At 46.3% G+C, this 144,179-nt stretch overlaps 1 protein-coding gene across 4 annotated transcripts; it reads right to left on the reverse strand.

Moving 5' to 3' along the window:
- Positions 1-10,773: 10,773 nt before the first annotated feature.
- LOC107185471 (transcription factor SOX-2) lies at positions 10,774-115,139 on the reverse strand. 4 transcript variants are annotated; one of them, XM_015573152.1, is made up of 3 exons: positions 112,720-115,139; positions 57,958-58,023; positions 10,774-10,941 (listed from the first exon to the last, which is right to left on the reverse strand). In XM_015573152.1, exons 1-3 carry the CDS (start codon positions 114,114-114,116, stop codon positions 10,872-10,874), a joined length of 1,533 nt encoding a protein of 510 aa, XP_015428638.1. In that variant the 5' UTR covers positions 114,117-115,139; the 3' UTR covers positions 10,774-10,871. The 4 variants fall into 4 exon arrangements, with proteins under 4 accessions (XP_015428638.1, XP_015428640.1, XP_015428639.1 ...); XM_015573154.1 differs by lacking the exon at positions 10,774-10,941 and adding an exon at positions 23,230-23,466; XM_015573153.1 differs by lacking the exon at positions 10,774-10,941 and adding an exon at positions 29,714-29,774.
- Positions 115,140-144,179: the final 29,040 nt, after the last annotated feature.

Consider the following 144,179-nt stretch of genomic DNA (forward strand, 5'->3'; position numbering starts at 1 on the left):
AATGGAAAGAAAGTTCTAATGAATATTTAATGGTTTCAAAGTTATAAATAATTTTCGGTTCCGGTTAAAGCTAGCGATTTTCATCGCTACGGGACAAGTATGGAAACAATGGATTATCATTTCTTTTTTTCCTGGTTATAGAAGATTTTCTACAATTTCTATTATTTATTTTTGCAATTCTCTTCATTGCGGTAGAAACAGAAAATTGTATATAACTCCGATAATATTAATTTTTCGACCCATGTTTATTGGAACTCTCTTTCATCATTTTACGAGTATTATTCATTCTAGAAGCAATGAACTCTTTTCTGTATGATCTTGTACATACAGATACGAGCTGTTTTCACGTATTTCCTCGGTATTATTCGGCGAACGTGTAAATCCCCCGTTGGAAAATGGTCCGACGGGAAGAAAAAGAATGGACCTTGGCTGGTCAGGACGATACCGGTTATCAGAGGCGACCAACCGGCCTGTTGCACGCTGACAAGCTGTATTTGCATTTCAAACTTTTCGCGTGTTCTCCACACGATGATTTTCAAACGCGTCTTCCCATTCAGAAGAATTTTTCGATGCAGTGTGTCTCGGTGTTGCTAGAGCGTAAACACGATTTCCGTGTGTCTGGGGTCGTTGTGCCAAAATTTTTCCATCGTCAGTCTTAACCCTCATCCGTCCCTTGTGTCGATTTGACACAGTTTATGCAGGTAAATTTAACTGAGGCTCCGTGATTTTTACATTAAAAAACTTGCAAACTTAGCTATTTATTGTATTGATTTTTACCACTGAGTCAAGTTGACACCGTGGGACAAATTAAGTCGAGAAAATGAGGGACGGATGAGTGTTAACGGAACGATTAGAAACGGGAAAAAAATTGATCCTTGTCGATCGTTCCGAATTTCAGATCGATTTTCTTCGTTCTTCGTTTCGTCGCGAGAACGCTCGAATGGAAGGGACCACGGGTTCACCTAAGCGGACTCTTTCGAGCTGCGATCGCCAAGGGCTGTAAATCGCGTGACCATGTCCACCATCGAATATTCCCTGCCCGATGCGAAAGCAATGACCGGGGCCCCGGTGAGACGTTCGCGTGTCACGGAGAACTCTCCTGTTTAACCACGACATCCTTTCACACGTGCCCGATCGTTGCGACGCGACGACGCCTCCGCGGTCCCGAATCTTCAACGTCGATGTTTGATCTTTTTTCTTTTTACTATACCATCGAGTCTTGTAATCATACCCTGTGAAAAAATCTTGGAAGTCTATCGACTCGAGTGTCCACGCGTTGACATGGATATTCTAAGCGAAATAAATGCCTTGGCAAGAAAAAAAAACAAAAAGACTTGCAAAAGCTGAAAGTCGAGGCGAAGGGGAATAATTCCCTTGGTATTTCACGTTCGAATGTCACCGTGCATTGTCTCGAGAATCATTCTTCTCTGTTGAGACCGGAGATAACGAAAGGAGAAACTTCTTTAGACTCCGAAGTCCTTAAAAAATAAACAGTGTGTTTGGTAAACGTGAACCAATCAAGACACCCATTTCCACCCCGCCATCGAGGCTTTTTTTATCGCGTTCCACATTCTCACCCACCCCCTTTCTTTCTTGCGAACGCTGCGAGGCGATCCACCTTAATTAATGAGTTTATCGGAAACTCCCCCGCGATGTTGGTTCTTGGACCACGGCAGCCCGGAGGGCAGAGAACAGCAAGCGGCTCGGGACCAGTCGCTCCGTCACTCCCCGCCATTTTAATTTCGCCAAGGAAACTTTCTAATTACGAACTTTTCTGATTAATCACAGTAATTAATTAGTAACCTTCCGCGTGGAAGGGGGAAGGAGGAATGCGAACCTCCTGGATGCAGCAACCCTGAATTCATCTAGCAACGTTCCTTCGCGAACCTTTCATCCCCCTTCGCCAGGGCTTCTTTCCAGATTCTCTTCCATTTTTTTCTGATCGTTTTAGACTCCCTCTCTAACCCCTCGTCTACGCTCCCCTTCCATTTTCATTATTTTTTCGAGATTCCCGATTTTTCCGTGATTTCTACTCCCGTTGATTTTCACGAAGGGGGTCGAAACTTTTCCTGGACTTTGAAAGATGCAACGGTATCCTTTAGCTATTAAGCAAGCACGGTGAGTTACGATAGTCTCTTATCTATAACGTTTTTTTCAAACAAAATTAATATACGCTGGGTCACGCCGTTAATTACGTTTATTGATCTCGCGGGCTTCGTAAGTCGGGAATGATGGCGGGTGATCGCGACGAACCCACCAGTTTACTCTCGGCTTCCAAACGAGATCCCGCGTTCGCGAGTATTTTCCCTTCTTTTTTTCTCTTTGTGTTTCTGTCTACCCCGGGGAGAATAGACGCGTCAGGAGACGGACGATAAGACGGAGCAACCGTTAATGATTAATATCTCGCTGCAACGAGCTACCATCAGCTGGGTAATTAATTCACGAAAATGTTCGGCGGTCTTATCTTTGGAAGTTCTTCGCCGGGGCCCTTTCGGTTCTTCGAAGTTTCGCCCCATTAACAGGGCTCAGCAGTTTTCGCTATCGCGAGAGAACGTCAGTTGCTTAGCGAAACGAAAATTTTTTTTTTTTCTTCGCGTACCAGTTTCTAAAAATATTCAGACAGTCTCTCGACAGGCTCATTGTTTCATGTAGACACTGCGAAAATATAATTATGTAGATTCTAGAAGATTAAAACAGACTGAGCTGGAATATTTTTTTGTTATTCCAAGAATTTCCTGCGTCCCTTTCGGAGTAGAATTTTCTAACTTCCACGGTGATTTCTATGTTTTATTTCTAGGAAATCCTCTAAAATAGCATGAGGTTGCATCGTAGATATCCCTTATCCCGTTCCCTACCTTCCATTTCGTCCTCCTAATAAGATGTTTTGATTGGCTTACCCGCTGGGCTTCGCACCTCGTGGCCGGTTCCTGCCAAGTTCCGACCAGGTAGCCGATGACTACGCAGGATCGGATGGGTGTACAGTATCTCCCGTAAATGAAATAAAATTCCACGGACGTTTCGGATTGCTCTGCACAACTAATCGGTTCTTTCGTCCTCGAAGACAGACTAATATCAATCTATTTCCCGTAAAATATTCAGATTGCTTTCGAAAGAAAATCAGGTTAACGACATTCGAAATGGAACTATCGAGTAGTATTGTTACCGACTCTGCACGAGACAGGCAACCCAAAACGGTCAGAATGACGCACCTGTGTTCAACTGCGTGACCAAATTTAATTTGGAAATTAGAGGTTCCTTTCACAGCTAGAATATCATTCTGGTTCGGTTCTGTTTTGAACCTTCAAGGGATTCGGGGTACTGATTGCTGCCTTGGATAATGTTCGAGTGCATCGGCCCTCGAGAAAGAATCTACAATCTTACAGACTTTGGCAATTGTGCTAATTGGTGGGTGTTGCCTTAGATTACGGCGAGAAGACTCTTGTAACCAAATGGGAAGATCTTTAACCCCTTTACGCGAAGATTTATATACTACATCTGCCTGGAAAAAAGCGTTAAATCTCATATGGCAAATTTCCCTAATGGCGATATTTCATTTTAAATTCTGTGCTTTTATGAAGAGTATTCTCTATGCAGAGTATTCGACTATTCGTGTCAGAAATGTCAAGGGCTGATTTGACGTGTCGAAATAAAACGAAAATCAAAAACTTCGGATCAGAAACGCCTGACAAATTCACGTATACGTCCTAGCTAAAAACGCACACGAATCTTTGCACGATATTAAACCTGGTTACTCGTTTAAATCCACAGGGAAAACCACAGCAGACACACTGAATAAATATTAAATAAACCAACTTAAAATAAACTAACACTCACTATAATAAATAAATTGAATTAATACAAAATAAAACTTCGAGTGGTATTTCGCGTCGATTAGATGTGCTCGCGTCGACGTCTAGCACTGAACTAACGAAATTCGAAATTCGGAAAGGAAGGTAATAAAAATCAGTAAACAACGAGTGGATAAATGACTACCTGCTCTTCGACGATCCCTTCGCGAATGACCTGCAGATGTTGCGTTTGCACCAAGGGCAAGGTAAATACGTATCACATGTCGGGTAATAAGTAAGGGCGTATTTATTTTCCAAGGATACCTTACTGTTTGTACATAAATTGCCTGGTTCCAGAAAATCGTTGACCAGATATTTTGCCAGTGACCAATGCCTCCAACATAATTTCATTGTCATTTCATTTTGACACGTAAAATCATCCCTCAACCAGTTAAGTGTGTTTGACGTGTATACACGTCGAACCAAATCTTTATTACGGTGCGTTCGACGTGTATACACGTCGTGAGAAATAAAAAATTACCATTGACTATAAAATCTCTAAATTTTAATGAAATCCAATAAGAATATTATTTGATGGAATGTTTCCTTTATATTACCAATAGAACTGCTGAGTATTTTATACAGAGGGGGTGGTGGGATGATAAATAAAAATGAAGTTCTTCCTCGTTTTTCATAAAACTTATAATAGGACCATTTTGCCCTGCGTTCGACGTGTATACACGTCATAGCCTGATTTTAATTCCGCACACGGTGGAGGGTTTTTAAAACTAAATTCCGCGCTTAACTGGTTAAATGACCGAAAACACCCTGTACAAAATTCACCTTTATTTCCATCCCCAAATCTAGCGCTTAATAAGTATCGTTGATACAGAAACACACTAAAAAGAAACGTTCTTCCTGGATGTGTGGCACGGTCGAAAGTGATATCACGCTTACGTTTTTCGAGGCTCGTCCGAGGCGGCAGAGGAACCGAAACTTCGTTGCATGCCATACCTATCATTCGTTCTCCTCCCTCTCAGTATCCGATCTTTCTTCCTCTGCCCCTGATCTCTCTTTCTTTCTCTCGCTCACGATCCAGGCCCAACGATCGTCGAGTCATCGTGTAATGACGTGCCGGCTGTCAGACCGCGAGGCGAGGCAGCACAATTCGAGCCACGAAACGATCGTTGCGCGCGGCACCGCTCTGGAACGCGCGGTGAACAGCGGGGTAAGGAGTGAGAAAGAAGATCCAGGCGGGAGCGAGAGAAAAAAAAATGGAAAAATTATAAACAACCGGGCAAAGAAAAAGAAAGGCAAGAACCTTGAAAAGGGGCAGCAGAATATAAAGAACGTGAATGGAAATAGGAAATTTTAATACAGCAACATTGTAAAGGATTATTATAGATCATTGCTGACGTAAGAACTATTCACCGTCGATCTAGTTCAGTGTTTCCCCAAGGTAGAGGCGTACGAAATTCGTTACCTCATCGAGGCAACAGTTTTACCTATGTGCCTTAGAGGCGGGCGAATTTATTATCTAGATAAAAAATTTCGAATAACGAACAAAAGATCTAATTTTTATTATAGAATAATATGTTTTCTTAAACGAGTACACACTTTACTATTCTGCTAGGGGGTCATTGATATCTTCGAGACGTCGAGGTGTGGCAATGATCTTAAATCTTTGGGAAACACTGAACCAGTTACAAATTCGATAAGAAAACGATTAGGTGACAGAACCTGTTCTAATCGAGGGAATCCAATCCATTCCAAGTAGTACAATTCCGTGGATAATGAGACCGTCAGCTGCCTGTTGTCGATTTCAATCGGGATCTAGCACACGGGGGACCAGTCTCGATAAAGACGGACGGAAAGGGGTGCACGTCGAAGGGGTTGAGAGGGGGATCGGACAGGTTCACGCGATAACAGGGCATAATTAACCGTGGCTCGGGAAGAAGGACGGAAACGGGTCGGAAACGGAGGGGATCTAATTTCGTCGAGGATCCTGACACCCAGACGGACATGGACGTGAGTCGCGGCGAGGCGTTATAGGCCGATGTCCATAATGGCGATGACGCGCGGACAATGGCGCGGTGGACATAAATACCACGATCGGGATCTCTCGACGGATACCACGCCTCCGATTAAATTAGGAACGCAAAAAAACGATTTAAGTGTTTAGACCGCTCGAGTGGATCTCTTTCTCTCTCTTTCTCAAGAGTTAACGATGCTTCAGTTGCGAGACGACCGTCGATATCGTCGTCGATTAATCTCTACGATACTTTCTACGTACTTGACCGTCTTGGGCGTTCGCGTTCGAGTCGATCGTTCCGAGATTCGAACATGAAAAACCGGGATCAATTATTCCGTTCGAAGGCAATCGCACAGAAGCACAGTGGATCAATATTGTAGGAAGAAGACTGAGGGATACAGACAAGTATGTGTTATATGTATAATCAAAGCCTGCTCCCCAAGTTTCCAGGACGAAACGAGCCAGAAAACGAATCGTTGGAAGACGCGTCGCGAGTCAAAGACCGGGGTCGAGGAGTCACGATAATTCGTGTGATCAAAGCGACCGACTCACGTTGGTGTCTCACCTTTAATAAAGCTATCTGGCATCTCTAATATCTCGTCTCCGTTTCTTCTCCCTTCCCACCCTCCGTACACCCGCGAAAAGAAGAGGAGCGGAGAAGGAGGAAGAAAGATGAAACGTGTTCGGAGACCCCGCGAGCAACTCGGAATAAGAGAGGAGAAAAGGTGGGAGAGAGATCCCTTTGCCACGAGAGACACCTTTCCACAACGAGGCCTTGTTCACCTGGAGAAAAGACACGTCAGACGTGTACGCGCCTCGTCTCTTCGGGGCCATCGATACGACGACGTGGATATACACCTTTTCGTTCTCATGGCTACGCCGTCTGACTGGGCTTTTCTTCCTACCCTCGCGAGTTCTTCACTTATTATAGTTACCATTCGCGAGCTCGATGGTTATCGACGACCGCCGTCAATTAAGCAATTATCGACACCTTCGACTGCGGGAAGCGAGGACCCAGAACACCGCGTCTCTGCTGGCTCATGGCCTCGAATCGCGCCACACGATCGATCGATCGAGAGATCCTGGCTTGTTTGTCGCCTCGTTGAAACTTTGTCCAGAACTTTTCTCTATTAACCTTCGATTATTTCGTGCGTTCGATGTAATAAGGAATAAGAGCAGCAGTAAACTAGTGAATTTGTAAAAGTTAACAATAAAGAATTTACAAAAATATTCGATTGAAAATCTTATACCTCAATTCCGAAATAACGGAATTTTATTCGGTTCCCAAGACATCCCCGTATTATTATATTAAACCTCTCTGCTTTCATTTCGATTAATTGTCGCTCGTTTCACGTTAAATACAATAGTAAATTTCGAAAGCTTTCGTCGTTTTCAGTTAACGTTAGCGCCATCGAGACGCTGGGATTCCCGGGGAGCTTCGAGCAGATTCTTATCCCCGGCTACCGGCAATTAAGCAATTATCGTCGTGTTCGGGAGAATCGAAAGACTCTCCCTGATACTCGACCGCGAACGCAAAGATACGGAAACGTTTCTATGGACTTAATTGACCGTGACCGTAGAACCGTCCTGCGAGCCCATTCGCCAGAGTTATCGAACGTCCACCAACCGCGTGGCTCATCAACAGACTCGTTAAAAGTTGATTAACCCCCGATGCAACTTCTTGCTCGGTTAATAAACGGGGGTGTGTGTAGATAAAACGGTGAAACATGCTCGGTTATTAATTTCCACGGTAACAATTGTCCGCGTGGAGGCTAAAGTAGATTACCCTCTCGTTGTCAGAGGGAGGTGGTAGCCTCCTTTCGCGGTTTCTTTTGTTTCACCTGGCACCACGCCGAACGAAAACGATTGTTCCGAGAGTCCATCAAATTTCTGGCGAATTCGGAGATTCGTCGACCGTTAGCTCTTTCGTTAATACAGAATCGAGATATAGAACAGCTTAATTATTTCGGCGAACTATGTTTGTATTTATTGGATCGTTTCGCTATTCGGAACGTTGTACCAAGGATGTTCGGAGGTTGATGAACGAAAATTAATCCAACCAATATTCTTAGAACTCAGCTACGATTTATAATTATTTACCATTTCTGTGAAATCCTCTGAGATCCTGTAAAATCGTGCTAGTACTCAAAGGTACCACAGATTTCAATAAAAAAAAGACTATATTTAAACAATTGTGAAGTATCTGAAATAAAAATTGCGATAAACAAAAATAACAATTTACATACGAATAACAAAATCGTACGTCTCTAAGAGTGAATCGTAAACGGTTTGAATGTTCTGCCATCGGAAAGAGAGGAGTTTACGTGCTCTAATCGATGAGTTTACAGATCCATCAAAATTTAATAGACCGCCGGAAACGTCAGCGAAGAATCTCGCCGGATAAACGGAGCGGCGAATCGGTTAATTGGCGCGGCGTCGGGTTTCCTTAAATCAAAAACTGTCACCGCGGCTCTCGGACGTTCCCCGTATATCAGATATCGATCTACCGTTATTTACCACGGCAACCGGATCGTGTCAACGTGTAACAGCTTCCAGGACATCGGTGTCCTGATCGCACGTACAACCGCGTGTCCCCTGCTGCGTTGTCCTTACAGGACTCGGTTTACGCCGGCCCAGTACACGCATATATGCGTGTAGCAATTTACCCGACCGAAGAGGGAGGCGTCGGGCCGCATAAATCAGGAAGACAACGCGTCAGCTTATTAACCACCGACGATTTATTTCCGCCGGTCGGTGCACGCGGCGGCACGCTCCCCTCTAACGCATCCACCCTGACGGAAATTTCGAAATTTACCCAAGAATCATCGAATTTTCAGAACTGCGTTGGATAACCAATACTTTCGCTCAATGAGTCTTTATCTCTGTCCTGAATAACTTACAAGGGAACGGAAGTGTCCCCCACCGATTTTGATGAAATTTCGTATGTCCGTTAAGCAGTGAAAAATAAGGAATACGTATTTTTATTTATCGGCTGAGACGCGATTTTAAGGGGTGAAACAACCCCTCGGAATTTTTAGCCGAAAACCTACGAAACGTTTAGCTTACAATAAGAGGGAACTTTAGAATAGAGTCTAAACTCTTACGCGTAATTGAATGAACTTTTTCAGGATTTTTTAAAAAGTGTTGCCCTGAATTCCGCGATTTGGGAGCCAGTTGGAAAATTTCAGCCTAGCCCGATTGATTGCTTCAAGTTCCTCCATCGTGTCTTCCGAGAACGACAAAACGTGTGCTTATAAACGAATCTCCGGACATAAATTCACCGACTTCCGTCCCCCCCATCCGGACATCGGTACATTGAACGTTTCCGGTTGTTCCAAGAACTTCTCTTCCACATTTCATCTGAACGATAACGCTATCAATTTAACGATTGTCGTATTGCTATCGGGCCAGAGTTCATAAAAATATTTTACACACGTCAGAAGTTACGTCGCTGTTACACGAGCGACACGTTTTAATGCTTGCGGAATACAATTTTCTCCCGGCTGGGGGCCCATGTGCGACTGCATAATTGAGTTCTTGGCTGCGATCGTTACGTAAGAAGGACGGTAAAAAAGGAGGTGGAGGTGCTGGAGGAGAAACGGTGCCGTATCAGGATCGCCAGGAAATATGGCGAGGGGTTAATCGCGTCTGGGTGGGGATCCGCTGCAATTAATCGAGGGAGGAGCACGTCGGATTTTAAGGACTCCTCCTGGCGTTGTAGGACCCACCGCGGGTCTCCTGTCTTCCGTTATTTATGTTCCTGGATACGTGGAGCTCGGGGGGTCCAGGAATGTCCACCGTTCGCCTCCAAAACGCGATTCGACCGCTACTATTAATTACTTCGGGCCCGTTCACGCCTAAGATCACTCCGACACCAAACAAACTACTCTGTGTTATCTGTACAGGACTTTTTACAAGAAAACAACAAAAAAAAATAAACTTACAATAAAACTTACTTTATCCATTTCCTACCGGCAGGCATCATTTCTTCATGGATCCTTTTGAATTCCAGATACTTCGACTCGAGTACCTAGAGAATTTTGCACAATGAACGGATAGGGTACAATTCATGTTTCACAAGGATTTTATTTATTCAACTGTATGTACATTTATTGCAGTTCTTCTTTTTTTTTTTTTTCTGTTCATCTGCGATTCTAGAGTTTCTTAAACGATTGTCACACGTTGCACCTCGCATGCCAGCCGTCTATCTACGATCGCGTATATTCCGACGGCATACGCGCACGCGTGGAATAATTAACGAGAAAAAACGTCAGAAAGAGGAAGAGAAGGACAGACGGTCTCGTACCACTGTCGGCGCTTCTCCTCGGTTCTTTCTGAATTTTAAACAGATATCTCGGGACCACTTTTTCTTTCTCGAGAAAACTTCGAAATCCTGTGTCTCGAGTCGCCTAACCATACTGTTTTCTTTTTTATTTTTTTTTTTGTTTCCCTTAAATACCAACCACGAGTTAGTTTCTCCTCTCAGAAATTTACGGGTTAAATCTTAATACGATCTGTACATACAAAGACAAACTGTGTGTGTGTGTGTGTGTGTGTGTGTGTGTGCATTTTTTTACGACTCGTCCTCGCGTACACGCGATGTGCGTAATATCTAAAACGACTCGAGGCTGTTTGTTCGCGCGGAAACTTTCGCTCGTTCTCGCCAGCGGATCACGGAACAGCGAAAATAAAGAGAGGGAAACAGAAGGGCGTCGTGAGACGCATGAATTATTCAACCGGTTGCCGGGGTCTTACCGCCCGGCCTGTTGATAATGATAATCATGGATCTTCGGTAATGATAACCCCGTTCGTCGATCTCGTACGTCGGACGGATGATAATAATAAACGACAATAATCACACGCTGTTCACCAAACGGACGACGCGAGACCGTTCAACGTGATTTCAATCGAGTCCTACCGATATCAATTCGATTCGATTCGATTTATCGCGTTCAGTTATTCATTCTGTGCCCTCTTCGCCTCCAGTGATTGGGCTGTCCTTGCGTGTAACAAGGAAGACCGAGTTAAACGTCCTCGTCAGCCCCTAGATCTCAAGACAACGAGGACCCTAGGCAATATTGGCTGGACGCTAGTCTGCGCACCTCTTCCGGGTACCGATACCTAAAACAGAAAGCACGCGTCAGTCTGGCATCAGTTCTACCAAAGGAAAAATACGCTAAAAATAAGCCACAACTTGACAATTTTATTTTTTCTTATATTCTTCGGAAAAATTTACAGGGGTCAGTTCGATCGTTTAACACGTTCGCTACCAAGCGACACATACACGTGTGACCCTTCAATTTCAAGATCATCAAAGTAGAATATGGTTTGCAATATTCATTTATATTTTATGTTTTCATTATCTCTGTTCTACGTACTTTTAATACCTAATCAAGAAGTGAAGAACATTCAGCACTGAACGAAATGATAGAGACCTACAGTCTTGGCAAAAGTATGGCAACAGAGTTCATGATTGACAGAACAGTATCTATATTATTCTGTTACTATATAATAAAAGTTAGGGAATCAGTACATACACGAATCATTTCCAATCAGTCTTAGTGAAATCTTTGTGGAATAATATTTCTCAGGCAATATATCATTTAAATGTAAACTATCTCAATGAAGTATTCTAACTATCCACTGTATTGAGCCTTGTCAATTCTAAATAAATAATATTTTCTTCCATCTTCAATTATCAGACTTCCATTCTTATACTAGTCTATAGACTGGTGCTCGACGAACCATTTCGAAGCCACATGTTGGTGTAATCAAACGTGTTAATTAACCCTTTTAGTGCCGGAGGCCGATATATCGGCTCTTGCTGCACTGGCGAGAAGTGCCAGAGCCGATATATCGGCCCGCGACTTATAGCGCTTTACTATTCGCATTGCGGGAGAACTCTATCTCAAAATAAATTATATAGTACGTTCTAAATGGTCTAATTTCATTACGAGAGAATTAAAAAAAATACAAAATTAAAAAATGTTGAATCATGTAAATATAGTTTCTTGTTTGGCTTTTATGACCATTTTCCCAAACCCTAGTAAAACCGTGAAATTCGGCCGGTTATTCTCGCATAGGCACCTCTTTTTCGCCTGCCACTAAAAGGGTTAAAAAAACGGATCTGCAACGTCCAAAATCACTCAATTCCCCGCGAATCGTGATCGTGTCCATCTCCATCCTTTCGCGTCCCCCCAAAAAAAAACTACTGGGAAAGTCTCTCGAGGCGGAAGAGGGGTCCAGGTAGACAGAGAGACGTTGATCTGCACCGTTGTGCACGTAGGGAGCACCACGTCGCTGTAGGTAAAACGTACCTACGGCATCCTGCTGCCCCCCTCCGTTCGCCCTTTTCCTGCCCCACCCCGAGTATCTGACCCACCGACGACGTTGGCAACGGCGGCGTGCATAACAGGGTGGACGTTTAACATATGACCGGCTACCAGTGTTATTAATGCGCCGGTAGCGTCGTGCTCGGTTTCGTTCCGAGCCCACGTACGGTGGCTACTACGATTCCAACGGCGGCCCCGGGTTGGGGCCACCCGCGGGTCCTCGACTGGCCCCACGACGGGCCCCCGTATCGCTGCGCGGAGGGAGCATCCCATGCACGATGGAGACCAAGACCGCTTGGGCACCTGGGGGAAACGATGGCGCGGCAGAGGACGAGACGGAGAGTAACACGACACTCGGAAACCGCTGCCGCGCGACCAACCCGTCGTCTCGCCCCTCTAACCCGTCCCCTAAACGAGTTATGTCTTCCTGCTGGCTACGGGTCTAATTAATATGTGTTTAGCCGAGTAGACACCGTACCTGCGCGCCTTCACCGGTAGATCCAAGGAGGGTAAAAGATTCCAGGGGACTCACGGGAGCGGTCTAACTGGGGCCCGTCCGTTCTCTCTGGGCTTTAGTAAAACGTCCCTCTTGTAAATTGGCCCGATCGAATCGCTGCCCCGCGGAGGATTGATGGGTACAAGCTGTATTCGAGTTCCTGGTCGGTCCAGGAACACAGATTTCTTAATTGCGGGACTAGCTAGGACGGGGTTTAGGATGGATTCAGGGATAGACGGATGATCGTTCATTGGGGAACATCAGTTTCTAGATACTTGTGTCGCTGCGAGGATTCTCTTTGGGTAGGAAACGGTGCTATACATGTTCCAGTCAGAGTCTTCTTATATCATCATCAAAACTAGCTTGCTGTTTCTGGATCTGTCAGACGCTAGGATGAAAACCATAAGAAGACTCCAACTGGGATAATTAAAATATCGTTTCGTGCTACTTTAGTCATCCTAGACAAAAAAAAAAAATAAACTCGAGTGGTACAAGAATCGCGGAAAATCATGAAGAAAGGGGTTAAAAAAATCATCGTGGGTGTGCCTATTCGTTCTGCCCCTCCACCCCGAATGGTGGAGGAAGCATACAGTGCGCGATGCTGCGCGAGGGCTATAGGCAAATATCTCCCGCTCAGCCAGGACATTAGGAGTTCCCCGGCGTCCGGAGGATTATAAATCCTTAATACAGATCGGCACGCGATGCCCGGCTCGTTAGGGTGATGCATGGCCGACTCTGGTGTCCCGGGGTGTACGGTAGCCGATACAAACACACACACACAAACAAATTCGAGGCTCTCTCGGTATCCCTGAAGCCTGGTTCCTGCGGGAACGGCTACACCCTCACACATGGCCAGCCACCAGGTAATAATGAGAGATCAGAGATACGGCCGATATTAATTGTGCGCATCGAGTGTGGCTGCTGCTTGCTGCATCTCCACTTCGGTGGTGTTGGGGAGAGAACTGACTGCTACCGGCTTACACCGATCCTTCGATGCGATATGTGCGATATACGATACAGGACCGTGGACCTGATCCCGCTGGTTCGCTCGGAGAACGCGCGAAAAATTCCACGTATGCGTCTGGTTCCTTGGAATTTCGTTGAGACTAACCTCACGTGGATTCTTATTAGTAATAAGATCTTCGATTGCCGTCGGGTTAATAGAATTCTAGAATTGAAATGATTTTAGATGAATATTATCATCTAATGTTCTCTAAATCGTTTCGAGGAGAGAAGTAAAAGACAAGAGCCCCGCCAATCCCGATCGTTCTGCCGCTGATTGAGACGAATCTGGAGAGCCCCTCCTTTTCGTCCTTCCATCCCGATTCCCCGAGCCAACCCACGCCCATGTCCCATTCCTCGTGGATACGACAGTCTCTCCCTCCACCCTATTCGACGTGGAGCCACTTTGAAGATACGATCTGGAAACAAATTACGAGCGTTGCTCCCGCTGTCCCGATCGTTTCCTCGTCCTTCGCAGCTGGACGGGAATAATCGCGGCCCGTTAGCGGGCCCGAGTGAGATCGCGTCTTTTTAAATCGAAGCGCGCGTATCGGTGCCTCCGCCCTCTCCCCTTCGTTCGCTCGAGACCGGGATTTATGAGCAGACAGAGTAATAAGTTCCCTCGGAATTAAAGTTCCACGCCCGGTACCAGTTCGTTCTGACAACGATCGAAGTCCAAGCAGAAGACCCTTCTTTCTCTTCCTGTTTCTTTACCACCGTTAGTAACAAGGAAAGGCACGGAAGTGACCCCTTCGATTTTTATGAAATTTCCTATGTCTGTTAAGCAGTAAAAAATAAGGGATATTCTTTTTTTGTCGATCCCTGTCTGCGATGGAAAATGTAGGTCGTAGTGGGTCAACGAAAAATATTCTGTACTGCAGGACAATCAAAGAACCTAGAGGATGTTTCGTCGACCCTAATTCGGTGTTCTTTAATCAATTCCCAGGAATTAAGACTTCAGAGGGTGTCGATACATCCACAATTCCAATGACCAAGGATATCTACTGTGGGAGAGCAATCCTTTCGATTTAATCCAAGCAGTTCGAGTCCATTTAAGGTTACCAGAGCCACGGAGAGAAACTGCCCCTACTTTCCATCCGGTCGTTATTTTCCTCGGGGAAAACCGAGGCGATCCTAATCCCTCGCCACTCAGAAACGGTCCACGACAGACGCAAGGAACAGGAAAACGTATAACCCCTCTGGTGCACAAACTGCCTCAGGTGTGTATGTGCATCTAGCTCTCTCTGGGACGTGGGGTCCCCGCGCGCGCCTCGTCTCGAATCCGGATTACGGTAACACCTGGCCGTCCGCAATTTTATCATCCTCCTTCCCGGAAGGATTCCAATTTTCTTTCTCCCAGGTTTGCGCCCGTCCTCCCTCTGGTCCTCTTATCCAGCCTCGTTTCTTCCGGCTGATTTTTTTTTTCTTTCTCTACCGTCTCTCCGAGAGAACTCAATCTGTGTCTCATCGTGGATTATTGGGATTTCGTCGGATAGGGGACGGAGGGTGGAAGAAGAAAGTGGAGGAAGTTGGCTGGTCTGGTTGCCTTGGGATTCGCAGGACCTCATTGACCAGGGCGCGAGCCTTTAATTCTTTTCCTCGTGAACCGTTCTCCAGCTCCGAAATAAGGAGTCGATCGGTGATTTCATCGAATTGTCCCTGTGCGGACAATTTACGTTCCTCCTGACACGTAAGTGGCACCGAGAACACGGACTTTTAAGTCTTCCTTTCTTCTGCCTTTTTCTTTCGGTTCGCTGTAACGGAAGCTCGACCGGCAGGATTTTTAATTCCGTCTTGTTCACCATGGTCTACTCTGCAGTTCCTTGGGAATGGCGAGTCTGCAAGGAGACCGCGAACCACCTTGTTCTTTTATTGCAAAAGGTGCTCGTATTGGCGATGTTCCGACGATTCGATAAATGTACTGGCAGCTCTACTTGCCTTCTCGCTTCAATAGGAATATACTGACTGGTGGAATATGTGAATGAACCATAAGATCGTATGTTAACTCACAAGGAACCCTAGAGAAGTGTCTACTATCATCAATATTCTTCTCATAAGACGAATCCCATTATTATGTCAGAAAATATTTTACACCCACAAGAATTCAAAGGAATCCAATATTTCTGGAAAAAATTCTAATTATTTATCTTTGAGCGAGGGTTCCACCACCTAAACCGAATATCCGCAGATATAAAAAAAATACGTGTGGCTTAATTTTCTGAATACTAGAACACATGTGAAAACGAAAAATATGAGAGGAGGAGACTTACTTAGGGTGCCTCGTCAATAATGACAATTCTTGTGACTGGAGATGGTCCAGCTAATTTGATTCGTCAACTCACGAATAAGGACTTAGTAAAATGTCCTTACAGTTCCAAGGTATACAAAAACCTCGGAACTCTTCGCGAGCTCACGAAGAAAAATCCTTTTACATCCCTCCGAAGACGGTACCAGTGGAATCGGGGGGGTGGAAAAAAAAAAGAGTCTGAGGAAAATCGCTATTAGGGAACCGCGAACACAACGATCCCCCATCGTCGCGAGATAATTGGCGTAAGGAGCTTACCTACGCACAGAGAGAAGTTACAAAAAAAAAAGAAAAAAGGAGAAGGAGGCTGACAGTTACATCAAAGGCTCCGTCGTCGGGCCGAACCCTCGCGGAGACCTTCTTTTTATCGTTTCTTCGCGAACCCAAGGGAGGAGGAACAGTATATATATCGACGATGCACGAAATCGATCCGCGATGATTAATTTTCAATCGCGGCTTAATTACGCCAGCCGGCTAAACCCGATTCAAGAGGTGTCCCCTGGACGGTGAAAGGGCGGTCTGGCGTTCACAAGGGGAAACGGGGTGATCCAGAAGAAAGGAAGGAGAAAGAGACTGAAAACGAGTTGTCGAAAAAAAAAAAAAAGTACGGAGGAAGCGTAAAGAGAAAGGAGACGAACGAGAGGAGGCCGTGTCCCTATGGTCCTCGGATAAAAGGGACACCCCCTTCGTCGCCTCTTTCGTCTCTTTCTCTGCCAGGATTGCGTCCAAGATGGCGGGGCCAGGGAGGGGTTCGGACGCAGGACACGATTGCCAGGAACACGTGATTAGATGGCCCTCCTTCCACGCGATTCTCCAGATTGGACACCCCCGCCCGCCGCCGGCGGAGGGACATAAAAAAATGCAATCGGCTCTTACCGTAATGAAAAAGATCCCCGACCCCGGGTAATTCGAACCAGCACGACACAGCGTGGCCCCGTCCTACGTGTGCATTTCCGTGAACCTTGTTCTCTGTTTTCAAGGCGAATCGACGTCGAGGGTGAAGAAGGGGTGGCCGAATATTGCCCCCATTCCTCGATGCAATTGCATCTGTCGCCATTCAGGATATATTTTAGCGGTATATTTTAGATCTGGTCGGTGTCTTTGTGGATGTAGCAATACGGACTCAGTTCCTGATCAGAACCCATATCCTGATCAGTTCAGTCTATAGATACTATATAATAAGTTTATGAGAATAAAGGGTTATTTCCGAAAAATAACTAAATAATTAACTTACTCTAAAGGTTAAATTATAATTTAATTGTATTACTATTTCTGCACTTTTGTTTATATTAAATTAACGATAAAGCACAGATTTATTCGAATAACAACGATTCTACTTATACGTTACAAAAACAGGCGATCAGGAACTGGGTCCATAACAGTAGTTGTACCGTGATAAATGAACGGGAGACGTTTCGAATTGTTCGTTGATTATGGCAAACAACGCGAGGATGTGTGCGTTTGTCTGAGCCGCTGAATTACGTTCGAAGATTCTCGCGAATACGAAGATACCGGCTCCACGCGGCGACCACAGCGAAGATCGTACGCTCGGCGAGGGCAAGAAGCCCATGATTCCCGTGATTCATGGCACTTTTTACGCTGGGTGGCCGGAATAATTCACCCTAATGCCCCTGCTAACTGCCTGGCGAGCGTGGCTGCGCGCGATTGTTTATTGCCAAGAAGCATCTCTTTAATATATATCGTCGCCTCGCGACCCGTTGGATCGTCTTCTCGTCCTGAAGGAAAAAAAAAAGAAAAAACAATGGCAAGAGAGAACCGTCGTCGTCCAGGTCCTCAACCGCGTAAACGAAACGAATGTTTCGAGAGATCTCTTTTTGCAAAACACCCCTGGACCACCCCTCTTTCGATGTTTACCCTGAATCGAATAAATACTATGGAAATCGGAGGTGATAGAAGATAAAAAAAAAAAAAAGTCGGAGGGAGTTTCTTATTATCGTCGGGGCAAATTCCGCGTGATTCGACGCCAAGGGCCTCGGAATTTCTATGGAACGATACTCCGCTCGTTGGGGGGTTGAATACGAGGTTCGAGATTAATGAGTGTCGATCATATTTCGACCGGATACGCCGGCTATGAAAACGTTTGATGGAGAGAGGGGTACAGTTTTTTCTGTTTTTTTTTCTTCTCATTTTTCGTTTGTCCCCCTTTTTCGATGTCGATGTGCGACAGACCCGTCGAGTATCAACCACGCGCGGCCGATTGCAAAACGATCACCACGGGACAGGAGTGTCCACCGTTAGACGTGTACATTAATAACACTCGACATTCGGAGTATTCTTCCAGCACCGCCAGACTGGGTTTCTCTATTTCTCTCCGGATAACTCTGCAGCGAGAGCCTGGTTACGATTTTTTTAAATGAAACTAAATATTGCAGGGATACTCATTCGTCCCTCGGATAATTATCTATCTCCTCTGCAAACAATTTATTATACTAATACGTACAAATTCTGTTTATTGGGTCAGTATTGTTAAATCTGTATAGTGATGGTCTAAAAAGTAAGGAAGGCTTATTATTCCAGTCTGTCAATTTTATCGGACGTCACAGTAAGATCTCAGGAATTCGAGATTTTAGGGAAAACTCACTCTGGTATCGTGTAATAATTTATATTATTTCGATGGTCTATCATCCACGAGAAGGCTGATGAAGGTACGCGGAGAGAGAGAGAGAGAGAGGGTTGAAAGCAGAGCGAAGCGGTCGGAGAGACGTGCGCGAAGAGAAGCGTATTAATTAGCGTCGGGAGAGAAAATTGCGACTGAGGATATGCCCGGGGGTTCGAAATCGTTATCGAGGGTCCGCCTAGCGGTTCTGATTTAGCCCCGGCCTACCGCCACGTCAATTCTAATTGCGTTTGACAGTAATTTGGCAAGGGGGAGAGGGCTGATTGACGCGGCCCCTGTCGCACTGAGGTGTTCCTCCCGTTCTTTTATCCACCAGACGTTCCATCTTTTTATTTTCGCAACAATACCTGCGCGACCATACCTCGTAAATATATATCTATCTGGTTCATGATACCGGATATCCTCCTCCCTTCGAGGTTTCGATTTCATCCATGCTAATTAAGACTAGAACGATAAGTTTCCTACCGGAATTTTTCGAAACTCTCTTTCTTCAGTTACTTCTCAGAAATTACGAGAATGTTCGGCAGTAGTTTCATAGTAGGGGAGACTGGGATAAAATCGGGATGAAACAAGACAGGAATCTCATCACCAAACGGATGGCTTATATCTAACTTTTTAGGAAAAGGAAAACAAAGCGAAATTAAATATAGTTTGCATGTACGATTTTACCCCGTGCACCATACTCGATACACACACTTTATCACAGTTTATTTACACTTTAATACACGACAGATAGCGTAATTTTTACTAAGAAAGTACTCACGAAAACACTGTCAGTAGTTGTGAAGCGTTAAAATTACCGAAAGTTAGATTTACAACAGACAAAGACACAGAACCATCACAATCCTAGTAAACACACATCCGTCGCGATCGACCTTTGCCGATGAACTGATTGCACATGACTGCGACGATGCGTGGGGAAATTTAAAACCGTTCTAAAACTAGGGGGTTGGTTATGGGTCCACTCAGGTAGGTAGGTACTCGGTTTTGGGCGGGTCACCCCTATTCTTATAACATATCAAAACAGTATACTGTAATGAAAATGAATAAATATTTTTTATACCCTATAAATGCGTGAACTCCTTTCTAACCATTACATAATAACAATATTCTTAGGAATCAATGTTCCATAGACAGAAAATAATAAACATTTAATTGCAAGGGTTGATCTAGATATATTTCTATAGTCTCCATTGATCACATGAATCGCTATAATATGCTCCGATTTTTGTCGTATCCGAGGTGTATTACGCTTTTCTACCAAATGAATTCAACCAATGATTAAGTAACCATCGACCCGACAAGAACACGTCCTCATCGTACGTTTTTTCTCTCCGCGAATGATTAAAATCCACCGGCGGATATCTCGTGGCGGGTCGTGTGTTCCGTCTGGAAAAAGTCGCAGAAGGAGGATACAGAGTCTGGGTTAGGTCTGGTTGTCAGGCGACGGTGATAGAAAGTGATTTCGACGGACGGTGTGTAATGCCACACGCTCGATTCATTTCATTAGACACGCGGCGTGGACGTGACACGGAGATCGGCTCGATCCTTTTGCAATCTGACAATTATACGATCGTTTCGACGCCATCGCCGTGTAAACCGTGACGAGGATGACGACGGTACGCCGCGGTTCTGGCCACACGCGCGCGTTAATTAAAGTACCACGCGGGTCGAGGATGCGCTCGTCTTGTTTTTCTGCTGGCGAAGAATGCTTCGTAAATTATTGATTGTAATCCGAATCGTTCTTGCAGGAAGTATAACTGGTTGGTCTTTCGCGTCGTTGATTACTTATTATCGACATATTTACCCCTTTACTCTCGTCGACTCGATGAATTCAACACAGCGGTGAATTTTTTTAGGAAAAACAAAAAAGTAAAAGAATTAGGCCCAAAGAACATCGACAGCGACGTCAAGATTTTATACGGATGTTCCTTGGTACCGTTTGTCAGTCGGGACATAACTCTGACAAAAATGTCGCGACGACATCGGGACAAATAATACGATATCGCCTTTTGTCTACTGGGGTAACAATGGCTGGAAATACGTATAAGGATCAATGGATATATTAATACCGCTGGAATGGGAGATACGTGATATTTCGATTTAAATACGCGCCCGTACAAATCAACCGGGCAACTGTAAGTAGGGCTCTACCCGGTGGCGAAATCGAGGCAGACCACGGGCGAAATTAATTAATCCGCGGGGCTGATATATTCTCGCTGGCCGGCTTATTAAATCGTTGATCGCTAATTATACCGAGCAGAATGCATCGGGAACGTTGCCCGTGCTGCATCATCAATCCCCCTGATTAAAGATAATCGCTCGGGACTTTTCGTTTTCCAATTCAATTCCCAACAAATTGCAAGATTTTTACCAACCCCTGTACAAGTACAGAAATCCAGCGACAGCAAAATTTCAAGACAATGTTCAACAAAGTCTCCACGGTTTTCAAACGGAATATCATCGAAATCGTGCGATACGATGCTGGAAATCGAACAAGACGTGGAAAGGGGATGAAACCACCCCCCGAAGGAACCACCGTCGTTCCTCCCTTCGGTCGAGAAATTCGGCAGAAACTCCAGGGGTCGAAATAAAACATCCTTCTTACCCCACCTCTACCCACGACGGACTGAAAAATCTCCGGGAAAAGAAATTACTTCCTCCTTTGTATTTTGGCAGGGCGCGCGCGCGCGCTCGACTTCGTACACGGAAGTCGAGGAGGGAGGGTTGAAGGGTGGTAGCTCGAGGAATTCGAAGAAGAAGATAGATACGGGAGGAAGAAACGAAGAAGAAACCCTTCGGGAGAAAGACAAGGGAAACTGGAGGAACGCGCGAGGGAGAGATTCGACGGGGGTGGGTGGGCCTACGATAAAGAGAAAATCCAGAGGGAGAAGAGGAAACCGTCGCGGCGAAGAATGAGGAGGGCAGAACTGGCTGGTGCATCGGTGGAAGAAGAGAAACTCCGTGGGAAAAGGAGAAGGGATCGGTGGCGGATGAGAAACAAGGGTGCAAAAGGAAAGGTTCGCGGAAAAAACTAGAGGGGGTGGGTGGATGAAGCGAAACGGAGCCGGAGGTGGGTTTATCTCGCTCATCCTCATTAAAACCCTTCGCCCACCCCCTCCCGCTTCTTCCTGCCTGGCAGCAGCTCGTTCCTTTTCCTCTCTTCGGCTTCTATCCTTTCTTCGGGCTCGAATCGCGGCCCTCTCTTCGCGCGTGTGCATCAACAGAGACGAGTTGGTGTGTTCCTCGTGTGTTGGCAACACAAACACACCATCCACGTTGATAACCACGACTTCGTATACGAATGTGTATACGTGTGAGTGTACGCGCGGAACGGTATACCCGGTAGGCATCCCCTGGCTCGTTGTAGCACGCTCTATTAATTAAAAAAATGGGGACTCCGGGGGAATGCTGGTCAGCGCGAGGAGGGGGGGGGGATGGAGAGCGCATCGACGCCTCGGTAATTGGAGAGGAGATGGAGGGAAGAATGAAGATTTCGTTGCTCTAACTACGCGCTCCTAATGATTCTTTAATCATTTCTTAATGTCGCTTCACGAGAGGATCCTCTCCACTTCGCCACAGGGGTGGTTTCCCCGACTTTCATTTATTGTCACCCTTAACGTGGGGTAGTGCACATTGATACGTGTTTTTCTCCGTGGAACTTTTTCCCTCTAAACCTGTTTGCACGTTTTCTTTGGAGTCTTTTTAAGACACCATGTGCCCCTCTTTCGATTCCTTTTAACCCTTATTCTCGACGAAGTTAGCACGCTACTTACCACCCTCTAATGGAATTTCTCAAGGCATCCAAATATCGATTTACTTCTTCGCAGAATGATCGTTTCTATGATCAAATAAACGATTTACTCTACTGGATTTTTTTTTTTTTTTTTTTTTTTTTTTTTTTAGAATTGAAAGGATTTCTATATCGGATAAGGGAGGTCAATTCACCTCCCAACCCCCGGGGGTTCCTGACGAGCCGGCTCGATTTTCTCTAAGCGCAGCCAGGAAAGAAATCTCCTCTCGAGAGCGTGCTCATCTTCCTGGGCTTCGGGTTAGGTACCTTCGATATAACGAAGGGTGGTGGCTAAAACAAAGGGCCGGTCGCGGGTTGGTCGATAGTCCACGGCCGCCAATCAGGCGAGACCTCTCCGGCAACCCTCGTCCTTGCAACTTGCTATCCGTCGAGGGTGGGTTACACCGCGGGGAGAGTTTGCTCATCCCCGTAGGAGAGTGGAACTCTCGGAGAGAGAGAGAGAGAGAGAGAGAGAGAGAGAATGAGAGAACGAGAGAGCCGAGACGATAGCCAGGGTGTCTCGTCGCCAGGGTTACGACTCGATGGCGAAGACCGGCTCCTTCTCTGTTCCTCGTTCTCTCTCCCCCGTCGACTGTGTTTACGCCTATGGGCTCTGTCTATATTTGTGTCTGCTTTCCTCGTGTTTGTCTTCTGCAGGGAAACGCCTCGAAAATGGTGAAACCGGAATGTCGCGAAAACGTCGAATGGGAGAACAGGGGGCACAAATACATTTTTCTCTTTTCTGTTACTTTTTAAATAATCGTCCAGGTGTGTTCTATTTTTCGTAGGAAAATATCCGCAGAAAGAATAGGGAGGGTACAACGTGAGATAAAGAAAGGGGTGGAGTCGAACGAGCGACAAAAAGATATCGGCGAACAGGACGAAGTAATTGCCGGCCTACCCTGTGTCTCAACGTATCTCGTTTATTCAACACTTACTGGTTTCTTTTATTTCATTATTATACATCCTTACGCGTAAGATCTACATAAAAACTTATTAAAACGAGCTTAATCATATGTTCATAACTGGTTCTGGGCTGGGGCAGCTTCGCGCGGTGCATCGGTGCACGGTGCTCCCGCTCTGAAACAAAAACGAGAGAACATACGCGCGTCAGTATTTAAATACCGTGTCGAGGGGGTTAGATAGAGACGGGTTTGTATCGAGAACGTCGTTAACGATATTTTACGAATATTAACAAGATTTATCTGTTAGAAAGTTACAGCGAGAGATCGAGTTATTTAAGCGATTCTACGCGTAAAACAGATTCAATTCTGAATGCGATACGAATAATGGAAGCAGTCGCGAAAGGGTGGCGGAATGAGGGGGTGAGTGGAGGGATCGAAGGAAAAGAGGGTTTCACTTTTGTGGAGCGGACAAACGAGAGGCAATCGCTCGATCGGTGATCAGGCCTTCAGTGGCACCCGTCGAGGTGGCAATATTAATTTATTCCTCGCAATGCTAGCATCCGCCAGGGAGAACCGAGCAGCGGAGGGAGGAGAAGAAATAAAAAAAAAAAAGGCAGTCTTCGCGATTCCGCGGATCGACGATCATTGATTGTTCCGGGGCGTCAGGGCAGAACGACCTCAGAAGCATTATTAACTCCGTCTGTCCCGTGGGACGCTACTTCTTCCTCCTCCTCGTCCCGTTTCCACGCGGACAGCACGTGTATCGTGTAATTAATAATTGCGAGTAATTACCCCTATCCCGTTCCCGGTGGCACGCTCCCTGTATCTGGGGGGTGGTGGTTACGATTTCCCCCGACAGCAGCGCTCGATACCGTCGTTCATTTCGCCTCAGAACCCACTAAACCGGTAATATCTTCCGATGGAATTATTGGAAATTTGGAATTGGAAGAAAACTTGGATACCGATGAACGGAAAGTTACATCTGTCTATTCATCGTACAAGGAACGACCTAATTCTGAAAATTGTACCTCGATATTTCTACAATATCCCAAATCTCTCTAAAATATATATACTGAGCTCTGTTCCTTCCTGAAGATCGGAAACAACGAATTGCATTGAAATAAATCGTTCTCAGACGCGAAGATAGAACAAGATGGAAACGAAGAGACACGGGGAGAGAGCATCATCTCCAAAGGCCCGTGACAAATGAATTTTTATTAAACCCCTCCGAAGCTTATCAGACGATCCGATTGGCACAATGGCGACCGATCGAGACCCGTAATATCCTGAATCCTCCCTTCCCCCCCCCCCCCCAACCCAACCCCCCCCCCGCCATACGAGGGTGAGAAGCCGACTGCCGGTGACAGGCCCCCGTTGGCCCACCACGGTCGGAGAGAACTAGCTGACGGAGACACGACGAGGATGGGAAACCAACGGACCGTTCCATTCGGCAGAGACACGAACCGGTGAACAGGTAGAGAGAGGTCCACCCCTTTTCTACGCTTTTTACGCTCCTCCGAAGGCGAGGGTGGAGGAGGTGGAGCCACGAGACAAAGATCCGTGTCATTGGCAGTGTCTCCGTTAACCACCGGAACTGACAGGCCCGTTGACACGCGGCTGGAAACACCTGTCCACCGAGCGGAAAATACGCGAAGACGTTTCCGCGGACTCGTTTCCACGTAATTCTAGACCGACCTTGGGTGAATCTGTTACGTGGTTCCGTGGACATCCTGCGAGAATGATGTACTTTATATAGAGATGGCGTCGACTTGGGCTTCGAACCAGGAATGTTACGTTTCTTTGATTTAAAATTATTTTTATGGTAGAAATATGAGGGTTTAGAGTTGATTCTACAGATGATGTACTTTATATAGAGATGGAGTCGACTGGAATATTGAACCAGGAATTTATCTTCTTCGATTTGGAATTATTTTTGTCTTGGAAATATGAGGATTTAGAGTTGATTCTCCAGATGATGTACTTTATATAGAGATGGAGTCGACTGGAATATCGAACCAGGAATTTATCTTCTTCGATTTGGAATTATTTTTGTGTTAGAAATATAAGGATTTAGAGTTGATTCTCCAGATGATGTACTTTATATAGAGATTGAGTCGACTGGGATTTCGAATCAGGAATTTGTCATCTTCGATTTGGAATTATTTTTGTGTTAGAAATATAAGGATTTAGAGTTGATTCTCCAGATGATGTATTTTATATAGAGATGGAGTCGACTGGGATTTCGAATCAGGAATTTGTCGTCTTCTATTTGGAATTATTTTTGTTAGAAGTATAAGGATTTAGAGTTGATTCTCCAGATGATGTATTTTATATAGAGATGGAGCCGACTGGGATTTCGAATCAGGAATTTGTCGTCTTCTATTTGGAATTATTTTTGTTAGAAGTATAAGGATTTAGAGTTGATTCTCCAGATGATGTATTTTATATAGAGATGGAGCCGACTGGGATTTCGAATCAGGAATTTGTCGTCTTCGATTTGGAATTATTTTTGTGTTAGAAATATGAGGGTTCTCTGGATTGAATTTGAAGCAGGAGGATGTGTTACTCCGATCCTGGCAGGATGATTTGGGCTTAGAAGAACGGAGAAGAGACGAGACCGAAGGATGACTCGGCGGGAACGTCCGTTCAGCCGAGTCGAGCGTGTTCTCGCTCTCCGGTTCAATTTCTGGCGTCAATTAAAAAGTGACGCGGACCGAGGAAAATCAGTAATTAACGAACCAGCCACCTTCGGGCTCTCCGCCTCCATTCCCCCCTCGGTCGTCTTCCACGGATTTTGCTACCACCCGTTTTCGCCACTCGTCTCTAATCGCTCGTCGATAAATCGTCCGTTGCCCCAGGCTCCCTCGATCAGAAACCATTTGGAATTTTCTGTAGAATAAATAAAACGAAAAAAAAAAAAAAAGAAAAACGTTGAGAGAACGAATTAAGGCGATTCAACGGTAAGCTTCAGTGGTACGAATCTACAATTTCCCCGACTTGGCACAGGATCAAGCTTTAATCTTCCTTTCCTTCGGCTCGAAGAATTCACTTCGAGGAACACGAACTTTCCCTGAACGTAGACGTTCGTTCACAGTTCTCTTCGGATACCCATAATGGTAGAATTATCCTTAACCAGTCAGAGATACCAGAAGATCGCAGGTATCGAGTCTGAAGCGTACAGAAAGCGCTCGTTAGAGAGCCTGTAACGCGAGGATCACCAGCAATAAAACAGTTTCAGGCCTCTCGATTCGTCAGAAAACAGAATAACACGGCATTAAAGAATCAAGGTGTAACCTCGTTCCGGAAGGAACGTCGCGCCGGGGTCGGGTATCGGGCGTTAATGACGCCTCATCCTGTGACAGGGCGAACGGTCCAGCCTCGGAGAGGGATTTGGCATCGCCTTCGATAAAAAGAGGGAGAAGAGCCTCGACAGAGTTCCGAGCTCAAGTTCGTTACACGCCGTGACTCGGCAGAGCCGGTGTTCACGAAGCAGCGACCAGTGAGAAGCCTCCCCTCCAGCATCCGACACCTTTTTTACAGCTCGCGCGAGTCGGGTCGCTCGTCATTAGCACTGGGCCAAGTAATTGCCAAATTCACGGGGCCCAAGGGGCCCACGCGGTCGCGCTTAATCGGCCGATTACACAGTTATCCCGGTGTATCGCGGGATCGCGATCGTTTCTGTCGATATAAACGACCCAGCCATTGTGCCCGACGACGATACACTCCGACTGTGTTTCGGGGATCGTAAGAGGTCGCGTCGGGAGTAATTAATTGGCTGTCGCTCGCGGCCAATCTTTGTCGGGTGATGCTAGTTCGATGTGGAACGAGGAAAACCGAATAGATTAGGGATTCCTCCAATGGTGGGGATGACGTCTGAACAGTCAGTAGCGAGGAGATTTGGAACACTCATCGATGATTTATTGTATTTTGGGGATTTCGAATACAGTGGGGAATGCTGCAGATGTTACAACTAACAAAGGCTATAGCGAACGAATGTCTATTGATTTTTAAATGTTTTAACTTGAGAAATGTAATGGAATAAAGATTGCAACTGAAATTTAGTATTGTTATGCAGAGAATCCAGAATTCTGCCCTCACTTAATTTTGTAGATATTAGTATCTGAAATTGTGAATACGATCCTCCATCCTGCCGATTGTTCTAGGTCGTCGTCACCATGACAAAGAAAGAATGGGATCTCTTAATCACAGTCGTGAACAGTATTAGAGCATGAGTCGATTTCTTGTGCTATTGTTTATAAAACTACATAGACAATATTTCAATGCTACTACGATCGAGGTGTTGGAACCAATTAGTTCGTTTCAACATCCCCACTGTATATATCCGTTTCGACGAACACTTCAGCATCGTGAAGAAGATACAAGAAGTTCTTTCGGGTGACTGTACAGCGAGCTGTCATCGTGGAAAATATTCCGAAGACACTTTAATAACCAATCCCTCGACTTCCAATTAATGACGATCGAGGAACACGACGAGAATGGAACAGGATCGAGAAGGGGGGCGTGGCTCGAAGAAATCGGGCCAGCATCGCGAGTACCTAACGCAAATATAGAGGGATGTGTGTATGCGTGTCCGCGAAATCGCGGGGAACAGGGGCACGTTTTTGCGAGCTCGACGAAGAAACAGGGGCCTCCGGCTAATTACCTGAAATAACCCATTAGTCCTGTGTATACTCGAGTAAATTACCGGGAAGGAAGCGAGACACCGTTGGATAGACGCGTCATCTCCGACAAGTTAATCTCGCCGAGGAGACCAAGCCGCCCCGTTTTCGCTCTTCGAAGGCGATACTCTCGCTGGTTGTTATGTCGGAGACGATCGTCCACATTCTGGCTGGGTCTTAACCTCGACGAATAGTTTTCAGGGCATTCGGATATACACGAATATAGTAATCATGGTCTGATAGGAAATTAAGAAAAATTGAATTGATCTTCGTGAGATTGCTCGACGTATCAACAGATGATATGGACATTCGACAGAAATTATTAATAATGTTACCGTATCGCCAGGAATTTCCGTAATACCAGTTTCGTAATATTTCCAAGGACCAATGAAGGGAGGGGGGGAGGGCTGCTGGTCGTGGATAAAGGGATGAAACGAGAGGAGCAATCACCAGCAATTTCATAGCTGTCGTTCTATGCTCTCCGAGCTCCGGAGGCTCGTTTCAAGGTTCCTGCGGTATCCAACGGGGGGATCCAAGGAATGACGAGGCGCATTCCCGACCCACCCCCCGAGCTTTCCCTTTCGAAAAAAATTCCGGATGACACCTCCCCCCTCCCCACGGATACCACCTTTCTCCAAAGCCCTAACAATTGATGTTTCAATTTTTAATAAAGTCTAGAAGTTAAACAGTTGCTCTATACATAAACGATGCTTAATTGTCTGACCCTGGACCGATTTATTGTCCTGATTTTATTTTAAAAAACGAGAAGCTATATGGCCCAGAGGAACAAATCGATTTTTTCCCCAACGAGAATGCTATTTTTCCCGTTTATATTCGCAACCAGTCGAAAGGTAGTATCGTTACAAAGTACGAAATCCATCGGTTTCGTATCGATTCGATCGAATATATCGACGGTTTATCGACGCGAACGATCGTCTAGTTTAGCCGAGCGGAACGAACGAACTCGCCGTGCAGATCGTGCTGTCACCGTGAAACTGGGGCAAAACACTCGATCGGCGACTTTAATCCGGCCCACGGGGAATCGGTCACGGCGTGAGATAGACCCTCCCGTGTATCGATCCGATCTTTCGATTGCTCGTCCCTTGAAATCACGCGACGTGGAACGTGTGTTACGGTGTGTCCAGGGTTTCGGGCCTTCGGATTGCTACCTCGAATCAATTAACTCGCGTGTAATTGCTTTCTCGATCGCCCAAAACTTGTCCCTCGTTAAAAAAAGCAAACAGAACAAAAAAAAAACAGAGGAACGTTTAGAACAAACGTGATCCGATCTCGTTCGAATTTCGTCGAGGAAGTCATTGGACTCGACACGATCCAATTACGCTAATATAAACAGGTTACGAAGTTTCAGGTAATTAACTTGGATCTAATAGTGACGCAAAGAGTAGATACAGAATCGACGATTTATATTACAAATTGATTACCTTTCGTTTCGACTGTAATTACGATCGCGACTATTAAATTAACAGAGGCAAAGGGTACTTGTCCACGGTAGATGATATTCCAACAATGTCACAATTAATTATCGTTCAAATCCTGTCGAAGGAGACCGCGACTCGAAGACAAACCCGTCCGATTATGTCCCGTGCAATTATAAGAGACACGATTAATAAGCAGGAATAGGGTTATCTAATCGCATGGAAAAGAGAAAGGACTCACCGCCAGGCGCGACACAATCAAGGAGCCTGATCCTTCGGTGCTGAAGAGGTTCGAGTTCCCCGTGCCGAAGGACGCTCACGTCGGCCAGGACTCTTGTACGCGCACGTTGCCCGTCGCGTTCCAGTCCCTGAAACACACACCACGACACGTCTGAGCGATCAGTCGAATCCTTTCGGATAGTCAGCGTGACCGTGAGACTGATATCTGGTGTCGAATTAGTGGTATATGCAACAAGAAGAAGAAGAAGAAGAAGAAAAAAAAAAAGGAAACTTCTTAGAATACACAAACGAGGTTCCGTAGTACATCACATTAGCCAAGAATCCTCTTCTTACCTGACCAACACCATGCGTATATCAGCCACTACGATCAACTTAATTATTCGACAGGGTAGGCGTTTCTCGATCGAGAAAGATCAAACGGTCACGGACGGAGGGAGAGAAATATCTTTTTTTCGAGGTGTTCGTGTTTTAAGTTTTAAAAATTCCTCCGGACCGTATCCCAGGCTCTCTTGTTATAGATCTTCGTCGAGGTGTGAAAATGACGGATGGCCGTAACGAGACGAGAGATAGAGAGAGAGAAGCACAGGCCAGAAACCTCCTCTCGTCGCCTTTCATTTACTCCGCTCTCGCAGACGTCACGCGAGAAGAAGTAATGAGCCGGCTTCGTTACTTAACGCCGCGATCGTTTCACGCCCACGCGCGAAACTACATCGAAAAGGGGCCCCCACGGATTGATTCGAGAATGACAGGCCACGTCGTCACGTGTCGCCGCTAATTTATCAACTCGATACCCTTCGAACGCAAAGTTCCTCGACTGTCAATGATTTGTTGAGAATTCGAAAGTGCGATCCTTGCGAAAATAAGGGAAGAAAATGTGTGCTTCTCGGACAAATTGCTTCATCTATACTCTTTTTCGAAATCAAAATCTTCGTCCGTCCTAAGACCAATGTTCAACCACTGTTCGCGTCAATTTGACTCGAAACCAATGTTTGATCCTTTTTTATACTCAATTTATTGGTACCCATGTCTATCAAAGAAGTATATTTGATTATATAAAGAGTTTCACTTCATACTGATTTGTATTACCTATGTTCCGAACTTGTGTAACATTTCCGATCGTGAATGAAATGAATCACGAGGCAACAGCAAGACGAAACAATATAGATAAAGGTTGCCGAGTTTGGGCCATCGCCTAAGTTGTACCACTTCTGTAACTTGATAGACAATATGTGTTGCTTAAATACTAAGTTAGTTAATGCAATCACCACTATCGTACACATGTGTTGTCTATCCATAAGTCTGCCAATTGCTTACGCACGACAAGTTGCAGTAGTAGGTCTAACCTTTGGCGATGGTCCGAATTCGGCAACCTTCCCCTCCACGTTGTTCTTACCAGGTGATTTTTAGAGACGCTAAAGAAAACGGTCCTTAACGAGTAGCCTTGCACGTCGAATTTCATCGGCGCAAGCTCGTCCCCGCGAGACAGCCGCGGGGTTCATCGATTCTTCGTGACAGCGAGTAACGATCCCGCTTCGTTAACGTCTCACTCGTACATCATCGTGTCGAACTCGGAACGGCCGAAGTGACGGTGTACATACGTGCAACCACGTCGAATTAATCGACGAAATAGTTGCCAAAAATCGTATCGAATTCGATGAAAAGAAATCGAAGGAACTCTTAGGGAATCAGAGAAAAATTGGATGAACGAAGAGGAAGAAAATAAGAGAGAAGACTGAAGAAGGAGGTGGAGGAATAAAGCTAAAGACGAGGCGGGTAGAGGTGCCTGAGAAGACGAGAGAAAAGGAAAACTGAAGAGAGGAGGATGCGCCTTTATCAGCCAGCCCAGAGACCAACCAGACTGGGGCCAGGCTAGCCAACCACAGGCATCCTTCAGCCACGGATTGCTCGTGCTGGTGTATACACTCGAGAAACGACGCGCACCGACGCCGTCGACGCCGACGGCTAATGAGCAGAACCCCTCAATGATACCCGACAAATGAAAAATCAGCTTCCCCTAATTACGGGATCCTTGGCAACGCGCGTCTTGATGACGCCAGGCTAGTTTTCGGTTGTGCCCTGGAATTTTATTCGTTTTTTTTTTCCTCCTCGACGAACGCGTTAATTACAGTTGATACACCTTGAATATTTTTCATCGAACATTCATTCGTCATCCAGGATTTTTGGATTTTCCAGACATCTCGAAGAGGATGAATGATACATTTCTCAGGAACCGAGGAATTTAGTAATTATTGGAATGTCTTGTGTATCAGGCCAATGTGAAATCCCTCGAAAATATCGTGTCCCGTCTGGATAGGGGAGAGATGGTGACTTTTTTCGCGACCAGTAGATTGGTTCGTGAATCCCATTAGCTTTCGATTTATACGCCGACACGGAATTGCGTCCAGTTGGGTGGGACTGACCGATGTGAAAAAAAAAAAAAAAAGAGGAGAGAGAAAATATACAGGATTGGGGGTGTTCACCCCTCCTCCGGCGACCACAACAGCCCGGTCCATTGTACGAAAAAAAATTAACTCTGGACTTTTATTTACTACCCTGGACCCCGCGGCGGTCGAGCTCGCGCCTCTGACCCTGACGAGACGACGACCGATCGATCGCGAAATTTACGTCTCTCCCCATCGCGAACGAAATAGAGTGCAACTCGCTAAATGGAGATCGCGGAAGATTATTTATTTAACGGGAAATATCCCTTCGGTATACATGTACAGGAAGGGAAATGGGATTAGAAAATAATAAAATGAAGAAAAAAGAAAACAAGTTACCTAGGGAATACGGAGATAACATTACTAAAAAACAGTCAAGTTGATCGCTACGCAAGTTAACATTCGCGATTAACCTATGTAAAGATCGCGACGATTCAAACTCATCTGATATATGATTTATAAAATATTTTCCTGTTCGTCAAAGTATGAACTATAAATTCATTGCTCTGAAATTCCAGTATCCAACGAGCTCACTTCTCCGACAGTATCCAGTTAACATTTAAAGAAGATTCATTTGTCTGCAGACCCGTGCAGAATTTCGAACTTCCGAGTCCCGAAAGTTCTGTAATACCTATGTCTGTACGGAGCCAAGCAAAAATTAGCTCTTTCCGGGAATGAATTTCGTGTTCTGGGAACGGAGGTTCGTCGACGACCAGCGTTTCCTCGCCTCCGTGGTGTTCCTACTGCTCTTCGGTGACGCTTTTCACCGTACATACCCACCCACCCCTGTTGAAACCGCTCGAGGGAGGGTTGGAACACGGGACAGAGCTCGTGGGGGCAAGAGAAAGAGAGATAGAAAGGTCCACGAACGATGGTCCGCTAGTTTTTATGAATTCCGGTGCGACGGAACTTCCGGCGAGCGACCTCATCTCCAAAACCGCTCCACCAGCCACGTTTTTACTCCCTCCTCGCCCACCCCCGTGGCTCGACCTCCGTCGATTCTCGATCGGCCGTAACATCGCCTGGGCTACATTAATAACTGACCACGTTACTCGTCGCCGCGGTTTTTATCGCTATCGATCCATCATTTCTCCTCTATTTTCAGCTAATCCCACTTGTCGTTGCTTTTTACCCCCTTTTTCCATCGGTCCGTCTCACCGATTCTATTCTCAATCGACGTTATCCCACCCCTTACACCCCCCCCCCTTTTTCTCATCATTCCCTGTGCCAAATTTCCTTTGTGTATTCTCGGTTTCTAGGCTCGTCTATCTACCCCACACTTGCCCGATTTCGAGGTGGTAGAATGAACTCACTCCGTTTCCAGGATACACGGTGACCCCCACCTTTCGACGCTATCTTTACCAGTGTACGTTTGTTGGCTCGTCAAACAGTACCAGGGACAATGTTAGATTTTTCTGAAGGGGAAAGACACACGAAGATCGTCTCGAACGCAATAACCCGACCGCCCGCCTCGTTCGACACTCATTACGCCGCGTTTCGCGAGCAATTAAAGCGAAGTGGCCGGGGCAAACATCGATCAGGAAGAGTAGTACGCGGAGGGAGGGGATCGGTGTACACACCGAGAGTCTCGTAGGCCCTTGGCCACCACGCGAATAGAAGGCAAACACCGCCACTCAAATATTTGCGGGAGCCGGGCAAACGGTCTCTCCGAGGGTATTGTTTCACGGCGCTACAATGTGTAAATTTAATCTGTCGAGGAGGAACCCCGAAACTAAACGAAGAGAGAGCTGCACGCGACTGCACGTGCAACGGTCGTCGATGGGATAGATCGTTAGCCGGTGATTTAAGTGTTCGATTCTGATTTTCGAACCTCCGTTCGAGAGTCACGTCCAAAGAAGTAGGAGAGATTGGTGGAAACCACCAGAAATGACCCCCTCGAAGCAATGAATTTTAAGTAATTTATCACTTCTGTAATGTTTTCTAATTTAACGGGCTTCTGTCCCGTGGAAATCAATTAATAATTTATTAAACCATTAAAAAAACAAAGTTGGCTTTTATATGACCTTTACGCGTCTACTCACGAAAAAACTAATAACATCAGAATATGCTCCACTCGATACCATTCAAGCCTTCGCTGAAACATTTTTTGCTACGAGTAACAATAGCGAGGAAATTAAGATGTCAAAATCGGGTGAGACACCCTGTACAATTATGTCTTAAATTATTATTACACATTTGTACACAAGTATATATTTGTATTATTAATTACGTACGATACTAGATCTGTAGAAAATTCATTGGTTCGAAGGGGGTCATTTCTGGCATCAGTGGACTGGACACAGAAGCGCCGCCCACGGTGTTAACTGGCCCTAAAGCGTCGGCCAAACAAATCGAGCAGAGAGTGACACCGCGGTGTTAACTGACCCGTGTACTCTTTCTCTCTTCCCCAACGGTCCCGTCTCAAGATCGAGGATACCCTTTTCGATGACCCCAAGAACGCGCCAGAGAGCTGGAAGATAACCGAAGCCTCGAGTGTCCAGGTGTGTCTCGCGATCGGCCCGACAAAGGGCTCGCTTGGCCAAGGCCTGTGTCCATGGAGGTGAGCATCGGAACTGGCCGAAGACGTGTGTCGGCAGAGTCATCCCAGGTTCTCTCTGCGCCACGAAGGGAGGGGAGGGGAAAAGGATTCAGACCCTTTTCGAGTCTGTGGTGGCTAGGAGAGAAGGGAGAAGATGAAGATGTCACCTTGGCCAGCCGCGGCGGTGACCTCCGGGGCCCGAGTCAGCGAATTCCTCCACGGTTGATCCACGATGACGACTTTATCCCTTTGACACCCTCTCCCAGGCCCTGACGGACGGGGGTTTATGAATGATCGATCGTACGGTTGTGAATAGAGTTTGTCTATGCGGACGCGACCGTGTTCGACCGTGATTAGTGATCGCTAAAGGGAGTGAAAGAGGTAATTAATCGTCGTTGCGACAGGTGTTGGGTCGTGGAGATTCGATGAATTTCCTCGGGTTACAATCGATTGTTTCACGGACGAAATAATCCGCGATATTTAAAGATTCTTCTATCGGGAATGTTTGTTGTTGAGAGCGAAATCTTTACAAGTCTGGAGATGGAAGATTAACGGATTCGGTAGGCAAGCTTGTAGGTTATTCTGACCGCGATAAATTCATCGAACGACGTGGAAACGAGCGGACAATCTCGGACACGGATTCCTCCAGGCACAGGTACACGTGGCACCGTGAGAGAAACCCATTCGTGAAGGCGGGAGGACGAAGATGGGGATCGTGAAGCGCGAAGGAATGCCATCATCGAAAGGGGCCAGGGTACACCTAGGAACGTAGCTAATGGGCCCACTTAACGTCTCAACCATCTCACGAAGACACGTACACCATTTCACCCGCTTCATCTCTGCCTGTTCGCCGCTGTTAATAATCGCCAATATTTATTCCGGATTGGTCACGGCTCGGTCCGGAGACCGATGAGGAGCTAGCTGACGAATGAGACGAGGATCGGGGAGGCCCTCGGTGCATTGTAACGGACGAGATTAATATGTACACCGTTCACTTTCGTCGCCCTGGTTCTGCGGGCCAACGGAACTCTTTTCGTGGCTTTTCTTTCGATCGTGAGGGACGACGCCCGTGATTCTTCGTAGGTCCTAAAGCGTTCTAGATTGAGGGGTGCATGCCACGATATTATAAATTTCGGTAACAACTACTTTCAGGAAAAATAAGATTAAAACTTATTGATGGTACAAAAAGCCAATATAGATCAATATCTTCGGACAAATGATTGCTCAACGGAGGAAATAATTGTTCCACCATGTTCTCCACCGTTCGACGACGGGACCAGCCAATGATCTCCGATGTCAAGGGGCCGAAAGGACGATAAAGTTATTACCGGGAATTAGCTTAAAGGCGATTACCGACTGTCGACAGGTTCGCCTAGCGACTAACGGGGCCCGTGTACCATGCCCGACAACTCTTAATGATTTGTCTCTCTGGCTAATGAGCGTCGGGGACTTAACGGCAGATTAGTGACCTAATCCTTCTGACGAGCGATTCGCGTGTTGGCCACGCGGTGCGACTCGGTGTACGCGTACCTTACGCGTATAATAGGCAATGCATACCGTGGCCATCAAAGCGACAGGTGCCGCTCATAGGGGTAAACAAATAATGTAATTGTGAACGCCATTGAAATTCTGCCTCTCTTTCGTGTCACTTGACTTTTTCAATTGAACGACCGCGAACCAAGGAATGCCTCTCAGACTCAGTCGTTTCCGCTTCCTGTACAGGCGATTACCACCCGCAAGTCGAATGTTCTTTTTAAGATGCTCTCAAGATTCTTTTTAAGTAACATAGATAGGTATCTCTTATATTTTCAGGACAAGCTCAATATTGTTTTTTTGTTGGTAAATTGATTACAAAAGTGTAGACGAATCCATAAAGAAAAGTGAATTAGATTTACTTCAACCGATCTTCGGTATCTCTTATAGGGTAATACGAGCAATCTTTTCAGGATAAGCTCAATATTTTTTTTTTTTTGGTAATTTCATTACAAAAGTGTAGACGAATCCATAAAGAAAAGTGAATTAGATTTACTTCAACCGATCTTCGGTATCTCTTATAGGGTAATACGAGCAATCTTTTCAGGACAAGCTCAATATTGTTTTTTTGTTGGTAATTTGATTACAAAAGTGTAGAGGAATCCATGAGAAAAATAATGAATTGGATTTTTGTGACCCGATTTTTGACATCGGTTGAAGGGTAATATAGATGATCTATTTTTGTTCGACGAGTAGCGTGATTAGAAGATTTGGAATATTTTCGTTCCGGTTTCGGGACGACGAATAAATCAGACAGCCTTGGCGAAAAAGCGCGGCGCGTCCAGTCGGTTAATTTCTTCCGAGTTACAGTTTCCAGGATGAAAGGGCCGGCGACGGGGGTTCGGAATGGGCGGAGGTGATACGGTGTGTCGCTTATATGGGACGCCGTGTCCTGCGAACGCACAAAAGGGCGAGGATGAATCGCCTCCGGAGAGCCGCAGGACAAATGGGGACATTAAGTCGCTTTTGCGACCTGGTACCAGAGCTACCGGGGTTCTATGCAGCCCTTCCTTCCCGTCCACGTGTCCGCGAGTCCCTGGAAGCATTTTACATGCTGGTGTGTACGTGAATCGCGTTTCTTGCGTGCTATTCAAATTGTACCCGTCCCCCAATAGAGAAGTTTTCCAGCGATTCTGCCGTCTAGAAGCTGGATCAGAAGATTCGATCGATGATTACGATTAACTTCGAGATAGGGACATAGGGATAAATGAAGTCATCAAGAATCTTCAACAAGCTTTCAGTTGTTAATTATGATTCGCCTGAGGATGAAACTACCCATGATGGTAAGTTATTACGAACCACTGGGAAGGTTTAACGCAGAAAACAGGCGAGAAAGGAGTACCAGCAAACGTTACCCGGTTGATTTATATCGAAATGGAAGGCCCGCGTGTGTCTGTGTGCCCGCCGGACACTGCAGTGGCTATTCGATTGCTATCGAGTTCCGGCGGAAAGAAGGAAGCGCCGCAACGAGCTACCCGGTCGGTCTCTCTGATCTATCTTTCCTGTGTTGAAAACTCCACCGACGACATTATCCTTCTACAAGGTATCGTTTCGGGCTCAAAGTCGACCGTTTCGACCATTGACGATCTATTGCACACATTTCCAGATGATGTTTCCTGTTAAACTTCCTACAACCTTCTTCAAGAATCCGTCTTCTGACCAAAAGAAACGATGAAACGACTCTATGAAACGTTGGAAACTGACCGAAGTTCAATTACTTAATCACGATTGGAACGATCGAGTTTCGTCGGTGGTACCGATTCTCCGATCGATCGTACAGTCTCCGTGATCGTTTCGTATCGAGGGTGGTGATCAAAAAATTCCAGGACACCCGTTGGATAGTAGCGCAGTGCCATAGGATGGTTTTCTCGGGGGTAGGAGCGAGGACCTGTCACATTACGGAGTGGAATTTATGTCCGATGCCCAGCGGCGTGACAAGTTGCCGCTGATGAACGGCCCCACCGCGAACTCTTGGCCCTCCTTAAGGATACGAACGAAGAAGCTGGAGAAGGACGAGACAGGAGAGAGAAAGAGAGTCCTTACTTCGTTCGTCCGTCCTTGGCCTCTCCGCCGAATTTCTAGGAACTTTTCCAGCGACTTCGATCGTCGATTCTTTCGCTTCGTCTGTATCGGAACAACCCTTAATCCCCAATTGCTCTCCAACAGATACACGAAATCCTTCGTATCAGCATTATGGAAAGGATCATCTTTAAGATGGAGGTCTCAAAAATAAAAAACATCGTTTCAGTACCTCTACTTAATTAACACCGGTTTATCAGTAAAGGTGGAGAAACAGAATCGTGACACACGACTTTCTGCGAACCCAGCGATGACGTGGGTGGTGGTGGTAGGTCGGAAAGAACGATCGACGAAGGGCAGGAGGGACAAGAGAAGCCGGACGGGAGGTCCTTGTGGCCGCGGGGGCATTTAAAAAAGTCCCATATGATTTTAACGCCCCACGCAAGAAGTCGTTCCCCGTGCTAACGCCGCCGGCCGTGCACGGCCTGCCGGTGATAAACACGCCAAGTTACGATTTCTCGGAGCTAAGACGGTTGTGTGCGTCGGCGTGCGTGTCCGTCGCGAGCGCGGCATAGTATCGCGTGCTGCTGCCCGGTTAAAGCGACGAAATTCGGGAGGATGGCCGATCCAATTTCCGTTCGAGATTTGTAAAACCAATTTAATTTTTTTACTCCGGACTAAGACTTCAAGCTAAATATTCAGATATACTCGTTACATATGTATCTTTGTAGACCTGTCACCTATATAATGTAATATTTTTGTAAATTAATGGGCTTTGTCCCGTGGAAATGAATAAATATTAAAACAATATTTAAACGCCCCCATGTCTCCTCAGAGCCCACTTTAGGGACCTAAGCAATAATGGAACTCTCGAGTGTTTCTGATAGACGATATATGGCTGTTATCCTGACAAGGTTCGGTCACCACTGATCCAAAGCGTTGAATGCTAATTACAGAAGAACTCCGACAGAGACTCTATAGAGAGGACTTTACAGATCTCTGAAAAGAGGACATATATATATGTCATAGAAATCATCAGACACTCGACACGATTGCGCTAAACGTTTCTTCTGTTCCCACGAAACGAAAAAGAAGGATCGTTCCGCGTCCATGGACCTCGTGAAGTCCAATGACTCGGGCCAGAAATCGCAAAGCAGACCGTGTCGCGAGCCAAAAACTCTCTTTACATTGTGCCAGGCCGGAGTAGAGACGCGGAACAAATTTCTCGGCGGTCCACTCGCGAATATCCCCTTACGGTTTCGGTTCCAGGAAAGCTTTCGTTTCGCGAGAAACGTCACCGTTTGCGTCGTTCCCGCCGCGTCGCGCGACCGTGCACACGTGCACACCGAGCCTCTTTGCATTCTGCATCCTCGCTCGTGTTTCACCGCGCCACTGGACACGCCGCAACATTTGCATTCTGGAAAATCTCTCGTCTTTCCGGGTCGTCGATATTTCCGGAATAACACTGTGGAACCGCGCCTGGGCCGCCGAAGAAAGTGGAGATTCGTCAGCATTTCCGGAAAACTCACGTCCATACGTATTTTCTTTACCCAGTTATCTCGAGAAATTTCTGTCTATTCTATCTTTGGCGAACGCTGACAGATTTTCGTCGATTTTCGAACATTTTTCGATATATAATAGGTCCTCGAAAATGTTCCCATGCATGTTCAGAGTATAATTCCGATGGAAATTCTTTATCAGATAGGAAAACAAGCTCGAAATACTTGTCATCGAGCGTCATTCTGTCGCAATTGATGTCGCGAATATTTACGGCGATTTCGATCAGCAAACATAGCTGCTCCAGCACGGAGAATTATTCTCGCGTTTCCTGGCTCGAGGATAGATTAGAAATAACGATTAGAAATATTCCGTTCCCACGGCGGAGCACGCGAAGTAATTAGCGACGTTATAGATACCATGTGTCTCCTATGTCCGAATGGAAATACGTACTGAAACTACTGAAAAAGAATATGAAAATCAAGGTCTATTCCGTAAAACGATACAAGTCTATTAAAATTTGTAGGGCCTGGGGCTATTAAACTTTCGATGGTCCCCCAGGTGCAAAATTGTGGGATAACAAATTGTTCGTAATAAAACATACAATAAGATACATAAATGTCCAAAAATTGAAATTAACTTTAAATAAAATTAAATACCATTTAATCATAACGAAACGCAAGGGTTACAAAGGAGCTCCTTCTGAGACTTCACGCAACGGTCCAACCATACTCAAATCTGTACGATATCATAATCCTAGTCGAACCTTCTCTCACCTGTTAAAAAACCACCGCAGAATCGTTCGGAGCGTAACGTAACGAGGGATCCATTGCGAAATAAATTTCGCGGCACAACAAAGCTGCCCATGTAAATCGAGCAAACGAAACGAAACAAAACCGCTTTTCCCCAATGGGAAGGGGGATCGAGTGCGCGTCATTTTTACGACTTGCGGTAGCGATCGAAGTTACGACCGCGGGAAGAATCGAGCCGACCGGACGTGAAAACGTACTTCGATAACGAGCCATCGGAACACGATAACTAGTCCAGAAGAGAGACAGAGAGAGTTGGGCCTGTAAACCATCGCCGTCAGATACCAGGCAAGCGTAAACTTTCCGATGTCCATTCGGCAACGACGATCTGACCGATTTCACTGACAGATAACACGGCCTCAAGCGCGTTTGTCTGAGAGAAGGGGGACCGGATGGTGGCCCAGGAACACGGTTTTCAGGGTGGTACATCGAGAAGTCCAGTAGACGAGGAGACACTTTCCCGTTGCTGGTGAATTGTAGTTGGTTCGCGTGGTTCCCTGTGTCCCTCTGTGCACACACAGCCACTCAGAGTATCGATCGCCGGAAGTTGGCCACCGACTAGCTCCTGGACACTTGGAGGACCGGTGTTCGAACGAATTTGACGGAGGAAGTGGGTTCTGTTCCGAGGGATGATGTTTTTTACGATAATGTTGGATTCGGAGTCGCAGACTGAGTGCAATAAAAAAAAATCTTGAAGAGATTTGATCAATTACAGGTAACAGAGGGTCGTACGAGACTAATTCGACGCAATAGTTCGTAATTGTTCCATCTCCTCTAGTTTACGAAGTTTAATTTTATAGAAACAGTATCATCTACTGAATAGCTTTGAATATAATGAATATAAAAATGATAATTGTTGTTAGTATTTGAAGGTACAATTCAGAAAAAGAAACTTTCAAGGTTTCGGAATTAGAACTTGAAAGATTATTTGTTTAGGTTCAATATATATTATGGTGAATTTGTATTCTTTGGACCAATCAGACGCACATGGATTGATTAGTTAAATTTTGTTGAAAAGTGGAGGTAGAACAGTTAAGAACTCGGGCGACTTATTGTAAACTAAACATCTCGGAGTTCTCAAGTATCTGTCTGAATTAGGTCTGAGCTATTTATGAAATTCCACAGCAACTATTCATAGAGTGGATCAAAGTAAAGAGGTTGATCACCCAACAATAATAGTAGTTAGTAATATACAGTAGATTTTCAATCGAGAAATGAAGATGCTGGGGTATTTGGTTCTCGAAGAATTTAGGATACACCGAGACAAAGCGTCGAGTTTCTTCCACGCGAAAGTGGCAATGGAATTTCAAAGGTTTCTTCACCGTGTTACGGAGTATGTCCTGGAGCATTTGGATCGTGGATTCATGTGAAGCCGGAAATGCAAATGCAACGTCGTAAATTTCGCAACGGCGAGAAATCGCGCGACGGGGAAAGCCGCGAAAGGAAAGTCCGAAAATTTATGTTCGCCCGATTTCCCAAACGGAGTTGAGCATCTCTGCGTCGTTCGAAGGGTTTCTGTTTGTGTTGCCAGTTTACTCAAAACAGTCTCATCCTCTCGTTAACCCCAGTGCCCATTGTTTTAGGCAGTTTTCATAGGCGGCTAAGTATCGCTGCGGTTTCGAAGACACAAAACGCCCCATCGTCAGGCAATCGACTCTAAACCGGAACCGACAAAGACCGTCAAACAGTCTTGGTCGTCGAGACAAGACAGAGAGTCAATTTGTCTTCGCAGCCCTTTCCTTATCTTTTCGCTGATACTTCGTTTAGGCTAATTTCCCCTTGTCCCTCGACGATTCTTTAAACCGAGCAATTTGTCACCAACTTCGTACCGACTTCGGTGGACATCCCGTTGCGTAAGTCGACGGAGCTTCCGTTGTGCAACTTGCGGTTTCGATTTCCATAACTTTTCTTCTCGAACGCATTGTTCCCGGAACAGTAACCTTTCCATTGTGCTTGGGGAAACGTTCACTGTGAACTCGAATTCGAAATGATCTAAAAGTTCTCGTGAATGTTCCTTAATTCTGGTCTATTTTAAGGACCAGAATTCAGAACACCTGGCGAATGAATCAGGATGCTCGCGAAAAGGATTTCCTTCGTTTTACACGCGAGTAAATTAGCAAACCGGTAGGTTCAAAGGGTCGAAGGATCACGATTACTCGTGCATCTGCTGGTCAAATCACGCGGCCACACGAATCACAAAAGTGACGACACGAGATGACAATCCGTCGCGTTTAGGATTAACGGCAATTAGTCAGGACTCGGAGGGATTCTCGTAGGCGTGTCGTGGTCCTGTCGTCACGCTGCTCGAGGCAACTTCGACGACCAGCGAAGCACTACAAGGACGGGGAGGAAAAAAGCGAGAAGAAACGGGGGACACGAAAGGACGAAAACCGAGGTGAGCAGGACGCGTTGGGTGCAAAGAGAAGGAGGTTGGAGAACCGGAGGAATCAAGAAAGAGAGAGAGAAAGAGTCCTTGTCGATTACCTGCTCGTTCCCCCGGGTGTTCCTGGCACGGTGGCCATAAACCAAGCATCGAGCATCAGGGTGGACACTTTTATGGTCGGCAGCTTTGTCTAGCTACGGACCTGGCCACGTTATGGTCGTAGTATCCTTCGCAATATAGCCCTTTGCGAGGAGAAGCGGGAACCAGGGGGGGAGGAGGCAGAGGAACGCGCACCGCAGGACTGGCAGGACGTCGCCCAGGATACTACCTTCGCTGGACACCAGGAGGGTGGACGGAACGAAAGAAGGAACTCATAACGTTTCCACCAACCGGCTCGATTGCCCCAATCGATCACCCCGCCGCCTTTTTTCTCGGGGTCTCTCCATGAACGGGACACACCGAGAGAACCCCACCAGCTCGTAAAAAATACCAGGGCCACCATACGATTTGTAAGTTCACCGGTTCTCGCGTGATCCCGAGGAATGTAACAGGAAAAACGGAGACACGAACGGGGTGGCGAAGGAGATCATCGTAGGGACACTAAGGTGGAATTCGGATGGACACAGACCGCGTGTGCCAGTCGTCGTCCACTTACCGCGCGTGTGGAATGCAATAAACGCGGGATTTAGCGAAGACGCATCGACGCGGAAAGGTCAAACGGTTCGCGAGGAATGCGTCAGGACGCGTCAGACACGCGTGCAGTTGCGACACTCATGATGGCTCGAGCTGTTCACGCAAGGCAGAGACCTCCTCTCGAAAGGGAGCCTCGACTGGGAAGATCGATGTGTCCGTAATCACACCGACGAAGGTCGCGGGACGAGCAGGTGAGAGATAGAGATGAAGGGAAAAAAAAGATGGAAGGAAGGACTGCGGCGGAGGCGTCTAATCTGTCGGCAGTGATCAGGACCCGGTATCGATGATGAAGTCTCCGGCTTCTTTGAAGTCCGCCGTGGTTCGCGACGGGGGAGCCGAGAAGAGCCGGTCGAATCCCTCGATTCCTCCTGATCCTGATCCTTGGACGGCAGGACCACTCCGGGTCTGTCCGGGGCCCCCGTCAGGGTCGTTCCTCGTCTGTCTTAATGCTCGTCAGAAATTAAAGCGAGGGAACGGGGGATCGATCGGAATGCTAATGACATCGATACTTGTCAATATATCTGGCAGAAAGGAATAAGACGAGTCCGCGATGGATGGAATCCAGGGGGTGGGAAGACTAATGTGCCCGAGTCGAATATAACTTTGTAACCTACTAACACTCGACCGGTTCAGTTCGATTTATACGTAGCAAATTACGCGAAATATTAAACGATGATTGGATGTCTCGATGATAAAACTAGTTAGCAGAGACTCGGGACGAATGGAATAATTTTAAAATAGATGTCAATTGGTCACGGAATCGTCTACTTCCTGTTGTATATATCTATTCCGTGTGTCCTCTACCTTTCAACCATCTTATTGGAATATACAGTGAATCCTCGGACAATGTTCGAAGGCTCTTGGACACTGAATATTAAATATTTTATAAACTTATTTCCAGGTTCTGTCACTGTGCAAAATGTTATTAAAAAGTCAGCGTTACACCCGGGGACCTCTTCTTGTCAGTGACGAGTAGCCTTCTATCACTCATCAAGGATTTACTGTATACTAAAAGGAAGTTTGTCACAAAATCTTTTGACATTTTTTGTATCGTATTACGTTTATATGTTCCTGTCTATCTATAGAATAAATGAAAATATAATGTAAAAGTGTGTTTTCCAATTAGAATGAATACCAATTAAGACTCTTAAAAAATCGTAAAGTTTCAGACTCTAAAAACGTTACAAATTGTTACGTTTATCCCTGATCTTCCCTATGTTGAAAAAATATCCTAGAAACTTTTAAACCCTTGATTCGTAATTACGATCGAGAAGGGAGAGACAGGGATTTCGATCGTACGGGATTCGTGTAAAAGTTATCAGTCCCGTAAGATTCTTACGTCAACTTTTCTGTATATACACGGTATTCATCGGAGTTCCCAGGCAGTCAGCTATCGTCGACAATGAAAATTGACAGTATAACGTATTCAGGACCTGAACGAAATCCGGCGAACCGCGAAACCGTGTCAAAACCGGGAAAGCTGAAAGGCCGTCGTTTAAACTTCGCACGCAATCTCTCCTCCTCGAACCGTTTCCGACCGCACCGCCAACGACTTCTCTCTCTCTCTCTCTTTCTCCCTCTCTCTAGCGAGAGTTCCAGTCCGAAGACTTCCTAGAACGTAATTGCTCGTCGAACCGCAGCTCGCACGCGGAAATAAGGAAACCGAGCAGAAGTTAAGGGGAATGGGGAGGCTGGGTGGGACAAGTTCTGCCGCGAGTGCTCTTCGTTCGAGTTACAAGAAGAAGCAGACGAAGAAGAAGAAGAAGACGAAGAAGAAGAGAACGAAGAAGATGGGGAAAGTTTTCATTTGCGACGGGGAACGGAGGTCGGGGCCAATGGCGGGTTTAAATCGTTCGCAATTGAGAGGCGTCGTTTCTCCCCTCCCCACCAAACGATCCTCTTTCTCTGGCGAAGACTCGCCGGAAGTCGGCCGGTCGAGGAACAACCTGTTGACCGGCTCTTACGAACGTGAAATCCTGCGAACGGTGGGCTCGTAAACCGCTTAATCGTTAACCTATTTGCAGGTGTCTCGTTATTATATCGCGATGAAATACGCGGTCCTGAATCTCCTTCGGTCTAACTATCTCTGGTCTCCACCTTGTGCAATATTGATATCACCTAACGTGTGTAATAAATGAAAGATTCGATCTTTATTATTTAAACGAACTAGTATGTGATTCTGCATAAAGTAAAGATCTCTCGATTCCTCGACAGAATAAATCTGATGTGACAAATGTTGAAAAATGAGAAGATTCGAGTGAAATTCGGAACGGTCGAAAATGCGATAAACGATCGAACTAAGAGATTAGTCGATCGTAATCCACGTCTGTCATCGACAGGTTTATCGTTCGAACAGGGGGGCATTAAGACGTCCCTGACGGAGAAACGGAAACGGAGGCGGGTTCGGCGCGAAACAAGGGTTAAATTTTCGTCAACAACAAATTGTTCTCTGGCGCTGCGTCTAATCGGCTTAGGAGACACCTGTAGCCTCCCGAAAGAGCTTACCCGGATAAGGTGCTTCTGTCCTTGAGGAGGGTTAACGTTCTTGGAAGCGTGTACACGAAATTTAGGCACCTGCGACAGGTAGCCCTCGAGTATTTGGACTGCAATATAACCTGTCGTTTTTCCTCTAGTGCACCATGGACTACAAGACATCATAAACCGGCTGTATATTCAATCTTTGAACGAATAAATATCCTGAGAACTACAAATTATTGTTCATTGATTCGTTTTTCGATATCAAATTCAACATACATTCACGTTGATTAATTTATGAACCCAGTGCAGCTGGCCCACTGCAAAACACCCAAGTTTTCGCCCCTTTTGTATCTCCGCTGTCCCGTCTCCAATCGCTCGTCGTTCCCCCGATTCCGCAAGTCAATACCGAACACTTTGAGGAATCGCCGATTGTAACGAGCTTTTAAGGCGGCGTGCAATTCCGTGAAAAATCTTCGCACCTTTCCACAGGATGACGGTGCAGCTCTTCGAGGGAGGGCTCTCTCTCTCTCTCTCCCTTTCTCTCTCTTTATCGTTGCACCGGGCTGCAACGGAGACTCGTTTGGGTACACAAACGAGGCGTTCCCGGCGCGGCGTGAACAAGGCCCGCGCGAGTGTACCTGTTTTTCTCGGCGCGTAACGAAACAATGGATCGGCGGGGCCCTCGGCCTCGATATGTTACGGACGAAAATCGATGATTTTCCGGTTGCGATCTTTTTGCCCCCAACGGCGGATTCCCGCCCCCTCGATACATAATTCGCGGGGATACGTCTTCATTCCGCGCTTGTGTTTTTTCCTCAAGGGTGGTTCGTGATTAAAATGGCTGCGCTTGGATTTTAATGGGAATTACCCTGGATCTCGTTCGATAAAAACAACAGATTTCATTTAAAATCGTATACCTCGACTGCGACAAATTGAAGGATATTCTTCAAGGATCCTTACGATAAAAGTAGAGGCTTGATGTAACCCTTTGATTGCGATCGGCGTCTTTAGACGTACTTCATTCGTTGTAATAAGAAATTCGGAAATGATCACTTTTGAATCTGTCGTTCGTTTGTATGAATAATTGGATAATTTTTAAATTATTAACGAACTACAAAGTGAGCGTCCTGCTACCGAATGGTCCGAGTCCAAGGGTTAATAAATCATTAGACCGCCGAAGTTTATGCAAAGTTACAACTTTGGACATTAATCTGTAAGAGACAGAATTACACAGAATATTCTTTCTGATACTAAAGATTTTACTATGTTAACAATAACACAGAAATGCTACTAAATTATACTAGATTATTTATTTTTCTGTTGCCAGTCAGGAGTCGCTATAAATACACGAACATCAACAATCTATATTGATACATGATTGTCCTGAAGAGAAAGAAGTACTACAATATTAATCGAAGCACCCATCCCGTGGAAATCTAATTTTTACTTCGATTTCTACGTTAACGATTCTTCTTCCACCGAACAAACTCACGATTTTCCCAGCGTCTTTCGTCCAGAGCGTTCGCGTTCGAAGCATCGGCACGGAAAGAAATCGCCGAGCAAGATTTTTATCAGGTTCGCGACACATCGCTGCCGGCCATTTACCGTTCAGGTAGCGCGGAAAACGCTCGCGCTCGCGTGTAGGATGCACTGAATCGTAGACACTCACCCGTTCAGTTTCGCATAAGAGAGAGAGAGAGAGTGGAGAGACAGTCAGGAATATTCACGTGCACAAGCGGCCGGGGAGCACTCGAATGAACCCGTCGGCCACTCGAAACCAGCGGAACTGGCGATATTCCAACGTATGCGCATGCATGGAAGGTCGAGTGTACGCTTTTCCCTCCCTGCCCCACCCCTCTTCGGTTTTTCCCCTTTTCTTTCTTTATATTTCATCGACCTGCCGCGAAAATATCGCGGTCCGATCGTACCGTTTCTTCCGTGCGATAAATCATCGCAGGCCACGGTCGATCGATCTCTGCAAGAGTACCGCCGCGGTATTCTGCTCGAATTTTATAAACAAAGGCCGTACCTGGGTAACATGTAACTGATGAGAGAAAAATAAACTCGATAAGTTGTCCTGATATTTATGGAGGGGAGTGTATTTTAGGCCATGTCTATTAGATGAAATTATTAGGTTCTGTTATTGTTTCAAGAAACTAACTGTTTTAATGCTAACTAATTCATCTGCTAAATCACTTGATGAACCATCAAGTAAATCACTCACAACACAACGTACAGTATCTTCTCTTGCTCTCAAATAAACTTTAATAAGATGAAAGTAGTATGAACGTTGTTTATCTAGCTTTACTGTCCCCTAAACAATATTTACTTCAGACTTTCAGTGATTTTTAAATGCCTTGCATAGAGCCAGGGGGTACTTTCCCCTCCCTTAGACGAAAAAAGTAGCGTTTGCCCTACCCTAGAAGAGAAAAATTAGATTTTCTTCCCACCCATTCGCATGACTGATAACCTGGCTATGTCCATGATGCTTTGTAATATTTACTGCATACCTATTAAGTGTCCTAACACTTATGAACGAGAGAAAATGCTTCGTGTTAAAGAGAATCGTCTGGAAATAATCTAAATCTGTTTATCCCGATGGTCTTTTCCACTCGACGCCGCTGAAACTCTCACGAAACTCGCGAGTACTATAAGTATATCTGCGAGGGCCACGAGATAAATGGAAATATACGGAACCGGTGAAAAAGCCGATGCTGTCGTGGGACAGAGAGGCGCGATAATTATCAGCCACCCACGCAACGGTTAAGAGTAAACCTCGTTATCCGAACGCGAAAGAGCTGTGGAAAACTCTCGAGATCTCTCGTGCCGTCAGTTTGTTACTCCCCGTTCGTCTGGAAAAATGGCAAATGGTTTGGCCTCGCGATTCCCAGAAGTTCGAGAAATTATCGTCGGTCTACGACACGCCGGAAATATTCCAACACTTCTGGGACGTGTTTGGTTTAATTGATCGTCGAATGGAAATTTAAAAAATACCTAAAACGACTGATCTTCGAGATGAAATTTTATTTACAGTAAATCCCCGGTGAGAGTTCCAAGTCTTTTCGATGCTGACAAGGATAGGTCCCCAGATGTAACGTTGACTTTTTAATGGAGTTTAGCACAATGATAGAACTTGAAATTCTGAAACTAAGTATTTAATATTCAGTGCCCAAAAACCTTCGAACATTCGTCGAGGATTTACTGTATAACCGATAAGGAGGCTAATGAATTACCATCCTAGATGGAGGACGCGAAATAGAGTTCCATGCAGCGTATGAATCGATTTCCAATCGATGATAAGGTCTGTTCACACCTGCGAAAATCGTGCCCGTGATCCCCCACGCGGTGTGTCCAGCCTGGAAACTGATAAATTGCAACTTCCGCCCGCGCGTTTCGATCGTGCCACGTAATTTCCTGCGGAGTAGTCGGCCTATGATGGAGGAAGAGAGGGGACATGCTGTGGAAGCCAGCGGCGATCGGAAATTGGCCCGATGACATTGATTAAAGCGTTTACCGACGGCGACAATGTCGTAATTATTAATCGGTGACGACGCCCGCGCCAAGATTCCTGATCTCGATCGAGCCTGTCCCTCTCGATCAGAGTTGGGCACAATTTTATTCGAATAATTCAGTGGTGAAAAGCAGCAATATCTAAGATTCCTGACTTTGAAACAGTTAATAATTGTTTGTCAAGTGTTTACTCATTCGAGAAGAAATATGATTCTATTATACAAATTGGAACGTCCACTTTTAATCAATTATGAATGGCTAAATACTTTTTTTTATCTTTTATTAGATACTAGAATAAATTTCATATCACCGATATAATTCCTATTTTTTCAATGGCGCTTCGACGTTTTCGCCAATCTACTCGTCGAGAAGAAATGTATTCTATTGTATAGGAATAAATTCGTCGGCTCGTAGCATCGTTAAATAGTGCCTTTTAGGATCGATGAACGGTTCGATTAGGAACGGCTGCGGCGGTCCGAGAAATTAATTATGGTAGCGGGCAGGGTAATTAATACGGGCCACGATACTTTTCGATATACAGTCTCCGTTTCTAATCTCTAACAGAAATATAATCGATCCCGCGCGGCCGCGTGGAACATAATGGCGAGAGAGGAAGAACCGGCGAAAAAATAAAGGAGAACGAAAGAAGGAAAAAAAGGAAGCTGCCGAGTCACCGGGCAAACGAGCCGATATTTTCGCACCTCCAGCCGACTGATGCAGGTAGTTCGCTACAACGAATCTCGTGCTACTTGACGCGTCTCGGAGGTGCGAGGAGAGGAACAGCCTCGAAGAGTCTGCAGCGAGCAATCCCATGACAGAAATTTTGTCGAAAAAGTGTTTGCTAATCTTTTTTTACTCAAAGATCTAGATCCCCCCTAGCATAATAATAATAAACCAAGTTCTGAAACAGTTTAATAGCTGCTTTAAATAAGAAAGGCACATATATAGGTAGAACTGTTGTCAACGAGGTGATTTGTTAATTGCCCCCTAAAATATTCATATTACGTACGCCCCACGTTGGAAAACACTGGACCAGAAGATCTACAACGCAACACTGACGCATCCAGAATACTATTTCTGAACGATTTACCCTTTCAGACGACCAAATTACGTAGCCTCTAAATTTTCCTGCTGTAGATCTATCATATCTATGGGAGGAATTGTTTTCGTTACAAACAAAATTCTCCGAACAGTCGACGACTCGTTACGAAGACAAAGGGAGACGACCATCGATTCCGCTTGACGTGGACCAGCTCTCTTAAAACGAGACGATTGGGAAGGGAGAGGCTGGGAATTTCAAAGAAAAGCCGTCCAAGCTGTCTACTCGATTTTCCGCGAGATCGCACCGCGGCTTCTTCGGTTCCGAGGGAACATATTTTTCAGGACGCAACCAGGCCTGGTCGTCGTTCGTTCGAAACACGTCCTGCAATTTCCTCGCTTCCTCCTCCTCTTGGACTGGTCGGTGCGCGCTTAATTAAGCCGAGCCACTTAGTACCGTTGAATGCTCCTTGATTGGCAGACGAGGTAGCCGACGACGAGGCGAAGCTCAGGTACGCGGAGCTATCCGCGCCTATCTGCCAGCTCCGCGAGTCGGCCACTCAGTCAACATCAGACGAATGCTGAGTTATGTCGAGGGTCCGAGCTCTTTTAAACTCGCCAATAAATCGGTTGCTTCTCTCTGCGAAGCTCCTTCTTCTCCTCCATGTCGCTCTTTCGGATGGTTCCCGTCTTCTTCGACGAAACTCGCGCGGCGTTGCATACTATCCTCGACACGTTTTCAGGACGGAAGCCTTCCTCGAGGATTTTAATACTTTTAACTTCGTCTAACTCTATTGAAGATTTTTTAGACGATGTGTAGTACTTTGGAAGCTGATAGTATCGATTTGAGAAGTCTTGAAGTCTCAGATCAGAGACTTCCCTGATTATTCAGACGATTGTATTTAATCTAATTACGGCACCGTTTCGTTTGTGGGCGTTCTCTAAATTTTCAGTAGGGTCTTGGGTAACGACCATCGTTCCTGCGTTTTATCCGTTTAACCGCAACGTAACGCGCCGTGTCATTCGATTCCCCGCAATAAAATCGAATGACGAGCCAATAAAATATTTATAGAAGAATCGTATGCAAGGACCAAGGAGATCGTCCCCTCGCTGTTTCCACGATGGTTACACGATGTTTACCCCTCGGCAACCCCCGAAGGGTTGTTCCCGCGGTCCCCTGTAGATCTATACACACACGTGCAGCGTATTGCAACCAGAATGATCACCGTGAATCTGCTCTAATCGAATCCCATCGCGTGGTCGGTCCTATTAACACCCTTTTTTCCATCTTCGACCACACTCTCGAGATCTTTCTTTTCGTTTTCTTCCATTCACTGTTCTGTTCCACGCTCGTCCCGATGATCCTGATCCTCTTGGCCACGGACAATCTTTTTCTCCCGTCGTCGAAAGTGTCAAAGCACGACAACGGGCACGCGTTGATGCTGTACCGTACACCAACGGCGAATTAATAATCCCAGCCGGTGCAGGCGTTGAAGAATATCCTATTCAGCGGATCGCGATTAGGACACCGGGGCCTCTACCGTCGACACGCCGTGTTGCGTGATTGCGTCGACCGTGAAAGGTGTTGAATTACCCTTTGCGTGCGCCTCCGTTGCTCGACTGGACGAAGACGGGTAGTTTTCATTTATTACACCCCTCCCTCAAGGATAATCGAAGTGCATCGGTACCCGTTCATTTCTAATTTCAGTAATTCGTCAAAAATCGGTCCAGCTTCCACCGACGCGTTCGACGATTTCACCATTTCCCTTTCACCTGTTCCCGCCAATCGCTCGTCCCGATCGCGGCCGATTCGCTCCGCGGGTCCCGAACCACGTCGAAGGTCGACTCCGAGTCGAATCGAAGGCCCCGATCGACGTTCGTTCGACACGCGTACGATCGTTTCTAGATCCCCAGTGACACCGATGACCCTGTTTCGCAGCTGGGACCCAACCGTGCGCACCCCACTCCCCCCTCTCCTGCCCCTTTATTTCGCGCAGCTGCGCCTCGTCGTTCTTTGCGCAACGGCATCCCTTCACCGAAGCTAATCGAGAGGCCACGCACAGACCTCTCTCGATTTTTATCGTCCCAGGGACACGTAATCCTTTCCCGATCGAATTCGCTCCGCGCTTTGTCGGGGGTGTATTAAAACGTCGTCAGGCGGGGAAGGGTGAAGAATAGTTTTTGGGAGGAACCGGCCCCGTGGACCTGTTAAGGATCGTTTCTCGATGGCCTGAATTGAAATGGGAGACGCAATGCCTCTCGATGACACTTTTCAGTCTTGTATGACTTGGTACTCTAACTCTTCTACGGCTAACTTGATTCGATTTGTATATATTCATGTTACAGAAGAAGACAGTATTAGCAATCGTAAATTAATTCGATACACTTCACGTTAGACGGAGTATTTTGCACCCAAAGACAAACACTAGTAGTATTCCCATGAGATTGTATGACACGTTGTTAAAGGGGTATTCGTTGCATAAGAATGTTTTCGAAAATCGAGAGTACACGTTCGACGGGGACCTCTCTAAATCAGGCGTCATAATCAAGTTACCACCAGGATTCCATCCTAAATTCGGGGCCATTATACGCGGGACTCCCATAAATACGTGCATCTCGAAGACGAACATTCTCGGAAGGATAAAATCTAATGTATGCAAATCCCCGTAGAGGGCCGAGTTCGAGAAAGCGACTGAAACAGAGGTTTCGCGGAATCGAACCATAACTTTTGCGACCCTCTGCGTGTCATCGGGGACTGTCTGGGCTCTATTGGATTAACTAGGCGAAATATTCTTATTTCCTATAGAATACCTATGCGTTCCATGTTTTGTTTTATTACGGAAGTACTTGAAGGAAGGAAAGAAAGAAGATATGGAATTGGGAAAAGTCAAAGCCTCGAAATTAATTCACCGAACGCGAATCTCTCGGATCAAACGAACCACCAATTAAACCCTTCCAGTCGCGTCCTCGCTGCCTCAAAGGACCAGAACGAAAGACACAGAGAAGCAGGCAAAAACGAAAGGTCCAAAAGGAACGTGGGCTCGTGCGCACTCAGTTTGTTTTGCTTATCTCGGACAAATTTGCTGTCTTGTAAGCGACACCGAAGGGTCGTCTTGACAAACTAGGGTGCTCCCGGCCCAAGCCGTCCATGTAAGGGCACACTTTTAGCCGCGTTGTCGAAGGATCTCTCGGTCGGACTACGTTCTGAAACACCAAAACTCTTCCCTCCTGTTTTTTCCATCGTAAAACTTGCCCAATATTTTCTTAACCGTGACTTCCCCTCCTCCATGGAAGTTGGAGAAGTCACAGAAAAGTCGAACGGAAAATAGGTTATTTATTCCGACATCGATGTTCTGTATTTGATAGTCTCCTGTAAGCAATATTTAGTCGACAATTTAATTTCACAAAGTGAGCATTTTATTCGAAAGATCAATAATGTTCTTTTATCGTATCCAGTCTCCTTTGAATGGTCCAGTGAAGATTTCAACACCGAACTTTCTCTTCAAACACCTCTCAGTTTTAATAGGTTCCCATTTGGAACCACCCCCTCCCCTCCCCTGAACAGAAATCCCAGGAATAGGAGGACCAAAGTCTTGGGGACGTTAATCGAGCCGTTTATTGGCGCAAGTTTCCGGGACCATAGAGAATCGTCCCGATAAATCACGCGGGCTCCCTTAACGCAGGAAGAATTCAATCGGCCATTTATTCCCCTCCCGTGGTAATTAATTATTAATTAGGATTACAGCCTCGACCCCGGGGCGGCCTCTCGACGACGTAACGACTTCCTTCTTCTCTCCCCCCCCCCCACTCCGGTGGTAAGATAAACGAGTGAGTCTGGAAGCCTGGCTAAGTAACTCCATGAATTTTCCTGCACCCTCCCGAGCAGGGCTCGTGCGCCTCGGGGGTGTAGCTTCTAATCATCCCTATCTCCTGGCCACACCCTCGAAGCCTGACCACGAGAAGTCTTCTTTTTTCTCCTTCCTTTTGCTATCGCTTGTCTGTCTTCGTTCCACGTATTTCAGAACAGACCATTCTTCGCGGAACTACTTTTCTCGTAGACGAAGACTTTCCACCCCATCCTCGCGAGCTAATGCGACGTCGAGACGATGTTACCGCGAAGGGTGGGTGTGACACGACTGGGGGCTTAACGAATCTCGAAATACCTTCAGACACGTATGTCCGGCCGCGTGTCGCACGCGAACTCTCGCGAACAATCGATCTTTACGCCGTTCGATAATGAGTGCTTCCTTCCTCCCTTGCGGAATATGCATCGTGAAAGAGTAATCGGATGAAAACGTGTATAGTTCATTTTCGATAAAAAAAGATCTACCATCTACTACTGGAAAGTACCAGTCCTACAATTCTTAGAATGTCAAATATCCTTCCTCTCTTGTTAAAGGGTAATTAAATGAAAATTATATAGATCTTCGATAAAAAGGGGTCTACACCACCGAGCACGAGAACCTGATGGTCCTAGAATTCCTGACTAATGTTCAATGTGTTCTTTTTAAGTCGCTAATAAATGAAATAAAAATTGAATCGCCGCGTACCTAGAACCGGTCGCAACGCGGCAGGAAACGAAGGGCGCGAAAGGAGGGAAGCGGAAGTAAATCATGCAGCCCCCGTGACGGCGGCGTCGCGGGGCGATGACAAACGAGCACGTCGACGTCATCGTGCAAGAAACGCCGGCGACATCTGATAACGACCTTAATCGCATTAAGGGCCAACTCCACCCCCCAGTCCGCGAGCGCCAACGATCCTTCTCTCTCTCCAGACTGGTGATCGTGTCCCTAATGTCCCGGGAAAAGCGCTGCGCCGCGATTGCGGATAAATCGCCCCCTGACAAACTCTCCTAATATATTTCCTTCGCCGTCTACCATTCGTCCGCTGTCGTCCACGAACAAATGAAGACGGGGCCCGTACCCCCGTCACGAAACTCACGACGAGAAATCCTTCCTTCAGAGCCTACCCTCTTTACAGATTCTCACGAAAGAATTATCTTCTGGACAGTTTTACGATAATATTCCTGGAAACTAGAACTATGGGACACTATATTATTATTTTAAATAAGATAAAAAGTAAGAAGCCAGAGTGTTTAAAACTATCGGTGTTAAATATATTCAAAGTTAAATCGTGTAATACAATATTGATTATTGATAGTATAATATAATATAGAGAGTACAATAAATTGAACGTTAACACAAATTTCGGTGAAACCATCTTTAGGGTTTCAATAATTAATATTCGGTAGCCAGGGTTCAGTAGTTCCAGCGTTCAAGTTTCAATCGTAATCAGTAGGGAGGAAGGTAAGAAAAAGCACCCCTTTCGCTCTCTCAATACGTTACACCACCGGAAACCGGCCTCGAAAAAAGGAACAGAAGATTCTAAAGGAAGGTGGAGAGAGAAAGAGAGGGGGGGGGACAACGGAGGAGTGGCGAAATCGCAACCCCTTCGCGGACAATGCGACATTTCATTATTAACCCTTCCAGGCAACGCACGCGCGCGCACGTTTGCGGCATGAAGTCGAGTGCCGAGCCGTGGTTCAAATTAAACGCGCAAATATTTGGGCATTTTATTTCCGGCTGGTACTCTCGGCCAGCAGCGGACAGAGGCGAGCGTTTTGTTACCTATTCGCGGGCGGCGGCGAGTTTAATTCGTTTCGTTATAAATACATCAGGCCGGCCGGGTAGCCGGGAAATTACCTTTGCGCGGCGCATAATGGAGGGGAAGGGGAGTGGACGAGGGGGAGGAAAAACAAGGAACGTGGAAATAACGGCCGCCGCGAGGTGGATTGAATTTTACGCCCGGCCGCGGGCTGAATTATGAAAAATCGGCTCGATATTTCGAGTTGGGAGGAGAGGGGTGGCTGACCACCGTTCGTTAAAATTCATTCGCCCAATTTGGACCGAATCGGCGGTCCCTTGTTTGTTTCCTTGCGAAGCATATTTACGGGCAGACATACCGATTTTCCTGTTTTTCCGAGGGAAAGAACTGGCCTGGCTCTGGATAACGCCCGATTCCACCCCCGAAATTATTGTTCGATTAAGCCGAAACCGTATAAGTCAACCGTGCTTGAAAGGCCCGGGCTGGTAATGATTGAATGTAAATAACGAACTCGGAAATGCGTTTTCCAGTCAGCACGATCGTTCTGTCCTCTCTGCTCTGTGATGGCCGAGCATTCTGGGGGATGAAAGGGAACAGAGGACGACCGATTCTAATAGTCCTGCACGGCGATATCTCCAATTTCGAGTTTTTGCTGGTTTAAATATTAATATTTTAATATTCAACGTCAACAACTATTTGGATCGTACAGTAAAGTCCCTGAGAAGTATCCCTGAATTTTTTCAGACATTTTGGAAGCCCATAAGATAAAAGAAAATAGGTCTAGACATAAAAGACCCAGGGGGATGACGGAAACATTAAAAATAACGGAGGTTAGGGAGGGTTAAAAAAACCCTTGTGTGCTCACTTACTGTTCTCGTGTCGTTAGAATTCCAAGCAGGTGCAACGTTTAATAAGGAAAATCACGCAGCTCCTTAGTCTTATCAATCAGTATCAACTAGTGCACCAGCGCATCGTGCTATTACCTTAAACAGTCTCTCGTTCAGGGGATATTCCTGGAGCAACGCTCCTAATGACGGGATTAAAATACACTCCATTTCAATTACAGTGCGTGCAGGACATGGGCGTGAGAGTGCACTTGCACACGAGATGCACGCGACTGCACTTAGAGAAGTCGACGTAGACGGGAATAGGTAATGTTCCTATTCATGTTACCGAACGAACGATAAATATGTGTAACGTTGATAAATCGAGGGTATTATCTTCTTTTTTTTTTCTTTTTTTTGGAGAAATTCTTAAGACCAAGAATATTAGTCGCGACTCAATTTTCTCGACGTCCTTGGCTCACCGAACGCGTTCTCGGCTATCAAGCTAATATTAAAGTCTCGATGTAATAGTAACTGCCGTAATAATACGGTAATATCGCGATAATGTGGGATGTGGTTTCAATATTGGAGGATTATTTCAATAAAATCAGTGGGGGTTGGGGGGGGGGGTGGATACAAGAAACCGGGAAATAAAAGCAAGTTAAGCGGCCGATTATCTGAAAGGTACGCTCGTAGCAGGCCGCGTAACACGTCGTCGTACACAGGGCGATTTGTACTTAATTAAGATTACGCGTTGATGAGAACACACGCGGCACGCGAGCCAAGATATTCCAGGGAGATTAGAGCGCGCCCGGCCATCGTCGATTCGAGCTTGTAGGTGGCGTTACGGCCCGATTTATACGTCCCGTAAATTATACGCTAACGCTGATTTCTCTTATTCTTGTTTTTTTTTTATTCTTTTTTATTTGATCGAGCCACTCACCATGCCCGTACGGATTCCGAGTAGCAGCCGGTTTCTGGATTCAACATTTTACGGTCACTCTCCGACCTGAAACAGAAAAGAATCCCTTGTCTTGCGGTGAAACTGCCGAGATAGATACACAGATTATTTAAACATTTCACGCCCAGACCCTTAAATTGCCATTTAACAATTACGAGACTGATATATACTTGTATCTTGTTATTTTGAAGTCGAAAGAATCAATATTAAAGAGACCTATTATTTACACCTTGTATTTATTTTTGGAAAGAATAGATGAATTTCTGTATTAATAAACGTGGAGATCCACGTCACATCAGTGAAACTATGGATGCTTACTGAAAAATGTTAATATACTAACACGTGAATGTTTTTGATACACTTTTAAAATGAGTGTTGCATCGGTACAACATTGGTAGAGGGTTGGAATGGAAGGTAGTGCCCCAATAAGAATAAAGTAAAACTTTCATGAAAAAAAAATTCGATCCCATGTAAAAATGATAGGATTCTCTGAAAAATACATACATTCAGCCACGAAGGTAACTAGTCCGACAACCGGTCATTATCGGTCCGACAAAGTCGAGTGGACGCATTGAACGGTAGACAAAGACGATGACAAGGTGTAACCGTGCGCGAGCTCTCGTCGCCGAGCGGGACGTGTGTCGATAAATTTGTTTTGCATCGTGGTCGTTTTATAATAAAACGTGTCGCTGCTTTCGTCGGCCATTCACGCCGGACGATACATTATCCGTGGGACGCGGGAAATTTATTTGACTCTTTTCTCCTCCCTTCTCGCCTCTACTCTCGTTTACCTTTTTACGATTATTTTTCGTCTCTCTCTCTCTCTCTCTCTCTCTCTCTTCCTCCGTTCTTCCCACCGAACACGACAAACGCACACAGTTTCGTGTCATTGTCGTTGGTGCATCGTCGATTAAACGCGTGTCAAGCCGACACACTCTCTTTCCACGGGGCAGAAACGTGTTTCCGTGTTGCGGAGAGATAAAAATATGACGACTGTCCTCCTCCCCTGGCTTCGAGTCGGGACACGAGATTGAAAGACGCGTTTCGTTCGGAAATTTCAGGGGCAACTTTTCGACCCTCTTTGTCTGTCGAACAACTGGTGAACACATACGCGAGAGTTTCCTTTTATTTCCACTGTAATCGAGGAAATATTTAACATACGTTCTCCACCCCATGAACCAATTCAATTATACCAATCTGTAACAACCCCAAAGTTCCAAGCGACCACTTCATCTGATCGGTATAAATATTTTATTAAATTAAATCGAGCGCGTCAGGGGACAGGTCTCTCTGTTTGCTCGGTATCATCTCTCTTCTCCCCCGTCTACGTCCCGCTCCTCCTTCTGTTCCCGGCGCGAAACCACCCCCTTCGGGCACCGCGAGAGGAACACGAGTAATCCTTTGATTTTTCAATCGGCCGCGGGCCATTGTTTGCGTGTTGTGACAGCGAACATTATCGGGGCCCGATTATGAGCGGCATTAAGGGCAGGAACTCGTGAGAACCCCATCTGGTCGTGGAAAGGGGGGACGACGCCGCCCCCCGGCCGAGGGTGGAAATCACTGTCCGCAGGCATTAGGCATTCATGCAGGCAGGTTGCGTGACTCCTCTCCTTTCGCGTAATTCGCGTGTCTTCGCATACAGTCCAACGCAACATGTCCCTTTTTCCCTTTCAACAAACAGCCCTATCTAATTCCAAGCTGTTCACGCCAGCATAAATTTGCTGTTCGAATGAAAATTAATAACTAACACTTGTTGCTGTATCTGTAATTTTATTCTTTCACGATCCGGTGGAAAACCACCGACGGAATTTATTTCAGATAACATTCACCCTCCGGTGAATTAATTATCGTAGCCCTCGGAAACACCAAGGTTTTTCTGATATTCATCCAAGGTTCATCCAGAATCTCGAGATTCAAATAAAGAGGATTTATTGCCAAGGGAAAAAAAAACGCAATTATTGCACGCGACTGTACCGCCCACCGGTTCACCGGTGTGTGCGTATGGGAATGGCGGTTTCGACGCGGTACCACGTAGCAATGCGGAGGGTTCCGAGCCAGGAATGTGATTTTTGGCGTAGAGGGTGAACCGCCCCCTCTAACGCGCGGTTTGCGGGTGACGTTACTCGACCATTCAGGGGGTGGCTGATTCCTTGTGGTTTTTTTTTTATTTCTCAATATCAATGTCATCGAAATATTTCTCCCCACGCGAAATTGTTATACCGTGAAAATCGTCGATCCACAATAAAGGGAGCGAACTGTACTTTCATCCCTGATTCGAGTGACGCAATCTTCCTCCCGAGATCGAATTCTTTTCGCGAAACGAAACCAGGGAATCAATTTATGAACAACCGTCGTACCACATGTCGAATTTCGAATGGTGTCTCGAGAAAAAAACCGCTGATACATGGTGCTCGACGGTGTTCGCGGAAGACGTTGGAACGCGACGAGCGTAATTCCGTAACCGGAGAACGTGGAGTATAGGAACATCGCGTTTACACGGGCAAACGGATCGCGTTTCGATTCGTCGACATGTGTAATAATGCTCGCGACCGAAACGTCCCCTCCACGATTTAAATTATGCAACAGTGGATAAAATTCACCGTCCTGATCGTTGATGATCGCGTGGCGAATGAAAATAGGTGTTTAAACGAAAATCAATCGGTGGGTTTGCTTTCAACGATGGAAAAGTAATTAGACGTTGCATGATTAAAGAGACTGGCTTGGGTAGGTACCTTGAATAGATTCAATTAACTATTCATACTTCATTAACAATTGAGAAACACAGATACTTTGACAATAACTATAAAATCACTGTGAAATTTTCTCTCCATAAGAGAGAGATAATACTTCCTAGGAAAAAGTGGTTCGTTTTTATCTTAACCACAATACATAAGGATTACAAATGTTTGAGTTTTTTATAGGTGTGCAACGCAGTGTATACGACACAATTGATGAGAAATTTTCTTAGGGCTGCTATTTTTTTCTGTGATTCAATTAAATGGATATTTTATGGTCTCACGACGTTTTAGTTGGTCTTTAAGTGCATTTCTTTTCTGGAGTCATCGTCGTTGCATTTAATAAACTCGAGCCCCGGTAATTTGTCAAGCCTGTCGATGTTTAATGACTAATCGTCGTCAGGGGTGTCGGTTCCTCCTGTCTTCGAGGGCCTCGTGAGAGACAAGCAGGTGGAGAAAGGGACGAGAATGAAGGTAGAAGGGACGAAAAATTTAAGGAACTAGAGGATTCGCGTTTCAACGTTGCCTGGTACCTTTCGTTCTCCAACCATTTGTCAAGGTGACAAGGCAATCTCACCCCTCGACGCTATCACCTCCCCCCCGTTCAACCACCTCGAACACTCGTCGCCGGTTGCGCGATGTCATCGATCATAGTTATTTCGAAGATTGGCTGCACGCTGTCCTTGCCTCGAATCGTCGTTAATTTTCCTAATTTTTCTGTCATTACGATAAAGTCATTACACGGTTGGGGGGGGGGGGAGAATTTATCGCGAATCTGATAAATTCTCTAAAAAATTTCAAATTATATTCTTTACAGTATATTGTTATCCAGCAAGAAATTCCGTCGATCACGATCGTCGGAGATATATCGTCATGTACTCGAAGTTCCGGACCAATCTACCGGCAATCCGGTTAAAAGTCGTCGACCACGAGTATCCCTCGCGACACGTAATCGTTACACTCACCAAGAGTGGATATGCTTCATCCGTCTAAGCAGCAAACACCTCTAGTTCCATTAAATCCACGAAAGAAAAATTTAAAAAAAAAAAAAGAAAAAAAAGAGAGAAAAATTTTCCTCAGCACAAAAGACATTATGTAAAAAATGAAAATAGAAATTTCGTCGATGATAACCAAAACCCGTGGAAAATGGACGAAGTTGCAGAGGATTCAGCGGCCCGATTTTTACTCCCGGATTTCCACAGGAACTTTTTTTTGTTTTTTCGAGGGAGAGGAAAGAGTCGAATCGATCCATGTTAATAATCGTCGAGTGCTACGCAAGCACCGTGTCCCCAGTCACGTAATCACTGTACTTAAGGGGAGTGCTCGCTCCACCCGTGACCGGGTTCCCACAACCTCGCCGTCATTAAACGACCAGGCGAATCACGTCGGTCTCCTTGGTCCCATGCGATCGACCGTTTTGGCAGGTGGTGTGTTCACGGATTTCCCATAAAACCGCGGTACCGTGTTCCCGGGGCCGCTTTAATTAATCCCGCTACCCCTCCCTTTGATCCACCACCCCCGCGAAATTCCCATACCGTCGACTGGAAACTCTCATGGCACTCGAACCGATCGATACGCTGTAATTATTTATTTGTTCCATTCACGAGAACGTATATCCATGCCTTTATCGAGTGTAGACGAGATGGTGTCGAAACTGTGAAGGGATCGAGAGACGTTGAAAAAGAATGAAATTTCAAAGGTAGAATATCGAAAAGGGATTCGTAAATGGAAGATCTAAGCTATGTATCACCTGTACCACGAAATGTTGGTTAATTTATCAAAGTATATCGATTTTCAGATTTTAATGAGACCAATTCTAGGTATCTATTCGTCGCTTTACAATTTGTATGTACTCAAAGATGGTAGATGAAAACCGAAAGATAAGTAAAAAGTAAAAAATTGCAATAGTGCACGATCATTCGTTATTATTTTCATTCTATGACAGTGATGGCTACACCTTCTCAGGATAGAAGCCATATAATAATCCCAGGTCTAATATGAATAATTACTAATTTTAAATCCTACAAAACTAGACATATTGTTGATTAAAACATCGTGGAGCCAGCAACCGAACGATCCACATAAACTTTTACACGAGTCAGTACAAACGATGCGTAGCGCGATTTTTCCAGCGTCCAGCCGAACCCAAGGGGAGGGGGGGTTGTCCCCTAATGACGACCCTGGGCCGAAGTCAACGAGCCGGTACGTTTCATCAGCGGGTAATCAGTGCGAGCCAGCACTGTCCGGCACGTCGTCGGTCGCCTAGGTTCCGCACCCTTCCGGTTCCGGTGTTCCGGTAGGCTTGACCCTCTCTCTCTCTCTCTCTCTCTCTGCGGGGGAACCCATGGTTTCCGGTTTTCAGGTGGGATACACGCTCAGGCGAGCCCCGTCGCGTTTCGGATCCATGAATCCATGGATCCTCCTTCCTCCGACCGTCTCTCTCCCACCTTCCAACCAACAACCACCGCTACAATCACCGTCCATCTCGCTCTCCCCATGCGATCGATCCGACCCTCAGATTCGTTTTCGTTCGTGCTTCCGGTAGCGGCGCGACGCAATTTGCGTTTTGCCCCGCGTGCGCCATCGCGTTTCACCATCTACGACAGGCCCCCGTAAAATTAATTCCTCGAAGGTTCCCAGAGTCTATTAATTTACGGAAATTTCAATGAGAAATTTTGTGGTGACGATATTACGTGTAGAGACGAAGGAATGGATATATTGGAGGAGAACAAATTCATATAGTACCTGCTACCTTTTTTAATACAGTATCAGGTCATCCTATAAGTGAGGCGAATTTTCTTCGATGTTTGTGGAAGGGAAACTGGAAATTGGTATTAAAATGTGAGTATAGAAAATAGCGAAATATTTGGAAAATGAGAAAGATCGAAGACAATTCGCATTACTTATGGGATGAACTGATAATTATCTACCATGTGACAAAATGATGCAGAATATTCTTAAATTCAATGGGTTTGATAGGTTTCGAAACACAAGTATCATTAATTTCTAGAGATCGTTTCAACAGGCGTGTTAGAAATTTTGTAAAATTCACGGCGTGTCTGTCCGGTCATTAATACGTCACGGTTCCACGCGACAATGGAGGGGGTCACATGTTCTCTTTTTTTAGGCTCGGCCGATGGGAAAAAGCGATCGCGTCCGGAAGTGGAAGTGGAAGTGGAAATTGAGGCAATGAGAGCGTTGCCCGGCGTGGTTCTTATCGAGATATCGCCGGTTTCTCGTTTCCGCAATTTCCTATCTGCCTGGAGCTCCGCACGACCGCCAATAAAAATATATATTATATTTCGACTGGGTCGTTCCCGCGAAATCTGCTCATTGATCGGAATTCCGTGGAGACATTACAACCAGTTCGGACGATAAGGTTTTTTGACCGATTTGGTAATTTTGCGGAAAGCAGCATTCACACGTACAAACAGAGAATTTCAATCGAATGAAATTGAACATTTCGATTGATCAGATTTCAATCAAACTTCGACTCGAGTAAACGTACGCGTGAGATTTGAATTTCTCGGTGAAGATACGGAATCTGCTTTATCATCGATTCGACAAAAGTACCGAATCGGTAAAAAAAAACCTGTATAGTCTCAACCGACTGTTTCGAGAATTTGCAATTTCGAGAATTCGTCACTTCATCAACCAAGAAGAGAAATATCGTTCTCGCGAGACGGTTAGACGTGTTGTCGAATGAAAATTCACCGATGCCCGGTTGTTTTCACGGTTAGCGGCGGCTCGTATTAAAATTAACGATCATTAATTCGTTTGTGCATCACTATGATTCCCGCGTGTACAGTTAGACGCATTAAGTCGTTCCGCGTGCAACATTGTTGAGAGGCCTCCGGGAATCGCGGTTCCGTGTTCCCTGTGATTAAGATGCAACGAGAGGGAGAGAACTGCAATTTTCTAGACAATCTGCGCACCCCGTTTTTTTCCCCCGGTTTACGAGGTTGAAGAAACTTTTCTGCACGGGAAAACACGTTTCGTTACGTTCACAATAAAACGTTGTGGCTTCTTTACAAACTCTCGACTCTATATACCGGTAGCAAAGTGAAGATAGAAAAAATACTGTAAATCCAAAACCACCGGCCCCCTCCCGATTATTAACATATTTTCCATCCAGATATCGATGTTAGTAACGAGAAAAATTGAATCGGAATATTCACCTGGAGAGCACGTACAGGGGAACACGCATCGACGCAAAATCGTCCTTTCGATCGAGGCCTACGCAGGCGAGACGCGCTCGAACGGAGGAACAGAGTAGGGGGTGAGAAGGGAGGGACGAGGGGAATCGGTGATGCAGGAGAGAGAGAGAGAGATAGAGAGAGAAATTCACCCTTGCGGCAACATTGCGAGAGAGCACACCTGGCCGCAGCCGTGCAGCTGCAGCTACAGCCCCCCCTGTCCACCCCACCGGCAGGGGGATGAAAAGGGGAGGGAAAAACGAGCGCACCGGAGGGTCGTTGCGGGGCATCACGGGTTCCAGTGGCCCCGGTCGAGGGGGTAGGGGGAGGGAGGGTGGCATGGATGCTGAGATTTCAGTTACGCATTCGCTCGCCAACGATTTCCAGACTCCACCGAGCCAGCAAAAATGAAAACGGCGACATTGTTTTCAGGCTCTCCGCCGATTCGAGGCTGCGGAGATTTTTTGGGGGTGGCTGAAGGGGGTGAAAACGCTATCGAGACACTCTTCCGAACGACACGTTCAAACGCGGACGATCCTTTTGAGGCGGTCCTTGTGGTCGATATATTTACGAAGATTATTCTACAGGACTAGGAAGCATAGTTCTACGATTGGGGTGATTGCGTTAAACCTAAGTGGCAGTTTTGATAACACTTAAGAAATTTTGATATGATAATAATATCAATAGATATTTATCACATGGAAGCCAGATTTTTTAATAACTGTACCTTCTTATAACGTACAGATTTAAATTTGAAAAATTGGAAAAATGTAATTTATTTCAAATAAAAGGAGAACATACACATTTCACCGATGGTATTTATTCCCTAAATACGTAAAGTGTTGTCTGTCTCGACCCTTGTTTCGACCCTTGTAATCTTCTAAATCACTGAACACGGTTCGTGAAAGTATTTCAACAGTTCCTTTACTGTGTGCAAGATCGTGTATCAATAATTTCACCGGGTAAGGGGTATTAGTTACTTATAAGTACTGAAATCGAAGGATCAGAAAAAATTTTGCTTCGAAATTAGTACCGCTTGATCGATCGAAAGGGCTCCTCTCTCTCGATCCTCTCGTCTCCCGCGTATCACGAGCGCTGTGCAGGTGAATTTATTCAAATGCCGATCAATTCAGGAGGATGGCACTCATCGACACCACGGCGGTACCCACAGAGCACTTTTGCCTCTCCTTTTGTTTCCCTCCTTTGTCATCCGTGTTACGATCCTTTTGTGCGGACGCCTCAGAAGGGACGGCCCACGGAACAATGACCCCGCGATATATATATATATACGATTCGAGAGAATTTGTTTATAAATGCCGACGGCGACGTCTTTCGAGGATATCCGTCCGTCGATGGAGAGGATATATCAGTGGTTTCGACCCTGTTTTCGGGTCGACAGGTTCATTCGCATTATCTTGTCCGTGCAAAGGTATTTAAGACGTGTCAACGAGAACGTCGATCGGCCACGACAAGCTTATAAACGAATACAGAGATTGACGGAGGAAGAAAGACACTGGACAAAGCGATTTTCATTGTCGTGTCTCCTATGGCGTAACAATGTAAAACAAATTGAACGATATTTACTGACTGTATTTGATACCATGTGACACGAATGGGGGACCGGAGAGTCTCTAGCGTTGTATAAAGATCCGATGAACAATAGAATTGGGCAGGTAGACAAATTCAAATAAATAGAACATGAAACAGTTATGTGTACAGAAACGAAAATCATGATAAAGTGTTAGAGGCTTCTTTTTCAAGTTTGTTAAGACACGAAAATTCAGAAAGCAGACAATCCACGTAATATAAAATACACTTTTACCTCGTAACCAAAAAGGTGATTTGTAACGACTGCATGCGAGCCTGGACTATTCTTCTTGAGAAAGTTCGTAAAACAAAGCAGACACGAATCGTTGCACGATATTAAACCTGGTTACTCGTTTGAATACGCAAGAGAGATCACGGCACAGAGAATAAACGTCGAAGAAACTAATTTAAACTAAACTATAAGTACACTACGATAAATTAAATTGATACTATAAGAAAATACAGATTCTTATTCGAGTACTATATCGCGCGGACTAGATGTGCTCGCGACGATGATCGGCATCGAACTAAGGAAACTTTACTCGAATCCCATGTAAAGGTGAGTCAAGTAATAAAAACAAAAGGTGCCAGCTGGCACCTTTGTTAAGAATAACATCATAAGAACACGTGAACTAGCGGTAGGTAGCGGGTCCGAAAACAGTGGGGGGTATTTCTGACCTCGATTTTCGATTCTTGATAACTTCTAAACAAAGTATCCAACACAATTTCGTCATTCACACGATTGTCATATTATTTCGAATGAACCGAACCACTTTTAGACGCACACATTAACCTCTTAGCTGCGAACGACGAGTATACTCGTCATGAAGAAATTGACAATTCTTTTTGTAATCGTCATGGAAGAAACGTAATTATTATGCGTTATTTGAAGTAAAATTTCTGTGAACACTAAAACATATTTGTACATTTCAGACATTTTCAAATATTTTTACCCAACGTAGATACACTCTTTTAAAAAGCGACACCACAGCTAAGAGGACAAACATAAAAAAATCTCCTTCAGTCTCCTGGCCTTCTGATTTCTGAATCCTCGCCACTTATACAGCGTTTGAGCCCTATCATTTCCGTCGATGATAAAGACGCATTATTATTCCAACAGTCTCGAGGAACCCCCGCGATCCCATTCACCCAATTATCACCGTGGTGGAGGGAACCACGAAGGGGAGAGGGGGGAGGGATGAAAAATGTTTGCCTGGCTCCCTCGGCATTAGTCCAGAGACAAAGGAGCAGCAATTACAAAAGAAGAAGTGTGTCCGCCTCGAGGAAGAAGATCCGGAAGCCTAAGTTTATTTACATCACAGTGCCGCGTCGGCCAGTCTCCTCGCTCCTTTTGTCGACCACGGGCGCCGGTAATGCATATTAATAGGAAATAATCCCCGAGAAAGAGGGGTGGAGAGGGGGTGGGTTGCGGGTGGCCGCGGAACGTAACGTAGGAGCTCGGAGAAAGCCCAGGAGGAGGAACAGTTCCGGGCAGATACAACGTCCTGGTTTCGAGTCGCGCACAAATTTCCCACCAATTCCCCGTCCCTTGGATAAATATTCATGGGGGAAGGGGTCCGACAGAACTGTATTTTTATGGCTGAAAAATCACCGATTTCCCTAGGGAAGACAGGTTAAAGTCTTTAGATACAGTAAATCATCGATGAGTGTCCGAAGGCTTCTCGGTAATTGAACATTATATATTTCGTCAACCAATGGTCCTATCCGACTAAAATAAATACTATTGATAACCTCATTAAAAAGTTACCCGGGGACATTCATCGAGGATTTACTGTACACAGCACCGACCAGAAAATGACTTTTTACTTCCTCTAAGTTTGTTCCTCTGTCACCTTCGAGAAGAAAGAATGGTGTATAAGCTTTCCCTCTAACTCTGATCGTTTATGTCTAGAACGGTCCCTTTACGTTTAATTAATGCGTGAATTAAGTTACCAACTGGACACAGCGGGTTATTGTCTCGTGGTCACCAGGGAAGAGGCGGGAAATTCGGAAAAAAAAGAGAGGAATTGGGTCGGCCGGAAAGACGGGACGACGACGCAGGCGGAGCCTCTGGGTGAATGAAAGGAAGCTGGTAAATCCTGGGAAGCATGAACGGGAAAATCGCTGAGCCAGCCACACCAGCTCCTCTTCTCGTCGGTTACGAACCGCGCTCGCCTGGCCAGAAGAAATCCTACTTCCGAGAATTTCAGCCAGAGAAGCAACTTTCCTTTTTTTGTCCTTCTTCAGCCACACCGGCCGGATTATCTTCCCACGGGACTTTGGTCCGGGGAACAATTACCCTCCCCCCCTGAACCTCTCGAAAATCCACGGCGAAAGAGTTCCTCTCCTGTGGACAGTCTTTCGAGAGAATACGGGAAATTCGATGGAAAGCCTCCATCTGAACGATTTTATTCGCTGAGATTCCTGATTAAATCAAACCGTTGTTTACAAGTAGGATCGGAAAACGTAGAATCGGCAATAACGCTGGAGAAAGAGACCACCAGTGAGGATGGACGATGGCGTTTTCTCGGCTCGTGGCCTCTGTCGTTCGACTACCTATACCTGGACACACGTCCAAGCTCGAAACAACTCTCTGTTCAAATATTAACACGGGAAACAGAGATTCTTCCAGACCTCGGGTTGGTTTCGTAACACCGGTAGCCGAGTTTACACGTTTCACCCGAGGTTATCTGTTACGAGGTGTTTGCCGACACCTCGGCGTACAGAACCGGCGTGTAAGTTACCGGCCCTCACCCACGCGCACGTTCGCCAGGCAATCCATAGGTGGGTTACGTCAGGAAAAACGGTTGCATCCTCGACGTTTCGTGTGTCTCCGGTCGCGGTAGAGAAACCTGGATCGTACAATGTATATAACGTTGTTTGTTCCGTGATTACTAGAACGGCCAGATAGACCCCAATTTCGTTTGCTACCTCTGCCAGACGAAAATAACGCGATTCGTTGAATGAGATCGTTGGACCACTAACGACAACATTGTGGCCAGACGTTACTTTGTTAAGACCTATACGAACACGGAGCTCCAATTTTGGATACCACACGCAGATCGACAGAATCCTCGACTTTCTGCAATTACGAAAATAACCAGACACACTAACAACATTATAGGGGACTCTGGATCCCTAAACTCCGCCGACTGATCGAGAGCCACTGGGGATTCGGTCAGGTACCCGTTAAGAATCATGGACGAAATCGCCGCTCCACCGACGCGTACACTCGAAAGAAGGATCGGCAGACAGTTGGGCGCCCCGAATGCTTGTACCGGGAAGGTCCTGGCGTGAGAGGACCTCAGGTAGTAGCCGTGTGTCCCTAGCTCCGTTTCTGGGTCCCCTTCCTTCGTGTTTCTTCGCAGTTAGAGGCTGAGCGGGGGGACAGGGGATGATCAAGGGAGGGCCCCTTCGTCTATCCCTGAACACCCTGATCTCTGCCCTCCCCTCCCCACGATCCTCGACACAACGAGCGCACCTGGTCGCACAGCCTGATCCTGGTCAGGGCTCGCTGGATGCTTGGACTCGATATTCTCTTGCTCTCGATATCGAATTCGACTCTCTCAGCTTCGAACTACCACGAAATGTTACGCAACAGTTATCCTAATGACTGCAATTATTGCATTATTATTACTGGTTTGTTGTTCACTCTATTACCTGAGTGTTCACAGATGACTGTTGAACCTCTAACCTAGTCCTAGTCCTAAACCCTAGTCCTAGAGTCCTATTGCTAGAATTCTAGGTGTCCTATTCCTAGAGTCCTAATCCTAGAGTTCCATTCATAGTGTTCTATTCCTGGAGTTCTATTCCTAGAATTCTATTCTTGGAGTTTTATTCCTAGAGTTCTGTTCCTGGAGTTCTGTTCCTAGAGTTCTATTCCTAGAGTTCTGTTCCTAGAGTTCTATTCCTAGAGTTCTATTCCTGGAGTTCTATTCATACAGTTCTATTCCTGGAATTCTATTCCTAGAATTCTATTCTTGGAGTTTTATTCCTAGAGTTCTATTCCTAGAGTTCTATTCCTGGAGTTCTATTCATACAGTTCTATTCCTGGAATTCTATTCCTAGAGTTCTATTCCTGGAGTTCTATTCCTAGAATTCTATTGTTGGAGTTTTATTCCTAGAGTTCTGTTCCTGGAGTTCTGTTCCTAGAGTTCTATTCCTAGAGTTCTATTCCTGGAGTTCTATTCCTAGAATTCTATTGTTGGAGTTTTATTCCTAGAGTTCTGTTCCTGGAATTCTGTTCCTAGAGTTCTATTCCTAGAGTTTTATTCCTAGAGTTCTATTCCTGGAGTTCTATTCATACAGTTCTATTCCTGGAATTCTATTCCTGGAGTTCTGTTCCTAGAGTTCTGTTCCAAGAATTCTATTCCTAGAGTCCTAGTCATAGAATTCTATTCCTGGAGAGCTAGTCCTACAGTCTAGGATCACGTAACACGCGTAATCCACCTACAGCTAGTTTATTTATTCGGGACTATCCAAGAACGTATTCAATTCTCCCACGAATGTCGCATACATCCCGATCACTGTCTAGCCTGTAGAGATCTAGAGAAGAGGTGCCTACTGTTCCGAACCACCGGTTGTCAAGTCGAATTTATTTGAGCGACTACGCTGAGGCTGACGACGCCTCGTACCTGGTAACCTGAAATTGGTAATTATACACCGGGGTACAAACCGGCACAGCCTCGTTCCCGAGCGGGTGGCGCACAGAGAGACGTTAGGGGAGGTAGAGAACGAGATGGAGAGGAGGGGGGGAGGGGTGGTGGTTTCTCGTTACAGAGCTTCCTGTATGGAAATCACAGAATACCAGCCCGTCTCCCCCTTCCAACTCGTCTCTCCTGGCACGAGGCATCGTGTCTGCCGGAATGATCTCAGATTTAAATCAAATCTAGCCTATATAACCGTCTCTCCCTTCTCGTTTGGCCAGACTCGTCTTCCGGAACAAGCCTATCCGCGGATCGATGAACCTAGGTAATCGATTCTCGAGCCAATCCCCCGCTACGAGTTCACGAAATAAAATTCGTACGACATGTTGCACGTCCAACCGACTGACGGTGCCTCGGTAGATTTTTCAACGAATTCCAGTGCATTTTCGTGCGGCTCGATTCGATTTCGATAATCTTTCGGACGGTCCAGAGAGAGTCGATCGACGGTCGCGAATCGAATTAATTAACACGGAATCGTTTTTTTTTTTTTGTTGTTGGCCGTACGGAGATTTTGTGTGTGTGCGCTGCACGCACGGCTGAAAAGGAGAAACTTTGTTTCGATTCACGAGCGACAGGGGGTCCCGGTCGAGAGAGCTGGAACTCGTCTGCAGGTCGTCTACGACGAACAATTACTTTCCACTTGTCATGCTAATCGTACGTGCGTGTGAGAGCACCGGGCGAATTCCGCTTTGTGCGTGACCGAGCTTTTTTTCTTTTTCGTGACCGCGTCGCGCAAACGTCGGGTTTAACATTCGAATCGCAACCGAGTTGACCGCACGTGTGCTTTTTTGTGTTTTTTAAACTTGATTGGGCAGGACATCTAGACAATTCTCTTTAATGATTAAAATGCATCTCGAAAAGGGCAATGTCGGAGTCAAAAAATACCAGTGCACACTAGGCAAACATTAAAAGTATTTCTGACCCAAAATCTCGCAAATCTTGGATATTCTTCTACAGATAAGAATTTAAAAAAGTGGTCCCCTCTTTCTTGTTCCCTATCGAGTCCACCATTTTTAATTTACAATTGTTACCATCAGATTCGGAATCAGCGATCCCAAAAATATCTAGGGTTCGTGTTTCCAAAAAGACTAGATAACTTTATTAATTAGGCTACTTCTTCGGGTCTCCTGATGCAGTGATTAGTTAGAGGAAGAGAAAAACTGCTCGAAAGGAAGAAAGCAACAAGAGTCCAAGTGTCAGGGGTGCTTTCGAGGACGGAATAATCGAAGTCCTCGACGAGATGGCTCCGTTTCCTCTGTGGCAGCATCCCGAGGGGGGAAAAAAGGCCCGATCATTCCTGTAACTTAGCTTGGCTCGGAATGAAAAACAGTCGTGTAGCGCGCGCGCGCACACACACGGGCCCACACGGTGGTTTGCGTGTCCTCCCGGTATCTTGATAGCCATGCAAATGGCCCGGTGTCAGATCCTATCGTGGAGCCGCATAATCAAAAGCGGAGGCACGCAAGCGCGCGAACCCATCTGCCCCCTCCTCGACCTTCGTTCCCCTGTCATTCTCTCTCTCTTGCCTACCGTGTGTTTTTCGATTAGAAGAGATCGAAAAGCTCCAACCTCCGTGACTGTCCTCCGCCTACTGAATTAAGCGTAGTCGCGAGGCACGTCCGCGGGTCTGGCCTCGCCCAGAATCGACGCATGCGCTTTCTGTGATACAGATTTCCTGCTATAGATCCACGAGGAACGATCTACGGGGGAGTTCGACGGTGGCCTGTGTAGCTCTCTTTGAATTCTCTCAAGGAAAGCTTCACCGTGTCTTCGTTGGTTCAACTCGTTTCTTCGAAAACGATATTTCTTTTTTTTTTTTTTAGACGAGTTAGAGGGATGGACAGCAATTGAGGGGCACGTAGCAACAATATTATAAATTTATACAACTATTTTTAGGATAACTAATCTTAGAGTTTGTTGATGGTACTAAAAAAATCGATATAAATGTAGGCTTTCTCCACCGAGTCCCTCAATTGTATTTACAGGAATCCTGAGTGTAAGTTTGACTTTTCAGTGAAGTTTCGCACAATGGTAAAGCTCGAAATTCCGAACCCAATGATATTTGTTTCAGTCGAATATGGGAATTAGTTTATGAAATATTTAATGTTCAGTGTCGAGGAGCCTTCGGACATTCATTCAACATTTACTGTACATTCTACGCGGGATGACATTCAGAACAAAGCGTTTTATTTCTCGAGTCGACATCACGTCGTTCGATAATGAAGCAATTACGGACAATAAAACTGACAATTTCCCCAGGGCGGTGTGTGTGAGTGCTCGAAATGTTGCGTCACTGATTTTCCCCGGACGCAAAGTAAGACGATTATTCCGCGTGTACGGTGACGAATACAGCCGGAGAACCGCCGCGTTTCCCCGCGGAACGAGCTGGAAATTTCGTTTGGTTGCAGCGTTATGGGGGCTGGAGGAACGGGTTTGCAAAAGGGTTCGAAGCGCCACGTAAAATGGAGTTTCGTTTCGAAGGGGGTGTGTGGGTGAAAGAGGCCGTCTCGCCGGAAACAAAACCGCATTAACCCGGGCGATTTGCGGGCGAAAAAGTGGAGAGGAACGTAAAACGAGAGGAAGAGTGTGTAAGAGGAAATCATGGAAGTACGTGGAAGCCGATAAACCAGAAAAATCCTGAACGGAGTTCTCTGGCTTTTGAAGCTCGCGTACGTTGGTCTAACAGAAACAGAAGATAGAAGAATAACCAGAAGAACTAGACGGATACACCTTCGCCCTTTCCCCCCCCCCCCTTCGCTTTCGTCCACCTACGTTCCCACTCTCTGATGGTACAGTTCTTTTTTCTCTCCTCTCGTTTGGCCCAGCATCCAGACGCGGAGAGATATTCCGGGTGAGTTGCGCCTCCTCTCTGGCTATCGGTGGGCCAGATCAAATGGCGGGTCTAAGAACCAGCCGAGGGGGCGAGGCGGGAAGAAGAAGAAGCGTACACCGTGGGGAGGGAAAGGGAGTGTGTGTAGCCAGGGGTGAAATCCGGTAGCCACGAGCACGTCGACCCACGTTTGTGTTCGACGGGGCGCAAAACGGTCGGGACGCCACCGCGACGCGCGCGGATCTCGATGAACGGGGACGTTCGAAAAATCGTCGTTGACCCTCCTGATCCCCTACCCGCCCTTCCGAGTACTGGACTTTTTTTTTTAATTGGGTGCTCCACAGATGGGCGGTGTTCAAGGTTCCACTTATCGATTCTGGACCGTTCTTGGACGTGGAAACGGTAGATCGTAATTTGTGCAGGCAGAAGAATTTTAGGGGATGATGGAGATCCTGGATTGTTCGGAGAGTAAAATTGTTTTGAGAAAAATATGTTGCAGGTGAGTCGTTCTTTTATGGAATATTTCGAGATACTACTGGTGCAGAGGGAAGATAAACCAGAACGCGAAAGGGTGTAATCGTGAGGGGATGTGGGTGTGCACTGCACAAGATAAAGAGCAGGAGAGATACGTCTCTCGTCGACGAGTAGTAATTTCCAGGCTGTCACAGTCACCTCGTGTCCCTGACTAGGCGGTGTACTAGATCGTCTCCGATTCTGTTAACTCTATGATTTAAATAATTCTATCGGTCTCGATCTCCGGCCTACCTAACTGACTGTCAATTTTAAGAACCATTGCGGTTCATAATCGTTGGACTGTGGAATAAGTAAACTGCGGATGTTTACGAAATCTTACAATTTTTAGCAAATTGGACAGAATTTAGGGATTTTAATATGTTAATAATAATGCATGAATATTATTCAATTTTATTAGAATTTTTATATTTCGTCTAGGTCTACGTTTCGCAAATCAACGGATGCTTTAAACGCACAAACATCCGCAGTCTAGTACTAAGTCGTCGAGTATAAAAAAGGAATTTTTAAAATCACACTTTGTTGCACCTCTCGCGACATAATTCCACGTAACACGAGACTTACGACTCGCGTGTGCCATGGACCAGGACACGGTAATTACTGGGGCGCGATTCATTACGCAGAGAAACGTATAAAAAAAGTCGACAGTCCCAAGATACATGGGCTTTCGACCGACTTGACAAACGGAGAAAAAATTTTACTATTACTTGGTTCAGGAAATTCTGAATAGGAAAAAATGAAAATCGCCGCTATCACTCTAGGACCTAGAGTCCAGGACCTGGTCTTCTCGGAACGTCGAGTCGGAGAGATGAGAAGCCGCCCACGTGAGAATTACGTGACGGGACCTACGAAGGGAACCGATTTCCCTGTAATCATCGACTCCCGTTTCCTGTACGACGTACGGCACGTGGCCGTTTTCGTGTAATTTCCCTTCGCCGTTGGGCCTCCGCGCGCCTCGGTCTACGTGCCCCGATCCGACCGACACGATCACTTACGATCGTTTAATTAATGCGCCGCGCCACGTGGCACGCATTGGCTTTCGTCTCACGCGCATCGATACCTTCCTTTTCCCGATAATTCGAAATGAAGGGGAAAATGCGGACCACGCGCGCCTCTTACTCATTCGTCCACGCGCGTACCGCGGTGTACACCACACGGCTACTTTCCTATGCACGCTGAATAATCGTGCGTGATTCCAGGAGGAGACCCGCTAAATAAAGTAAATACACGGTCGAACGCCGACAAAGTCGCCGAATGGGTATTGCTCCACGGAATTTCAACCAGCCCGCCTTGAAAAATCGGTGGTTTGTTTTTGGAAAACCATTGGTCCCACTCCATTTCGTATGAAACCAGAGACGAGATATAAGAATAGTCCTAACATCTTATGGGACTTGGTGTCCCACGAAAATCACGCTGGTTAGAGCGCACCTCGACAGAAAAGTTTCCGATATCAGGAATTACATACACACATTATTACCCCGGTTTCGGTAGCAAGGAATGGAATTCTGAAATGGGCTTCTGACGCCCCCGAAGCATGGAACAGAAAATTACGTTGCATGTTAGGTCTACCCTTATATCTCGTCTGTGATGAAACTTAGAGAACAGTGGATAAGATGAATTCTATCCAGGGGAAGATCGTCGAATTTGGATTACTGTAACTTGTATGTAAGCAAATTCGGAAACCTACCCCCAGATCAATCGAGGATACAGTTTCCATTCGATATATAAAATCAATCATTGCAATCTCTCGTATCGAGAATTCCTACGTTAAGTGCCACCAGCGCGATTAACACCGGAACCACCAAATCAGTCGAAACGAACATTTTCGAAGACACGAACATTCCACATCCAGTCGCAAGAATGAAAGAAGTTACAGTAGAATCGATCGAAGACTGGATCAATTAGTCTGCGGCGAGGCTCGACTTACGGCGGTTCCAAATAATAATGCCTGCCGGAGGGGGTCGTCGCGCGTACAACGAGAAAGACGCTCGGTAGCTTGCACCCCCCCCCTCCGTTAGACCACCCCCAGGACCAGCGGCTGTGTGCGTCAAAACCGGCGCAGAGTTTCTTGCCGTAACTAACTACTCGTGAATTTATCGAGGCACCCGAGACTCGAGTTTCTCGCCTGCCAACCGCGTCTGTGTAGGCGGCAAGGTAACCGTACGAAACTTTCCAACAGTTTCTCCCCCGCGGCACACGAGACGGGGACCACCGCCTGCAGGGGTTTGGCGAGGCAAGGAGAACGTCGTTGGCCGACGAGGGACGAACTTGTAGTTTATGAATTTATAGCGGCGGAAAGCGGCAAAGGCGAGCAGCGAGTTACGCGCGCGCGCGCGTTCCAGTTTATTCCGTCTCACCTCCAAGATTTTACCTTCCATTGAAATTCCAGCCGCGCCGACCCCCGCCCCTAACATCCCGCTGGTAAATTTTCTCTCTCTCTCTCTCTCTTTCACCCTGGGAAATAGTCGCGATCCATTAACGAGAGAACCGCCAGCTGCAATCGCGGTGACGGAACGATAACTTTTGCGCGGATCGACTTGTATAGTTGACGGAAAGTTTCGAGGATTTTTCCAGTTTACGCCTGAGGGTGTTTTCCTGTCGATGAGACCTGCTTTCAGAAAATTCGGGGATGATATTGTAGATGGAAGAAATAGTTTGGGCGTTTAGCCGAAGATTTACCTCCAGATACACGCGTGGGATTGGTTACTTAGATCGAGGCACTCTTTTCAGGGGAAGATTGTGGCCTGAAGAAATCTTCGGGGTTCAGCGGAAGATTTCTCAGTCCACACCTAAGACAATTTTTAACAATGTCTTCTATTCGAAAATTCAGATGTAAGATCGTAGCTTGAACAAATCTTCAGGGTTCAGCGGAAAATTTCCACATCTAAGAAGAGTTACGTTAAGGTGTTCTTTGAAAAAATTGCGTGACAACATCGCAGAGAGGGGAAATTTTCTGAGTTCGATCGATCATTTCTCGAGATACATACACGATATCACAGATATTCTCGTGAGACGAGTTACATACGTCGAGGAACGCCCGCGATTAAACACGATACACGGGACCGCGAAATTCTAAACCCGTTCCCGTCCCTTCCCTGCACGTAATTGCATCGTTCCGAAGGGGGCAGCGTTCCGCGGGACGGGCTAGGCGCAGCGCACGGAAACCGATGTAACTGCATATGCAGTGTCGTATATACCTCTTCGTACACCTGTTCCGTTTCCTGCGAAAACACGCCGAGTTCCAGTTACACAATGGGACACACCACCGAGAGACACGGACGACGCGATCGCCGGGTCTCGCGTCGGCTTGCACGACTTGCACGCGTGTGGCGGTGGCGCTTGCAGGTGCAAACAGGTGATCAGCCCCTGCGGCCCGTTGTAAATACATTGGCTTTTCACACGACTGTCAATGACATTTTTGTATTTCCACTTTGAGAGCTACCGTATGTATAATTAATTATATTGCGATTTAAGAAGGCATTCCGTTCTAGCAGTTGCATATCCATCTTTCAGAATTATTTGCGGGCAATCAAAGTAAGTATAGTGCACAAAGTTTGTTTTAATGACTTAATCAGACTTTGAACGGTATTTATTAATTTTTTTTATCGGGTACAAATAGGTGTAAGATGTCAGTATGAAGGTACGAAGATCGAGCGGTCTCCCACGTTAAATGGAATTACATTATTACGAAAGTTTCTTAAAATTTACTACTATAAGAAAACCCTTGTGTAACTCGAAGAAATAATATTTGTATACTTCATATCATGTTTGTTATTCAAGAATTTTGTACTTCGAGATCGTATTTTTTACAACACTTTCGTATTACAGAGTGAAAGTGTGGTGGTAATCGATCGGTGTGTAGGTGGGTATCAGGAAAAGACGCTTTTCGACCACCTTCCGATTTCCCACCGGTCACGAGGGTCGAGGGCGACGCGTCGGCAACGCATGACACCGGTGGTGTCCGGGTTTCACAGATTCAGATTCGGTCACGGTGCCCGACGCCCTGCTCTCGCGACACTCGGGGGGCACCCACCGTGTCTCCGCACCGACACACGCGTGCATTTATATACACGTTGCATGACACGGGTGTGTCGGCTCTCCTAGGATCGCCGAGCGTCACCGATACTTCTCACTTCCTTTCGCCTCCGGTTTCCGTAAAATCGTGGATACACCGTGTGCCCCAGGCTATCGATATCATTCGCGAATTACTTGTAATTTTACCCCTGCAGCCACATTCCCACGAACCATGTTTCACCACGTTTCACCACGTTCGAAATTATTTATTTATCTAATATATATATATATATATATATATATATATATATATATATATTATGACTCGGTGTTGCTGGTAGGTCGTATTAAAAATTGCTCGGAGTGCAAAGGGTTGAAATTGTTCTGCGTGTGTACCTACGTATGATTTTCCCCAAGCTATTTGACAGTTTCTCCGTACTGATCACTAGTGCATCTCATTTCCATGCTTCTGTGCATAAAGTTCGTCACTGAGTCATTCTTGTAATTATTGTCCAAAAGGACTATGCTCGTATAATATATATATATATAATATATATATATACGAGCATAGTCCTTTTGGACAATAATTACAACAATGACTCAGTGACGAACTTTGTGCACAGAAGCATGAAAATGAGATGCACTAGTGATCAGTACGGAGAAACTGTCAAATAGCTTGGGGAAAATCATACGTAGATATACACGCAGAACAGTTTCAACCCTTTGCACTCCGAGCAATTTTTAATACGACCTACCAGCAACACCGAGTCATTTTTACTATGAGCAACCAGCTACTCCAGGACTATTTTACATTGGCGCGATTGAAAATCTTGCTTTGTCATTAAAAAAAAAACGTATACTTTTTAAAATTATGTTTTAAAGTTAGAGGTTATCTTACAATGTCGCCACAGCGACGACATCGGAGTGCAAAGAGTTACCGATTGAAACAAGCTACCGATCTTCCGGTTCCGTTTCTCTCAGTCCGTTCGTTGTTTCTGATAAGTAGAATTGCAAATTACAAGTAAGGGGAAGATTGATGTTTGAAAGGTGCAGGTTTTATGCACCAGGGTGGCCACTTTTCGGGGCCAATATTTGATGAATAATGTCAATAACCTCGCTCACGACACTCGACACTCTGCGCGTCCCTTCTCGCGCGTGTTCACGCGCTCGCGCGCGCCCCGGAGAACACGCCAGGTTTTGTTGGCCGAACATGTGCATCGTGACTGGGCAGTTAACACCTCGACGACCTGAGTCATCGATGAACCGTGGAATCGATCCTTCTACGAACCGAAGTGCCGGTCGAAATATTCCTTTAAAGTTTGATGCCCTCGGTCTCTGATTGGAAGACCGCCTTGTATTTCAGTCCCTTTCGATCGTGATCTCGAATATATTTTTATGACAGACAGCTAGGAGGACCATATGGTTATAGGAAATTCGGGGAAGTTGTTACTTTTCAATGGAGCAATTATCGGCGATGTAATGTAGCTTGAATAGTCGACGAAATAATTTTAAGGGGCACCGTTTCTCATGGTTTTCGGTAACCTACTCGCCTCGACCGACGAATTTGCCGGTCGGTTAGAGAAAAGGGTCGCAGAACTAGCGTCTCGCGATGCTGCGAACACGTAATCGAGGAGCAGAAGCGAGAACCTTGTCCGGTGAAACTCGAAACTCCCAGCTACGTCTCTGATGTCGCTGTTTTGCTCTCCGAACAGGCAAGCCCACAGTCTTATCGTTCTTAATTCACGGAGAAAATCGGATTCTAAGTATAGCTTGCGTGTTCGTTCATCACAGGACAAGATTCCATCCCGTTAATACGGACATGTCGAATCGAAGGGCATTTTTGCTAAAAAAAAAAAAAAGGATCGATAGAACGTGATCAACGAACCATTTATATAAAGATTGTTTCTGGTATGATCGAGGAGGGACAGAAGGATCGAGCCGCGAGCATGAGTAATCCAAAAATTCATCCGTCCTACGGGCTGGAAATCTTAGACGTTAAGTAATGGACGAACCATTAGCTCCCATATCGCCAGACCGCACGATATCGTGTTGCAGGAACATTACGAGACTCGTCGCGTCCCATTTAATGTCAGTATCACTCTGGTATGACAAGTGGAAGAGGCTCAACATTAATTTCTTCTGACAGAGGAATATTTCGAATCCTTTTCCGCGTAAACGGGAACGCCCTACCCTCCTAGTTCCCGATCTGAATGAACAATGTGGGTCTCTGTTTGGGGAACAAACGAAACCGAGGGGAACATACTAATTCAGATCCCTACCAAACTGCATTACCTCCTGATACGTAAAAAATTATGTTTTAATAATAATGATTATCAATATCTACAAGATACGTACGATTAAAAAAATAAATAATCTATTATCTCTTGCAAAATCCAATCGACACTCTACCGATTTGGCAATACTCACCATTGTTCCCCACCACTAAATCATTTCTATCGAATGACCACGACGTAATAGATCGAATAAAAAATGAATTCGTAGGATCGTTACACGCTCGCTTAACACGTTGAGCGCCACGCGTATTTCTAAGACAATCCCGTTCAGGCCACAAAACAAATTTTATAGTTCTCATGTTACACGCTGTCAGCCACCGATGGGTGACGCGGCCTAAACGGAAAGTCTAGTGTCAGCCACCGATGGCTGACATGGCGCTCAACGTGTTAAACATCCCACGGGCTTCTCCGTTTGCACAGTCAAAGGATAATAATTCGAGCGATTCGCGAACCAGGGCGGGTGCAAACGATCGTTTTTTTTCTTTTTATTTCCCCCGCGAGACGCAGCCTGTCGAACCATTTAACCAAGGCAGCCTCCTCTCGCGGCTGGATCGGAGTCGACGATCAGCCGCCCGCGATTTACCGCCGCGTCGGATTAATTCTCGGCCGCCATTCAAGCATTAAGCAGCGTTAATTCGTTCCAGTAACTTCTCCCTCGCGGCACTTCACGTCTGAATACACGGTGCAGAGCCTGGGAGTAGGGTGAGGAGGCGGAGGCGGGTTGCAGAACCCACGAAGACAAGCCAGGATATCGCTCCCTTGAACCGAGGAGAGCGACAGATGCGCGCGGCTCCCGTTAATTAATTAGAAGCGACGGTGACACTTGTTACTCGGTGATTTCACCGTGAGCTTGTGCCATACACGCGTGTGTACCAGCCAAACGGTTTCTGTTCTCGCGGCCCGAAAGAGGCAAGAGGGCCTCGAGAGCGACGGTCGATCCTCCTCTGGCGACGTGTTTGTTTAATGCACGGGAAAAAAGAGGGTGTGTCTGTGTGCGTATTCACCGTCGTCCCGTATCGTGGTTTTTCGCCGATTGTCACGGAAATTTACCGGTGGAAAAAACGGTCTTCCCCTCCACTCGAGCGCAATCGTGGAATTAAGGTCGATCCGACTGGCTTCTCCCACGATTCGGAAAAACGCTTTTTCCTCGACGGTTCTGCGTCCTCGCGGTAAATCGTCTCGATCTCCGTGGACGTGTTCGATATAATGTAAATTAATAATATAAATTTCTTTAAGGGAAGTCCCTTTTGTTACGGTCGTTCGCAAAACAATTTGGTACAATGATCTTAAAAGTCTCCTTGAATCATGATATACCAGCTAAAAGAAATGTTCGATCGAACAGCTAGCAGTAGAATCTTGTATAGTTACAGTAGGATAAATGTTAAAGGAATATTGTAAAGCTTCGAATAGTAGTATCGAAACAGTACTTTATAGATACAGAATTATAAAGTCTCAGAAAGAATGAAATGAACAAATATCTTTGTAGGGACGCAAAATTTTATCGATTTTTCTGTTTTCCCATCGCGGGAACGATTCCTTCGATCCGTAAATCGTTGCACGCGCACCTTCACGGGACGCCGATTCGCGTCTCATTGTCCGTCGACGCACTGGAAACGTGTCACCGCTACGAAACCCAGGGAGCCCCTCTATTAACGGGTACGCATACAATTTCCACGACGAAGATCGACAAAGACCTCGAGATTACAAATTCAAATTCACCCAGTCGTTTACGCGGCACGTGTGTGTCACGTAAGCACAGAGTTTCTTTTCACCGGGTGAGCCACCTGTAAAGTTACCTGAGACGTGGCACTCCGCCCACGAATACAAAAAAAAAAAAAAAAAAAAAGAACACAAGATTCGCGAACGGTGATGAAAGGAAAAGAAAAAAAAAAGAAGTTGATCGGGAAACAATACGTTAAAGAATCTGGTTCCCGTTCGTTTTTTTTTTTCTGGTATAGATCAATAGCCCTGACGTTCGCTCGATACAATGGATCCTACAATTACTTCCTTTTTACAAATAATTATCGAAGACAATGTAGAACGTTCATGGTCGTACAAGACAGAGGCTAGAAAATCTCTACAATTATTATTAATTTCTACAATTTTGCAAACGAATACACAGAGCACAGTAGCGTAATGATGTTTGCGTTGGAGGACGGTTTCCCGGAAACGCAATTAAAAGTAGACGAGGGTGGTAGGGATTCCGTTTCGACATTTTCTCCAGAGGCACCCAGGAGGATTCTGCCCGGTTCTATGAATAATTAAAGAAATTCCCGTCCATCTTCGTGCGTTTCGAGCGTTTCCCTGTGTAAATTCGCGGGCCGACTACTGCTGCGTTTCGAGAGTATCCTCGGGAGCTACTCGAGCGGACTCTCCACCCACGTACCTTCGCGAGAATTTACAACCTACACGCGAGCATTCAGAAACGGACCCTGCTACGGAACACATAATTTAGCGCGTTAGAAATCCGCGGGGACTACCTCGTCTCGTCCCTCGAAAACACCGCCAAACGACGACGGCTTCTTCCTGCCGGTTGCCACCGAAATTCCAAGACTATCGACGCCCCGTTACATCTTTGATAACGGATACCAGTGGGTCCAGATTAGTGATGGGGAATGATTTGAATTGTATCGATATTTTCTATCGATTATTGATACCCAGAGTATCGCTATATCGGGAATAAAATATCGATATTATCGGCGTCGATACTTGCAATTTCATCAGAAGTAATAAAATCGAAAAATGAAACTAAATCGTTTATTTAAGCAGACATTTACCAAGGTAGAATCTCAGGTAACAGTGTCGAAAAGAAATCGACCAATCGTAAACTTTATGGGAAGCTCGCCATTGGTCCATTTTCTTTACGACCTGTTACGTTACGGCGAATGCAGCGATTTTATCGAAATATCGATATTTATGGGTTAAGTATCGCTACTGGAATATATCGTCATATTAAATATCGATACAAAATATGGATATTTGCATTGAAAATTATGGATATTCGAAATATCGGTACTGTATCGTCCATCACTAGTCCAGGTAGTCAGCTCAAGAATAAAACAGGAATAAAATCTCAATGCATCGAATTTCGTTTACAATCGTATCTAACTTCCGACGATTTCGAGAAATTTTCTAGTCGATTACACGATATTCTACCTATCAAACATAATTCTTTGAGAATTGAAATTTTTTACTAATATTACTGACGACTGTATTTTCATCGTATCTAACTTCTGTCGATTTCTACAGTATTCTGTTGCAACCTACTTACGAACGAATATCAGTGACAGCTGTATTCCGTAGCGTCCACGAAAAAAAATGAATCGCAGAGGAACGGGTGATGGTATCTTCTCTTCCGCCAACGCAACCGATATCGCGCGAGCAAGGAAGATCGTAGGAAGGAAAAAAACCCCGAGAAGGTAGAGGGGAGTGAGGCTAAAAAGCATCGAGCAAAGAAGAACGCGAATTCGCCGTTCTCCGTTTAACAGTCCCCCAAGCTGATTCGCCATCCGACTGCTGCGTTTCGAGTGATCCTCGAAAGCTACTCGAGCGGGCCCCCCCGGCCGCGAATGTGCCGGACGGTGCGCGAAACTTACGACCGTTCCGCAAACACGCGCGAACCAAAGCAGACGCACGGCCACCGGGAGCCCACTCGAGGAATACTTAAAAACCCGTGTGTCGAGCTTAATTAGGGGTATGCCTGGATAAAGAGAGAGAGCAGAGTGGTCGATGCAACGCGTTTTGCCCACCGCCACGTGCTTTTTTCTCTCGCGGTAGCCGGCCGAACCGTCGTCGAACGACGACGAACGAGTGTTTGCCGTGTCGTTTCGTGTTCCAATGTGCTTCCACCCTCACGATCGCCGACGGTGTTTGATCGCCACTGGGCTTCGAGAGGCCGAGTGTTTGCTCTCGTTCCTCCCGCCTCCACGGGGCTCGTGGAGTTGGTACCCCGAGGTCATCGATAAAGACGATGACCAGGGTCCCCTAGAGTTGGTTTGAACTGATTTTAAATCACCTAGTATACTTTATAATTACCATATGATCGATAGATTTGGTTCATTTCTACGTTCATCCTGCGAGACTCGAAATACAGAGTCCTCCCGATTATTGTCCAGCTTGTTCTACACGATTATTGTCCAGGCGTCAACGTAACACCAGAGGGGACGCCGTGTAACTTATCGAGCGCATACTTTGTTGCCGAGGCTGAAACTTCCGGCAAAAGATGAAGTTACAAGGGTCTGAAGCGTTTCTCCCTATAACGATTATTGTCCCGGCGCAGACTCGATTTCGGGACGATAATCGAGAGGAGTCTGTACGAAGTTTTCGACATTGAAATGTAAAATGATACCTCGTGGAAACCTATGGAAGGATAAGGTCGATGAACGGATTGTCACGAGACTATTATTGCAAAATCAAAGCCAGGTAATTTATTAAACGTAGCGAGTGACCACGGGATAATGCATGTTTTTTTCCACTGGTAACGATCCGACAAGTATCATCGTTGAAAAGAACAGTTGCCAAGCGAAAAGAACTGTCGAACTGGACACAGGTGAATGGACATCGCGCGCGCGTAGATAGTAAAAGCGGGATGAAGAGTCGGTCCGGAAATCGCGTACAAACGGGTCGTCACTTAAAAAGGACACACACACACACATATATATATCACCGATAAACCATCGCGCGCCACGGGACAGCGTCGAATTACCATTGAAAAACGGGTCGAAATACTCTCTAACGAACGAAATAGACATCGGTCGACGCGGCGTGTTCACCATCGATACGCGGCACAAAGTATCGATGAAAATGATCACACCGGGGACACGCGTGTTTCGTAAAACCGAAAAATGAATGGAGGTAAAACGAAACCTTTGTGCACACTGGGACACGAAAATTCCACCTCCACTTCGAGCTGTGTAATCGGGGGAGAGCCGTATCGGCGCTGGTAAACGACAGAATTAACCCTTTGCGATTGGCATATTCTTCTAGTGGCAGTACAATAACATCGTACAATAACACATCGTCTCTCTAGTTCTATCTCCGCTAGTTTTTACACTGCAAAAAATTTTAAAGTTTACGAAGTTTAATATTATCGTTATGATTAGAATAATTGAACACACTATAATATTATCTACTGAACAGCTATCTATTACAATATTTAACCAAATTTTATCTTATGATCAACATAAATTTTTAACTGTTTTTAGTATTTGGTGGTACAACCATTAAGAAAAGAAAACTTTCAAAGTTTGGGAGACAGGACTTAAAAGAACAGTTGTTACTTTCTAGGTTGAATTTTCTTTATATTATGGTGAATGCGTATTCTTTGGACCAATGAGGCGCACATGAATTGATCGAGTAAATTTTGTTGAAAACTGGAGTAAGAACAGTTAAGAACTCGGGCAACGACACAATGACACGGACGCCTTTGGAAGCAAATTTTAAATGGTGGCATCAATCGCAAATGTTTAAAAAAGCACTTCCTATTGGAAAACTCTCAGGGACGAAATTATAGCTTATCCAGTGGACAGGTGATCGGAGAGCCGGCGAATTAAGTTGGAAAAGCGACAGACTGGAGTGAATCGGTGGGAAAAATAAAAAATGGGAGGGAACACTGGCGACTCTGTTCAAATAGGTCGGTGGCTGGCCAAAAAGGAATTTATTAGCGGGCGCTGGAGTACATTCGCAATAAACCGTATGTCATGGTAGGTTACGGGTGTGAGGTTGGTTATGGCGATCCCTGGCAACTGCCAGCCACCAGCTCTCTGGATTGTGGAACGAGCAACAGCCACCGTTGCTGCTGCTGCCGTTCCTGGTAGGAACGAGCGAGAAAGACAGAGAGAGAGAGAGAGACTCGGATGATTTAATGCCGTGGCTGCCCCACCCTGGAATGCCGTCGTTTGCGCGAGATTTTCAAAAATAATATCGGCCCACCCGACAGAGAGAGACAGCAGGAGAGAGAGAGAGAGAGAGAGGGAGTCGCGTTCTCCTCGCAGGAGCCGGCTGCTGGCCCAGACCAGCTGAATTAACGGGGATTAATTACTTTTTCCGGAGGGTGCGATACTTACAGGGAAATAAATAAACATGAAATCGCTTGGAACAAGATCAGAACGTTTGTGGTTAATGAGAGATAACGAAAAAGCCTAAAATTTTCAATTTTTATGTATTGCGGTTAAAAGGAAAACGAAGCAAGTATGTCGTGTCTGAAATCGTGTTGAGAAATAATGTTTCTGATAGATTGTACTTCCTAGAAAAAATAGTGGCTTGTTTTTATTTTAACCACAATACATATAAGGATTGGAAATTTTAGGGTGGTTTTATAGTTATGCCTTCAGTGAAAGAACTTTAGCTTCTCCTGCAAGATCTGTACAATTTGTATTCGATGACTATCATCGATCGATATCGATCTTGTACCACAGATGAGGCCGTCGATGAAATAATATTGCGAGGGTGCACGGTCTAATAAAAATCGTTAATCAAAATCGACCCCATACCATGGCTAACAAATTTTTTCACGCGTATCCGGAGCACGTGACACGGCCTCGTATATCAGAAAACACGATGCCCGATAAACTCGCCACCATTTATTAGCGATGATCATCCAGTGCACACAGTTGGAAAATAATAAATAGGCGTTAAAGGGAGGATGTAACGCGTGGTACGTTTAGGGGCCACTATTTCTTCCTTCTTGTTGCTTCTCACCTGTCGTTGGCCACGCGCGAGTAAATCTACGCTCGCTCGCGCACGCTCGGAACCGACACGATTTTTTCGTTTCTATCGTACTGGAAAACAGGCTCCACGCCTATATCGACCACGTACACACGCGTTATCGCGATCTACGATCGAGTAGATCCTGCGATATCTGGTTGGATCGCCTTGTGCTTGATCCCTCGGGCACACGAAAGATTCCTGGACGATTTTTCGTCCTTGGTACGCAAGGGGAGGGGAACTATTTAGTAATTGCGGTGTCACGGGCAGAACCAACTGGAAAATTTGCTTCTGGGAATTCTCCTCGAGTCGATGTCACGTCGACTTGCCTGTGATTCAGGTGAAAATACCATTTAACCGGGAGTTCGTAAGTAAACGATGAAAGAGCCACGGGGCAACCGCGAAACAGGTTGCTGATCTAGATGAAAGACCGAGGTATCACCATATAGACATACATTACCGGCCAAAAGTATGGGACCAGAGTTCACGATCGATGGAACAGAAACTCATTATTCTGTCACGATATAATCAAACTTACGGAATCAGTACGTATACAAATTATTTCAAATTAATTTTAACGCATTATCTTTATCAAATCTTTGTCTTTTTTTTCATTAGCAGACCTGGTCCCATACTTCTAGCAGGTAGTGTATATATAAAGGTTCAGGTCCCAACGGCAGGCTATTGGTTACGTCCGGACGTGTCACATTAGGGTACACCAGGAGCCTGAGATTCCGATCCTTCTCCAGCTTCCAACGACTCTGACCACGTTCCAGAAGCAACAGGAATATTCAGAAATCGAGAAACTTTATCATATACGCACACCTTTGGAATATAATTTCAAACAAAGCACGATACCATTCTTCTTCCACTAAATTTTGCAAAACTAGTCGTCGGATTAACCGTGTTGATTTATCACCTACCAGGGAATCGCATACACGCGAGGCCATATCGAGCTCTATATCAACGTTCGAAAAATTCGCAACTAACCAAACACGAAACACGCGTCTCCCTATCCTCGTAGTTTCGAGAGTCAATAAGCGTTCGAACGCAGACTCGGTTCCCCGGTTAATAGTGACAAAGGAGCCGGCTAATCGCGGTAAGCTGACCAGTAAATTACCGCGATCAGAGGGCTAGCCGCGTTGGGGAACCGGTAAATCGGCGGACCAACGAAGGACGTCACCGAATCTTTAATGGGCATTCGCATTTTTCAACTTCCCACCCGTTTCGGTTGGACCCGTTCGGCCTCTAGGCCACGGGGACTCGGTCCTAAGCCGTGTGCGCCCGTAAATTAGATTTCTTCCAAGGATGATTTGTGGCACGACTCTCCTGCAGACACTTTCTCTCTCTGTTTCCTTTCTAGAACCAGCCTCCAGACGATTTAGAAAACGAATTTTTAACTGTACCTGGAACACCTCGCGAATAATCTCTAGAAAACATCGATATGTACTTGGAAAAATTCGACCAATCAATTCGAGATCACTTTGCAATGATCGAGAATTGAAATCGGTGGATCCCAATAGAAGCCTTCGAGACAGTCATTTCGGATATTCGTTTTAATTTTCACACAAATCACCGCGTAATCCGAGATTATGAGACCAATACGGGGAAACGAGTTTCGTCGGGTTGGCTCGAACTCGAAAGACGAAGAAAAAAAAAAAATACAGAAAAATGATCGTCTCGCGTATTTTTGCCGAATGACGAATTGCTTCGTTCTCCGAGACGTCCCTGGACACGCGAGGCGAGAACCCATCGACACGGTGTTATTAATTGATACGCATCTCCGGAACGATTACTCGGATAATGAGATTAATTAGCGGCGGTTCGAGCTGCGAAGTTTGAGGGACTGGAGAGAGGCTACGTCTGCCTCTTCCCGTCGATGGAGAGACCACGAGTTGGGGGTCTGTCGAGTCATCGGCATTTTTCTCATACGGGCCGCGAATTATCCATCCACGTGGAGCGGGAACAGACGCGAGCAATTACGTTTGACAGTCGACAGCGCGAATTCCTCTCGATTTTTCCATCGTTGTACATAGTCTGTCGATTGTCCTATTATTTACGCGTGTTCTCTTCGGAATTTAAAGATGATTTTAGATAAAGTCGTTTAACTGAATCTTGGGCGATCGATCATTCAGAGTAGTCTCGGGAATCATTAGGGGCTGAAGAAGACATCATCGAAAAATCGAGTTCAGGATAATGTGGGATTTCGATGCGTTTTGTGAATCAAGAGGTGATGGGTAACATAAAAATAACTACACCAGAGATGCTACACGCTATAAGACTTCCCTAAACTCCATTAGATTTTAATCACTGTTTGCAAAATCCTCGTAATTTTCCTTTTCACCCTTATCTACCTTTGTGAAATCCCTCCGACATTTTCTTGCTAATACTATGCCTACACATGCGACTCTATACTGTATACTGCACTTATTTCATACTTTATTTATACTGTACTATACTGTTTATTGTACTTATATCTTGTAATTTATCTTTGTACTTTCATGTAACAAAAGGGAGTTCTCGTAAATAAATTTATATCTTATTATTATTATTATTGTCTACACTTACGTTCAATTCCACACACTGACCTCTGTAACGTTCGAATCCACACTGCGTCCACTGAATCTTACTTCTATGCCACTCGAATCTACCGAATATTATAATTACTAATCCACACGTAATAACGATCTGTCTCATTCGACGTGTACTTCTATACTGACTCTTCCCCGTCAACCATACGTTCCTTCCGCACCCATTCCGATATCCTTCCGTACCCTTGAAACTAAAAACAATCTTATACCTAAACTTAAACGAATCAGACGTCACATGTTTTCATAACGGCCCGCGAGCCATCGGGACCCGAGAGTTGCACGTTCGTAAATTGTCGGGTCCCTTGACCTGAAGAACCCGCGGAGACGAGCCGAACATTAATAAATAATTTCGAGTCAGTTTGGTCACTTTGTCCATAAACCTAAAAAGAGGTGGGGGCAAACTCACCGTCTCAAAACAAAATACTTCGCCATTTCTAATCGATTAGACGTGTCAATTCCAATTTTTATAAAAGTATAATATTTTTGCTTGAATGAGTACACAGTTGACAAACTTATTAACTGTTTCTAAAGATCAGTAAAACGATCTTAGATACTGCCATTTCCCTATGTATTATTCGAATAAAATTCTGCCCAACTCTGCTGTCAACGAACCGATCGCTCGAGCGAGTAAAATTTCCACGACCAATGCCCGGAAAAGTGAACGTATACCCTCCCCATCGCTGAATGAAAAGCGGCGTTAATTCCAGCTGCAGCGCTGTTAATCCTACAACGATTTCTTTTTTTCCGAGCTGGCTGGCAGGCAGCACACCGACACGCGTGAATCGTGTCTGTCGAACAGGCGAAAAAAAGGTTTATTAGCTGGGCTAATATCGCGTGTGTACAGGCAAACCCCGGGGGCGATAACGTTGACTCGTCTTTGATGTCGCGCCACCCTTTGTGCCCGACATCGCGGACAATGAGATCGCTGGGAACTCGTCTTTACGCCAGCTTGGCCCAGACGCGGTTTCCTGATTTCTCTTCCGCCCCCGCAGTAAAGTTCTTCTTTTCTTTTCGTCTTTTTATCTTTTTCTCTCTTCCACAGGCTCGAAAAGAGAGTTAATAACGTCGACGTTTCGCGACCACCCCTTGGACCGATACACTGGTAACGACATTTCTTTATGGGAACGGTTGCAATTACCCGTGACGATCCATGGATAATTTACCAGGTAAAAAGAATTCGAGGTTGAATAATTGTTGGGAGAAAGATCTTGTCGCGATATCACGATAAAAAGATGTTTATCATCCCCTATTTCTCGCCAGGGTTAATTTCGTCAGGAAATATAGAAGGTATGAAATTGGACAGAGCCGAATACATATCTTTGTAGAGTGTATTCTATCGAGTGATAGTGTAGAATTAGAGAAGGTTGCGTTTCGAAAATATTCGATGTTCTACCGAGCACCAGACTTCCGTGGCGCACAACGGACGACTACTGGTAAATGGATTTTTCGTCGTGTATTTTTCGAGCAACGCGATTCGAACGGAATACCGCTCCGTTTCTCTGGTAACGGTAATGGCCGAGAAAGAGACCGAAACTCGTCCGAAGCTAACGAAACGGTCTCCGACCCGGTGACCAAGCACCTGATTAACTGAAATTCCGTGGATTCAGGGATCAATAGTTTCCTCGTGAGTCTCCACGAGGCTTTGCGAAACACACCGTCTACCATTTTGTCCTCCTTTTGAGGAATGAACCATCCATGGAGCATCGATCGTGCTCAAAGAACAATGCTGAAAAGTGAAGAAAATGTTTTCGATACTGAAAGTATTGATATTCTCGATATTCAATCATTAAGATCATTACTTTAATTTCTGATATTTATGAAAAACAACCGTCTATCATAGACTCGATCACAAAATATACTTTTGATCTTCCGGACTTCAGTTACAAGGAAAAAAAGTCTCTACTGGACCGTTCCTAGAGCCTCAAGATCCAAGAACGCACTGGAGGATCGGAGGGTAGCTTCTATTCGAACGTTTCGCAACTGGTACGGAGTCGATATCGCGATTCGACGGACGAAAGCCATTTTTCTTCCATCCCCGGCTCGTCGCGCCGGATTGGAGCAGTTCTCACCAGGCGCATGCGTGACCACGCAATTCTGTACGTGTGCTCACGTGCACCGGGGATCTGTGTATGTGCAACGGGATTGTTAATGCACATCGATGGCAAGTGCGCAGAAGCTGCTGCGGTGCATCCGATGCACCGGAGAGGCCACGGCGGAGATAACGGTGCCGCTTCACGAATCCTCACCGCTCGAATGTAAGTAAAATAATCTTTGGTCCGAGCAACGTGTATTTTTCACCTAGAAACATCTAGATCACTCACGAAACTAATTCAACCCTTTCAAGAAACGACTATGATCGTTGTTTTCTCAATCGTTCACGTATGTAAAATGAAAATCAAAGGATTAATATACCTCTAATTCTTTGACTGTACGTCTCGAATGCTTTTATTTTCCCAGAGACGCCTAGATCAGCCACGAACCAGCTCAACCATTTGGGGAAACCACTATGACTGTCCTTTTCTCAATTTTCAAATTTCTGGATGTCCACGAGTGGATTAACGGACATCCAATTCGGTCCGAGCAACGCGTATTTTTCATCGAGAAATATCTAGATCACTTATAGAGACAAATTAACCTTTTCAAGAAATGACTATCATCGTTGTTCCCGCAATCGTCCGCCTATGTAAAATGTCTAGATACCCACGAAAGGATTAATAGACCTCTAATTATCCGAGTTGCGTCTCGAATGCTTCATCATTTGCGATATACATGCACATACAACTGTTTCCTTCGAAGATTCCCACCGTTTCGCGAACCATGTATGTCCCAAATGAAAGGGAGTCAACGAAACCAGCCCGAAATTACCGTCAAAGGCTACTGCCGCGCAGAACGAACAGCAGCAGCAGCTCCCTAAAAAATGAAACTCTAACACTCGGCGGGCACAAACGCCTCAAAGGAAAGAGACTGCACACACACACACACACTCGTCACCGGGTGGGGGTGTACAGCGCGGAGAAAGAAAGTCGGAAAGAAAGGGAGGAAAATCTCGGTGTGTGCACCTGTGCACGTATCAGCGAACGTGTAAAGGCGAATGGTGGGAAAAAAGAGGGGGAACAGAAGAAGAAAGGAGGAGGGAACTTACGAGGGGTGGGAGGGGGTGTGTGTGCGCGAGCACGGGAGAAGTGCAAAAAAATAGGGGGAAGGTGCGAATCACGCTCCCGCGAATCCTTTCTCCGGCGCCGCGAGGGTGCACTTAATTGCGAGTTTAAGTAATTAGTACGCGAGTCGGGAGCGCGTCGCTCGTCCTCGCTCGGTCGCTCGGTTCCGCGAGCACGACGAAGCGCCCTTTATTTTCTCTTTCTCTCTCCTTTTCTTCTTCTTCTTCTCTCTCACCTGGCTTTCCTTTTTTTTTTTCGCTCGTTTTCTAGAGGATTCTTCAGGGCGCGCGCGAAGGGAGGCCGTTCGTTGGGAGTGGGGTGGTGGGTTGTTTCTGTTGCGCGCGACGTCCCAGGCCGAATAATTGCGACGACGACTACGACGGGGATTGTAATTATAAAATGGCGTTTCGGACGTCCTTGCCACTTTTCCAGGGTAAGAAGGACCATCGTCGACCGCGGAGGCGACGCTAGAGAGGAACCCGAGGAATGCCCGTTACGTCGAGTATCGGGACGTGTAATGAGCAAGCCCGCCAACGACGAGGCTTAAGAGCACCCCCCCCCCCTCCCTCTTGGATCTTATAAAAAGAAAAACGCAAGAAATGATCGTGGAACTCTGACGTGTGAGATAACGTACACGAGGAGCCGTTTGATAAAGCGTCTGGCCGCGTGGTTTGCTTCTACCGAGTCTTCGGAGTCGCTTCGCGTCAATTCTTCCGGATCCCGATTATACGCTCAAGGACTCCAAGGACAAGAATCCTTTAAATCGATTCCCAACGAATGAAGTTAAACGAATGAAATTCCCTTTTCAAAACGTAACTCCACGCCACCCTCTTTCTCCTTCCGCGGTGACAAAAGGCGAACTCGACGAAGGCATCTCGCGCCCGCTCACAATAGATATTCGCGCGTTAATTCCACGCTCTTCTTTCTCAACGTGGAAGCCCCTCGAGGCATTCTACCTTTTAATTAGCCTCATTACCATAAAATAATTACAAAAAATTACAGTGCCGTGCGCGCAGCCAGCCCTCCTCCGACGGAGTGGAGTCACACGTCGACGAGTTTATACGTCACCTGGCTGGTCCGCCACGTGAAAACCGGGCATTCGTCGACGTTCTCTATTTATCGCTGCTCTCTCGACGCGAGATAATGCGCGCGCCTTTTTTTCCTCCCCCCCTCCCATTTACGTTCGACCCGATGCACGAAAAGGGGGTGGGGGAAAGGGGTTGGTTTCGCGTCCACGTGCTCTAATGAGTAATTAGTAATTAGCAGCGACACCATGCGCATCCAGCGTGAGCCAGTCACGCATTTGTCGCGTAATTAGGTGAGCCCAAGCGTCATTCGAGTTTATCGAATCTCAACGAGGACCTGCGCCTTTTTTATTCCATGCCAGCCCACTCGCCGCCACTGAGCTCCGCAATTGTGTATTCGATGAAAAAGTATTTTTCCTTCTATTCTCTTTCTTCCCCTGCTTCTTTTTTTCCACGCTTCCCCCACCGTTCTACAAAATAATGCATTTTTATAGCGGGGGAATGGACGAACAATTAACCGTGAGAATGGTTCTGCTCACGAGGCCTGGTATTTACGGAAGAAGGGCTTGTCGAGGATCAAGAACCCAGAAACGATCGATCATTCTTCCATCTATCGAGTATATACCATAGACACGAATTCTAACGAGAAGATAGTGCTAAGAAGTTTGTGCATTAAACGACGCAACACGATCGTCCGGGAGCTGTCGGTTTTACGTCAGAGGGAAGCCTGCGGACGGAAATAATAACCCCAACATTGACGTCTTAATTTGTACGCGGCATCTGTGCCAACGTTACGTTATCGCATGTAAATGTTAACACTTGCCCGCGATAAGGGGAACCGTAGCCTGTGCAGGCGGCCACGATTTCCTCGAAACGATCAAGGTACTTATATCGTCAGGGCTAGTTCCGTCGCGATTCTCCTCGGTCCTAGTATACATGTGTGGGTTCGTTGGTCAAGCATTCAACGAGGATAACGCAGTATGTACTACGTTCGAACAGAAATATTCCTCGAATCTCTAACGATCCAAAATGTCCCCCACGACAACAGTCATTCAATCGTTGAATGACGAAACGCCTTCGAATCACGCGACAAAAGTCTCTTCACACGTCTCGTTCCTTTCGAAACTCACCAGCGAAGGGGAAGGGTGAAAACCGCGAGAGGGGGACCGTTCAGCTTGGACAGGTAAAAAGAAATGGCATAATTTGTCACCGGGGACGTCGCCGGCGATACATCAAGCACGCGCTGTACGCGAGGTAACTGTAATTAATCAACGATGCAGCGATAAATAATTAAGATTCCGGCCGGCCGTCTCATTAATTACGACTACGCGGACTTTCTACTAATTGTGAGCGTTCCCCCCCATGTCCCGTGTCCGTTTCCTTTCCTCCTCGCCTGCTTCCCTCGCGATCGGTATCTGCTACAGAAAAGAATTTCAAGAAAAAAGAAGAAAAACGATTTCTCACGAAGCGACACGCGTCCCGTTTGTTCGGTGATTCCCTCGAAAGGAAAAAAAAAAACATATCCCGTTATCGGGGCCAACGTTTCTCGACTCGCAGCACGCGCGAATTAATTACGTTATCGCGGCGGCGACCGCCGGTTTAACGCGTTCCCCCCTCTGTCTCTACACACACTCACGTATCTGCGTGTTTTGCGGCCGATTTATCGATCATCGAATTTTAATTACGGGCCAGCACACGATCGAATCGGTGTTTCGACACGTTCAGTAGGAAAAGAGTCGACTGCTCTACACTATCGCCAACAGCCCGCGGAATTAACCTACGGAATCAAACACATCGACTGATTTTTTTTTTTTTCTGTCGGTGAACCGAGAAGAAGAGAGTTCGCGCCCAGAGGTCGATTTCACGAAGCGCAAATTTACGGCTATCACAGTTATCTGTACGCTGCTGCACCGGGAACCACGCGGAGAAAAACATTTTTCGCGTTTCTGCGACGCACAAACCATGTGAGATTATAACTAGACGCTGCTGGCCCGAGGAGAGCTCGACCGTCTCATGTCGTATTGTTACGTCTAGACTGCAGATTTTATGCATTTATAAGAGTCTGTAAAATACAATAAAGGAAAACAGTTTCGCCGAATCCAACGAGTTTTTTATTTTACTCGAAACCCAAAATGATACTAACACTGTAACTACCAAAGCAGTCAAAATGACTGGTCAAATACACTCTTACAACGACGATTAAGGTAGTGTTATGACAATACATTTTCTCCGATCTTTTGCACCTTTTATTACGATACGAGAGTGAAGAAATTAGTCAATTTCTAAATTTCTAAATTTTCAAAAGTTTTCCACGTTTATCCAGCGATCAAAATATGCGTTTATCGTCGGTAGTTCTAGTGTCAAGGGAAGGAAGAAATTCCTACGTTTGCTCTTGTCTTTATGAATTACTTTAGAAAATATAATTCTGCATAAAAATTCGCAGTCTAGTTTTTCGCCTTTGTACGGTGACTCTTCGGGAAGATTTTGGGAATTCCGTGGTACACGAAGGCGCCAACTGTTATTCGTAATCGAACATCGATGCTTCGGGAGGCTGAAATCCCGCGAGAAATCAATTATACGAATAATTTACGAGGCACGGAGTGGCGGCGCGTGGTTTCCAGCAGGAGGCGGGCACGCCGCCGTTCGGTTTAACGGCAACATTACTGGCCGAGAACCGATGAGAATGTAATTGCTAAGTCATTCATCAGGCATCGGTCGGCAGGTTGCCACGTGAATTACGGATAAAACGGATCTTGCGTGCTCCGACGAAACGTCGATGAACGGCGGTGCATTTCTGCGGGATGCTTGTATTCTCGCACGGAATTCCTAATTCCCGATGATTTCTTGGAGTCAAGATTTTTCTCGATCGATCTCTACACTATAAACTTGTCACTACATCATGCTGTGGCTTCTATTTTCACGGAAACCATTGCAATAACAATTTAATGTCGATTTCACGTTTACGGTGTCCAGCGAAAGTGTCTGGCTACGAACGACCTTTTTCACTGTGGCAGTAAACGTGTTAAACGGGTAACGAGATTGAATCCTTAGTTGCCAAGTGTCTATTTATACGAAACGAAGTGTTATTTCACTATAAAAATTGCTACTTCCACGTGTAATCGAAGAATTATAACTTGGATCAGATTCGACTGGAACCTCACTGTTAAAGGGTTAAAGAAAGTACTTCTTTTATCTTTTATTCTTAATTCGAAGCTCATTTATCTAGATACCATGCATATAGAAGGGATAACGTGTTCTAGTAGCATTCTACCAGGCTTTGTAATCACGTCAACTTCAGAGTTGTCGCGACGAAGAAATTATTTCCCCAGCGGATAGAAGTTTTTTTCCTCGACGTAATTATGATTTATCCAAATGGCGATAGACCGAAGGGAGCGATGAAACCGAAGCTGCCAATTATCGTTGCTCTACTGCCTCGACGAATACTTATTCCGAAGTCTTTAACCCTGACGAGGCGCGACCGCATCGCCGATTTCTGAGCGCAACAGAGTCGTGGTTGGAACCGCGCGATTATCCGCCCATGAAGAATCTTCTTAAACGGTTCTCGTAACCGTTAATCGGAGACGAGAACGCCGATGAGTTTTCCCCCGTCACGATAACACCTGAGAACGTAGAATTCCATAAGGGGCCCTCGATAAATATGCATCGGACGCACTGGCGCGTCTACGATAGGGTGTATGCATCTCGCAGCGGAAAGATTCTTTTCTCCTTCGTGGCGAAGCACGAGGAACGAAAACGGAATTAGAAATTAGAGAATCAGTGAGTCAGGTTCCACGTACACTCTGCAAGAGGATTTTCGCTTCGAAGACCAGTAACTCGCGTTCGAGATCTATCGATCCCCTGTGTACAAACAGAATCCGACCTTTCGCGAATACACAATGTAATCGAGTACGTGACGTACACGCTCGCGATTCGCGTCATCCGGCTAAAATTAAACTTCTCGATACGTCAAATTCGTTTCGAAGAATCGTTAACACGCCGGCTTCAAACGTCCGGTTTGAGGTTTCAAACGATGGGGCAATATATGTCCAGCGCGAGACCGTCGAGACAAACGAGCGAATCGGGACAGAGGAGTCCAAGTTAGTCCTCGTCTGAAGGCGATTCGCTTTTGTTTAAATAAAGATCGTTTCTGTCGTGGAATGGCCGTGTGAAAGGGAGACGTATTAAGGTCTCGGAATATTGAAAAATTACGGTGTTACGTAACCGACGGGTCGAAAAGTCCCCGGAGATAAATGCGTGTCCCACTAATTTCCGCCCTCGCGGACTGTCCCCGGTTTTTTTTTCAACGCGCAACGGTATATAGGTGTCGGGACGATGGCAAATTTCATTTATTATTCTCCAACCTGGCCCTCTCTTTCTCTCTCTCTCTCTCTCCGCCCGAGACGGGACCGTAGGCCACGAGGATTTCTTTCGCGGCACACGCGACATTTATCACGCGTGTGACATTTTAATTAAATACGATGACACTCTTTTGGCCGGGGCCGTACGCAACTACGAAATGTATCAGCGCACACCTTCCCGACTGTCGACTTGTTCCGTTGAGAATAGGTTTCGTAAGTCTCTACGAATAATTCTAAGGTGAGATAAGGTGGTACCATTTATACAAATCGATCGAGATGCCGGAAGTAACATCTGTGGATGTGAGGAAAAAAGGCCGCATGTCACAATTTCAAACAATTTGAGTTTATACATTAATCAAGCTGAACGATTTATTTATTATAAAATAATAATACAATTTAACCGAAGTCCAATATTCAATTCAATTAGGTCCTCGTATCTCTTATTTTCCACTTCTATTTTTTAATAGCTTGTGCTATAAATTATTTTGTATAAAATATAACGAGGAAAATTATATTCCATATTCTCATTTTACCAAAAATAGCACATTATTACGTACGAGTAAAAATTTGTAATTCGTATTTTAGAAGAAAAAAAAAAAACCATGTAATGCACGAAAGAATATTATGCAAAGTGTAGGAAATATACAGAACAAGGAAATGTTGCTATTAAGAAGAATTAGTGTTCAGGGCTTTGAACGACAATATCTCAAAAGTGAAAGCATGCGACATGCGGCGTTTTTCCTAACAACCACAGCTACAACTGTGGATTTGCAATGGCTCGAAAAAGAAGAACGTATAATTTCGAGGTTTGAATCGCGCACGGTAAAAGGAGTGTTACTCGAGGAGAGTTGGCAAGACGGTAATTATCATCGATCGAGTGGAATTTCGTTCCACGGAACTTAAGGCGTGATTCTCGCGTGAATTTACCGTGCTGCCGCGGCGCGCTCGCCGACGCGATGATTAGACGGCCACGTAATTAAGACACGCCAGGAACTCGTTAAATTACATCGTCCAACTCGATGGAAATTAGTAAGCATCAACTTAGTACCAATTCCCGGTTGTCGAATTAATGGCAATCCAACACGCGAAAACAGCACCAGGGACGGAAAAATCCTGAAGATACTGGGATTTCATATACACATTACACTTCAACACTTTCTCGTACATTTCCATTCCGTGCACGATCAAAATATCCTACATTCGTTCCCTTCTGTTTCTGTCTCTATCCTTTACACTCGCTCCCGTATTTACACACGATCGTTACGACGTTAGTCCCCAAAGACATATACTATGGCACAATGGTCGTTAAATTCGCTGTCAATCCGCCGCACCAGACGTACCGGTGGCATAAATAGAATCTTAGAACTGTCAAGTTCACGTCGGAGGGTCGCGAGGTGCACAAATCGAGAAACACTATCGTACTGAGAATCGACCGTGTTCGATCCATCGATCGAAACAGGGGTAGGGGAGCCAAGAAGGATCGAGACAATGTGTCCGCGGTCCCCTTTAGGAGGCAGCTGGCCAGGAATAATTAAGACCTGGTCGTTATATCGCTTACGGGGCCATTCAACGGCGAAATTAGCGTCGGACCGGCACCGAAATCCCAATCGTCGTGGCGATCTCCCCGACGACGATCGGTGCTACCGATAGGAGGACGACGCGTGACGCCGTTAGAACGAGTCCAACGGGTACCGATAAGGGGCACCACCGTGAAGGGCCCAGGGAGGTCCGAACGGTATATTCGACCCACCGAAAATTAAGACAAATCGCGAGCAGGACCGATTGCGATCGCGTTCAATTAAACCAACGGCGGGCGGACGGATCGCCCCCGTGTCGCTGCGATTCGTCCACTCTCACTTCGGTTGGTTCACATGCGAATCGTGCATTAGGGGGTTGTGGTGGTGGTGGCCTGATGCTCGGCCAGGCCTCCTGTTTTCGTTGCGGGACGATAACTCGCCGGAATATGCATGGTTGTTCGGCCCCGATGCGGCCGGGTTATCGGACGGGACACCGGTTTATCAGTGGCTGCCCCGCGGAGGACCGGCTGAAAAATCACCGGCCGGAAAATAATTGTTAAGTGCTTTATTAGCGCAATAACGCACGTCTGCGGGGGTGTGTAGAAACAACGCAGGAGGAACTAGAGGGGAGATAGCGAGCCACCGTACTCGCCACCACCACGGGTGTCTACGTACACGATTTATGGCCGCAGGGTTTTTCGATTTTCCATTGTCCAGCCACGGGTTAGGTGGAATATTGTTTATAGAAACGCCAGAGAGAGTGATTGTTGCTAATCGTCGCGGAATTTCGTAACGTGGAGGCAGTCGACGGAGCGGAGAATAATAATCGAATGGACCACGCGATTTCCTTTGCTTCGTTCCTCGTATCCACGCGATCCGCCCACTCGAAGGGTCAATCTGGAAAAGGATTTATACCGATGTTTACCCACGATCGAATTATCCCGCATTAGGAACACGTTAGCGTCGAGATCGCTACGGGTTAACTACTTGGCGTGACAAACGCCACGATATGGGGGTGACGAGGATCCGTTCGCGTTATGACTTCTATGGACGATACGATTTGTCGTACGACAAGTTGCACTGGGAGTTGGACAGACGGTTAGAACGATAGATTTTTAACCTGCTGCACAGTGGCCCGGAATGAAAATTTATCAGCTCGAGTGGTCGAAATGAAATTTCTTTTACCTTTCAAAAAAGCTGCAATCAACGTATTATTAACCATGGAAAATTTATTTCATGCATTATTGTTCTTCTCTGAGATAAAAATGGGAAAAAAAACTTCCCTGAAAATTCACTCGAAGCGGCCTAAATTCGTACGATCATTTCTATAGACAAATCGTATCGTCTATGGGCCGTTTTAGATTACGCGCAACGTGAAGAAAACCGTGGGACGGAGAAAGATAGAATAAGTAGCTGGCGTTACTAAGTGGAACGAAAACACTCTGATCGGATCTTAATCGCCATGTTTTTAATGATTCAAGGTAACTCCCTGTTCAAGATGCAGGAAAAAGATAACGCGTACTGGGCCCGGAACCTCCCATGAACGTTCAGTGCGCAGGAAAAAGTAAAGGAGGCTCGAGCCGAGAAAATGGGTCAACGTTCTCGCGAGGCAATAAATACCAATCGAACGGCAGAATTTTCGTGGGCAATGTGCGATTTTCGATCGGTGGTTAATTTCACTCGGTGACGTGTGTACGACCATACGAAAATAAAACCGACGAACGGGGATAGAAAGACGACCCAGGGAGAGAGAGAGAGGAGAGGCAGAACCCGTCCCCAAGAGAGGTTTTGTCCCTGTATAATATCGGGTGCCGCGCGCGATTCCGGTGGTTGGCAGTCGAACCGGTGGTGCTATTAACGACATTAACGCTACTCCGGGCAAACACGGCCCTATATCATCTCCGGGGCCTACGGAATAATAAACAATAAATTTCGGTGAAATACGGCGTCGAACAAGCGTAACCCATTTGTTTGCGATAAACTGACCCCGCTGGGGCTAGTCGAACCAGTCTGCGCAACGATCGTCTCTCTCTTTCTTGCGTCGTTTCAACCCTTTCCTCTCGTGGCTCCTTGCCCCCCATCCCTCTTTGCTTCTACTCCTCCTTCCCCTGTCTTCTTCCAGTCGTCTAACCCCCTGGTTGACAAGAGGAGGAATGTCGCCGGGGGAGGATTAGATTTCGGTTCGAGCGTCCTCGATCGGGGACGACGGGCTCCAGACGGGATGGAATTGCTAGCAGAAATATATATATCTTCCTATCTAGCTACCTAGGAACCCCGGAATCGCGGGTCTCACGATCAATTCCGGACGGAAGGAGGCTCGAGGAAAGATTCGATAACCCGTCAGATTATTATTATTGTGAGAAAAGATTCTATAATTGCCTCAAAAAGTTTAGAAGATTGTTTCCTAAATAGTGGTACCACCCGAAAGTATGTGATTCTACGTGTATCGATAAGCGAAAAAGGTAGAATAATATTTTTTTGTACGATGCTTCGTTTCCAAGATAGCGAGAGTAAGTAGAAACAGACTGTAATGAACAGACTCGTAAGACAGGTTCTAGATTCCAGGATTTTTAAATGTTATTCTACATTTCCGACTTACTTTTCCATGCAGAATCACACACTTTCGGGTTGTACCAACATTTCGGAAACACCCTGTACAAGTAACTCCGTAAAATACCGATTTTTTAATACGATTCCGAGTATAATAAGATGCTTAAAACAAGTGAGATATTCCTACATTTGTTCTTGTCTTTACGAACTACTTTAAAAAATGTAATTTTCCATAAAAATCCAGTCCGATAATGAGTACTGGTAAATTAAAGAAGCGCAGCAACGTCAAGGAAGAACAATCCTTCTTCCCGAACTTTCCAAAGGAGAATTCAGAATTATTTTCGGATAGGAGTTTAAATTTCCCCCGGCTGCGATCAATTACAAACTAACTGTCCCCGGCTCCCGACCCCGAATAACCATTCGGCAGATTAAGGAGCTTAATAAGCGCGAGCTCCGCGGGCTCGAATAAACGCGACCCGGACACGAAACGCAAAAGGACGTCGTGACGCGCGGCGGCACTCGGCTCGAAGTTAGTCGGAGAAAATACGATCGCGCGTACGTTATCGTGCCAATTAACAAATTGGAAGGTCCAACTGGATTCCCGATGACGGCCGTTCGTTGCCATAACTGTCCTGCTCGTGCCATAAACACGCGCACCATCGAAAAATGAACAACAAGGAAAGGGGGTGAGGGGAAGACCCGGGGAATCGAGGCGGAGAACGAGAGGGCCCGTTTTGGGTCTCTGGGGGGGGGGACCAAATATTGGTGCACGAATTATACGAGGACGTAGAATCGTCGTCGTACGATTAACGGAACAACTTCTGGAACGTTAAACGTGTTCGGGTCTGCTTGGCAGAAAATAGCACCGATCGAGTGTTTTATTCTTTTATTTTTCATTTTAAATTTCTTCGAATGAATTCGAGGACGATGCAATATTCCAGTGGATGAAAATCATGCACGGATACGTGGTAAATTGAATGTCGACGTTCCAGATGAAATTACTGTCCGCCGAACAACTAGTCGAAGGAAAAAGGAAAACGGTATCGCTACGTAGGTATCCCTTATGGATCGTTCGCCACGGCGAATCCTTTTTGGCCAAGGGGGTTATTGGCTGGTAAAGCTTACTTGAACGTTAATAACAAGGTCGTTTCACACCGGATACTCGATTGCACGGTGGCAGCCTGCCAATATCCCTGCGCGGGCTCCATAAGGAGTGCGTTTTAGGTAATTGGCCGTGAATATTATCTTACTCGAGGGGGTTAGCTGAGCCAGGAGAGAGCAGGAAAGGGAGAGTAGATACCTTAGCGAAGGGGATACTTTCTCGATGGATAGAGTCGAGTTATTAATGTCGATATTTCTTCGAAATTGACGTTAAACCTTTACTCAAAGACAACCTCGAAGACAAAAAATTAATCAATGAAGCCAAATGAGCAAACAAACTAATATAATGTTACTGTTGTAACGTAACATCACTGTCTGTTCTGTCACAATTTTCGTTAATAACCTAATAAGTTGATGCGACATTAACTCTCAAATAAAACAAGCATTTGTAAATACAATCGAAGAAAAAGGGTAAAGCTAAGAGGCTCTGAAAAATCCATCATATACAAGACTACTCATCTTGGAAAAAATTCTTACAAAAATTGAGCAGTACCTATTCAAGGTGGCGATTATAAAAATCTTCCAGCTATTTCGCGTCTACCTGCGCCCCCGCCTCGACACGCTCGAGAGAGAAAGATGATTCAGTGGAGGCGTCCCTGCATTCCGTTGCCGTCGAACCTGGTTAAAATTCCCGGACGAAAGTTTCGTACGTTTCAATTAGAGTGTTTTTCTATCCCCCTGGAATAGGAGTTACCAGCCTTAGGGGGCCTCCTCCCGGCGTCAAGATTAATCACGTCGGCCGTAGTGTTCTTGGCTGGGCAATTAATTAAATGGTCACGGGTTAGCAATAGGGGCTCTATTCACCGAGATAGCTTTATCAATGCCCCGTTCGTTCGCTTTGCCACTGAAGGCGTCCCGTTTCGCGCGAACCGAGAAAATTCCTCGCTAATGTATGCGCAAACACATCCCCCTCCCTACCTGGGTAAGAATCTTCGCGGTGCACGGGCGTAAATCAGCCGTGAAATAGAGTCAGGTGCGAGACGCCGCGTGGGCGTATAGGTTTAGACGTTCGTAAGACGTATGTGTACAACGTGTGGCCGGGTACTCGATGTGGTTTCGGGAAAGTTATGCCCGATGGAAATGAATTCCTGCCACGTGAAACATGGTACTATCAGGAAAGAGTTATACGCTCACTTACGGACAGCTCGGTGACGTTTTTTTATCCCTGCGTCCAATAGCCGAGCGAACGTTCGTAATTTATTAACCGCTCGTCATCCAGCGATCGAAGAATCGGCCTCTCGATCGAACGCGAGGAGAAAAAAGGCACATTCGTTTCATCATTGATCAGACGCGTATATAGTACTTACCGGCCAAAAGTGTGGGACCAGGCATGCAGGATAATTAAAGAAGGAGAAAAATATTGTTTTATAAAGATTTGATAAAACTTACTAGAAATGATTTGTATATGTATTGATTCTGTTTTTAGAGTTACTGTTCCATCAATCACGAATTCTGGTCCCATACTTTTGACCTGTGGTGTAATTGTTAAATAAGATCACGAGTGATTCGAATGTTTGCAGGAAAAGGGTAACGTTCCCGCAGACTAGGACCATTTCTCGCGTGGAGATGCTAGAATTGAATTTCTAGTCGTTGCAAAACGCCGAAAGGAGTCCCCCTGCTGCTTGTAACCGGTCGTTCGATGTTCGAATCACGGGTTTTTCGACCTCGATCAAGTTCACGCGGTGTTTACCGAGGAGGTGGGGAGAATACGTGTGTGCGTGTATTCGCGGCGACTTCGATTCTCGTGTAACGGTAGCTTCGAGAGATCGATCCTATCGCGGCGAAAGCAAATTGATTTGCATCGTGAAAGAAAAAGTTCTTGCTCGCCTCCCTCGGTTTAATTAAATCGATCGACGACTTCTCAGGCGAAGAATGGAAAGGTCGCCGTTTCCGCGAGGACACAAGACGCTCTCCCCGACGATTCCTCGCGGCGACGCAGCTGTTTCGATCGCCATTACCGTAACAAACAAGTGCTCCTTATCGAGCGTTTATTGCACGTCGCGAAGTAATAGCGTGATATTGCATCGTTTCACGTTCGATAAAACGTGAAGCGCGCGTGGTGTTCGAACCGGTAGATAACCGTGACATATCGAGTATATGCAAAGTGACGACGAAAAATTCATTTCTCGAACTTAACGCGTGCAAGAACGAAACCACTTGTGAAAATTCTTCAACGAAGATTCGATTTTGTTTCTTGTCGACTTGCCGCTACACTCTCTACCGTGTACTTCAAAACACGCGGAAACACAAATCTACTTGTAGATAGATACAGGCAAACAATACGAATAGCTACTGTTGTACCAGCGCATGTGAAGCTCGATTCATTGTACCGAGGTTCGCGCAATATCGAACCGCTTTCACACGCTGGAATCGCACGTGTCTTATCGGCGAGCCAAGAGTTCATTGAGGGAACCGAGAAAGTTATCTACAATTTGTTTTCACGAGATTCCTATTAGGTGTACACCAGTAATCCATTCGTATGCAGAGACCATGATAATCTGGTATTTCCAAAACTGCCAATATTACTCTAGAAAACAGTGAATATCACGCCAAGCTTCATCTCGTTGCACCAATGAATTAATCAATCAATCGAGTGAAACGTGAACGAACAGCGTTCAGATTCGCATGCAGAAAGCTTGCAGAGGGCAGAAGCAAGAGAAATAAGGTAGAGAAAGAAAGCGAGAAAAGCACTCCCTGATGGTGTAGGCTCGTTAGAGGGCAGAAAAACACGTCGTCGAGCGGAATCCATGGATAAAGGAGTAGCCTGGCCCGGAGGAAGTTGGGCCGGGCGTCGCGCGCGTCCTCGTGGGGCGTGAAACACTTGAAAATCCCGGTTATGCAAAACATAGGAAAACGGCCCTCGAGGGCCAGGACGTTAGGTGGAACACGGTAATTGAAAGCACTTTAGAGACCCTACGGAGGGAAAGAGAGAGTGTGCGCAGCGCACGCACAACGAGCACTCGCATTTGCATTCAGTGGCGGAGGGAATGCCTTTTAACCGAAATGACTGCGTGTATATGACAAACGCCAGGTTTATGTGCCGGAACGATGGGAATATTTATTGGCACGAATTAATGTCTCCACTCGTCCATGGCCGGGGTCGTTATATTTATTGGGACATTTCGTTGCGGACGGAGTACGGAGAACCGCGTGGCTCGTCGAAATATAAAAATCCAGTCGCGCTATTCACTAAGGATTGAAGGACACAGTCGAAAAATCCCAGATCCCCCCTCACCGTTACACGCGGATTGATGCCTTCTTCGCGGTTGTCTCATCCTGGCGGTGGCCTATCGTCAACGCGTATGCCAAGATGATAATATTTCTCGCGTGTGACTTTAAAGCTCCATAAACGTGGATTGGGGGACGAAGAGAAAACTCTAATAAATCGAGCGATAGGACACTTGGTTTCGTCTGCCTAGATCGGTTGGAGGATCACTTTACCTGTCCATGATACACACACGAAAGATGTGAAATGAAGAATGAGAAAAATTTTAAAAGAATTTCGTTAGAGATCACATGCAAAGTGTACACACACAGAATACAGATAAAGTCACACAACGTGTTTCTTTGTAAATTAAATTACCTGATCGCCTGCTTCTAAACGATGTGTCGAATGTCGAAAGGTATTGTATAGAGTTCGAAAAAAAAAAAAATACACAGACTGTTCTTAATTAATATACATATGTATATATATATATATATAATTCGTAATTACCACGACGACTCGTTGCCGTGGTGAACCTATGTACATGTACAGAGTTTGCGTCTTAAAAAAAAGGTCTCTACGGATTTACGGTTTCGTTTGTTTTTTCCTTTTTTTGTACAAAGAGCTCCTCGAACTTTACTCTCTCACTCTCTCTCTTTCTTTCTCTCTCTTCATTCGGTTCTCGTTTGTCGCGTGACTCGTATGCACCAGAGAAGAGACACGACTGACACGCGACCTGGCGCTCGCAACACGAACGATGGAACGATTGTTTCTATCGAAGAAGAATTCGCAACAGAATTTCGCGAATTGCGTGCCCTGCACGCTGCGACGCGACAATTCCGGAAGCCTGAAAATCCTCGATGGTGGACGACAAGAAAGCCCGCGAATTTTTATGCAATTTCAAGCTCTCGACAAGAAGACGCTCTGTCGAACAATTTTGCAGCTCTGAACTTTCTACAATAAAATATAATCGATGCAAACCTTTCTTTCCCTTTCGAAACTGACTGAAAGAAATTAATCGAAGTTTCTTGTCGACGATCGATCGAAACGTTTCAGTAGGATCGCGTCGCAGCGTGCAGGATATTTCGCTCGATGATTGCCCCGCAGGATCCCGAGTCCAGGACTCGAGAATCTTTGCCCTCTATAACACGTGGGACGAACGAGGCGAGTCTTCCGGATGGGCTGTCGGGTGAAACGAGACCCAACCAACCCAGCGAGCACCTCGAACACTGGGAACAGAAATCCAGTCGTTCCACCGTTCGTCGCAGATCGGTCGCGATTAATCGACCCTCGAACGTCGCACGCGGTTCGAATTTTCCCTCGCGTTACAGACGCTTTTCGTCTACGAACGGATACTTCGTTTATGACGAGGGGTGATTTGGGGCGGTGAAGGAGAACGGAGGGAACGACGAAGGGTTTCGGGACAAGGGGAACGCGCGTGGATAAACGGAAACGGGAGCTAAGGGAAGGAACCGTTAATCGCAATAATTATAATAGTTAGAATAATAATAATGTATGATGACAATAATAATAATAAAAGAAAGAAAACGAAAACAGAAATCGTAGTGTTAATAATAATAATATTAATATAATTAATGATAATCGTAGGTTTTAGGGTCACTGCAGTAAAAAATAAACGTAATAGTAAATTATTATAGACGTTTTCTCACGGGTCACGCGTACACACAACACGTTCGATTATTAATTTCTCGCGGGTGGGGATGGGGGATGATCTTTTCTCGCGTGACCAAGAGACAGGATTTTTTTTTATGTACAAAAGAGGTAGGGGAGGAATACGGCGGGGGACGATCAACGACCAATCTACAAGCTTTTTTTCTTTCCCACTCTTGCATACGAATACACATACACACACACACACATACACACACAGTTTTTTCTTTCTCCCAGGGTACTCACTAAGAAAGGGGTTTTTTTTCTCGTCTACACACACGGTTCGTTGGAACCAGCTTCCGGGGTTACGATATCCGCAAATAAATACTGTTGCTGTTTTTCGATTCTTTCTCTCGTTCCTGTCTTTCTTTTATTTTTTTTTCGTATCACCTTTCAATCGATACACAACCGTGGTTTGTTCGTTATTCTCCAGGGGCGTCTGTCCTATAATTCGTCTCCGGACGCGTCTTTCCGTTACACACACACACACACACACACACTCACTCACTCTCCCACACACACTTTCTCTCGTTAACGTTTATTTGTTATTCCGTTATTCGTTCGCTAATTGGAATGATATCACGGGGGCCAGTGTCGCGCGACGACACAGACGCGCCGCGATTGGACACCGACGGACGTCGAACGAGACGTCGATTCTAACCGTTAGAGAGAACAAAAAGGGAATATTGCTAACCGCGGAAAATATAATACACGTGTCTCTTTTTTGTTTTATACGTTTCCATATGTATATATATATATCATATCATATATATATACGGTGTAATATGTATATAAATATATATGTATATATATATACAATCACGCGAAGCCGCGATATAGATCTAGCCATCTCTCGGATCATTCGAATTCTATATCTCTACCATTCGATTCCATCCCCCTAGTTTTTTTTTCCCTATTCGTTCGCACTTACTGTCGACCTTCCTCTCTAAACATCCCTCAACGGCTATACCCTGGATATTTCATTCTTACACGCGTGCTACGTCGTGCAGCGTTCGTTTATCACAGTAAGGTTTTATCGTTTCGCGTTCTCTCATCTCGTCTCCTTTTCTACCATTCTATCCCCCTTTTACTCTATTCCCCTTCCACCGCGCGCGGAGAAAACGTTTGCCTGTTAAATACTCGTCGAGAAATGTCACCGTTCGATTGTTCGATCGAACCCAGTGTTCATCGATCTCTCAACACACAAACACGCCGAGGCTGTTTCGCGACGAGATAACACACACATACACCATCAGTTGAACACGGATGATCGTCGATTGGATCATCCTAGCGATGGATTCACGCGAGAACACACGTTTTTTGTTTTCTTCACGCGCCGACACACGTCGACGGGGAATAAGGGAACGATCTCCAACGAGAGACGAGGGGTCGAAGAACGTGGGGACCACGAGTAGCGTCGATTTGTCGCAAGCCTGGGGAACGACCGGAAGTACTTTGCACGGCCGCTCGCCGAGGATGCTAAATCTGGGAACCGTTTTTCAGTATATATATATATCCAGTTTTCTTCGGATCCTTGCTGGGCGTTCTACGACCACGTATGCATGCAAAATGGCGTCGAGTCCTTGACGAGACCATCTCTTTCTCTCTCTGTCTATTTTTCCCTCCTTCCGTCCGTGAAATTTCCTCCCTAGACTGCGAGAAACCGTTCGCGGTCCGCGCCTCGGCCCCCACGGTCTCCGAGTTCGCTCGGTTTCGCAAGAAGCTTTTTGCCTGCAGTTCTATCTTTTCTCCGTCACATTCGTTTTTTTTTTTTTTTTTCATTCTTAAGAGAGTCCTCCCACGCGTACAGCACGTCCGTCCAAGCTTGTCACTCTAAGCTATCCTACGAGGTTATGGTTTTTTCGTTAGGTTCTGTCAAGGGGCTAGATTTCAGGGTTGTTTGTGATTTTGATATTCGTAAAATCTCTCGATCGCGTTCGATATACAGGTTGTCTCAGGTTGGGCAATACAACCGGGGCAGAAGGTTATTCTACATGGAAAAACAAATGAAAAATATAGAATGAAACTTTCTCCTATGATGCTTCGTTTCCGAGATAATCGAATTTGAAACGTCCGATGGATACGTGTGCAATTGGCGAACATGTCTGTTCATCGCATACTGTTTCTACTTATTATACTCGGTGAAACTTCTAAGTAGTTTTTCTCGAATATAAAGCCTCGTATGAAAAAAATTTCTTCTTCTTTTTCGACTTATTTTTTCTAAATAGAATCATCTTCTGCCCGGTTGTAGTACGCGACCTGAGACATCACGTACAGGACGAGTCGAGGAAGGAAAGCTAATCGACGTGGTTCAAGTTTCGTTGTCCTCCCGCGAGATCCTCAACTCCAATCGCGACGGGTACAAGCGGAATCGAAAGAACACAGGGGAAACTACGAGAAGATCGTGCACGGAGGTAAAACGAAAAATGGTCGACCACAGCTTTTCCCTTGACTCGACCTATAAACTCGAAGACATGTTCAAACTCAAAATTCATCTCCGGTTCCACCTGAATCGTTTGTACACATTAATTTTGAGTTTAAACCGCTCGAAATTCCCTACGTTCTGGACCCTGAGAGCAGATCGCTCGCGCGCGGACACACCAATTAGAGACCGGAAACGAAAGCCTGAAAAAGAGGAAAGACAGAGATCGAGAAAGAAAACCGGAACGAAAAAAGACAAGAGAAAAATGTATTCGTTCGATGGGCAGAGAAAGGGAGGCAATGAGCGTCGAGGAAAGAGAAAAGAGATACACAGAGAGCACGAGGAGCAAACAAAGCTGTCGCGTTTGCATCGTGCTTACCACGTTGAACTCGGAGGTGTTTTCTGTTTGTCCACCGATGGTGTCGGTCGACCGTCGTCGGAGGGTTATTCGTCGTAAATCTTATCCGAGTATCCGACTCGCGTTCTCACGTCGAATTAAATATTTTTAATGTTTGTACATCTAAACTGAAAATCGAGGATGTTCGATCGTGTCCAACCAATCCGAGGCAGAGAAAACACGAGGAAGAACGGCGACACGCCCTTCTTTTTCAAGAAAATAATTCTAATTTTTTTCAATACTAGAAAGTGAGCTGATTACTCGGAGAAAATGGAACAGCCACGAGTTCCAAGCTGCTGTGACGATCGATGGAGATCAAGGATCGAAGGGGCTAGGTGTCTAGAACCGTTCCACGATGACTAACTGGGCTCATGCGTTTCGCCTGATCGACTCTTTACCCAGAGGGGTGGATGTACCTCGCATTATCTAATTACGTAACAATCTGCTCAACGTTACTTCGCCACTAGTGCAAGCTACGACAGGGGTATAAGGGTGTCGGATATGTCGGTGCTAATTGTTCACGTACTCGGGATTAATCGTGTATAGGGTCCAGAAGTAGAAATGTCGTCGCGATTAGTGTTAGTATGCAAGTGCGCGGGCATACGCGAGGTTAAATAGAAAAAAAAATCAAGCGTAAATGAGTATCATTTTGGGATTCGGGAGGATTAACTTCTCGCTTCCGAATCGCCTCGCGACCAGGTGTGTGCACGCTCGAGTTGTATTTATCTATCAACTTCCCGTAATCTATCGATTGCGTCAAGCTCGACGGTGCACACGTAAGCTACTTCGCAGACGAGAAGGATAAACCGCGGCTATCTAGCAACAAACTACAGCCAATAATTTACAAGAACAGCAAAAATCACAAGGACGGATATGTCGTATCACCGAGGTTTATCCTAACTCTAGGAAGTAAAGCCAAGGGGATGAAGGGCCGTACGATCGAGCCTTGCCCGACGACCACAATCCTCGAAAAAAAAAAAAAAAAAAAAAAAAAAAAATTCGTTTCTCCATCGAGCAAGCTACGATCGTTTTCTTACGTATTCTACGCCCGGTAATCGGGCAAAGAAAGTGCATGAAAAAAATCAGCTTACATATGAGTTAGAGGCGGAATGGCGGAGTGATGCTGCGCGAGCGGATCGGGCGATGGTCCAGGCGAGTAGACACCGGCACCGTGTTGCACGACCCCCTGATCGACACCCTGCGGTAGATACATCGATATCATCTGTCTCAGATCACCCTGGGACTGCTGCGTCTGTTGCTGGCCCATGTATTCCCGTTTCACGACCTGTCCACCGGCGGTGGCCGTCGACGATGCACCGGTCGGCGTCGGCGTGTGAATACCGCCGCTCGCTGGACTCGTCGGCTCCGATTTTATGCTGCTACCGCTGGGACTGTGACTGGACATCTGAGAGCCTGGTTGAGCTTGGTGATAGGGAGACGGTGATCCACCAGGAACGGTTGTGCTACCGTAACCACCGTAACCGTTCATGTAGCTGTTTATGGGGCTCGGACTGCCGCCTCCCATGTGGTGTCCCATGTCGTACCTTGGATAACCAGCGGCTGAGGCAGCGGCAGCCGCAGCCGCGCCACCCATGTGACCACCGTAAGCGACGTGTTGCTGATACGCGGCCGTCGGGTCGTGCATCATGTAACCATTCGGCATGTAACCGTTCGGCATCTGGTAAACGTCCCGCGACAATTGCGCCTGTTGCGGTCCCCCAGTAGCCCCGACTTGTCTCTGATCAACGCCCAACATACTACCAACGCCCGCTACACCACCACCCAACGGGAACTTGTCCTTCTTCAACAAGGTTTTTGTCTTGCGTCGCGGCCTGTACTTGTAATCCGGATGTTCCTTCATATGTACCGCACGTAATCGTTTCGCCTCGTCGATGAACGGCCGTTTCTCCGTCTCGCTTAGCAACTTCCATTCGGCGCCCAAACGTTTCGAGATCTCGGAATTGTGCATCTTCGGGTTCTCCTGCGCCATCTTGCGACGTTGACCACGCGACCAAACCATGAACGCGTTCATCGGCCTTTTCACACGGTCGATGTTGTTGTTCTTGCTGGTGTTGTTGTTGTTGTTCGGCGGTTGATGATGCTGCTGCTGGGCCTGTTGTTGTTGCTGTTGCTGCTGATGGGAATGATGCTGTTGCTGTTGGCTGGCAGCTTGTTGCGCCAACGAGTGCATACTTTGCTGTTGTTGCTGTTGTTGTTGTTGTTGCTGTTGCTGCTGCTGCTGTTGTTGGGCGGCCTGCATCGACGCGTAGTGATGCTGGGACGTTTGATGATGATGCTGGAGACCGAGACCCAGGCCACCTGTGCTCGGTGGACTTCCAGATAGAGCTGGACTGTGCACTATCGAGCCGAGGCTACCATAGGGTGAGACTCCCGTATGGTGACCCATAGGAGAGACACCCTGATGTGGGTGCGGTGGCATCTGACCGTGCAGGCTGCCGCCCTTCAGGTCCGTCTCCATCGTGAGCATGTCTTCCTCCCTGTGGCCGTACAGCTTGCCGCCCTTTCCTGGTACCTCGCGACGTCAAGAAATTCGACGAAACACGCCGAGTGTACCGCACGGTCCGAACGTTTCTCCACGTACGGGTCCTCGGTTGGACGTGTCGCTTTACGGTGCTCCACCGTGTTCACTGGTGAACCGGCGACACACACTACGCGACAACGAGTCTAATCGTTTCTCTCCTGTAGTGTAACATGGAAACCGGTGATCGTTTCCTCGAACATATGTATAAAGAATCTCCTCTTTCGATTGTTTAACTACGTGTATATTCGCACCACTTGTTGGAATTTCTCTTCGACACACCACCGATATACACACTGTCTCACACGATCTATGGTGAACTGTCCTCTATTCCCCTTGTTCTTCCTTTACTAGGAAAATATACAAGTCACCGTATAATCCAAGAATACCGAATGTCACCAAAAGTATGTCAATTAATTCGTCAAGTCAATCGAGCACACCGCGCGCACTGTACGATCGTACGATCCACGGCATTACCGATGCTCGATCCGGTAAATTCTGTCCTTCGAAACACGAGCCTCTGCCGCGAATTGTGTATATACACAGCGATGTTTGGTAATCACGAAAAGTCACCGTGGGTACCCCCCTCGGGTTTCGCTGGTCACCGTACACACTCGCCGTTCTTCATAATATCAACACCAGAGAGCTTTGCCTCCCCTTTGGCGGTCTCTCTACGGGGACAAACTGTCGGGCGCAACGGTCCGTTTGATCCACACGCCAGAGTCCCGCACGAGAACTGACGACGCACTGTCACTTTCTTCCCTTAGCACGCCGCTCTTGCTCTCCCTCTCTTTCTCTCTCTCTCTCTTTCGTTCGCGTAGCACACCCCGTCTCTCTGTTCCAAGGCTCGTAATACGGCTCGCTCGTGACTGGCTGCAGGCTCGCGATACCCTCGACGAATCGGATCGCGCGACGGATTCCAACGGACACACGAAGATCCTCGCGATTTTCCGCCTCGAGACCTCAAGAAAAACTCTGTACACCCACACGATAAATGTTCATGTATACATATATATATATATATATATATATATATATATCACTGAATGTAACGTGAACCGATCGACGGATGGTAACCAACTCGTCACTCTGTCCCCACGATACTGTCGATTATTATTATTATTATTCCTCGGTCCCACACTACTCTCGTTGGTAAAAACACGCGTGGTTCCCTCTCGTGCGATGCGCGTTGTGTATCTCTGCTGTGTGTGTGTATGTTGTCACGCGCACGTTCCTTTCATTCGACCAGGCACTGCCCCCGACTCGTGTGTACACGCCGGCGAACGGTGCACGGTGGACGTGAACAAGACGAAGAATAAGAAGAAGAAGTGGAACACAAGTAGCAGCGACCTCCACTCTCTACGGAAGAACGGAACCGTCTGAGCATTTGTGGATTTCGCCTTGGGGTCCCACTCTCTCGGGGCTCACTTCCTGCCGAGTCGGCTGTCCCCCTCTCTCTGTGTTTCGCTCGCTCGGCGCGCTTCGCCGCCCGCCCCCTCCATAACTATACGCCGAGCGATCCTTACCTACCAACGACCATACCTAACCGGCCAACAGACCAGCGACGAGCCTACCAACGGCAATCGATTGGCACGCAAGCCTGCCATCATTTCTCTCGACCAATCGCCGGGCTCTCCGCGCCACCGAAGGCGGCGCCATTACGCCGTGACGTCATCCTCGCAACAACCCCGACGACCTCTCGCGGCGACGCTTTCACCCCTCTTCCACCCCATATTCCAAGCTTCTCCCTTCAACCACGAGCAGTATCTCGTTCTGTCTCTGTTTCTCAGGTTCGTCTGGTTCTGTCTCTGTTTCTCAGGTTCGTCTCGTTCCGTCTCTGTTTCTCAGGTTCGTCTCGTTCTCCCCACGGTTTCGCTTCCACTCTGCCTCGTGTGTACGCGCGCGTTCCTCTCTCGCTGCGATGCTCTCTCCTCTCCTGGGGTCGCCAGTGTTTCGTCCACGCGTTCATCTATTCCATGAACACTCTCACCCCTCGCCGAGCCCCTTCGAACTTCGCGGAACCGCTGGACCAGGGTCTTCTCCGCGAATCATCTCCCTCGAAGTCATCTTGTGTGTATCCTGTACTCTCCGTTCTCTTACATTCGTGTTCTATCCTTTTTCCACCCCCATCACCCACTTCTAACCACCCCTTCAGATACATCAACCGTCTCCGTTCAACCACAATCGTGTTGCGAGATTCCTCCTTTCGCCCGAGTCCGGTGACCTTCGAATCTTTCGCGGAACAACGTCCCATCGGGGGTGGGGGGATGAACAACGAGTTCGAGTTGTTGCAGGGCTTTCACGGGGTGAGTGAAGTATCGAAAGTTTTCGGGAAGTTGTCGAAGGGGGTTGCACGATCGAATTCGTATGTAGAGACACCAGGATTGATTCTATGGGTATCGATCTCTGTTCGGGGGCTGTTTAAACGAAAGCGCGGTAAAGGGGTAAACAGGCGTTGCAAATGTTTGCGATCAAACGTACGTACCGGGGCGTTATATCGAGCAAACAATGGAGAGCCACTCGATACTCCACATCGGGAGCGCAACACGCGGGAGTTCATTCTAACTACGCAGGCATTTTATATCTTATCGCCTTTCTCTCGTGTATCGCGCGCTTTCTTTTTAGATTGCGATTCTTTTCTTTTTCTCTCCTCGACGTGGGAAAGCCTCGACGTTTCATCCTGGAGCACGTGGGTAGATGAGTAATTGAATTTGTCCTTACGAATATTAACTTCACTCTTTGACTGTCGAGCTCTTTAGATTTAAACGCTCTCTCTGTCGACGGAATACTCTTCCGCGTACTTCGAACCCTAATGAGGTACCAATTAAAAAAAAAAAAGAATAAATAAAGTCGTAAAATAAGAAATAAGGTTTCCTTATTGCCGTTCTATGTCAGGAGTGCAAGCTGAAAATATTCGTCCACGTAAACAACTTTCGTCAGACATGTGCGTTCATAACACTCAAAGGGTTAAAAAGAAAACATCTTTAAAAGCAGCGACATATGATTACAAAGTGAACGTCTACATTTAGGTCGTCGTCACCGTGCAGTCCGAAATTTCAAAAGTGGTACCTGGCGCTATTCATTTACCGTCATCGGAGACCGTCGACAGATTGGCCATCCTCCGAATATGATGATTCTTCTCACAGAGGAGAGGCTCTTCTCGACCTGAGATCAAGCCTCCCGAGTTAATTTAGCCGGGATTTTGCGGGAGCATTAGCTCGTGTCGCGCTTCGTCGTATTCAAATTCTCCCATTATATCCGGTCGACTTGACCCATTTTCTTCTAGTTCCTCTCTCTCTCTCATTCCTTTTTTCCTCTCTCCATTCATTCGTCCCTGGGCCCTCTTCGTCTCTCGTTCCGTGAAATCCACAAAGAGGCTCACCGGAGCTGTTCCTGAAAGAACCTCTATCGGCCGATGCGACTCCGTTTTAAGCGGGTTCCTGCGTAGGACCTGTTGCCGCGGCTCACGGGCACACCACCGACAGCCAGCCAGAGAGAGAGAATCGGTCGCGGCGAGAGAAAGGGAGGCGAAAGAGCGGAACGCATAATGGGAAGAATGCGTCATAGATAATCGTAGCGCAACCCCCTTGACGACGACGTGCCCCGTGCGTCAGCGACAATGAAAGTAACGACGAGTTGGAATCCCATTCGAACTCTGCCCGATGTTCGTTCGTTTCCGAACGGAAGACTCGATCTTTTCCCTGTTTTTTCTCTTCCTAGATCAGTCACCCTTCCTATCAGGCTTCAGCTGGAATTCTTTTCGAGACGCGATTCTTGACGGAGAAAAGCTTAAAGTTAGTGTTGTGGATTGTTGATCGATTTTCTATCGATCCTATCGTGGATAGATGTATCAATTTCAGAAGGTTCGATGTTTCTGATGCATCTGCAGAAACTGGACAGAGTGTCCGAGTATGGAAAACGTGGAATTGAATTTCAGAAGGTATTCACAATTATGCACGGTCGAGAGCTGTTCCGTTCGATATAATCGACAAGGTCGCCGGTGTCGATAAGATTATTCGAATCGATAAGCGGCGAAGTGCAAGGTCCCCCGATTGACTCAATCTTCCAATCGATCGATGCTCTTCAATCATCCGAACGGACGCGCCCGGTTATCTTGTCCGTGCTTCCGTGGCAGTCGAGAAATGCCGCGGCGCGACGATCGTGGAGAATTCCGGCTAGCGGGACGCGGGCAATAAATCAAAACGTGGAAAGGGTAATCAGAGGAGCATTGTGACGGGTCCACCGGACGAGTACGCGTAATGAAAACCGCAAGAATGACGCGGCGAGCGATCGTCGCTTATTTCCAAACGGGCTCCAGGTAGGACAACGGCGACGATGACTCGGCCCTCGAGAGTGGCCGAATATTGACACCTGCTTAACGAACCCTGCGCGAAATTTATTGCTAATTGTGTTTAGTCGCGTCGCGTCACAGGTAAACGCGTCGTCCGCAAGCGACCGTAAGCGGAGCTTTTGTTTGCGGATCGATCGCCATCAGGGCCCTCCTGCGCGAGTTTAGTACCTGCTTCCGCAACGAGCCAGCCGAATAATAAACCTGTGCGAAAATACCTGCGCTCTTCGACCCGTAGAACCTGTTAGGTTCGAATTGCTACGACTAATTAGCTGACGATCGAGCCCTGGTTTTTCTCGTCTAACCAGCGAAAACGATCGTTTCCTCGCCTTTCGTACAATATCGCTGGATAGATCGTCTACTTGATCTCCGAGATCAGCTGGGGAATCGATTCAATTCCCTTCCAGCATGTGACAATAGTTACTTTAACCGTTTGACTGCGAACTGCGACTTCAAACATCCAATGATATATGTATTAAACATTTTATAGTTGCAAGTTACTTTTTTTAATAAATATTTTTATTAGTAAGCGCAACTGTACAGTGGTACGCCGTACAACAAATCCTCGATGAATGTTCGAAAGCTCCACGGCACTGAACATTAAATATTGTACATTCACTGGCTTCAGAATGCCAAGCTTTATCACTGTGCTAAACCTCGTTAAAAAATCAGCGTTACACCTGTGGACAGTCATCAAGGATTTACTGTATATCGTGGCGGTTGTTTGTACCACTGCGCCACGCGATGTGCACGTTTTGTTTCTGAGTGTTCCGCAGTAAAAGTGTCAGAAATTCTTGTAGAAGTAGTATTAGTTATTAACAATAAGCAACGCACCCCCATAAATGCGCCTGACAACCAAATTTCGTCCTCGAACGATCAATTAACAGTAATAATAGAGATGCTTCTCCGTAAATTTCGCGAAAATTATCGCGTGGAATAGGTGGAGTGAGAGGATCCCGTTGATCATGGCACAAAACGGATTTGCTTGTGCAAAGTGCCGTCAGCGAGGAATAAGTGGATTGATTGGTCGTCATCTAAAAACAAAAAAAAAAACAGGAATAAAAGAAAGTAATGGAAAGACGAGGAGGATCGAGAGCACCGGCACGCGGAGAGTAGACACACGAGAGAGAAACTGTACAATAAGTCGGGGCCCCCGACAATGCCGTGTACCGCGGGCGGTCTTTGTGATTCAAATCAATGTTTGTGATACTCGATGGCACGCCGCTTTTGTGCCCGTCGAGCTTTCGTTTAAGCGGATACGGTATAGTATATATACCTGCGTGTATATATACACGTAAGTACCTATCGAATATACGCGCGACTTCGTTCTATTGGACCATCGTCTCTCTTTTCCTGGTCGTCACTTCGTCTCTCCTTTCATTTTCATGGGGTTCTCTTTTCGTTTGATCGTTCCGTTTACACTAGGCTGGCATTGTACAGCTATTACGCGTGCATAATTGGATTTCGCAGGTACCATCTTTCGAATGGTACCGGCGCCGTCACGGTCTCTCGATCCTACCTTGCTCTTTTCTGGCTGGTGATTTGGAATCAGTCGATTAGAAAATTTTTATACGTCGATCATTATGCACTGTTGGTCTGTGTCCTTTGTAACGATCCTTCCGAGGCGACAAATTAGTTGCTATTCAATTGTCTGGCCACGGAATATCTATTTACGTTTCCTGTATCACTGTCACTCCGTTTCACTTTCAGGATACGGAATACGGGGATTTCGAAGGACAGACGAGATTAGCCGAAACGAAGTCGAGAACCGTGCTATTTGTCGACGTGCAGAGAGACTATCGTTTCGCGTGTCGAAGGAGAAACCGCGAGCCGAGCCCGCCCGCAACAATGGCGGTGTGTACGCCATTGTTGTTCGCCATTATCTTCGACCCATTAACCGCGTTTATGCGAAGGCGGTCGACCTCTCCTTCGTCGGCGACCGTCGAACTTCTATCGTGTACCAAGGAAAAAAGAAGCACGGAACTGGGGGTGGCGGAGGAAGGGAAAAGGAAGAAGAAGCGACGGAGGTGGGAGAGGAAAAAACAACGACCTGGAGAGACCGAAGGAATTCGTGGGCGTGCAATTGCCAACAGGTGATACCATTGGGGCCTCCTCTTGGAGCTCGAATAATAAGAGAAAGGCGAACTCTGCGCGTGGGAGAGAGAAAACTGCAGAAAGAGAGAGGGAAATGGGGTGGAAATCAAGGGGGGTGGTGGTAGCGGTGCCGGAAGGGTGGCCAACAAAGTCTTTATCGTTTCGAGGACCGATTACAAAGCTCGATTGTTACGATTCTTCGGGATCCAAATAATCTCGTCGGTCCGACTACGGCCCAGGCAGCTATAGGGGGTTGAAATGACTACGATTTTCCAATTCTTTTACAGGACATTACAGAACTTCCGGTGTCCTTTATCCCTTCGAGGAATCATCGCTGGACATTCGAAGATATTTCTAAAAGTTTAGATTTTACGACACACTGGCCCCCTATCCCAAATCACACTCTGTTCGTGACACACTAATTCGAGCACAAGGTCTTGTTGCGTCGTTTTACGATCGTGTTTTTTTCTACTCCCCACTGACAACAAAATTTGCACCTGACCGACGAGAACGTTCCAGGGAATAGCCGGAAGAGTCGTATAATCGGGAGCGGTTATCGCGTTTCGAGTTCGCGGAAGGGTTGTTTTCGCCCCTTTTCCACCGAGACGTCGTAAATTTGGGTCAAGTCTTACCTGACACGCCGTTTCGCCGCTACCTGGTCCAGAACAGACGGGGACGACCGGTGCGTCGTCGTTATAAAAATTTTCGACGGTCGTAAACGTCCGGTCCCGTGAATACGAGACACCCAGGAATTAAGGGGTGGTGGTTTTTCCTCCAGGAAGTGCGATCGTTGACGCGCGTTTATTGTTCCGGTTAATCCGGCTCAATCCCCTGGGCGGCGGTGAAACATCGGGGATAGAGGATAATTAGGTCAGTATTTTCAACGGACAACATGTAAACAAGCATTTGGGATTGCGGATCACGTTACACGGAGGAACTTCGACGAGTTTCGCGATCTAATGATTTATGTCAGCGATGACGGAACGAAGAGCGCCACGCGAGAAGAGGTGTTCGTGGCTTGTAATAATTATCCCGTTCCACGGCTGCGTGTCTAATTGCGGGACGATTACACGTAATTATCGGTAATTATTGCCGCGAGCAGGCTCCTTGGAGGTCTCGATTATCACCGACACGAGCGACGCGACGTATTTTTAATGGTAAAAATTCCGGGAAGCCTGGTGGTGCACACAAATATACAGGGCTAGTAACTTAACTGTACCACTTAAATTTACTTATTATTATTTCTTTTTAGTATATACTATTATAGAAATTATGTACATAGTAGTAACATCGAAAGATATGTTAGTAAACATTAAATTCCTGCGTCAAGCAGACAAGCGCTGTATGGTCTTGTCATGCACAGTAGCTTCATCATCCACTGAAGAATATCTAGGTAATTATTAATTTTCAACCGCATATACCTCAGTAATTTTTTACCCAGCATTCAATATTCCTTCGAATGGCAGGGTCCAATGTTACACATTACGATAGAAAAACTCCAGGTCACCTCCGTATCTCGATAAAAAAGCGAAACATCAAATAACTAATTATCACATTGTATGTCTTGCTCGATATCAAACAACTTTCGTTTGAAATATTTTTTATACAAGTTATTTATGAATAAATTTAAGTGGTAGGGTTAACTGACTCATCCTGTATATCACAGAAAGAACCATGTATTAATTTGTGTCTGTTCACGAAAAGTTCATCGAAGATATTTTACAGACGTCACACGACGCACAAACGGGAAAGCTATCTGCTTTATTGTCGAATCTCGGAAATCCAATTAGCACGATTACTCGAGTCGATCGGTAATTATAATCATCGATGATTTCTCCGATCTTGTCGCGTATGAATCTCGCGGCATTGCAAGGTATCCCGGATCAGTCGCCGTTTGACGAAAAAGAGAGCCGGGTTTCGCACACAGGTGTACAAATAAATTGCGGGGGAATCCGATTGGCTCGCCTCTGGTTCTGGCTGCATCATTCTCCCTGATTGCTGAGCGACGCGCGTGCAACCGCTCTCGCCTACCCGTTCTACGATTATGCGAGGTCCGCGCAAATCAGAATCTCATTGCGCTGTCATCGGCCCGCCGCGCATCCTCTCTGACGACGTAATCTCTCCTGGCGATGTTGCTCCGTCCGTCCTTCTCCTCCTCCTCATCCTTTTCGACGTTTTATTTTTCTCGAACGTTCGAAAATTCATGCCTCACCGAGATTGAAATCACCGGCCGTTTCACCGTTGTCGTCGGCCAATTTAACGATCATTCATCGGGATGCACCTGGAATGCGGTGCCCGCCCTCGAAAGACTCGGACGTTGTAATTAAATTAATTACACCGTCGTCTTGGCGATTCAACGGACATACGAATGGAAAATTTTCAAGATTTTTCAGGGTTACTTTAGATCGAGTATTTGCGGAATAGGTAGCTTTATTGGACCGTTTGCGTGGGCTGCGAATACTTGGCTTCGTATAAAGTACTATTTGTGTTCCCAATCGAAAGATATCAAAGGTTACGTATTTTTTTCGAATCAATCTATGTCACCTGACATGAGAGAAAATAGGTTGAGGATCCCACCGCAGATTCGATGCAGACCGAGTTGCCAATCGAATACATACGAACCCAGAACGAGGCTTGGAAATCGTCGCAGACCCTTTCGTTACGATATTCGAGGTAACACTTAATCCGTGACCTGTCATCGACGACGCCCAGGACACGATCCCATTTCCCCTGGTGCATACGATTCCGAAGAGATTCGTTCTGCACCCCGAATGTTGTCCAACAGATGCTTGAATAATAATCCTAGGGTGCACCGTGGTGCTTCAAGATCGTCCAACTAACAGAATTCGCCATTTCTCTTCATTCTCTTATTAAAAAACATTTGGATTTCCACGCGAGTTAAAAATCAATGATGGTTACAAGAGATTCAGCAAAGTTTCCTAGCACAGTGGACACGCTTCAAAAGCCATTCCCACGTTTCGAATCTGACGCAACCACGTAGGAGAGATTGAGAGCCTCTGTCAGGGGTCAGGCCCTGTTTTTCGCAAGGTTCTCCCCTCGGTACAACCGGGCCCCATAGTTTTGCTCCATATAGTTGAGGTGAGCCTTCGAGGTAGACCGTGAAGATGGGGGGTTCGCCGAGCAGCGGCGAATGAAAACCGGCCAGCGGAGTGCGAAGGGGGCGCCCCCCCTCCCCAGGTTCGATATTTATTGCGGGGATGCGTGCCAGGCAGATATTATTATTTGTATACCGCGGGGCATAATTCAACAGGGTCGTTAAAATTATTTTATTACTTGTTCTACACTCGCCGCTCCCAGATTCCGCGATGTCACCCTTCCCTTAGGCGCCTCTGGGACCGAATCATCGCTTCCTGGGAATCTAACCCTTTACCTGTCCACGAAAATAACTGAACAGAAATTATCAAGCTATTACCAGCTGTGAAAAACCTACGAATTGACCTGTCAAGATTCAATTTAAATAGGGACATTTCGCTGGGGAAGGTTTTGCTCTAAAAGCTAAAGTTTATTATCTCTATTATAAAAATTTCCAAATGTAGTTGCACGTGTAATATTCGAAGCGTAAACAGTTAGATTGAAAATAAAGAGAATTCAATAACCAGAACAGCCCTCCAGGTATCTTTAGTGCCCACTTTGGAAACCTACAGAAGCGAGAGTCCAGCTTCTCATGCTTCCCTCCTGTATCTGACTCAAAATGGGAACGAATGGGTCGTTCCATCGTCATTATCCGCGCAACACGTTCCACGGATCCACGACAATAGGAAGGTGAGCATCGTTTGGTCATCGACATACCCCATATGGGCGAACGTCTCCAGTCTTGTCTCTTCAAGAGCGCAAAGTGGCGTGACGAGTGGCCAACAGACACCCAGGACACTTCACTGTACAATCCCTCCGGCTCTCTCCCGTCGAGTCGAGTAACTTAAAGTCGTATCAATCTCATTTATGCCAATTTCGCGTCTCGTCGGAGCCCTACCCGCCTAACCCATTTCTAGGCCCGTGGCCCTTGTTCGAGCGTCGTCATTGGCGCTTCAGGACACGTTTTCCAGCGGAGCATTTTCATGACAATCGGAGAGACAGGAGAGGAAGATAGTAAGGGGGCCTTACGAGCGTCGCGACACGTTCCTGGATATGCAAATCAGGCGAGAGGAATCGGTAACCCAGGGGGGCCCCCCGATTTATTTTCACGCGTCGACCCGATTGATTATCCACCGATCGAACCCGTTTGTCGACTCGATTAATCTTCGTGAAAAATGTGACGATTCCTGGGCTCGATCGGTCTGGCGACGCGGGGGAAAGGAAATAATTTAGCGAGACCGTTGGCACGGACTGCACGCTCCCGCTAATGAGCACCCAGGCTCGAGATCGATGATAAATAATTACTTACCGGATTTACTTTACGCTCGGCGTCGTTCGATGTGAATTTTCCGTGCCGCGCCGTGTGTTTTCGCGGTAATTGGAATTTATTAATTCCCTGTTCCCTTCGGAAATTGAATTCGAAAATTGATATAGAGGAAATCCGTTCTTTTTTCTTTCGGCAGAATTCCATCGAGATGCACAGGATCGATAGCTACAGCGACGTACAGAGTCGAGACTTTTGGTCAACAACGATCAAAAAGTGTTCGACTTAATTAATAATAGAGTCACGCCTCTTTTGGCCAATCGTCCACACCCCTCCGTCTATTCGATGTCTGTCAGGGAAGAATGAGAACGCCAAAGTAGCCATCTAAGCCAGACAGCAGCCACTCGACAGAATAATTTCAAACGTACAATAAATTCCTCTCCTCTCTCTCCCAAGGACAATATATGCACGGTGTGCTCTCGTATCTTTGGACGAGTTTGGCACGATTTCGTCCGAGGAACCAGAACCTCCCCGTGCGTCGTACGACTCTCGTTGCTCGAAAATCGCGTCAAGGACGAAGGGTACACGCCGAAGGGTAGATACCCTCGTCAGAATCGTCATCGAGGTGACAGGTAAATACCGGGGGAGCTCTATCTACCTTGGGCCACGGATATATATATATATAATACATAATATATACTCACGAGCCAGGAGGCGATCAAAAGGGGAGGGGGTTAGAGGGAACCTGGAGTCCTTGCAAGTAAACGAGGATTAAATCCGAGACGACGGCCTCGTTTGTTCCGTAGATCGGCTGATGCTGTGTTGTGACCTAGGAGAAATCGTGCGTGTAAAACGAACGGCCGCGATCCAATTGTCGGGCGTCGTGTGACGCGTGAGAATAGTAACAGGGAAATTTCGGGGGCTAGGAGCCAAAGACGATTGGCCTGTTGATAAGGTCAACTTCCCCCGATCTTACGACGACACTGGTCATCATTCGGATTCATTGGCGAGCGTAATCTTTGGAGACACCTCGAATAAAGAGACACTGAATTTTTCATCAGATGAGCAGGTGATGCAGAGTAGAATCTTAGGGTAGCTAGGTGTTTAGATTCTATATAGAGTCGCATTCTTCGATATTATCCTTTTCCAATAATGCTACCGGTTATACAGAGCGAGTTTTAATTATTGTTCAACGCGTGAGAATTGACACTGAATGATTTAGGGGCCTGGAGTTGCGATCGTTTGACTGAAGAAGATCAACCCCTATTTCGATGACACTAGCTGCCATTTATAGGTAAATGCGATATTTAAAGCGATCTCGAGGGACATTGACTCACAGTAAAAAGTACTGGATAGAACGCTGGTACAACCAATACGTTTCAAATTAATTAGAAGCAACTTCCATGTTTTTTTCCAAACAATGTTACAAGTTACAGAGACAAGTGGCAACGGTGTAATTCAACGTGCATTGTTCTCGAACAAACCGGTGGAATCACAGAACATCCAATCGGCCGGAATAAACAAACCAATCGTTTATTCGACGAATTATAGAGGCCCGTTAATTGGCAAACGCTTTACAACCGCGTAGTAAAACACGGTTTTCCTCGCGGCGCTGGTCGACGGTTAACTCGTTCGTCTCGCGAAGATGCTAATCCGCCTGTGGCGTGCACGCACCATTACGCTCGCTGGACGCCAACACGCTCGCCCACGCACACATCGTGGAAAGAGGAATACGCTGTGGCGATTGGCTCGACCTGCGTTGGTGTTCGCGTTTCTCACGAGGGTGAAAGAGGGTACGAGGAGCAAGAGAGCGAAAAACGGGCAAAGAGCAGCAACGGAGAGAAGGCAAGAAAGCAAAAGGAGACAAAGAGAGAGGGAGAGGGAAACGCGGGAAAAAATGCGTACACGTACGGCGCAGCATCCAACCCCTGTTTCCCTCTTCGTTTCCCCGACTATTTGCCGTCCTCGTCCCGCCGCTGTGAGGGGTGGAAGCCATCTGCATCCCGATGAATGCCACTAACCACCCTGCGAGCACCCCTGAAAAACCCCCTTCACCTTCGTGTTTCAACCCCTCGGCGAAACGGCCCAGCCGGACCCGCTGCCACGGGTTCTCAATTTGCGCCACGGCGGGTCGCGCGTGGTTGCTGATTTACTACGAGGTGATCATCGGAGATCATCGAAACTCTTTTATTTTAATAGTAAGTGCTACTAAGAACAGTCATCAGGGATCTACCAGTTATCTGATATTTGGAGTGCCTTGATTTTTGACATTTCAGAGGTACGAATAGAAAAAGATTGTTCGATTGAGAATTGTTTGATTCCAAGAAACGATGGAGTAGGTGATGTGTGGATGGTTTAATTAAGATATGCTGGGTTTGAAATTTCTGGAGATAATTCTTCCATCTTTCTGATCGCGATCACGGGATGCTTTATTACCGCAGGGCGATGATTTGCAAAATAAGCCCTTCTGTTCGGTTGACTTTCGCCAGCTTCCCAGAGTCAGTAGGCGGCAGTCAGCGCGGCGTTTATCAAGTGTATGAATTAAATTGCCGTTTTATTACCCATGGGGGAGCTGCTGGGCTAGGGCCACACCACACCCCCTGTTCCCCTTTCGGCCGCGGCGAAAATTCGGTATTCAACGGTGAACTTTAACCCTCCAGATTGCTCTGTGTCTGAAATATTGCTCTAATACCCATCAATCGTAAATTCAAACGTTCATTATAATTGTTCATATTTTAATCGAACGATTTACGCGTTGGAATACCTTTCCAACAATTTTCGTGGGAAGTCGACCCAAGGAAGAAGACGAAGTATCTCGAGGAAAAAGTCACGGTGAAGAATATACAGACGAACAGTCGGAACATGTCCTCGTCAAACGAACATTTATCCCGCGGGTAGGTGACTTCCGGAAACGCGACACGATTCCCGCATTATGCCGTGTACGGTGGCGACGACTGTTACGAATCGCTCTGGCGTACGCCACTCTAAAACCCCCTGTCGGATTCTAAACACACCCTTTACACACCGCCCAGCGATCCGTGGGTGGGTTTTAAGGGGTTTAAGGGGTTGGCGACACGAGGGGATTTCAGGCTGATCGATTGTATGTCACTCGGTACATTTCTTCGAGCCCCCGAAGTTTTACACTCGACGAGTACGATTGACGAAGCCTGAACTTGTTCCTTAAAAATCAACCCTTGATAGAAAGGGCCGAGAAATTGATTATTAAACAAGAGATCCTAATTGAACGATAATTACCACTATTCCTACGTACATATACAAAGTCATTGTATTTAAATAAATTAGTTAATTCGTTACTGCATATTTCCGTTACCCCTAATCCTACATATGGTTTTTGTTGTGTATGTAAAAATGTTCAATACCTTTGAATATTTGAAAAGTACCAATTGATACTCGCAGGACGGTACTGTGGTGTCGGTAAATAGTGTTAACCCTTAATTCTTCCACAGACTATTAACATATACCTTCCACGATTAAATTTTTCTCCCGAAAGATCGCGTGACCCGACGAGGGTGGCTGTGCAGGCAACATCGATTCTATGTTTATCCGGCTTTCAGCCGTTCGGTTTCGCAAACAAACACGCTTTCAACCCCCACGTCGCGTTCATCCCCCCGTTGCCTGTTTATCGTTGAATTATAGACAAAGCTCGTTTCGCGTTTCCATCCGGAGCCTGCGACACACTTAATCGTCCTATTTCGCGAGGTTCGCGCACACGCACACCGCGGTTAAAAAGGAGAAGCGTCGATGTGAATGAGGAGCACGGATGGTGGGCGTCGATCATCAGCCCCGTCAAGGGGTAAATTTGCAAAAGTCCTTCCGTCCTTCTTCATCCGTTCGGTTACCACGTTCCACGCTTCTCTGTCTTTTGCCCTCTGGAACCACGGGCAATCACGGTGGCTGCAATTTTTATGAAGTCCTCGCTCGGGTCTTCGGGTTCTTGAATAATTCACGGTCAAACGGGAGGGATGGAAAAGATGGTGAGGGTTGAAAATCGCGCCTGCGCCGTCACGAACGACGTCGTTAATACGCCCGAAATTTTTGTGGTCGAGCACACGCTTGAAAAAAGAAAACTCGCGGGGCCAGCTCGTCCGCGTTCGCCACTTGTGCGCTGCTTGAACGGTCCACCGCTTTAATAATTTTCGTGGTACCGTCGAGTAGTTGCGAGGTGGAAATAAAATAGGGAACCCAACCCGCTGTGCCTCGCCGCGAAATTTGTTTTCCCCCTCCTCTGCTTCTCTCCTTCGTTCCTCCGGTCTCTACGGTTTAAAGAATAACCCTCGGTTCGCTAATATTTCACCAGCACGGGCTGAAAGTCTCGACGAGGCCCGGTCGAAAGCACGTCGCGAGCAGATCGTTTCACGAACGAATCGTCTAACTCCTCCTCGAGAGAAAAAATGTAATTATCTCTGAAGCGATCGTCGGTTATTCCGGCCGTTTTGATCGTTTGTGTTACGCGCGCAACTTTCCGCGGATTAATGGCCAGCGTGGCGATTGCTTTAAACTGTGAAACATTTTATCGGAAATTGGACCGAGACACGTGGCTCAGAATGTATGTGGTAACAGAATTATCTGGAGATTAACAGTCTATCGAGTAAGCAAATTGGGAGATCAGAAGGAAAAGGTGATCGTGTCGTGGTGGACGAGGTACACCTGCGATCGTTGCTTGCGTCTTACGGATCAAGGACACTGGCTATAATCCTTTCGGTGCAAGCATAATCGCGGCTTTACGGGCTCGCGACCAGAAGCGTTCGAGCGCAGGATTAACGAGTAATTAGCAGGGCGAGGACACGCGACGTTTCCTTAGACATTATCCTCGACATTGTATTTCTCTACGGGGAAAGTCAGATTCGCCATCTCGATACCGTTTAACCCTTCAACGCCCACACCCGTCTTTTCGATTGAAGTTGAAACTAATGACATTAAACGAACCAATTTTGTAAATTTTTATAAATTTATTTTTAACGCCCAAACACCTCATCCTGGAAAAAATTATTTCTCGCGATTAATTCACTCAAAAATGGTCCCGATACGTACATCTCATCTGTATTTTCATGACAAAACCCCTGAAAATATTACGTGTACGTTACACTGGACGTTAAAGAGTTAACGGTAACCGCGTTCCCTGCAATAAGGCGTTAATTGGATTTACCGAAGTCTTCTTTCGCAAGGTTAGAAATATAATTAAGTCACCAAAGATTTTATGACGATGTTTTACGAGTCGAAATCAACCCGAATATTCGCAAGTAATTATAGGAAGTCAGCTCCACCCCCCAGGATCCTTTCGGAACCGTCAAGTCGCCCGTGGATCCTCCGTAATTCTGGCCGAACGGGGTAATTGAATGGTCACCTCTCGAATATGGGGAAGGATTAACCGGCTCGCGGACAAAGGATTCTAGCAACACAATAAATCACTGGTAACGATCGACATGATTACCTATTGCTGAATTCCTAGCCGGACCGAGTTACCTGTTCCTCTCCCTGCCCTGAATTTCTATTACTCCCAGGTGAGATTTACAGAAGCGAGAGGCAGTAAAAACTGCTACCGTATTTTATACCACCCCCTTTCCGGTAGACACCGTCTTCACCACCCCTTTTTTCACGACAGGATTCGTAACTCGATGGACGATCCTCTCGAAAAAATGACAAAAGGCGTGTATAACCATTTCGATGGCGGAAAAGCGTTCCAATGACGGGGTCAAAGGACAACCCCGTGACCGAATCGTGATGATGACGATGCGAAACTTCAGATACGAGGAGATAAATGAAAATCGAGTCCGTCGACAAAAACCGATTGATCCTGGAGAAAGAGAGAGAGAGAGAGAGAGTTCCAAACGGGGGTGGGTCGTAGGTGAGGTTTCGAGGTTGCTTCGAGGACGGTGGACATCGATCAGGGAACCGTCGTAAGGACGGACGTCCCTTCGTCCTCCTGGTAGGGGTTGATGGATGCGAGATTACAGCGACGGGGACACTCGTTGACACCCCATGATGTATCACCCGCAACCTCCAGCTAGTAGCTCGGCTACTTACCACCCGGAATAGGGCGCACTAGGTCTTCGAAAACGAAATGAAAAAAATAAAAAGTGAAGTCGTGCCTCCTGGTTCCTTGTCCACGCCACCCACTCTGTTATTTTTTAACTAGTGACGAATTAACTATACCCTGAATCGAACTTGATCAAAACTTACCCTTGGGGGTGGGTTAAACAGTATCTGTACCTTAATAATTGTCACATAGAACTATACGAAGGTGTTTCCAAGGTGACAAGGAATTACAGTTTAATCCAACGTCCACGTTTCACCCACTTCGCGACACACAGGGTGGCTACGACCTCGGGCGGAAATATTCTGGAAAAAGAAAGGGGGGAAGGGTGGTAGCCAGCGAGTAACTCGGAAGAGTAGGGCGTAAAAGAAACGAGAAAACGGACAGGATAACGGGGGGGGTAGCGTAGATAAGTCGGGGGTTGTCGGGGCATCTGCTTTCTTTCGTTCTTCCGGCCATCTTCTGCCACCCCTTTCGTCCTTCTTTTCGGGGTGGAAACGGCTCTCTGGTCCATTCTCGACGAGACGTTGTATCGGGCCAACACACACCAGAGATCTGTGACCAGGGTACGGTGAGAGAATGTCGAGGGGGGAGTGAAGGTGGTGGCGAAGAAGAACGTGCTGAATAGAAGATTGGAACTCTTTCTGCGGTGACGGCGCTTCTTCCGGCGGGGTGGCTGATAGTGCCGGCTATTTCCGGTGGCCACCGTGACATTGCTATCGCCGAGCAACCGTCTACTATACCCCCGAGGCTATCCTACGTTAAACGTCCTCCTCGAAGACCCGCGTGCAACCACCTACCCCCTCCTTCGACCTCCATCCCGATGTATTCGTATTTTTGCATTGCCTAGGCGGTGTATTTTTACCCGAGTTTCATTCGATGTCCTGAATTCTGCGTGCACCTTATCGAGACCTCTCTCTGTGCTATATACTTGACGATTGCTTCCAAGATCTTTGTAAAAATCTTTTAGAGGTAGGTGGAATAACTATTTGAACATTTTGGTATCGAATGACGTAGCAGTAGGTCGTTTCAGAAACAAAAGATGAGAGCAATTGTCATAGTACGTCTTTCTTAGATAAGAATTAGAATAGTAAAAAATAGGGAAAATCGTTTTTTCTATATGCAAAGTTTTACAAGTAAAAGTTAAGGGGCAGTTTCTAAATATTTTTAGTATTAAATTAAACCCTCCCGCCAGTTAAGTAGAATAGTAGTCCGACGAAAAATGAAGAAAGGAATAGTGATAAGTTCTGACAAGGTATGACAACATGTTAATCAAAGTTGGTGTAGATAGCGTGTCACGTATCGAAGAGTCAGACAAGGACGGTACGCCAACGTCGCGATTGATCTTGCGAAAAGATAGAGGTGACGGCGATGTCCGTACATCCACTGACACCGAGCTGTACTTCGCGGCTTATCGGTTATCGCGTGTCGAGCGGTCTGCAGTCCAACGAGCACTTAGACATATCGTAACCCAGCCGAACGTCGACCCTTCGATTACGTCAGTTCGTCAATTACACCCGCAGGACAAAGGAGACCGTCTAGTCGCATTCGCGACAAGTATCGCATTCTTGTTGCTCCTCAGAGTTGTCTTTAACCCTTAGACGAAGGTGTCCATTTTGACATAAGATTTCACAAACGTCACGCACCTTTCGAGCTTACCGAAACTGAAGGAAGAAAACAGTTACTTATACCAGAATTTTATAAGGAGGCCATTGTGTTTTGACGAAATTCGTCCTAAGACACAGCTAAAGATGGATAGGGGTCTGTCTAGACCAGTGTTTCTGAACACTTTTGGACCATGCCCCATCTAAACGCCTTAAAGATCTCGATATCCCCCTAACATAACAGTAACCCAAGTGTAAAATTAATAGCATCTTCAAATAAAAAGGGACATGGCGTAAAACTTTTGCCAAAAATATGCAAATTGTCCGTCGTTGGGGCGTACTAGGTACTGCGTAAAAAGACTCTCAGTTTTACCTTTCCACCTGCACGATCCGAAATCTCTGACCGATGATATCCCCCAAAAATTGCAGAGATCATTGGACCCAACTGGTCTCGTATGAAAACCATATTTACTGTCACTCCGTTAGAAGATAATCGCAAGGATCACCGATCACGGGCGGGTCCATCGAACGTCACAAATATGTTTGCAAACATTGAATCGGCACTGGGAGGAACAGCACGACAGAGCCGCCGATTATTCCACGGAATCGTTCTGGGTGTCTACCCCCGAGAGTCCATGACTAAGCCCCCCGGTTCCTCGGTTTCTGGTAACCAAAGCCCTGGGCGAGGGTCTAACGGTTTGGTATTACAGCATCCAGCGAGAACGTACCCAGCGCGTTGTTGTGCGCGCAACCTGGAAGAACGACGCAAGGATACCGCGAGAGGCCCAGGTAGTCCCTGGGCTCGCTGGGTTATTCAGCTGTCAATCAGACCGCGCCGAATCCCGGTAGTCCTGGAGAACATCTGCTCCGGGAGGACGGGGGCGTCTCGTTTGCCCCGTGTTCTACACCCTCTTTCACCCCCCCCCCTGCTATTTTTCCCTTCCACTCCACTCTATTTGCCTCAACTAGGTCTCCGTGATTAATCTCGAAATGAAAGTTTACATTTCAACCGCGAAAGACTAGGTAGAATTTTCGAAATACCTATTTCAGTGTGGCATGATATACATCTGTTATCGTATCAATGTACAAATGTTTTTTTAAGATCTGTGGTAGGTGATTCTCACGTCCACGCGACTCATTTAACGGGAATTTAATAACGTCGGAGAGTGGTCTATATGGTAAGGGGTTACACGATTAGCCCCTGTTTGGATCCATTTAATATTCCGCCGATCATTAAGGGATCGATCGATACGCCGGAATCGTTGAACTTGCAATCGAGTCGGTACTGTCCTTCGATGCGACTGCTCCTCTCTCCGGTCGACTCTGGTAATGCCTCTGCGGCTTGAGCCCTTTCATCCGACACTTTCTGTAATCCGGCCAGGAATTCCGTGTCGTGTGCAAAAGTGAAAGACAAATTGGGAATTGATCGGTTCGTCCCCTCAATCTCTCTCACTCGATCCCCCCTCTGGTGTCTCGAGAATCTTATAGATATCTCGCGGTGCACCCTTTTGCTTCCTGGAGAACAAAAGCGAGTCGACGAGAAGAATTTCGGCAGTTTCCGTCGCCTGTATTTTTTCATCGTGGAACGTCACGGCACAATGGAAATCACGTATCGAAAAGAAGCTGGAAATCGTTTGCTCTTCCACGTTTCTTATTGCTGGACGAAGGATCGTGATCCCGGTTTCGAACAAGTTGCGCATCGTTCAATGGCCCCGTTAACGAGTTACAATTGAGACCGGTGACACCCTTCTTCAAGGGACACATCGTTCTGTCGAGCGATCTCTCGTGGTCCTCTCCCTTGTCTACGATTCCACCGACATCTTGTTCCCTTTCACCCTCTGACGTGGAATCGCCTTGCGACTCCAGGTAATTTCGGGCACCGAAGGGAGACACGGGGTAACACGACACCGAGACGACAGCCGTCGAAAAGCGTTTCACTTTTTTTTTTCTCTCTCGCCTTTCGTCTTGTTTCTTCCTCCTTAATTCGAGGGATTCACCCCGAGTAGAACGATCTCTGGTGTCGACGACCCCTTGGATCGTGGGCCTTGATCGGATTCCGGCTCGTTATTCCGACAAAAAAGCCGCCGTAGATGAGACAAAGATCGCTGGAAACGAAACCGATACGATATTTTTCGCTGGTTTCCAGAGCATCGGGTCCCTTTTCTGGCTGTGTGCACGGGAGGCCCTTTCGTGGAAACTGCGGAGACTGTGGGAAGCTGTGAATGGAGGATCGTACCTAATCGGAAAAGACGCGGGAAAAGCGAGTCGATCGATGATATTTATGGCCGCGTATTCGCTGGGATTTTTTCTTTCATTTCTGTTATTCGAACGAACCACTTTATCTTCCACGACAATACAGCTTATTCTTTCGCGATTTCTTTTCCGAAATAATGATACCGGAATGTGGATGATTAATAGATTCAATAGAGTTTCCATTGAACGTTTCATGCTCCCGGAGTATTTAATACCTCGAGATTGCGATATTGTTCCTGGTTTGTGATACGTTTCATCGTCGCGGGATCTCGATCCGGAAGCTTTTCGGGGGAAAACATTGGGAACTGGTCCAGAGAAGGAAGTCAGCGGCCAGAGAGAGGGGGATAAATACATCGACTTATCGATGATCTGATCGCGGAACGAGGAAACTGAATGAATGGTCTAGCCAAGAATTTCATTCATGATCCTGGAACGGTCATCTCGGAAGGACATCTCTCTTCTCAGACCATGCTATCCGAGACCGACCACCGACGAGAAAAATAATCGTGGAGGAAGCTACTCGAGTTTCGGCAGGACCTCTTTTCAATCGACGGACATTCGAGCCGAAAGGAAACACCCAGCGGACGGAAAATCTCCCGTAGCCCAGAGATCTTGCGAATACTCTCGATCGTACCACGAGTTTATAGGATAATAATCCTTATATTCTTTACGTCCTTATTTCATAGCTCATTTCTGACGTACGAAAGTCCCATTTTACGCTACTGTAAGTGGTCCCCTCGATCAAATTACCCTCGAGCCATCGTCTCCGTCTGTTTCCCCGATCTTGCATGATGCAAATTGAATAAAGTTGAATTTTCCCATTTCTTATGTGGTTTCTTTACACCTCAAGTACTTCCAATAACCGCAAACAGTTTTCGATCCCTAATGGCTTCTTCTTCCTCGATCCAAAAATATATCCCTCGATGAAAAAATCCCAGATTTAAAAAAAAAACGAAAACATAGCGAAGACGAGTGTTTGAAAATTTGCGAAGCCTGCGTCTGCAAGCGTTGCAACCCTAGTGCAACCAGTTAACGATTTTTCCCTCGTCCTGGGAGAGATGAGGGGAACGGGAAACGAGTTCGGAACGAGTTCGAGGCCCACGTCGACAGGTTCGTTATCGCGACCGGAGCTTTTGTTTGCCAAGCGGTTACGTTCTTACTCGCGCTAGTCCCTCTTTCTCCTGTTCTCTCGCGAGGATCCCGTGCCAGATCCTCTCCTGTTTCGGTCCTGAATAGCCGTGCCACGCCGCAGGACACCGGCAACAGCCGGCCAGGACACAGGTGGCATCGGTGACGTTCCGCTCCTGTCTGCCGACAGGATCTCGTCTAATCTCGGCTCGTAAGGACCACGGGATTATGCTCATTAACTCCAGCAGGACACCCTGCTTTCCCACGCGAGTCTTCGTAAACTGTTCCTTTCTTCCCGTGCCGCAGACAGGACGATCGTTAACCTTTAACCGGTAACGTACGGTTTGCCAGACACCGTCGATCATGAAGAGTTTTATTTACTTTTGGAAGAAAGTATATTTTGTACCTTGAGGTGCCTTCTATCATTTTGAGCATCATATAAATTCGTGACTCACTTAGTTACAAGCCATCGAAGTGAGTTGTTGTTTATTTATTGTAGTAAAAAAACTGACAGGTTTTTTATTCGATAAACAAATATGAAAATATTTTTTGTGAAAATGGCCAACGGTCGAGTGAAAAATATTGTTCCTGATCGTAATTATGGAACGATGATCGTTTAATTGAATCGAGGGATAATCGTAGAAACTAATTCTTCGAAGACACAGGAAATCCGTGGGATTCGATGGCATTTCAACAGCGTACAATTCGGAGTTTAATGGCGGTGTACTCGCGTGGGATTTTGATCGATGCGGAAAAACATTTCTGGACAATAAAGCCTGCGTTGATACCCGTCGAATATGCCGGTATAATTTTCAACGGATCGTTTATCCCGTGTTTCGACGATCCTCCCTTTCATTTTTTTTTTCACCGCCATCCCTCCGCGCCACCCACACCCCCGGTGATTTATCGTGTCCGCAGAAACCACACGCTCGAAATGTACCGGGTATAATAATGTAATCGCGTGTGGGGGTGGTATGGAGATCTCTCGAAAAGTTTCGGGTACATCGAAAACTGGTGGAATATAACAAAAATAATTCCCCGCGCGACGATGCGTGGCGTCGATTATTTTATTCTCTAGCAACAGGTGAGATCACTCTTTTCGCCACTGTTTTTCACATAGTTCCGCGGATAAACGGCGATACATTGAAACGGATCGGCGAGAACCGGCTCGAAACTATCGAATAATATGGCAGGCGAGTAATCAACTGGCGATTCGAGAATACAGGGGGTGGTGTAGGGGTGGCGGTGAAATTCGACGATCCGGTAGGCGAAAATGTTTCCGCGTTTCGAATTAAATTCCACGATCACCCCAGCTCTCTTTGTCCGTACGTGAAACAGCCACTGGCGATTCCATTCTCGATCGCGTCATCGTTTCACGAATATTCCCCCGGGCGGAAGGCCACGGGAACCGATGAATCCGCGAGATTTTCATTATAATTCTTGCCGCAATTTTTCCGTACCTCTCGCGAATCGATCGGGAACATACAGCTGTATTTCGATTCGCCGCCGAACTACAAAGGCGTGTGACCGTTCTAAAGCCTCTACGCGTCGAACGTTCGTCGGTGCACTTTTATTTTCCATCCCCGAAATTTTCGCGAGTGAAGTATATACTCTGAAACGAGCCAGCAACTGTTATGATCACTTTTCAAACTCCATTTCCGCGAGTTTATTCTCGGTTCAAAAACCGATCTCCAACTGGCCATGTGCGTACGGTTCGAGAGAACCAAGGGAGGATCAACGTTTCGTCGATCGAAATAAAATAATCCCTAGTTCTCCGGGAACAAGCAAACAAACAAAAAGCCGCAGAGAAATGGGGGAGCTCGTTGGACGAGACACCGAGCCCAGAGGGTATTTTTTCAACGTCCGTTCCCTTGGACGGAAGGATCGCGCGCGAACAGGATCACCACGATCCAAGTAAACCTTATTATCCGGCGCGAGGAGAGAGAATCGAGACTGAACGAGAAGCAAGGAAAGCTAGAAAGAAGAACTCTCCAACTACGATTCGAAGATTTTCTCAAAGGACGAACTCGGGTCAGGGGTAAAGCCTATTAGTCGCGAAGGATCCTTCGGTAGGATCCCCCTGGTCTCACCGGCGTCCCGGGGAAATATTGAGCCGGCAGGCCTAGCGAATCGCAAAATCCTGGCCAACAAAGGCCCAGCCGCTCGGCGTGCAGTTTCGAGAAAAACCGCGTGCTTTTCTGGTAGTCCTGTTTCGCTCTGCGTCGCGTTTCCCTCCTCCTCCTCCTCGTCGTCGTCCTCCTCTCCTTTCTTGCGATCTTTCCACCTGCTGAAGGCATAAATCATGCCCGGCCGAGTCCTTCGAGAAGGGAGATCGGTTTGCAGGTGTCTCGACCGCCGAAAATTTCATGCCTCTCAAACATCGACCTGTCCGTCTCTTCTTGCGCCTACGGGACCATCGACAACCGTAATTTCACCGATTCCTCTTTGGAAATTATCATCCGTACTTTGCATTCCATCTATCTGCCAGTTGATTTGGAATCAGAAACGTGAGATTCCACGATTCCCAAGGATTCTAGCGATCCTTGGACAGTGGAGAAGACGTGAAACTCGAGAGGACTTCCGTTCGGGGGTCGGAACACACGGCGGTACCGTTTACCGGCGGCAGAAAACGCTTTTTCGTTTCACGGTAACGAATTAATTCGACATCGGAGGATTTCACGATGAAACATCGGTTTTCCTTCCGGCTCGATTCCCCCACCGTACCTGCCCGACGTAGAGATCTCTCGGGGTCTGAAATTTTTCGTTTCGGGCGAGGACGCCTTTGTGGGCGAACGAACGACCGAATTGGGGAGGAACGTTCACGGGCGCGCGTTTTTCAAGGAATCCTTTGTCAAGGTGTCCTGGAAAAATCGTCCTTCCGCCGAGCGATCGGCCGTGAGAGCACGATGGATTACTTGTACTGGGGAGGGGGGGGGGGCCTGTTCGCTCAAATTACTCGGAAATCGAGCCTCTGGATGTAATATCGCCCCCCGAGATCATAAACGGGACTCGTCGCGGAGAACTTCGATAACCCGAGAGATTCTCGAATGTATGATCAAGTTAACCCTTTCGGTGTTCAATAAAATTACGAAATATGATTCAAAAATGTTTCAAGTTTTTTATGATTTAATTTAGTCACCTTTCCCATAGAATATAAGGAGACAATATATGTTAGGTGTATTTGTATTAAGCTGTCGAAATTGTATTTAGATATAAGAAGTGTATTAGACTTTAATTGAGACGAGATCGAGACGTTATCGCTTCGATCGCGATTTCAGAGGAACGAAGTCCTTGTTTGCGAGGCTGTCGAGAAAGTCGCAGGGCCGTGTCGATGTTACGATTAATTTGCTCGTAAATTTTCACCCCGGGGAGTTCGTGGAAGACCCCGAAGGATAATTTATATATTTTTCGGGTCGACCGGGTCCACACCTGGCACTCTCAGCAGGCGTTTACCTGAACGGACGGGGCCAGACAGCGTCGCGCCATCTTTCAGTGCAGTCCCCTTCTTTTTTTTTCTCTCTCTCTCTCTCGACGCTCCTGCCAAAAGTTTCACCGGAAATTCGGTGCATTCCACCGTTTGAAAAACAAGCTCGTGCACCCCTTTCGTGGAAAATGTCTCATTCATCGCGTGGACCGTGATTCTCGATGGGAAAAACTAGGGGTGAAGGACAGTTTTGACCGATTCATAGTTTTCGTGGTGTATTCAAAGACGGTGGTATTCCTTTTCCGACGAAGATCGAGTACGATTCGCATCCCATTCGCGGAGAGCACACAGTAATTTTCACATGAAAATTATTCGTCCCGATAACGCAAGCAGAAATAAATTGTCCATATAAATAAATTATCCACCAAATACACTAACTTTAACATAAAATAAAAAGAAAAACTTGCAGAGAACTCTTCGTGAACTTTGAAAGAAACTCGAAATAAACGTTCGGGAATCCCGAAACAAGGAGGAAAGTTGATCGAATCGTAACGCACCTTTCCGCGTGAGTTCCACTGTACATCGAATGGAAAGTTCGTCGATCGGGGGTTGCTAAGAGAAATACCATCCCCTCCGCCATCCCCCCGTTTGTCGCGGCACCTTGAAATTCCAGGGGAAAGTCTTCTGGAAAAAGTTTTCTCGCAATAACTCATCGAACCGGCGTTCCAACGCTGGAATGGAACTCCACCGTCATCGGCTGTTTGCCAAATCAAGTGTAAAACGCGAGGTAATTGTCGCCGCGAGAGGGTTCACTTTCCGCCACGAATGGAAAGGGTGCGATCGCGCGCGGATACGAGATTAGAGGGTAGAATACGGGCACGTCGAATGTTTATAAACTCGTCGTCGTACGATTTTCACGGCTAACGACAGACTCCGGGAATTCGATTTGCGTTCAACCGAGCGGAATCGATTCGAGCATTTTTCAAACGCGCGGCCCTCCCGCCACGCATCCCTCGTCGCGGCCATTGCATTTCGGAGACGCCATGTTGAGTATTGGGTTGACATCCTGCGCTTTTCTTTGCAAAAACATACTTTACATACCGCGGTTGGATTTTTTTTTGCATGCTAGTTACAATTTTTTTTTATATCTTTACAATTGTTTTTTATATATTAGCAAAATTTCATTATTTTGGCACAAATATTATATTTCCCACACTGACTAAAATAACTATGGAAACAATCTAGAGTGCTCTTTCAAGACTTTATATTGCTATCAAGCCTAAAAATTGTAAAAACTACAGTAGAGTATGTATACTCGGGACCGGTCAGCAAGGTGTTAATAAACTTCTAAACGCTACAGAATGTGCCTGAAACACGATTATCCTCGATCCCATTGTCACCACTGGCACCGTAGAATGAATCACAATCGGGTCAATAAAGAGTAGAACAGAACAATTACCGAGTGAGTCAGTAATCCTAATTTATTGGGTGTACCGTTTAGCCCGACGACGTGTTAATCGTCCGTTGACACCCTTATAAGTGGCCCTTATTATCCCCCCTGGGCGACGATCCTCCCCGAAAAAGAAGCGACTCGTGAAGAAAAGGGAAGAAAGCCGCTATTTAAACGAATTTTTCAATAAAAAGAGATCCGGTGGCCAGGTTTGACTTTCGGCTGTTGGGGAATCAAGATCAAGAGGCGGTTGAACAATCGACGCCACGTTTCTATGAAGTTTCGGGGTCTGGTGAATAGAATTCGCGGATGAAAGGGACGCACGCGAGCGCGCGCGTTCACGGTCCTTCTTTTCTGAAAAACAGGGCCGTGCGCGCGTCACGTTCTTCATACACACGGTCCTCGATAGACGGCCGTAAGTGCATTCACCGTGCAAATCGGGTTGCCTCGGGTGTGTGCAACAATACGCAACAGGTGAGGAGGAGAGATCGGTACGCGTTCAATGGCAGGTGAAGTTTCCTTTCGAAAGGAATAAGTACTCGGAGAGATTGTGCCATTCGGGCCCGATCCGATTGCCCGAGGAATTCCGCGCCTCCCCCGTTTTCTCGCCTCGCAAATTGACTCGTCGAAATTTACTCTAAAGTGTTTCTAGTTATCTGAAAATGTTACACCTACGATATTCCTTCCTTCCGTCTTTAACGTTAAGTTTCTCTTGATTATCCACGCAAGTCTAGGTAACCGACGGGGAAAACAAGAAACTCAAAAAATTCGTTTCACGTCACACAACGACGCTGCGGCCTCTTTTTACGTATGATAATTTATGATAGATCTCGCTATTCAGAGCCGTCACGCTTGGATCCAGACACGATTCTTGGTCCCCGTCGCCGTGACACGGATAAACAAGAGATGAATGCGAGAAAAATGCGGTCGAACGTACGGGACGTGTAATCGATTACCCAACAAGTCATGGAAAATTCATGATATACCTGGGCATCGAGTTTTATAAAAAAATCAACATGCTTTCGTCCTGCAGCACTGAATTCATAATTTTCTATACGTACATATCTCGTCGACGCCCCAAATTAACGCCCAATTTCATCCCCTCATTTTCGAGATCATACGCTCAAAGGTGAACACCCTTATCGCTGAAAAATCAGCGTCCCCCCTATCAGCCGCAGGATCGACGGAATTGCATAGCAGAGCAGGGGACAAAGGCCAAATTAAACAGTTCCATCGGCTGAGAAATCCGGCAACCCTCTCCGCTTTGCGCGGTCATTATCTATCCATCGTTTCTCCTCACCCTTTCCAGAGGATCCCCTCGTAATCGGCCTGCGAATCAAGATGGACAAGCAAGCACAAGCCGTGGGGTACACGGCCCTTTATCAAAATATACATCGGAGGAAGCTGGATTCGAAGGACGGAAGGAGAAGCCCTTTGAAGTGGATGCCTGACATGTCCTGGAAAACGGGACCGCTCCTTTCCTCGAATGACGCTTTCAGGAAATGTTTCTTTCCCTGTCGATGCATCCCGTTTCCAAAGATTCTGGGATCTTCGACAGCCTACTTAGAAGCTGCAGAATTTCGGGACACGATCGAGACAGTCCACCCAGGACAAAGACCATCTTTGATTAGCCTGATCGAGGGACACGCGTTCTCGAACCCTTTTCACGAATCTCCAAGATCGAGGGGGCAGCGAGGTGCACCTCGTAGCCGCAGAAAAGAAATCTTAAGCAGCTTCACAGAAACCGCGAAACAAAGCTCGAATGAAACGCGCTATCGGGGAGATCGATCGTCGGGCTACCAGAGGATCTACGAGCCAACAAAGAGGGAATTCCTTTTACGTTTTAGCGTACGAAACAAAAAAGGCGCAAGCAGGGCCCCCGATGGAAATCGATCGATCAGAGAAAAGGGGTCCTTGGTGGGACCCCTCGAGCGACGTAAGTAGTGTAGGCGACGGGATGGATAAGTAGGTAGAGCCCGTCGTGCGTAGATCGGATCTAGCCACGATTTGCCTGGATCCTCTCTCGGTAATAACTGTACAAAGGTGGGGTTTCCGTGAGGTGGAACCGAGAGGGTACTGCCTGGAGACGCGCGACGAACGAAAGAAAGAGGCGTCTCGTGCCTGTGGGCAAAAAACATGGAGGAGGGGAAAAAGAGGGGTGGGAGGGGGTGGCAGAGGGTAGAGAAGGAACCATTCAAGTCTCTTTACGGAGTAAGTAGAGATTTCCGGAGGCTGCGTGCGGCCCACCTCTCACCCCGTTGAGGGGTGTCTTCTTACCTGGTTGCCCGTCGACCCACCCCCTCCCCCTACACAGTTCCTCGACACGCTCTCTCCCTGCCACCGACGATCTCCCCTTACCTATGGGAAAAATCTACATTGAGTCGATGGCCGAAATGAATGAGAGCAGGGGTGGCCGGCTCCGCGACGGAATCTTTTGTGGACCATCCCCCCTTCTGGATTCCTTCCCTCTGTCGGGTCCATCCGCTGCAATAACGTCCTGCCACGGTGCCAACGGAACGACAACCGACCTTCCTGGACCGGGCCGCGAGAGAACCTCTGCACCCACACCCCCGTAGGATCTACCTGAAATCTCGACCGTACGGTTTATGCTCGCACGTGCACAGGTACACCCCGAGGTGAACGCGACTACTCGCTTTCTCACGAGCTGGTTTTCTGTGGTGACCCCGTGGCGCGGATCTTCCTGTACCATCGTTTTCACGCGACGCTCGATCTTGGATCCGACGTCTGTAGGATCCTTTTTGTACAGGAAGGTTACCCAATTTGCTCCTAGGTTAGACCATCGCTGTAGATAATCAATTTGCGCAGTTTGATAGGCAGTATGTGTTGATTATTCTACTGTTAGCTGTTCGATCGAAATTTCTTCTGACTAGTATAACATGACTCTAAGTTATAAACGGGTAATTATTATATCAAGGAGAGCTTTAAGATGATTGTACCAAATTTTTTCAGTTAGACTGTGTCGATCTTCCTCTCTCTCCGCTACTGACACACACGTTTCTCGAGTTCTTGCCGAATGTCATTTGAATCACAGACATTGCGATGGATCGTTTGTCAGGAGTCTGAAGAAGGTTCGTAAAGTGATCTCGTTAGAACAATTCGCGTCACCTCGTCGTGTCCAACGAACACAGTGCTCGGAACCGCAAAAACAGGGTACTCCGTCGAAATAAATTGCGGCCACGCCCTTGGGCGAATGGGCGTGTAAGCGGCCTCGCCCTGGTCAAAGACTCCTCTGGAAACAGACGTGAAGCACGATCGTAATCATCTATCGAGGAAGTGGC

Source organism: Dufourea novaeangliae, unplaced genomic scaffold (genome assembly GCF_001272555.1).
Source record: "Dufourea novaeangliae isolate 0120121106 unplaced genomic scaffold, ASM127255v1 scaffold57, whole genome shotgun sequence".
Taxonomy (NCBI): domain Eukaryota; kingdom Metazoa; phylum Arthropoda; class Insecta; order Hymenoptera; family Halictidae; genus Dufourea; species Dufourea novaeangliae.

Excerpts from the sequence above, each read along its gene's own strand:
- LOC107185471 (XM_015573152.1), bottom strand. The coding sequence starts at position 114,116 with ATGCTCACGATGGAGACGGACCTGAAGGGCGGCAGCCTGCACGGTCAG. Across the intron at positions 58,024-112,719 it reads ATTCCGCCTCTAACTCATAT|GTCGGAGAGTGACCGTAAAA; the intron begins GTAAGCTGATTT and ends TTTCTGTTTCAG. Across the intron at positions 10,942-57,957 it reads TCGGAATCCGTACGGGCATG|GTATCGGTACCCGGAAGAGG; the intron begins GTGAGTGGCTCG and ends TTTCTGTTTTAG.